Below are 144,179 nucleotides of genomic sequence, written 5' to 3'. Positions count from 1 at the left end.
CTGCTCACCATCAGCATCTGTTTTTTTGAATATACCATCCATCATGTATTTCGTCAGGTCAAAGCTGTGAAGCTTCATCGCTGTCTCAAATTCCTGAGGACTGAGGAAACCACTTCCATCCACGTCAAACCAAGGGAAGGCTGGTTCTGGGTCTGGGTTACATGTTTTAAAGATCATTCTTGTTCTTTAATTGTTTGTTACTTCATGGTTTTCATCTTAAATTACACATTTCTTTCTTTATCTTACGTCAAAGCACCCAGCTGATCCTGCCCAGCCTCAATTACATTTCAATTTGTCAATTTGCTTCATCAATTTAGTATTTTTTAATTGTTTAATCTTAATGAGCTTAATGAATGCTCTTTTTTTTTTAAGAAATAGAAGAATACATGGAATGAATAACATCACCGTATTTATCAGTACAATGTCATAGCTATTGATATAAATATTTAAGTGGTTATTATCAATAAAACATGGGGAAAGTCTATATAAGTTCCTAAATTAAACTCTAATGAGATATTTCCTTAAAGAATAGCTTTTGAGACTTAAATATATCACTTAATTATATGTTAAATTATTCTTCTTCTTTTATAGTTGTCCTTACTAATGTATCTTTAGTCATTAATGAACAACAAATTTAAGAAAATGAAAAATAATTGAAAATATATATTTAATGTTTTATTTAATAATTAGATTTGTTTTGGTCTGTAGATAAAACTGACTTTACTTGTCTGGAATAAGAAGAAAATAGGATTTATTACAAGATTCAGAAGCATCAGAGGAATGGCAGTAGAATAGAACAATGCAGCAAGTAGCAAGAATTCTGCAGAGGAACGACATCATGGTGAGAGCAGAGATTCCTCTTGAGCACCTGCTGGACAAAATTATTAAAAATATGTCAAGAAAAATCATTGCAATTGAAAAAAACTATGAAACTAAATATTTAGTGTGATTCCAATAAGAGAAAACATGTAAAATACGAACCTTTTTTCCTAATAAAATGTGATGTAAGCAAAGTAATTATTCCTAAAGATACTTCCTGAACTGTCTCCTCAGAAGCACAACTAGATATATATCTTTTCAAGAAATCAAATATTTCCTCCTGTCTAATTTGAAGAAGAAAATTGTTTCCTCCCAAATGTTTGTCCTTTTCCCCAAGGTTTGTTAAGATTCCACTTCCTCTTTATATTTAAAAAATATATATTACTGTTGAAGTTTGTGAAGATATATTATTTTAAAAATAACCAACAGCCCAGTTTGAGACATCATAAGATCCTGACATGTGCTCAGCTGTATTTAAGGTCAACTTAACAGTTAATTCAGAGACAATATGATATTTAGATGGAGTCAGTTAGTCTCAGCTCAAGGACAAGATCTGTGTAATTCATGTGATAAATTCAGTTGCAAAAATGTCTCTGGTGAGGAGATGTAGTCCCTTAAAGGTCCGATAATAAACCAAATTCAACCAAACATCTACGCTTTATAAGATCATCCTTTTCAATATACTGTATTTTACCTTGAGCAGCTGGATATTTCAATGTGTTTAAATTCTGCTTTGCCCTGGGTCCATGATCATGACTTTAGCATATTTCTCTAGACCAGCATTTTTCTCTTAGAAAACCTCCGTGTCTGTGTCCTTCTCACACTATTGGCTTTGATACAGAGTAGATTTGGTTTAACAGAACAACTAATCACTGGGTGCCATGACCAAAGCTATGGTTGGTGTATCTTACAGGGTGCAACTGGTAAAGGAATCTCTGCATGAGCAGATCTCTTATGGTTCTGAGACCATTGAGGCATTTTTGAGGCGTTTTGAGAGCTGCTGAAAATCAGTGTAATTACAGCCAGTTATTTTATAATATAAAAATGGTTTATTGAGTTACCTCTTATTTTTAATACCAACTGATGATTGTACCGTACGGATATAATAAATGTACAGATTAACTTCACAGCCTCTAGAAACTCGACAAAGTCTGCAGAAAAGAAGATCAAATAATGGACAGACACCACAATAAGTTAAGAAACACCATTAACTTGAGTAAAGCAGAAGTTTCAAGAAAAATGTCTCTATGGCATATTTAGAAGTGTCTCCATTTTAGGGTTTACTTCACACATGTAAGGTCAATCAGAGTCATTATCAACTAAATATGTACACTTTTATGAAAGTTATGATTCAGAAAATACATTCTAGGTCAAAGAGCTAAAAATCAGCTTCCAGGTGGCGACGATAGGTGAGTGGTGCAGTAGCTGCTGATGGGATTGAACACAATAAAAGTTTGTTGTTCTTCCAAAAAAGTAATTCTCACCATCATCATCTATTACTAGAACATGACAAGAGTTTGTAGTGGATTATTGCCTTATAAAAAGGTTTATTTTCAGAACATCTAAGTTCTGGTAGATTTAATTTTAAAATTGCCTCTACGTAAAATTACCTGAATAAAGGAGCACCACCTTTGAGTCCTAGTCCAAAGGAAACTATTGAATTTACGTGGATAATAATTAATTAATTGGCCTTAATAATTAATCATGAAACAATAGTTTGAATCAATCTCATTAACTGAGATACCGACCCCAAGCCAGAGCTGTCTTGCAATTGGACAGGATGTGCTGTAAGCTTGGGTTCAGAGCGCTACAGAGACTGCAATTTTCCTCAGAGCCGTACCATCGACTTAGATTGCCTGTCTTTATTTGTGCATCAACCTGCTGATGGCTTGGTCGACAGCCTCTTTGGCCTTCCCAGGAAGGTGGCTTTTGTCAATCCTCTCGTGGATCACAATCTACTTACGGTTCCTCACACATGAAGTCTACTGACTCCTTTTCCCTGATTTTCTGGGACACCTGTGTTTTTTCCCAGTGTTATCTTGAACTTTTTAGTATATATTTTTTGAATATTTTTTTTTATTTTTTAAGAGCTTTGTGACCCTGGTCTAAAAAAGCTCTCTATTAATATAAATTACTTACTTACTTACTTACAACATCCTCATTTTCTCCACCGATGAGTCTTTTCACAGCAACAATGTCTGTGTCGTGTTAGAGCGTCTGTTAATAAATCAACTGTTCTTAAGGCAGATAAATGCGAATGTCACTTTGGGTCGGTCACCTTTAGGTTACATTATTCATCCAGTCAACATTCACGTTGATTCTGTGAAGGTTTGTGCTGTTAGAGATTGACCGTTTCCAACCTGATGTAAGGAATTGCAGAGATTTCTAGGCTTTGCAAATTTCTATCGGCGATTTCATTCAAAACTTAAGTCAAATTATCCACATAATTGCTCTGGAATACTTTTTTAGGGGGGGGGACTAGAAAGTCTTCCCTCTTACTGCTGCAACAGAAGTTAGGTGACCACGTCCTTATAATGTAAAACATTTTTAGGAAAAATGGTTTCAGTTTTTGTAATGCATTTATTGAAGATGTAGGTCAAGTGAATCTGCTAACTCACAGGTGAGTATAGTCGTCAACAAGGAAAACAATTTATCAGATAAACTCCATACCCTGCAGAAACTGGCCAAAGTCTAGAGAAGAAAAGGTGAGTTTAGATACATTTAGAGACATCAAGATTATTATTACAGCCACAATAATCCCTCACCATCCAAATCCAGCAGTTCTTTTCCCTTCATCTGATCGTGGATTTTCTCTTGTGGGATGGAGTCGTGGAGGAATGCAATCAGCTCATCACCATCGATGTGACCGTCAACATTTCTAAGAGGAAGATGAGGAGGTGCCAGTGTTTTGTGTTATGATGATCAATATGCAAACTTATAAACTTACGCGTCGGCATCGATGAATAATTGTTCTAGTTCATATTCCATATTCTTGAGTTCGGGGTATCGTTGCATAGCCTTGAGTAAAACCAAGAATTCTTCATAATCAAGGGTACCACTAGCTGTGAAAAGACAAAATCAATAAACAAGTGAAGAAAACACATGAGTAAAGGTTCTGTTCTCCTGCTCACCATCAGCATCTGTTGTTTTGAATATACCATCCATTTTGTATTTCGTCAGGTCGAAGCCATGAAGCTTCATCACTCTCTCAAATTCCTGAGGACTGAGGAAACCACTTCCATCCACGTCAAACCAAGGAAAGGCTTGTTCTGGGTCTGGGTTACATGTTTTAAAGATCATTCTTGTTCTTTAATTGTTTGTTACTTCATGGTTTTCATCTTAAATTACACATTTTTTCTTTGGCTTAGGTCAAAGCACCCAGCTGATCCTGCTAGTCAATTATATTTCAATTTGTCAGCTTCATCATTTTTGTTATTTTGAATTGTTTAATCTTATTTAACTTAACAAATGCTCTCTTTTTTTGTAAAAAAAAAAAAAAAAAAACATGGGCTGCCTAACATCACCATATTTATCAATACAAAATAATAGCTATGGATATCAGAATTTAATTGGTTATTATCAATAAAACATGGGGAAAGTCTAGATATACGTCTAGATAAACTCTCATGATCCATCTCCTTGAAGAATAGCTTTTGAGACTTTAATATATCAATTAATTATATATTACATTATTTTCTTCGTTTATGTTTGTCCTTACGAATGTACCTTTAGTTGTTAATGAACAACACATTTAAGATAAAGTCAAATAATTGAAAAACTACATTTTTTTGTCTCATTTAATAATTAGATTTGTTTTTGTCCGCAAATAAAACTGACTTTACTTGTCTGGAATAAGAAGAAAAGAGGATTTATTACAAGATTCAGAAGCATCAGAGGAATGGCAGTAGAATAGAACAATGCAGCAAGTAGCAAGAATTCTGCAGAGGAACGACATCATGGTGAGACCAGAGATTCCTCTTGAGCACCTGCTGGACAAAAAATTGTAAAATATGTCAAGAAAAATCATTGCAATTAAAAAAAACATGAAACTAAATATTAAGTGTGATTCCAATAAGAGAAAAAATAAAAAATACAAACCTTTTTTCCTAATACAATGTGATACAACCGAGGTAATTGTTCCTGAAGATACTTCCTGAACTGTCTCCTCAGAAGTCCAACTAGAATTTATATCTTGTCAAGAAATCAAATATTTCCTCCTGTCTAATTTGAAGAAGAAAATTGGATTTTAATTGTTTCCTCCCAAATGTTTGTCTATTTTCCCAAAGTTTGTTAAGACTCAACTTCCTCTTTTAAAAAATATTCCTGTTGAAGTTGGATTTATGAAAATATGTTATTTTAACTATAACCACAACCCAGTTTGAGACATCATAAGATCCTGACATGTGCTCAGCTGTATTTAAGGTAACTCAACCTTTAATTCAGAGACAATACGATCTTTAGATGGAGTAAGTCAGTTAGTCTCAGCTCAAGGACAAGATCTGTGTCAATCATGTGATAAATTGAGTTGCAAAGACTTCTCTGGTGACGGGATGTAGTCCCTTAGAGGTCCGATAATGGACCAAATTCGCCAAACATCTATGCTTTATAAGATCATTCTTTTTAATATACTGTATTATACCTTGAGCAGCTGGCTATTTCAATGTATTTTAAATTCTGCTTTGCTCTGGGTCCATGTTCATGACTTTAGCATATTTTACTAGACCAGCATTTTTCTCTTACAATAACTTCTGTGTCTGTGTTCTTCTCACACTATTGGCTTTGATACAGAGTAGATTTGGTTTAACAGAACAACTAATCACTGGGTGCCATGACCATAGCTATGGTTGGTGTATCTTACAGGGTGCAACTGGTAAAGGAGTCTCTGCATGAGCAGATCTCTTATGGTTCTGAGACCATTGAGCCATTTTTGAGGCGTTTTGAGAGATGCTGAAAATCAGTGTAAATACAGCCAGTTATTTTATGATATAGAAATGGATTATTGACTTACCTGTTAGTTTTATCACCAACTGATGATTTTACCATACAGATATATTAAATGTACAGATTAACTTCACAGCCTCTAGAAACTGGACAAAGTCTGCAGAAAAGAAGATAAAAATAATGGACAGACACCACAATAAGTTTAGAGACACCACTAGCCTGAGTAAAGCAGAAGTTTCAAAGAAAAATGCTTCTATGGCATATTTGGTAGTGTCCCCATTTTAGGGTTTACTTCACACATGTAAAGTCAATCAGAGTCATTATCACCTAAATATGTACACTTTTATGAAAGTTATGAAACAGGAACTACATCTAGGTCAAAGAGATAAAAATCAGTGTCCAGGTTTCGATGATAGGTGAGTAGTGCAGGAGCTGCTGATGGGATTGAAAACAATAAAAGTTTGTTGTTCTTCCAAAAAAGTATATATATAACATATATAAAAATGTTTATTTTCAGAACATCTAAGATCTGCTAGATTTAACTTTAAAGTTGCCTCTAGGTAAAATTACCTGAAGAAGGGGGCACCACCTTTGAGTCTTAGTCCAAAGGAAACAATTACATTTAAGTGGATAATAATTAATTAATTGGCCTTAATAATTAATCATTAAACACTAGTTTAAATCAACCTCATTAACTGAAGTAACTACTTGTTGTCGTGATTAATGTTCTTTACTGTCTAAGAGGTTCTTAAATTGATTATATAAAAATCTGAAAAATGGTAAATGCAACTGACGTACTTTTCATAGGATTTATTGAAAGAAACAAAGAGAAACGGGAGAACAGTTAAGAACAATGGAATGGAATGATGATGATTGCTTTGATATCATGGAAGGAACAATACTTGAAGGCTTTGATAAGTGTCAACTTCTTGGAAAGCTTTATAACTTATTTTAAGCTAATCTTGCTACGTCTGATCAATTTAAAAAATCCCAACACATCAATCAATGCAAGAGGGACAATGTTACAGTTTCTTACGTCGTCGAGAGGAGAGAGGAAGGCGTGATGATGACTAGGCGGTTGAGGTGAGGAGGATGAGCAGCAGAGGAGCGTGAATGAAGGTCCTGGATCCAACGATGTCGGGTCTTCTTGGGTCCGGTCCTGGCCCTTTGTTGCAGGCTAGCAAAGTTCTTTCTTGAGAGAGTTTGTGTAACCAACCAGAGACGTATCTTTACTTTGCTAAAGGGATCACAAGTCTTTGACGGATCTTTCGTGCGTACCGACCCGAGCCAGAGCCAGAGCTGTCTTGTAATTGACAGGATGTACCGTAAGCTTGGGTTCAGAGCGCTACAGAGAATGCAATTTTCCTCAGAGCCGTACAACCGACTCAGAATGCTGGAGCTGGGGAGGGTGATGTAGGTGGCCCGCATGGGAAAATGTAACCTTGCTTGAGGCCTTTTCCACATGTCAACTATTTATTTGTGCATCAACTTGCTGATTGCTTGGTCAACAGCCTCTATGGCCTTCCCAGGAAGGTGGCTTTTGTCAATCCTCTCGAGGCCGTCAGTGAGCTGTTCCCTGACAGTGGCACACAGTTAATTCAGAGACAATATGATCTTAAGGTGTAGCCAGCAAGTCTGAGATCAAGGATAAGATCTGTGTAATTCATGTGACAGGCTCTGGTGACAGGATATAATCTCTCTAATGTCCAATAATAGATTTATTATATATTCTTTACTAAACTCATTATCCCAAATCCTTATCATCTAGTGCTCAAAAAAGAGGGGGACAAATGAAAGACGTTTAATACACCCTCTAGCCACTACGAATACCTTGTAATGCCATTTGACTTAACCAACGCCCACACAGTGTTTCAGAATTTTATTATTGAAGTGTTCATAAGGCAGATAAATGCAAATTTCATGTTGGGTCGGTCACCTTTCTAGGTTACATTATTCATCCAGTCAACAGTACCGTTGATTCTGTGAAGGTTTGTGCTGTTAGGGATTGGCCAGTTTCAACCTGATGTAAGGCATTGCAGAAATTTCTAGGCTTTGCAAATTTCTATCGGCGATTTCATTCAAAACTTAACTCAAATGATCCTTATAATTGCTCGGGAATATTTTTTAGGGGGGGCGGACTAGAAACTCTTACTGCTGCAACCGACCATGTCCTCACAATGTAAAAAAATGATGAAAATAGTTTCAGTTTTTGGAATGCATTTATTGAAGATGTAGGTCAATCTCAAGTGAATCTGCTAACTCACAGGTGAGTATAGTCGTCAACAAGGAAAACAATTTATCAGATTAGCTCCATACCCTGCAGAAACTGGCCAAAGTCTACAGAAGAAAAGGTGAGTTTAGATACATTTAGAGACATCAAGATTATTATTACAGCCACAATGATCCCTCACCATCCAAATCCAGCAGTTCTTTTCCCTTCATCTGATCATGGATCTTATCTTGTGGGATAGAATCATGGAGGAATGCCATCAGCTCATCACCATCGATGTGACCGTCAACATTTCTAAGAGGAAGAAGAGGACGTGACAGTGTTTTGTGTTATGATGATCAATATGCAAACTTATAAACTTACGCGTCGGCGACGTGGAATAATTGTTCTACTTGATATTCCATACTGTTGAGGTCGGGGTATCGTTGCATATCTTTGAGTAAGACCAAGAATTCTTCATAATCAAGGGTACCACTAGCTGTGAATAGACAAAATCAATCAACAAGTCCAGAAAACACTCAAGTTAAGGTTCTGTTCTCCTGCTCACCATCAGCATCTGTTTTTTTGAATATACCATCCATCATGTATTTCGTCAGGTCGAAGCCGCTAAGCTTCATCGCTGTCTCAAATTCCTGAGGACTGAGGAAACCACTTCCATCCACGTCAAGCCAAGGAAAAGCTAGTTCTGGGTCTGGGTTACATGTTTTAAAGATCATTCTTGTTCTTTAATTGCTTGTTACTTCATGGTTTTCATCTTAAATTACATTTTCTTTTTTGGCTTACGTCAAAGCACCCAGCTGATCCTGCTAGTCAATTATATTTCGATTTGTCAGCTTCACATTTTTTGTTGTTTTGAATTGTTTAATCTTATTTAACTTAACAAATGCTCTCTTTTTTTGTCAAAGAAAAGAAAACTTGGGATGCCTAACATCAAGTTATTTATCAGTACAAAATAATATAAGAATGTCATTGGTAAATATCAATAAAACATCTAATATACCCCTTGATAACTATGTTACATTATTTACATTTTTAAGAAAATTACCAAAAGGTGAAGCATCAGAGGAATGGCAGTAGAATAGAACAATGCAGCAAGTAGCAAGAATTCTGCAGAAAAACGACATTATGGTGAGAGCAGAGATTCCTCTTGAGCACCTGCTGGACAAACAATTGTAAAATATGTTGGTAAGAAAAATCATTGCAATTGAAAAAAACATCAAACTAAATATTTAGTGTGATTCCAATAAGAGAAAAAATAAAAAATACAAACCTTTTTTCCTAATAAAATGTGATACAAGCGAAGTAATTGTTCCTGAAGATACTTCCTGAACTGTCTCCTCAGAAGCCAAACTGGAATTTATATCTGGTCAAGAAATCAAATATTTCCCCCTGTCTAATTTGAAGAAGAAAATTATTTCTCCCAAATGTCTATTTTCCCAAGGTTTGTTAAGATTCAACTTCCTTGTTTAAAAAATATTCCTGTTGAAGTTGGATTTGTGAAGATATATTATTTGAACTATAACCAACAGCCCAGTTTGAGACATCATAAGATCCTGACATGTGCTCAGCTGTATTTAAGGTCAACTTAACAGTTAATTCAGAGACAATATGATATTTAGATGGAGTCAGTTAGTCTCAGCTCAAGAACAAGGTCTGTGTCATTCATGTGATAAATTGAGTTGCAAAGACTTCTCTGGTGATGGGATGTAGTCCCTTAAAGGTCCAATAATAGACCAAATTCACCAAACATCTACGCTTTATAAGATCATTCTTTTAAATATACTGTATTATACATTGAGCAGTTGGATATTTCCATGTGTTTGCAATCTGCTTTGCTCTGGGTCCATGTTCATGACTTTAGCATATTTTACTAGACCAGCATTTTTCTCTTACAATAACTTCTGTGTCTGTGTTCTTTTCACACTATTGGCTTTGATACAGAGTAGATTTGGTTTAACAGAACAACTAATCACTGGGTGCCATGACCAAAGCCATGGTTGGTGTATCTTACAGGGTGCAACTGGTAAAGGAATCTCTGCATGAGCAGATCTCTTATGGTTCTGGGACCATTAATGCATTTTATTGAGGGCTGATGAAAATCAGTGTAACTACAGCCAGTTATTTTATGCTATAGAAATGGATTATTGTGTTACCTGTTAGTTTGAACACCAACTGATGTTGTACCATACGAATATAATAACTGTACATATTAACTTCACAGCCTCTAGAAACTGGACAAAGTCTGCTGAAAAGAAGATAAAATGATGGACAGACACCACAATGAGTTTAGAGACACCATAATCTCGAGTAAAGCAAAGAAAAATGTCTCTATGGCATATTTTGAAGCGTCTCCATCTTAGGGGTTACTACACACATGTACAGTCAATCAGAGTCATTATCACCTAAATATGTACACTTTTATGAAAATTATGAACCAGGAAATGCATTCTGGGACAAAGAGCTAAAGATCAGTCTCCAGTTGGCAATGATAGCTGAGTAGTGCAGGAGCTTCTGATGGGATTGAACACAATAAATGTAATTCTCACCATCATCATCTATTACTAGAAAATTACAAGTGTGAGTGTTATGACGTGCTAGGTAAATGGCCTTTTTAAATGTATACGTTATTATTATTTATACGATTAATAAGACAGATTACCTCACCTCCATGTCAGCTATAGCGTCATAAACCTGTCATCTGTGACAATGCATATGGCGAAAATGGTAAGTATGATGATTAAATTGTTAATTTCTCAAATGGCCTATATTGAATTGTTAGGATATTTAGCAGGATAGTATTATACATCCTCTAGAATAGATCTGAGGCAGTCATTGACTGTAACATGGGATAATTTTTAGCAATTTATAGCATCACAAACTCTCATCTTTGACAGTGTCATAAACATATCAATTTCTCTAAAATTCTACATTCAAATATGTTGATATTAAGTGAGCAGTCTACATCCCCTAGAAGTGAACTATGGAAGTAAATTATTGTATTGTGTAGATTATTGCATCTTATACTTGCCTTTTGAAATTTTCTGAAACCTATTTAAAATGTGAAAAACTTTTTCTTTTTTTTTTTTAAACAAGCAATGGAATAACAAAAGTGCATTTAAAGAAGTATGACTATGACAGTGATAATAAGGATTATCTCTTAATAAAGAAACATGTCTTCCTGGCCAGAAGAAGTGCTGAGTAAGCATGAAAAATGGCAAGTGCAAGTGTCAACTTAAGTAACAAACAGACAGTGTTAAAGTAAATTTACTCTTCATCAGCTGATGAACTATGATATTAAATATAACTTGTTTGAATGTTTCAGTATACAAATATTTGACAAGTGCCTCAAGTTATTTATTCTCTGGACCGAGATATGAAGCAGCTATCAGCAGTTTCCATCTCTTACATGAGACAAAATCAGCAATTGTCAGGTGGTTGACTGTACCTTGAAGACGATACACTCACTCTGCAGAGGCTGAAAGTTAATAATAAAAATGAAAGGCCGACATTTAGACACAGCAGATAACAGTCATAATACAAATAAATAATTAAATCAAACATGCAAAGTAAAACACAATAGAAACAATAAAGCACCGCAATGTTGCACAGAATTAGTAGTATTCATTCATCACTGAATTTATTTTCAACATTTATTCCCTTTTTGGGGCCACAGATCACTATCCAAGCTTCTCTGGGTTAGAGGCGGAGGACACCCTTTAACCGATCAAAAGTCGACCAACATCCATCCAACGTCCATTAATCAGCTATATCATCCCATTAAAAAAAACAATTATATTCAAACATCCGAGAGAAGTCATTAACTTATACCATAATAGCTCACATTGTCTAATCAGTTACATAAATTACTTAAGGTCCTTGGCTCTTTGATGTTTCCCAATAATCCGTTTGTTAGCGTGCGGCCCATTACGTCTTTTCTATTGTTCCATAATAAATCCTGTTCATCAGTAACAACCTCCAACCCTGTGGTGTAAAAGGCCTTAAATGACCCAGAAGTCTTAATTAGCACAAAGCGACTGCGCCTTGTTTGCAGCGTAGAATTGGCTTAATTAATCACGTTTCCTGGGTTCAGGGTTGTTTTGATTCTGCGTCAACATAACAACAATCTCTAAACGTCATCATGAAATAAGCACTGATTTCTGCGTTTGAGTTAATGACTGAAAACAAAATGATAAAAGGCCTGTATTATTATTTTTTTAATAAAAATATATTATTGAAATCAATACTATATACGCTCTCTCGACAAGGTAGTACAAAAGAGATGGTAACCAAGGTCTCAACCAATTTTATTCAGCGCTTTTTCAACATTTCCTGAAAGATTTTTCATGAATTATTTTTATGACAGAAGATGTGATAAATGGATTAATGTCATGTTTAATGTCTTACTAACATGGCAACTGGAAATCTTTAGGTTTCAATCTTGCAGTACAGATTAAAGGCCCCGGTGTAACAGATTTTAAAAGCGATACGTTTGTGTTTACATTACACTTGTTGTTCGTTTTGAAAAAGAAAAATATATTTTTAGCTGAAAAACTTTTAAAAAAAGTTTCCTATTTTGAAAATCAAGGACTCATCTCAATGTTAACATCTACATAAGATCCACCTCCCAGACGATGGTAATGAAACCACAGCTCTTAGTTAAGTCTAAGTCAACACTCATCTCATCATATTCAACTGGAAAAAGACATTTATGCAACCCTTGTTCTGGTCCTTAGGGAACTGGTGTTAATGTAATGTCTGCATTACATGAAGGGATAAGTGGGATTCACACGTGGGGGCCTCAGCTAGTCCCGAGAGAGTCCTGAGCATCCGGCCCACTCACTTAAACAGCATCTGGGAGGGAGGGGGTTGAATAATTTACCACAGTGTGACGTCACAGTTCACCAACACTGTACGTTGCATCACTGCTGCTCCCCTCCATCCACAACTAACCGTACCGATGACAAAACACTTGCATCAGCATCTCTCTGTCTCGACACCAAGAGGCAGAGCGATGTAACTGAGGCTCGGCGGGTAAACACCAGAAACAACAACATGTGCCAACCGATAGCAACCTGAGCGAAACAATGAGATTTTTAATGATGATGAAATCGGCAGCATGGAGACGATTCACACACATGTAAGACAGGGCGGGGGAGGGAAGGGGGGAGTTGTTATGAAGACAAGGAGAAATGGAGAGCAGGATAAGAAGAGCATGTTACCATGAATTAAAGTTATTTAGCTATTAGCTTCTTTTGTTTGTTAATAACAAATAATAATAATGATGTAGAGGCTCTTTTAAGTCTCACAACATGGCATTATATTCCGAGATATAAATCAGCTAGAAGGTAAAGGTTTGGACCAGAACTAGTTCCATTCAGTAAATTGGGATGCATTTTTCAAACCTGTGAGAAATTCCTACTGAAATAATAAACCGAGTCAGAGCACCATACATGAACCATGATTCATAAATAGGCTAAACTTTGTACGGTGCGTGCAGAGATTCTCTAGGACACGGAATATAAGCTTCTAGTTTTGCGGATGAACAAAACAATCTCAGTGGAAATAAAGATTTATGTTACAATTCACTAGAAACAATAATTATTTCAGCTGATATATGTAATGCCATTATAAAGAGTTTTAAAATCCATGATAAAGAAATCATGTGAAGACGTTCATCATTAAAACAATATAGAAAACACAACAAAAAAAGGCAGAGAATAAAGTTAAAACAGTCTAAAGTTGGCTACATGCCGCAGTGTTGTGTCGTTCATTATTTTAAGAGAGTATGCTATATAAACACATCCTGCAGCGGTATTATGAGTTTTCACCCGTAGGATTAATATTCATTATTCGCAGTCTTAAAGGAAAGATGGAACGGAATAATGTCCTGGAGTGAAAACTGAAATCGAAAACTGAAAAACAGATCATCAGGATGTTTATTTCTATCAAGCTCAACTGCTATTTGTCCTGCCCTCGGCCTCCTTACCACTAGTTAGTAAGTAAGTAACATTAGTTGCAATACAGTTCCAGACAAACTTGTGGTTGTGATGTGTGAAAAAAGGGGGATGGACTTTTGAATTTCACAACCTTTAGTTGCAATAACATAGTATTTGTACTTCGTTTTTCTCCAACTCTGCACTTAGGAAATTCATTGTATGTTTTAATGTTTCGTTTAATATTTTCTTTATTTCCTTTTGACAAGTCATAATATAAAAATGGAAGGGAGAAATGGAAAACTCAATTTCCTCCCCGGCGTCTTCTTACGTTGATTTAAACTTGAAAGATATAGCAGACTTTCTGGACTCTTTCATGGTATTGAGGCCACGAGGAATCCCTGCAGGGATGAGGAGTCAAAAAAAAGAAGACCCCTCAATCATTCTTTTTTTTCTTCTTTGCAGAAGAAGAGTCTTAGAGAATACTTTAAGAGCGGCACTACACAAGCATGACTGCAGGACTAACGGTCCATGGGATATCGGACATTTATATGAGAATGTTTGTTTATAAATTGTAATAATTCCTATTAATGAACCACAAAAAAATAGTATCTTGTAGTTAACATGAAGTAATTTATTCACAGTTTCAAAATGTAAAGGATGCGTATTTATGTTACATCATTGCACCTCCGAGTAACAAGAGTGTTAGTGTATTGTTTGTATCGTAGATTGATACAACATATGGGTACAGCAGTAAAGCAGCTTTATTTAATGTTATAAAGTTCAGCTCTATCAAGAAATACAAGTGTAGTTGATGTTCTTTTCTGGAAGAACAATTGGGAGTAGGGATCAATCTGCGGGTCGTAGAAAAATTAACTTAAATTCATGAAGATCTTTCGCCGACGGGGTCTGCTTATTATCCGTACTACCCAGTCCAGCTGCCCTCCATGCAACTCCCCTCTAATGACAACAACATGGATGACTGGAATAGTAAACCTACATATTTCTGGGGGATGTGAATACACCAGAGGCAGATCTCTGGTTCGCTTTAGATTTGAGACGGAGCTGAGTGGAGGAAGATGATCAGGAAGAAGCGTTGCAGTATTTAGAATAATGTAGGCCTTATCAAGATAGTTTTAAGACTCATCCTTGTCTTTCTTTTTTCTATTCCACACCAAAATATATTATATGAGTAAACTGTAGTCAGGGAAGTAAAGCATGGTTTGAAGAGTCGGGGTCATCCTTCAGTGTCTCTCTCGCGCCTCTCCTGGGACGAACTCAATCAATGCCAATCACAAACAAATTAGCCTCGCCTTAACGCACCACCTCTCTCAGTGCTGACAGCTCAGGTTTCCTCCTCCTAACATCACCGACACATGCATTTCAGGAGTCCCAGCGGTCGTACGGTACAGAAAATGTAGTGTTTAAACAACGTATGTAATGACGGTGTAAGTGCTCAGTGTTTGCTCCGAACCTTTTCCCTTTATTCACTTTCAGTTGTGGAATCCAATTAGCTGAGATTCTATTTACTGTGTTTGCACAGTTGGTGTGTGTAATGTGCTCATGGGTATAGGTGTGTGATGCTTTGTTCTTTTTTTCTGCGTGTGTGTGTGTGTGTGTGTGTGTGTGTGTGTGTTTTTACATTCATACATTAATAAAGTAACCAATTTTTGTTCAAAATAATTTAATTCTAAAAAAATATTCAAATTTTCTAAACATTATATTATATTTAATGTTGCACAGGTAAAGCAAATATATTTTAACAATGAAATAACCAGAAACAAATCGTAAAATAGTGCAAGAAAAGATTAAGTTAGCCTGAATTTTTTTTAATCATCCTTATTTAATATTAATACAATTTTGTTTGAATTTATTAAAAAAACCTATGAAGATATTGATATAGATAATTAAGATTTTGAGGGGGGCCGCTATTTTCCATTATTTGAATCAGGATCATTGAAGCACTTGAAGGTGGAAGTGAAGGGAGAGAGAGCAGAGAGGACGGAAGTGTGACGGGCGGAAGAGGAAGACAAATGAAAGAACTTGTTTGTATCGCCACATTAAATGGTGAGAACTGAGCTCGCTCCCATCACTCCCTGGCGACCAATCAGTTTGGTCGTGTCTGCGGGGGGGCTGCGGACCAGTTCACACCAGGCCGACACAAACTCGATGCACCCGACGGACCACCCGGACAACACAAACACACACTCTCAGAGGGAGGAGAGGGAAACTTCCAGAGAGTGTTTTGGCACAATGGATTGAAATACAGCACTGTGATGATCAGATGATATAAACACACACACACACACGCACAAACACACACACGAACACACACACACATTCCCTAAATATCGTATTCCAGGCCTGTCGTCTGCCCTTCCTCTCCCCTCTGACACACTGAGCTTCAACCGGAAGCTTCTCAGAAAGAGAAGAGCTTTTGTCTCCAGAACACAGAGGCCTCTTTCTCTCATCTGTGTGTATCAAAGTGTGTGTGTGCTGCAGGGGAACAAGTGCAGATAAAAGTTAAAAGTAATTGAGAAAGAAGGAATAGAAAAAACACACCATGAGGAAGGAAAGAAATAGCAGACTGAGATCTTTGTCTAAAGTTTTCAAAGCTGCTGTCGGTCTTAAATGGAGCTTTAATTTTGGCTACAACGTGATGACATCATCGTGTGCAAGCGTCATGTGAAGTTGCATTTTCACACCGATGGGAAACCTCGCTGACTGAGTCTCAACTTGGCAACTATGGCACCAGAATGTCTCGCTGCTGAAAAAGACAAATACGTTTGGGGTTCGAACATAGTCATCCGTCTTTTTAACTGGTTTAGGTTTTGCAAACACACTGTGACGGGAATGTGAAGACAGTGTTAGCCTGATCTGATGAGAAGATGTTTAATTAGTAGTGACTCTTAAATGTTTTGAATCTCTCCTGGATGACAGAGCTTTCCATCTCTAAGAAACAGTCTCGGTATCCTGCAGAAAATGTAGATCTCTTGTTCAGATAGTGACTTCAATAAGCCAAGAGAGGTCTCCTGGTAAAAGTGGTGACAAAGAGTTTCATTGTAGGCTGAGATCTTCCTTGACTGCCTGTCATATCCCTAAGAACTCCTGCACATTAACGAAAAACTCATACTCAACCATGGTCAGAGACATGGCCAAGAGTACCAACAGGACCAAACCATTTCTGTGTCATCACACCTCAAACTCTAGAATCTCTATCAGTTATCAGTGTGGTTTCATCTATTGAGACCTTTGAAATTACTCCTTTAAACAGCTGATAAGCATACATTTATTTTGCTGATGTTTACATTAAAAATGCAGCGAGTATTTAAAAGATTATTTTTAAAATATTCTTTATCAAACTAATACTTGAGAAAACTATCAATTAGCCTTGATAGCTAAAATGATCCATCATAGATTTGATACATTTGGAAGTTAAGTAGAAATAGTTTTCACATGCAGTTTTTTAACCTTAATGCTTACTTAACGCTAACATTTTTGTGTGATGACTGATTTAATTTAAAATGTCACGCCTGGCACAGAAGGACTTTCTGCATTTCACAACTTTGTGACCACCAAACTGCTTTACGGACAGGGGTCAGAGACATTTGCATTCATTTCCATAATGGCTGAAGTAATGTGAGAACTCTTTGAAATTTGCTAGGGGAAAAAAAACAATTCAAATTAAAACCTCCCCCTTGTTCTGTACACAAATGCAGGTGGAGGTTCTTACATTTTAGTTGTTTAGTGTTAACTTCTTAGTGGGAGGTGTCAGTCACAGAATACGTTGAGTCTTACGATTGAGGTCAAGAAAGTATCGTGCCTATAATAGTTTAAATGACAGCCTTCACATGTTGTTTGGGTATCTCCGAAATCCTCATTAATATGTGAAACCAACGCTCCATGGAAGGAATATCCGTGCCTGCATCTGTAGAATCTTCCTCTCTGAGTAAAGTTTTCAAGATTATCCAACTCTCTGTAGAGTAAGGTCTTCACAGACCTCGGTGAAGGCAACATGTCGGAACACGAATGTCCAGCTGCTGTGTGGACAGCAACGCCCACGCGTCTTCCCCACATCACCCCGGGGAGGTGACTCAGGCCACTGGTACAGTAAACTTCCCTCTTATGTGGCCAGAAACATGCATGCACACAAAACACTTTGCCATCTGGGACTCATCAGCCCCTCTTCAAGAACAGCTGTGGCCGAAGCTTTCATGTGCCGCGGCGGCCGGCGGTGGAATGCCAGGCGTACGGCCCCGACTGCTCCGGCAGAAGGTAAATTACAGGGAGACTCGAAACATAACTCAGGAGAAATCTTTGCTGTTAAACGGCGAACTTCTGCGTCAATTCTCCAGGTCTTTGAACGTGTTCTTTAAACCTCCAGCAGATGTGGCTTTGGGCTCCTCGGACACACATCCTATATCTGCAGGCGAGAGAGAGAGTGGTTTCATGACCCCACTGATCTGTGATGCACTAGTTAAATGTTTGTCATTACTTCACTGTGTTATTTAAGTATTTCACTAGCAGTAGTGAGTACCATGTTTGACTTTGGTGGGCCATTTAGGACAGGCATGATTTGAAGTTCCAAATCAACCTCTTTATGTTTTTGGACTGTGTCAAATATTTACATTTTTAGTTACCAACATTTAACATTAACTCTTAATCTATTGTATTATATGGGCAGGTGTCGGTTTTATGTCTTTCTGAAAAATAAAAATGAGAAAATTTATTATGATTTATGACCTTTTCACAATTTTACTCGTAGTGCCCCATTAACTCATCCAGACAAGTGTTATTACATGTTTGGTTCACCATAGTAGTTCACGTTTTGTATTACAGTTTTTAATCTGCAACCGTTCTGGTGACATTCTTACAAAGCCCTCAATGTTATTATAGTTGACTGTAACTTATTGCTGCCCACCATAAGATATATTTGGGATGTTTAAAAAACAGCTGCTATTGATGTGGCTTTAAAAAGAAGTTTCTATTTTAAATGTGAATATTTAACAGTCGCAGCTTTGAAGTTTCGCACAAACATGCATAGAAAAAGGAAACCCTGCTATTAACTTGTCCAGGAACTGCGAACGCACCAGCGCGGCAGCCATGAGGGAAACAATAGATGGTTGAAAAGGTCGTCACGGGTTACTGAATGAGCTTCAACTTGTCTCCAGTCAACGTGAATCTAGAAGGGGCGACACAGGATCGGTTAAGTTAAGATGAGTTACAAGATGTATTTAAAGCACATCCTTAAATTAAAGTAATCAAAAGAAGCTTCAGAGCATCATTACTCCACTAGCTGTAGTGTCAGAAATAAAAAAATTTAAAAAAGAAATTCGGGGAATGTTTAATTACCTTGGTTGTCAAATATATATATTGTTTTTACTTTGAATCAAACCTTACTCAGCTTTTTTTAAGTAAAGAAAAGATCAGATGTTAAAAAAGTATGTGTCAAAAACAAATAATGCCACAGTCGGCAGACACCTCTGGAAATCTACAGGAATTAAAGTTTATTATTATTATGCAGTGAACTGGAAAGAAGAAATAGTGGTCTACCTTAAACATAGTTGGACATTCTGGGACGGAGGAGTTGAGGGTGTAGTTTAAACCTTCCTCTTTGAGTGAGTGACCAATAAAAACTACCAAACCACGTAGGCGGAAATGTCTTAACAGAGGAGATCTTGGCACAACTGACGCCAAGCAGGATATCAAAAAGTAGGAAATAGAGACAAAACAGAACATTAAAAAACAAAGGGTTAAGTACAACCAGTAACAATGTCTTGACTAAGCCAGGGCAGGCAACAAAAAAAATCATGGAGACGTTCAGAAATTAACCTTTCGTGCTCGGACATCTTTGTTCCCTAAATAGTGAACAAAATTTGAGAAACAGAACAGGAAAGGATTTAAACCTTCCCCTAAATACAGTTCGCAGAAAATAATAGACAGAATTTGACTATGGTAATTAGTAGCCAGGTGTCTTAATCGACTTTATTTTTTCTTTATTAAAGTATTGAGGAACAATTTCAATCTAGGTACAAGCAATGAATATTTTTTTTTAAGAATAGTTACCAGACCCCAAATGATAGGAAATGTGCAATACAATGGATACAAAACATCAGGAGTTTGAATCTAGCTAAAAATGGCCAGAAAGACAATTATATGAAAGTTTGGGATTATACCATTCCTCATTAGATTCTCCAATCGGTTGTTTTTTTATGCTAGAATCAAAGAAAATTTGAAAAGCCTGAGTATATGAAATTATTAAATACTTCGGTCTATTCGCGCAGGAAATGGTTATCCTCTCAGGTTTATTAAATAATCACGCTAGAATCAGATTAGAATATTTTCCCTTTATTTCATCCGGAAATGGGGGCTCTCTACTCTCAGACTCGATAGACAAAGGCAGGCTCAGTGGACGAGGTCGCGGGGCGAGATGGGATTGTTTCTTAATCTGTGCATGGCCCCTGTTTCACTCTCCATCCCATCACTCCAATCTCAATCCCACCTCTCTTGTCAGGTGACGGCTTGATCCACAAATAAAGCCGGCGAGTCCAGAAGGGTTAATCCGTCCGCTATTCGCTCTATTTATTAGCCCCATTTGTGCTAATAATAGCAGGACTAACATATTTAAGCATCTTAATACCCAGTTCTTCTGAAAATACCCCAAGGGGATTATTTATGACCAGTTTTCCTACTTCAAGATGAATCATCATATTTGTGCATAGTTACAGTGATTTCATTGTGTAATCCGATAGCTTTAAAGGCCGTTCGAAGTTCTGTTTTTCATGAGTTTGACATTCCTGCTGTGGTCATAATATGTTGAAGCATCACATATTTATCATCGCTGAGTTGTTAGTTATGTTGACTGCAGAAATGCTGAGGGGCAGGTGCTGGCGGATGCTGATAAGGAGGAGTCTACATGGACTGTGATGTTTGCTGAGGATATAGTGATTTGGAGTGAGAGTAAGGAGGAGGTGGTGGAGGTTTTGGTCAGTGCCAGGGAGAAGAGGAAAAAAGAGGGGGACTGGTAAAGTTGTCGGTAAAAGGTAGTGAAAAAAGAATGAAGTTAAAAGATGGGTTTGTGATCCGTCTTTCAAAGTAATGCACAGATATATTGAGAGGGGAAGAAGAGAGTGCAGCAGGATGGAACAGGGCTGGACGACAGTCAATCATGGATGGGTTTCCTTAAGGGCTTGACACACCGCCCCGTGTCCCTGAGTTGTATTTCCCCCACTCGGGAGTCGGCGTCCTAGTCGGACAAAAAAAGAGGCGGGTTCACACGTTCATTGTGGAGTTGGGAGTCTGGATCAATTTTCAATCTGATTGGTCGAGTGCTAGGTTTAGCTAGCGAATCAGCAGAGGAAAATGAAACCGAAGTGACTATTGTAAACACCAGATAAGCAGTGATGGATGAAACTAAACTTTTATTGAAAACTTCACACCAATATTATCATGTGAATGAAGCAGCTCAATGCGGCACAGTCTAGACATGGTAATCTGGTCCTTTCACATGCATCCGGCGAACATTATCATAACCTTGAACACATCTCATCACCTCTAGCTCCATGAACTCATTCATTTACGTTAATGTATTGAATTGTTGTGTTATTCACATGCAACCTTTCATGCCAGTCACCTTCATCTCAACATTTGTACATTATCACCGTGTTTGATTCATGTTCATTTTGTGCTAGTAATGATACAGAAGGACAATATTGTTGACATGACTTTAATGGTCATTCTAGATTATCACAATTATTTCCCTATATTTTGCTCGACACATACGGAAAAGCCCTCGGAGCTGCTGCTGTGGGATCCAGGACTTCACCCACTTAATGCATTTTTCCTGCGACGTTTTTCTTCTACAACAAGAAGACCAAGGTCTGACAATTTAATAACATAATTACTTGAAATATTTTGAGCATAAGATTGTGTGCCTTAAAGCTCAGTCTTGACCCATCCCTACTATCAAGAGTTATCTGTAATAGCAATATGTTGTGCCTTCATACAACCTGAATTTAAGAAACCATTTTTTTACTTTTACTTTTGATCACATTTCATGACCTACAGTATTTTGCTGCTCAATGTCGTCGGAGACAACATTTCTTGGTTAGAAATGTGTAGAATAACAATGTTGCAGGTTTGAGTAATAACTTGTTCTTGGAGTCTTGTTTTCAAGTGGTCACAAGATCATGAAGTTGATCCTCTGTATTTCTCCAGAAGACGCCGGGTAAGTTTCCTGAGAAAGTCTAGGCCTCTTTACTTTGGCTGCTTTCCCCACAACCTGACCTCGAATAAGAGGTGCAAACTCAAGTTCACAGTTTGTAATGAACATAAAAGTGGGTAAGTTCTCTGAACCCTGTCATCTGTGAGCAGAGAAGCAGATGAAGAGCATGAATGCTCCTCACTAGATGCAACACTAATAGACTCAGGGACTCATCCATTCCTCGTGCTATTAGATTTTATCATTCTAAATTTGGGGGCAGGAGTGGAGTGAAAAGATAATTTTATTCTATGTTAATCTTTGGATACTGTTCTTTGCGTTATTTCCTTTGATCTATGTTGTTTATATTTGCACTTTGTGCACTTGTACTTTGGTCTTTTTATTTGCACTTTGTTGTTCTTCTTCTTATTTTTATGAAAGTATCGTCTGCTGTGTACTGGAAACCCAATTCCCGAAAGAGATCTCCAGTGGAATAAATTAAGTCTGTTTATCTCTAAAAAAAAAAAAAATCTTTGGCCTTTAAACCCATACAAAAATGTTGTCTAAAATGAAGCCTGATAACATGGTGATGCTTACCGGTATACTGCAGACACACACCTATTGGTCAAGGATCAATGGTGAATACTGACATTGATGTGGTTGGATCTACTGTGGTGGAGATGGAAACTTTGCTTTACGTTCTACTTCTTTGGCTAGTGCTTGTAGAGGCAGTTATTCATGCTATACAAAAGTCTTCCTTAACAACATGCCTTTGTCTTAGTTGGTCTACTGTGCACATGTGACCAGAATAAACTCAAAATAAAAGACAGTTCTCAGGTGATCCATCCTGTTTAAGTTTGAATCCCATGTGACAGAACATTCGATGATCTTGACGTAAAATGTGTCAGGAACAGTGTTCAGTTGTTGCATAATCCGGATGTGCGTTCTTCACATGCCCTCCTTTTGTCAAAGATGTGCATTGTGTGAGCACTGTGCCCCCCTCCCCTCCCAAAATGATGCAGTGGAAGCCGAGCCCCTCTGTGTGTGTAGAATCCTACGCAGCTCCGAGCCAGTGAGCGAGCATGAGAGAATTTTGACAGCGTGCCAACACGACCTCATTTCCCCCTGTCCTCGCTGCATGTGTGCTGCAGCCGCAGCACTACTGTAGTCAGTTTGGGTTCACTCGCTCCCCTCCCTAGATCTCCGCCCTGCACATGGCTCGGTCTGCACCTCTGTAGAGTGATGTTCAACCTATCTCAGTGATGCTCAATCGATTTACAGTAACAATAGATAGTCACTGTACACCAATGATCCATGTATGGAGGAGATCATTTGAGGTGACGATAGTAAAAGTGCATCTGAGGATTCTAGAATCATCCTGCACCGCGTCAAGACCTGAAAATACGGTGTGAGTGTTTTTTTTTGTTTTTTTTTTAAGATATCTCTGGCACACCACCCTGCTGCTCTCTTCCCTAAAAGAAACTCATTGACCTGGATCCGGGCATAGCCGCGCCCCTCCTCAAGGCTGCTGATGCTGAGGCTGCACCGTGTGAATGGCGCCCCTGGTGTTCACATTGTTGAACTGCTGCTCACTAAGATTACTGAAAAATCATTTTTTTAATACTCAAATGTTGAAATGAGATGTCAGTTCAGCTGAGCTGCTCTATCAACGGAAACACCCTTGACAGGGATGAACTGTGTATGTGATTGTGTGTGTGTGTGTGTGTGTGTGTGCACTTGCCTCCTCCCAGGATGTGGCGGGTTAATCTATCAACCGTTGGATGAACCCCAGTGGTTAATGGATTAGCCTTTCGCTGGCTAACTGGTGGACTATGAGGATTACTTCTCAATGTATTGAAGTGTGTGTGTGCATTTGTGCGTGCGTTGCCTTGCATGTGTGTCTGTGATCAGAAGATGTCAACAAGACGCAGCACACAGGCACCCAAACATAAAAAATACAGCTTTTACAGAAATTATTATTATTATGATATTGTTTTAAAAAAAAACAGTTTTGGATTACCAGACGCAAGATTTCCCAAAAGGGAGCAGGACTGATTCCCCTCGACCCCGGCCAAGAAGACATCTTGAAAAGAAAAAAAATCATGAATTTTTGGTACAATAAAGGTAAATGATTGAAAGAATCCATGTATAGCATGTTCAAATGTGGAAAAAAGTATTAAAGAAAATAAATATATAAATGTATTAATAAAATATTTGTATACTTAAAATTTTGCTTTAAAAAAAAAAAATCTAAAAAGGAATATTTAACTCAATGGAAGTAAATAATCGCAACTCTTAGTCGACATGAGGTTAAGTAGAAAATGAGTGAAGTTTGGATTTTGGGTGATCCATCCCTCGAAAATAAAAGCCCTATACGCAATATTTGAAAACATATACAGTGGATATAATTGTCAAAATTGTTTGGAGAAAAACAGACTCACTGTTGCTCTGTGGCTGGGGGGTCACAAAGTTTATCAAAGTTCATTTTAGTTTTGTTTTTTTTTGTCAAAAAAAAAGCAACATAATTAGGACACATCTTGTCGATCTCAGTGACATGTGATGAGGGTGGTCTGTTTACATCTTTGATTAAACTTGTTTGTGGACAAAACCTTATTCTTCTCTTCTTGGAATTGATATCTGGATCAATGACATCAGGTCTAATCATCCTGGCCTACGGTCGTGACACAGATTGTCTTGAAACCTCCACATGTGAGACCTGACTCATACCAGAACAGAGCTGCTGCTGTTCCTTCCTGTCTGTGCTGGTTCAGTCTGGATTAAAAAAAAGGAAAAGAAGAAAAAAAACAAAAGATTACGTGAGCAGAAAGAACCAGTGAAGGCCTCTGATTGGCCCACAGGTCACACTCCCCCGTCGCTTACCAGACCTCCCCTCCTTCTCCCTCTTCAGACGCCAGAGCGTGGTCGCCATGGAAACAGCCTCCTTCTTGTAAATATTCTCCTGTGATCCTGTCGCCGACTCCACTGGTGTCAGCTGTTGGTCCCCCCACGACAGGAAGTGGCGCCCACTCTTTTATGGCTTCTGCACCAGCCACTCATTCTTTGGTGTAAATAACTTTTTTAGGCAATTTTTTGTTCCCCAGTTTTATAACATCACGACAGTGGAAGTGGAATCTGAACATGCTAGTTGCTCTACTGGGTCTTATCCATGCATAACTGAAGACCTTTCAGTTATTTGGGTTAATGCTGTACTTTAAAATATTTAAGCACAACAAATATGGCTGCAAATGAACGTCCAGGTTTGGTAATTGAATAATATCAATCACTCTCCAAATGATCATTGGATGTATCATCAGCAGGTAATAGGCTAAAATGTAGCTGAGGCTAATGTCCAATAAGTAACTGAATTGTTCTCTGTACAGTGAGATCCAACAAGTAACCAGATAGTGTTTGGATGTCACTGGTCACGGCTCAGGACAGCACAAGGAAACTGACAGAAATGATTGATGGACTTAGATTAACCAGGTCTTGTGTGTGGTGGAGAATTGAGAGACATCATGTCCCCGGCATGTCTTGGATCCGTCCCAGGCCCTCCTCCTAGTTGAACACGTCAGTACAGACATCCTGAAGTAATGTGTCCACTGTTGTCCAAGCAGGTGTGTGTCAGTGTGTGTGTGTGTATCAATCAGGTAAATGATGAGGCAGATTCTTGGAAAGCCGAGCGTTTCCTGATCGTCACGCTGCTCTCAAATGACCGTCTGTGTGACTCAGTCCTTCCGACACTCTCTCTGCTGCCTTCGGAACGATTGAGTGTCCAGACTCATGTCTGCAAACAGGTAGGTGGGGTATGAGGGGAGTGTGATGATGCTGATGGGAGGGGCGAGGGGAAAGACCTCTGAAGCGAGTGGGAGAGGAGACACCCATGTGGAGAGAGCTGCAGAATACTAATGCTCACAGGGGCGCTCCCTCCTCCAAACCCCGGATTTAGGGACGGTGGAGGATGGAAGGATGATGCAGTGAGAGAAGAGTGGGAGAGGAGGGGGAGAGAGGGGAAACCTGCAGTGCAACACGGTCTGAATTATTCATCACAAACAGAGTGAGACACAAAGAGCAAGAAAGTTAGAGTCAGAACTCAGGTGCAGCAAGTGTGAAGACATAACTTCTATTGTATTATTCATTAACATATATGGGTCACGTTTCATTGTTATAGTTGTTTTTCCAGGGTTGAATTACAAATAATTCTAATTCATTTTTAAATATGGAATCATTTACTTAATAACGGTTAAATAAAGTATTATAAATATTGTGTTTTTTTGCATTAAAATTGTATATATATATATATATATATATATATATATATATATATATATACTGTGTATGCCATACACATGTACTTTTTTAAATAAAACACAATAATGTGGAAGATGAAATACCAACGATAATTGTGAAATAAAAATGATAAAATATCAAATGTATGAAAAAAATGTTTGTTTCTTTTAAAAGAAAAATATATCAATATCAAAATATATCAAATCAAATATATGTATAGTAAATATACGTTAAACAAGTACAGAAAGTCAATAGCATTATCCCAGACATAATCTATATATATGGATATAAAGATGTTCATATATAATCGTGAGAAGGATGAAACATAGTGATGTCTAAACCGACTGTTCAGGACAAGGTAGTCACGTGCTGTCGGGCTTCCTTGTGGGAACAAACTAGACACACTGTTACACACACATCATTAGAATCATTAGAAATGTAAAACAAAATAGCATATCAATATCAGCACGAGGTTAGCGGACATATATACACACCCACACCCACACACTCACACACTCACACTCACACACACACAAGTGTCTCAGCTTACAAAAATCATCAAACAGACTCACGAGCAGGCAGACGCAGGAAAAACTAAACAGTGTGGGTGGACGCGGCTGCAGAACTGTGATGGAGGAGGAAGGAAGGAAGGAGACAGACGGAGGAGGGGGAGTAAGGGGGAGGTCAAATGAGGAGATGGAGTAAGAGGAGTCGTAGTAAAATGCAGAGATCCAAGAACAAAGAAAGTGTGTCGCTGCCACTACAAAAAGGATACTCTGGATCGAAGTCTGAGGATTTTTTTCAGCCTATAGATTATGTTGTTGTCATGTGATCTTAATTCATTTACAACATAATATCTGTGCTCTGGTTTAATCTGGTGTGGCTGAATCCCATATTTGAAGAAAGCAGATATTATTGAGGAGGATTTAAAACCATGAAATAAATGTTATTAATGAAAATATTTCAACGTAAAAAACTGTCTTAGTATTTATATTTATACATTTTTACATAATTAAATAATTGTAAATACAACTAAAATTTATATTTATCTTTCAATGTTCTGATTTGTAAGATGTTCTTATTATTAAAAAATAATAATTATAATTTGGGGATTGAATTCTGCCATCTAAAAGTTGGAGTTGTTGGGCTTTTTTTTTTACTGTTTATACCTAAACGACAATATTTGTGTTACTTTTATTCATGCATATATAATGGAGACGTATTTAATTATGATACTATCACAAATTATTGCAAAACAAAGATTATAAAATGATCTATAAAAGATAGCTGTGGAATTAAATTAACTTTAATGAAAACTCATAATATAAATATGAGACAGTGAACAATTTTTCTTTTGTATTTTTTTTGTTGATTTCGCTTAAATGTGTTATTCATATGGAATCACATGTCTTAATGGTTGAAATGTATTCAGGGGAAGTATCTGTTTTTAAGTGTGATGTGAGTGGGGCGCGCATCTGCTGAGCGTCGGGGAGATAGACAGGCACTGCAGCTCATAGTACAAAATGTACAGACATGATACCAAACTGTGCACGAGGGAGACGCAGAGTGCAGCACTACTAGAATGCAGAGATCATATGAGGAGAGGGGAGATGAGGACATGAAAAAAAGAGTTTGGAGACAGACAGCAATGCTGCAGTGAGAACTCTTTGTCCTTAACACGTCTCTCTCCCTTACACACACATGGATGGATGGATGGATGGATGGATGGATGGATGGATGGATGGATGGATGGATGGATGGATGGATGGATGGATGGATGGATGGATGGATGGATGGATGGATGGATGGATGGATGGATGGATGGATGGATGGATGGATGGATGGATGGATGGATGGATGGATGGATGGATGGATGGATGGATGGATGGATGGATGGATGGATGGATGGATGGATGGATGGATGGATGGATGGATGGATGGATGGATAAATGATAAATGTAAGTAAGTAAGTAAGTAAGTAATATTTATTTGGATAAATGGATGGATTTAAAGTATGTAGCATATAAGAATGATGAAGAAAAGCGAAGCTGGGCACAAAATAAAGTAAAGAAAAGAATGGAAGAAAGTTGGTGACATGAAAAGAGGTGTGGCAATGCGAAGGAAGGAAGAGAGGAAGTAGGAAGGGTAACAAGAAAGTAAGACAAGGTGAAATTAAGAGCAGAAGAACAAAGGAGGCCAGCAAAGGAATAAAGACACAGAGGAAAAGAGGGAGAAAGAAGTAGAAAGGAACAAGTGGAGGAGAAAACATTGTTGCCATGCAGGATCCGTGATTACAAAAACCTTCTGCTCTGCAACAAGCCTGGGCCAACCCATGTCTTCCACCTAAAGCATCATGAACACGATCACGAAGATGATGCTTTAGAGTTGAATCAATCCCGCAGTGGTCAGTGTTACACTCTGCTGCTCAGGGATGTATGATAGCGGGGGGTCAAAAGAGGTCAGAATAAGCACCGAGACTTGACAGCAGCAACTGCTCTAACTCAACTAACTCTGCTCTGTCCGGCTCCGGGTTTTTACTTTGAAACAGTCTTTTTGCTAAATATATCTGTCGTCTGCAACCATTGTCTGTGCCAGCTCGTCGTTTTTGGCTTTCTCTGACTTCAGACAGATTATTATTCTGTATCTATATTACAACTTTTAAACTATATTTTTATTTTGACATTAACTTATTTAAAATGTTGTTTCATTTGTTTCTTAAATTTAGTTTAAATTGATTGAATTGATTTTTGTCTACTATATTTACTTGGAAGTTCACTTTGATAAACAATCTTTATTTCTTAAAGTTAATTATTTAATTTTGTTGAAATAAGTTTTTATTTCATGAGGTGATGTTTATAAAAATGTTACTTATCTTAAACTTGGATGTAATATCTTGAGAGTTTATTCATTTTTGATTCCATAGATGACACGTACCACACGAGCTTCCACTCTACCCTCAGGTCAACCCCATCTCTGCTGATCAGAAAAAAGGAAGCATACTCGACTGGGAGAACACAACGTTCTGTTCTGACCCTCACAGACAGAACGCTGCTGCTCAGTGTAAAAGAAAATCTCAGTAAACAGGTTTAGAATCTGTGAATGGATGTGAAGGAGCTGCAGCTCTCACTCTGCTCTTCACTTCTCACAACAAAAGTGTGAGGACGTTGGGATTTGATATGTTGAATCCAAGAGTCTTCTGTGAAGAGCAGCATGCTGGTATTCTGTTAACAAGAGTTTGATTTCGAAGTCAAAGATGTGAAATATTATCATACTGATCTTCCTCTCTGACTCCTGCATCGCTGGCTGACATTTCACTGAGGTCAACGTCGCTCTGCTTTTCCTCCCCGTCGGCCAATTCTTCCTGCTGGTTTCTCTTCATGGGTGTCTGTTCCAATCACAGTCAGAGGGAGCGAATGGTTTGAGGTCACGATTGCACAAACAAAATGCTTCTCCGTGAGTTAATGATCCACTGAAGTCAACAGAATGCTTCTCTGCACATGCACACGCGTGATGAAAATAATTTAGCATTGTAGTAATTCATGAATTGACAGCACGATGATGAAATATTTTATATGAGTTGGCCAAAATTCAGACCTAGAACTGTCTAAAGAAATATTTCATAGGAAGTTCTTGTATTATTGGCATTTCTTTGAATACCATGATTAAATATTGACCATCAAACTGTCCCAGAAAATAGATTTGGTTCTTGTTTTTTTATTTGAAAATGATCACTTTGAAAATGAATAGATGGATATCATAGATCAAGGTATCAAACTCAATCGCACATGGGGCCAAAAGGTTTATCAAGGTAAGACACAGGCCCAACAAATGACTCTAATGATGTTACCTTTAATTTTTTGGCATAATATAGCTTTATTATCGTATAAGTAAGTAATGGTGATTTATAAAGCGCCTTTCTCAAACCCATTTCTTTTCTTCAACATAAATTATATTCTTATTGAGAGTCTCATTGTTGTACACTTGACGACGTCAATTATCGTTTTTCCTTATCTTATATCTTACCTCTTATATCCTTTTAAGTCGTGAAATTAAGATGAATCATCTTTGAGCAAACCATGTGGCCCCATAAAATTACTCCAGCGGGCTGGATTTGGCCCCCAGGCCTTGAGATCAAATATTTATAGATTAATATCAGGGATGGATGGATGAATATATGAGATGGGTGGATGAATATCAGAGATGGGTGGATGAATATCAGAGATGGATGGATGAAAATCAGAGATGATAGATGAATATCAGAGATGGGTGGATGAATATCAGAGATGGATGGATGAATATCCGAGATGATGGATGAATATCAGGGATGGATGGATGAATATATGAGATGGGTGGATGAATATCAGAGATGGGTGGATGAATATCAGAGATGGATGGATGAAAATCAGAGATGATAGATGAATATCAGAGATGGGTGGATGAATATCAGAGATGGATGGATGAATATCCGAGATGATGGATGAATATCAGAGATGGATGGATGAATATCAGAGATGGATGGATGAATATCAGAGATGGATTTATGAATACCAGAGATGATTGGATGAATATCAGAGATGGATGGATGAATATCAGAGATGGATGGATGAAAATCAGAGATGATGGATAAATATCAGAGATGGATGGATGAATATCAGAGATGGAGGGATGAATATCAGAGATGGATGGATGAATATCAGAGATGGATGGATGAAAATCAGAGATGATGGATTAAAATCAGAGATGTAGGGATGAATATCAGAGATGGATTGATGAATATCAGATATGGGTGGATGAATATCAGAGATGGGTGGATGAATATCAGAGATTGGTGGATGAAAATCCGAGATGATGGATGAATATCAGAGATGGATGGATGAATATCAGAGATGGATGGATGAATATCAGAGATGGATGGATGAATATCAGAGATGGATGGATGAAAATCAGAGATGATGGATGAATATCAGAGATGGATGGATGAATATCAGAGATGGAGGGATGAATATCAGAGATGGATGGATGAATATCAGAGATGGATGGATGAAAATCAGAGATGATGGATGAATATCAGAGATGGAGGGATGAATATCAGAGATGGAGGGATGACTATCAGAGATGGATGGATGAATATCAGAGATGGATTGATGAATATCAGAGATGGGTGGATGTATATCAGAGATGGATTGATGAATATCAGAGATGGGTGGATGAATATCAGAGATGGATTGATGCATTTCAGGGATGGATGGATGAATATCAGAGATGGAGGGATGAATATCAGAGATGGGTGGATGGATATCAGAGATGATGGATGAATATCAGAGATGGATGGATGAATATCAGAGATGGAGGGATGAATATCAGAGATGGATGGATGAATATCAGAGATGGATGGATGAATATCAGAGATGGATGGATGAATATCAGAGATGGATGGATGAAAATCAGAGATGATGGATGAATATCAGAGATGGATGGATGAATATCAGAGATGGAGGGATGAATATCAGAGATGGATGGATGAATATCAGAGATGGATGGATGAAAATCAGAGATGATGGATGAATATCAGAGATGGAGGGATGAATATCAGAGATGGAGGGATGACTATCAGAGATGGATGGATGAATATCAGAGATGGATTGATGAATATCAGAGATGGGTGGATGTATATCAGAGATGGATTGATGAATATCAGAGATGGGTGGATGAATATCAGAGATGGATTGATGCATTTCAGGGATGGATGGATGAATATCAGAGATGGAGGGATGAATATCAGAGATGGGTGGATGGATATCAGAGATGATGGATGAATATCAGAGATGGATGGATGAATATCAGAGATGGAGGGATGAATATCAGAGATGGATGGATGAATATCAGAGATGGGTGGATGAATATCAGAGATGGGTGGATGAATATTAGAGATGGATGGATGAATATCAGAGATGGATGAATGAATATCAGAGATGGATGGATGAATATCAGAGATGGATGGATGAATATCAGAGATGGGTGGATGAATATCAGAGATGGATGAATGAATACCAGAGATGGATGGATGAATATCAGAGATGGATGGATGAATATCAGAGATGGATGGATGAATATCAGAGATGGGTGGATGAATATCAGAGATGGATTTATGAATACCAGAGATGGATGGATGAATATCAGAGATGGATGGATGAATATCAGAGATGATGGATAAATATCAGAGATGGATGGATGAATATCAGAGATGGAGGGATGAATATCAGAGATGGATGGATGAATATCAGAGATGGATTGATGAATATCAGATATGGGTGGATGAATATCAGAGATGGGTGGATGAATATCAGAGATTGGTGGATGAAAATCCGAGATGATGGATGAATATCAGAGATGGATGGATGAATATCAGAGATGGATGGATGAAAATCAGAGATGATGGATGACTATCAGAGATGGATGGATGAATATCAGAGATGGAGGGATGAATATCAGAGATGGATGGATGAATATCAGAGATGGATGGATGAAAATCAGAGATGATGGATGAATATCAGAGATGGAGGGATGAATATCAGAGATGGAGGGATGAATATCAGAGATGGATGGATGAATATCAGAGATGGATTGATGAATATCAGAGATGGGTGGATGAATATCAGAGATGGATTGATGAATATCAGAGATGGGTGGATGAATATCAGAGATGGATTGATGAATTTCAGGGATGGAGGGATGAATATCAGAGATGGATGGATGAATATCAGAGATGGATTGATGAATATCAGAGATGGGTGGATGAATATCAGAGATGGATTGATGAATATCAGAGATGGGTGGATGAATATCAGAGATGGATTGATGAATTTCAGGGATGGATGGATGAATATCAGAGATGGAGGGATGAATATCAGAGATGGGTGGATGAATATCAGAGATGATGGATGAATATCAGAGATGGATAGATGAATATCAGAGATGGAGGGATGAATATCAGAGATGGATGGATGGATATCAGAGATGGATTTATGAATATCAGAGATGGGTGGATGAATATCAGAGATGGTTGGATGAATATTAGAGATGGATGGATGAATATCAGAGATGGATGAATGAATATCAGAGATGGATGGATGAATATCAGAGATGGATTTATGAATATCAGAGATGGGTGGATGAATATCAGAGATGGGTGGATGAATATCAGAGATGGGTGGATGAATATTAGAGATGGATGGATGAATATCAGAGATGGATGAATGAATATCAGAGATGGATGGATGAATATCAGAGATGGGTGGATGAATATCAGAGATGGATTTATGAATACCAGAGATGGGTGGATGAATATCAGAGATGGATGGATGAATATCAGAGATGGATGGATGAATATCAGAGATGATGGATGAATATCAGAGATGGATGGATGAATATCAGAGATGGATGGATGAATATCAGAGATGGGTGGATGAATATCAGAGATGGAGGGATGAATATCAGAGATGGATGGATGAATATCAGAGATGGGTGGATGAATATCAGAGATGGATTTATGAATACCAGAGATGGATGGATGAATATCAGAGATGGATTGATGAATATCAGAGATGGATGGATGAAAATCAGAGACGATGGATAAATATCAGAGATGGATGGATGAATATCAGAGATGGAGGGATGAATATCAGAGATGGATGGATGAATATCAGAAATGGATGGATGAAAATCAGAGATGATGGATTAATATCAGAGATGGAGGGATGAATATCAGAGATGGATGGATGAAAATCCAAGATGATTGATGAATATCAGATATGGGTGGATGAATTTCAGAGATGGGTGGATGAATGTCAGAGATTGGTGGATGAAAATCCGAGATGATGGATGAATATTAGAGATGGATGGATGAATATCAGAGATGGATAGATGAATATCAGAGATGGATTTATAAATATCAGAGATGGATGGATGAATATCAGAGATGGATGGATGAATATCAGAGATGGATGGATGAAAATCAGAGATGATGGATGAATATCAGAGATGGATGGATGAATATCAGAGATGGAGGGATGAATATCAGTGATGGAGCGATGTATATCAGAGATGGATGGATGAATATCAGAGATGGATTGATGAATATCAGAGATGGGTGGATGCATATCAGAGATGGATTGATGAATATCAGAGATGGGTGGATGAATATCAGAGATGGATTGATGAATTTCAGGGATGGATGGATGAATATCAGAGATGGAGGGATGAATATCAGAGATGGGTGGATGAATATCAGAGATGATGGATGAATATCAGAGATGGATGGATGAATATCAGAGATGGAGGGATGAATATCAGAGATGGATGGATGAATATCAGAGATGGATTTATGAATATCAGAGATGGGTGGATGAATATCAGAGATGGGTGGATGAATATCAGAGATGAATGAATGAATATCAGAGATGGATGGATGAATATCAGAGATGGATGGATGAATATCAGAGATTGGTGGATGAATATCAGAGATGGAGGGATGAATATCAGAGATGGATGGATGAATATCAGAGATGGGTGGATGAATATCAGAGATGGATGGATGAATATCAGAGATGGATTGAAGAAAAACAGAGATTGATTGATGAATATCAGCGATGGGTGGATGAATATCAGAGATGGATGGATGGAAATCAGAGATGGATGGATGAATATCAGAGATGGAGGGATGAATATCAGTGATGGAGCGATGTATATCAGAGATGGATGGATGAATATCAGAGATGGATTGATGAATATCAGAGATGGGTGGATGCATATCAGAGATGGATTGATGAATATCAGAGATGGGTGGATGAATATCAGAGATGGATTGATGAATTTCAGGGATGGATGGATGAATATCAGAGATGGAGGGATGAATATCAGAGATGGGTGGATGAATATCAGAGATGATGGATGAATATCAGAGATGGATGGATGAATATCAGAGATGGAGGGATGAATATCAGAGATGGATGGATGAATATCAGAGATGGATTCATGAATATCAGAGATGGGTGGATGAATATCAGAGATGGGTGGATGAATATCAGAGATGGGTGGATGAATATCAGAGATGAATGAATGAATATCAGAGATGGATGGATGAATATCAGAGATGGATGGATGAATATCAGAGATTGGTGGATGAATATCAGAGATGGAGGGATGAATATCAGAGATGGATGGATGAATATCAGAGATGGGTGGATGAATATCAGAGATGGATGGATGAATATCAGAGATGGATTGAAGAAAAACAGAGATTGATTGATGAATATCAGCGATGGGTGGATGAATATCAGAGATGGATGGATGGAAATCAGAGATGGATTGAGGGAAAGAGGGAATGAGCAGTGAGGAAGGACGTTAGAATCGGGGAAAGATCAAATAAAAAATATAGGAAACTAGGTAGAAATTAGTGGAAAAAATTCAATAAAATAAATAAAAAAAATAGAAACAAAAAAGTAAAGAAAGAATGTATAACAGAAAGTATGGTTTAAACAAAATCTGGTTTATCCTACCTCAATTCTTAAACCTGGTCCATGTGACCTTGACCTGGCAACCAACCTCTTCTTCTGTCATCTGTAAATTCATGTTAGAAATACATGTTTTTTTTGTTTTAGATGAGAATCAAGATCAAACTGGACAATAAAATATAAATATAAGTGAAATCCAATATTTATTAAGTCATGTCACATTTTAAAGTGAAAAATAGGCATGGAAACAGGCGGATCTGACACATCCAATACAAACAACACTATGGTGGCACAAGAGTGACAATTTGAGCATAAATGTCATCCATCAGCGCGCTGACACTGCACGCCCATATATGGTCAATTTTGATTTGCTCATCTAAGTCATGTCTGTTAAGAACTTGATCCATTCTTATAGCCACGGATAATCTGGACATCGCAGCATCTATAGCATGGCCAGCAATGAGTGTGTGTGTGTGTGTGTGTGTGTGTGTGTGTGTGTGTGTGTGTGTGTGTGTGTGTGTGTGTGTGTGTGTGTGTGTGTGTGTGTGTGTGTGTGTGTGTGTGTGTGTGTGGGTGTGTGTGTGTGTGCGTGCGTGCGTGTGTTGTTTAACTTCAACATATTTACATATGCTGAAGTTCAACAATCTGCATCTGTGTGTATGTTGTGTGGTTGTCTCCATCTGTGGACGTCCAGCTCCTATGAGGTCTAAGCTTATTACAGCAGACGACTCCTGCAGTGCGGCGGGGAGCCAGCGGGGGACCAGAGTTCATCCAGTCTGTCACTTAGCTGCGCTGGATGAGCCGGACCGCTTGCAGAGACGAAACCGTGAAATGAAAAAACACTTCACAAGAGGCAGTCGTGTGGCAGCGGCGACTAAAATTTTGGTTTTGGTACATCATTTGACTAGACTTTTAAAAAGACAGAAAAGGTTTAAGGTTATGTTTGGATTCGTACTTAGAGCACATATGTCAAAATCAAGGCCACCAGAATACATCCCACCAAGGACGACACACACAGAGATAATTAAGTCATTGAATCAGGGAAATATGTGTACAATCTGAGTCCAGGGCTGGAAAACAATATTTTTAACCAGTTATAACTAGCAGTAGTCAACCCATAAAAATAAAAAATGTAATCTTCTAAGGGGCTGTCACATATACTCTGATTGTTGCTAGGAGCCATCAAAACCCAAATAAAGAAGCGACAAAGGGACAAAATAAATTGTAATTTGATTGAATGTTATTTCATGTGATATAAATAATAACAGAACAAAACACGTAAAGATGGTTTATGTTTATTCCTTTTTTTATTTGACTAACTAAACGCTCAAAAAAGACATACAAAACTCAGGAAAAGGGAACAAAAAGACACAGAAAACCACTTTTATCATTTTTTATTTTATATTGCACTAATAATGAATAGCTGAGACCTCACATGGGCTGCATAATAAACTGATGACATACTTCAAAGCTCTTATTTTAATACATTTATATAACTTAACTCCATTTCTCCATGGGAGCATTATTATCCATAATTTACTTCATTTAACTTTCCTTTTAAGTAATTATTCATGACAAACATTGACAATATTTTTCATATCTATAATAATTTCATGTTTTCTTTCGTAACAGATAAAGTTTCAGTGGCTGCTGTGCAGTTCTTGACCCTGTCAACTCCGCTTGATAGCTTTATCACCCACTGGTGTTCAAAGCACATGCACACACAGAGACACGCGCGCCGGACACACACACACACACACTGGGAGTGTCCAGCAACCGTGAAATGACATCGACTGCCAAAACAATCAGGGGTCAAGCTGATGTTGAAAGGTTTCCATGGTAACAGAGGCTGCACATGTGCACCCACTTGCACTCTCCCTCACACACACACACACACACATATGCCCACAAAAGCACAAGCATCACAGTGATCACCTCACACTTACATTAAGGAGAAAAAGTGGCAGTGAAGCTTTACTGGACACTTGTGAAATCCATCTGGATGTCTGGTTGTTATATTGACACATACTTTCTTGTTCAGAACATTGTCATGGGACTAGAAATCCTCCCCAAGAGTAGGCGACTTGTGACTTGCTTGTGGCAGGTGAAGCTCCAGCGGAGCTTTGAGCAGGGTAAAGGTCGTGCAAGTCGACCCTCTATCCCTCCATCCACCCATTTATCAATCCACTTATCCATCCATCACTTTCTCACTCGCTGGCCTTGCCGTAACCTTGCATGGATGGGAATGTCAGCAGCGGTCAGTGGCATTTACAGCCCATTTGCACTCTGCTCCGAGGACCCTATTAGGTCTAGGTTAGAGGTCGACTTGGTTTCTTTGTTTTTGTGTGTGTGCGTGTGTGTGTGTGTGTCCCCTCCCCCACCTACTTGACGACTGTCATCATCTGTGAAGGTGCTGTGGTTATTCAGAGGCAGCTCCTCCTCATGTGGCTAATCCACTGTGACATATCAAAGTGTGTGTGTTTCATAAATATAATAAGATGAATGAGTGAGTAAATAGTGGCTACACTATGCATGAGTGTGTGTCGTATTTCACAGGTGTGTTTCAGCACGTGTTCAGGTGTGTGCGACCTGCTAAATATGGCTGTTGTGGCCCCAGATCCCTCCTTGTTCTCTACCCATCCATCAATTACTCTCCCTGCAGTGTGTGTGTGTGTAGCAAAGAACAGACTCATCTCTATGTCGCACACGTTTGTGTGACATAGTAAACTCAAATGTAAATCCTGTCCTGAATGTGTGTGACCCAGTCACACCCTTAGTGTGGTTTGGAATGTATACATGTGCAACCATAGTTATTACTAATCGTAAAAGTGTGTGATGATGTGTGCGACCATACTTTTCGCTCCTATACATACAATTGTGATTTTTTTTCAGAGTACAGGTTTCAGTGTATAAGTATGTTGCTTTGTTTGTGTGTGAGTCAGTTGATACATTTGTATACCTAACCATCCTTGTCTATTTTTATTAGTTGCTTGTCCGTGCCTTTGTGTGTGTACGATAGGAATCCAGAAGTAATTGTTTTGCCCCTACGTGAATGTGTGCGTCACAATTTTTCCACGTTTATTTTGTCTGAATGTGCATCCTTGTGATTTTTCACATGACATTGATCGTTTGTTTAGCTTCTTTTTTCTTGAGCCAAGTATGTCTTTGTTTTGCATATGTGGGACCCTTTTGATTGGTTGGCTTTGTTAGCTTTTACCAAACGTGTGTATCTCTGTGTGAACTCACTGTGTGTTCATACGTTTGTTTATCGATCATGTGTTTGTATGATGGCCTGTGCTGATTCTGGTTACTTAATCTATATTTTTGTTTGTGTTGTTTTATGCGCACCCGTCTATTGCTCATTGTCTTTATATACATTTTAAAGAAGAATGATATTTTAAGAACCCATCAGCATGCTTTATATTCCATTGCACACAATTGTGTATTCTTTTTGTGTTTGTAGGTCTTCACACATGTCTATGTGCCTACGATGGTGAATCTTGTGTGTTTATTTACCGTGTAGGTCTTCCCAAATTAAGTAAAGTTAATTGTGGTTTTCCTCGATGAAGCAACAGCAACAGAAACCAACATGTTGTTGATATGACCAGATTCTGTGTATTTCTCAAGTTTTCCACACGTGTGTCAGCGTTGCCACACACGTACGTTTACTCTACACCGCCTGGCAGCCCGTTGTGCCAGGACACGCCAGTTCTGACTGCCAAGTTCCACACTCAGAACCTCACATGGCTGCTTCCAAATATCTGAAGAAATCATTGTACAGAATACTCCAACAATATTTCTGCTTAGAAAATTCATCCAGTGACTCCAAATTCTGGTGGTGAATTAAACTTCTGTCCACGCCGATGCGATTCCTCTCACAGCGACATGTTTTGGAAAGTGAACGTGGAAAAATGGGGAATGAAAGAAGTCTGGGAACTGCGACCACAAGCAGAGATGGTGCCGTGATGGGGAGGTGGTGGAGGAGGGGCGTTTGTGCTGTGGTGGCATTTTCTGCATCAATATCACGTTACTGTTCAAAAGAGAACTGATCTGGAGATGCCTTTAAGACATACTTTATTGCATTTTATTGCACATAGAATCAGAAATGTCTCCTGGATGTCTCTATTGTGACGGGCTCAACCGTTAGGAGGCCCTGGGGCAGACCTGGGACAGCTTATGTGTATTCACTGACCTTGAACCACTTAACAAGAGCTGGTGGTGGAGGTTCATGGCAGAGGAAAGTCTCTCTCTCTGACCGTAGAATTTGGAAGAATATTTATATTGAATAATGTTTTATTAATCAATATCTAACACTAAAACATGTTTTGCATTTTTGTTTAGATGCTGTCAATCTAACTAAACAAAGAAATAAATAGGTAGATAAAAGATATCACAATTATACATGTAGATATACAAATTGTAATTCTTATTCTGCTCATTGAAAACACAATAGCTGATCGGTTAGATTGAGGCAAGTGAACGTGACTTGTGGAAAACAAAACTGCAGGAGACAAGAACGAAGAAACACACACACTCTTACACACACAGCAACCTCCTCACATGGTATTTTCCACTTACGAATGAAAATACGCTGTCATGATCAGCTGTGGAAAAAGAGTGTGTGCATAAGAGGGGACCTACTGTGTGGTAAATATTTCTTCAGGAGGATCACCCTTTCCCAGAAGAGCCGCCCAAACTATTTGTTATTAATTCCACTATTATGATCGTGTAGCTGCAGCGAGTGTGTGTGAGTGCAGAGTGTGTGTGAGTGCAGAGTGTGTGTGAGCAGCATGTGACAGACACGAGAAGAGTCAGATGACCTGGGGGTCAGACCAAAACAATAATGGGTGATCGTGCACGTGTGCAGGTGCACGCCGTGTCTCACAAACAAGCTCATCACACGCAGCTGTCAGAGTCCGGCCGAGCGAGCCGGTCTCTCCCGACAGAACCTTTTCCAAGAAAGACTTGATCAATCCTCAGTTTGCGGTTTGTTTGTTTTTAAGTTAAATTATTAAAAATGAGGAATTTGAGAAGATGTGGTGCGTCATATGAAGTTGATGGACATTCAAGATGTTGACAGAATGGGGGTCATTCAGCTTATCTTAAGACTAAAAACAAATAATATTATCAACTGAACATGTAGATTATCAAGGTCACCTGAGTAAACTGTCTTCCCAGGACTTTCTAAAGTTTGGTAGGAGATAGAAGGTGATCAGATTTAAAAGACAGAGTTTTTTACACATCTGATCAAGTGTCAAGTCATCAGCCTGACTAGGGTCATGTGGATGCTCCAAAAATATCTCCAATGCGTAGACAATCTTCATGACTTTAGGAGTCACTAAGGTGGTCCAACAGGTCCTACTCAAAAACACGATTAGCTGCTCATATAACACTCTAGGGTGCTACAAAAAGGTTCTCTGACAATGCACTCAGAAATCTAAATCTCTAGTTTCATCACAAACGTATATTCTGGCACAATCTGGTAATTACAGTTTGTACTTACAGACACTACAAGTTGACTAACAAGGAAAGAAAGCCTGACATAAGAGCTGAGGCTCATGGGAACTAAGTTCACTGCTGTGGGCAGGTGAGGGAGACAATGATCACAAAAAGTCAATATCAATATTTGTGCACTAATCTTTGAGTGTGTCAAATATCAATAAGTTTTATAGTCAAATTGTGACTTTGCACTTTTCCTGTTCAAATAAAGGTGGTGAAACATGCCGTGAGGCAACAATGAGCCAAGCCTCACCTCTGATCGAAATCCATCACAAACTGGGTTGATACTAAAATTGTCACATGCCTGTCACGGAGATATAATGTTTGCAGATATGATTAAATACCCTGACTTTCCACAGTCTGACTAATGACTTTTACCATTAAGGTTTACTGTTTGTAACTGACTTTTTAGTTGTGCAGATGGGACATAAAACCCTGATAAAAGACACATGATGAGGCGGATAGTACTGACGAACCCGTCACTGAGACCACTATGTTTTGTTTGTTCTGTTCAACTGCACCCTGTTAATTACAGTGTGTACAACATAATGTCACCTTGCCACTTTTTTTCTCATCTTTAAGTACTTGTAATACTTGTCTAATATGTGTGTGTGAAGAATTCTGATGAGAAATGAAATAAAAAAAGTAGCCAGTTGATTACATTAACATTTTGTGTTTATGTATTTGAATAACTAACTCTAAAGGTGTTGGTGCTTTACCAACCGTGAACCACACCACACCTCACTGACTAATGTTGTCCAAAGTTCTGTCACAAACGTTTTGTCCTTCCACAACTTTCAATTCAATTCAATTCAATTCAATTTTATTTAAAGTGTCATAACAAAGTTATCTCAAGACACTATACAGTTGAAATAAGACTACAGTTGATTAAGGAAAAATAGATCCCAGCAATTCAACAAAGAGCAAGAAACAAAACACTGTACCGTGAGCTGTACAGTGAGCAATGGCGAGGAAAAACTTCCTTTTAGAAGGCAGAAACCTCGAGCGGAACCCGACTCATTGTTGACGGCCTGCCGCTTTGACCGGCTGGGAGGAAGGATGGGGGGGTAGACAGATGGATAAGGAGAGGAGTGAGGGAGGATATAGTGAGAGAAAAAAAAGTTTAAAAAAAGAGAGACACAACCACATATTCAGTTAAACAGCAGATTTTTAATAACTAGTGTTTCACCTGGACATACCGAGACACAGAAAACAAGGTGTTTCACTTAATAATGGAGTCAAGTGCACGGTCAACAAGGTGACACGCGTAAAGAGGGTTCGTAGAAAGAAAAGTACCTTGTCTAGAGACAAAATAAGACTCTGGTATGGGTTTTTTATTTGCCACTGATAAAGCACTGAAGTCATTACGGTCTTATTTAAAGCGGGTCTGCTTTAAATAAGAGTCTGCTTGGATCAAACAAACAGTCAGAGTGGGTGTCAGAGCTGGTTCTGCGAAGAGAGTGACCCAGTTGACCTGTCAGTTAAGACTGATCGGGTTGGCTGGTATGAAGGCATTTGGGCATCGACCCGAAGAATGTGTGACGTTCCCTCAGTCTCAGCAGTGGTAATTAACATTTCATAAACAGCTTGTGAAGCTCAACGGTCTGGAAGATTGACATCTGTCAGTCAACAGGTTTAGCCCCAAATCTCATGCTACTCTTTTACAGTGAAACTTTGAGGAGGCTCTTCTGTCTCTGCCTTATCCGTCTTCTACGGTTCAATCTTGAAGAATCACTTCTAATAGGATTACAAGGATGCAGGCCCAACTGAAGATCAGCCAAAAGAGGGCGGGATCGGCTTCAGATAATCCCTGGACTAAGACAAAGGCTACAGATGGTCCCTTTTGTTGCTCTGGAGAAAGGCAAAGAGGAAAGCACTAAGAACTCATTGGAACTGGAGAGCCTGAGATAAAAGAAGGCTGGTCGATGCCAGAAGCAGCTGAGTGAAAGAAAAGTAAACACATGAGGAATCAACCTGCAACTTCTGATCTACTCATTAAAGTCCAGGTGACAAAGGGTTTATCCGAGGCTGTGTAAAACCAACTAGGAATGGCTTGAAGATCTGTCTGTACAGGCGACCATATCCAGCTGTGAGTGCATCAGATGATGTCAGAACTTCTCAGGAGTAATTGAAACACCTGTGAAAAATATTGACATATTTCTGCGTAATCTTAATTATCAAATTGTTTTGCAATAAAAGTATAGCTTGTTAAAAGTATATGATTGTTGTTATAATTCGGCATAATGCAACTATTGTTTGAATTGAACATAACAGTTATTACTATGGGTTGGGTACATTTGAATAGAAAATGTTGGTTAAGTCTGAGATGGTGTTTAATGTCATAAAAACTCCTTTTTTTTGATAAATTTTCCTTTGATTGAGTAATTTAATTCAGGAAAATAATTATAATAGAAATGGCCATGTTTTGGAAAATAATGTATTCAATATTTACTTTCATTTCTTTTGAAAAGGCTTATATTTCTTGATAAATCATTCTTAGTATATGTTTAGGCTTAAATTGTGTAGTGAAATCATTACAGTTTAAAGTAGGTAAGACTTTACGTACATGATATTTTATGTTCACTCTGACTGGGGAATATCTTGTAATCAAGAAGAGCTGGAAAAGTGAACACTAACTTTTATAAAAGTTGACCCAAAGTCCGAGGACACGTTTCTGCAGCAAAAGTGGAGCCGACAGTCATCACCTCACATGAGGACAAAAAGAATTGCTTCATTTCAGAAATCTCCTTTCATCTTATCTCACCCACAAGAGAGAGAGCCAAAACCACATGTGCGCACTGACCCCACATCCCCTCACATCACTGTGACATGATGCAAGGTGAGTGGGAAAACAGATGTAGTTGCTTTGACCTGTAGAAAAACCACCTAAATAGCTTTTCATTGCTCGACTTTCCCTTTTTGTCCTCTTAAATCCACTTAGGAGGTAAGTCTAGTTCTGGTGGAGCGGGTGTCTGACACCAGCCGTGGTGGAGTGCAGACGAGGCCGTCTGGAAGCACGAAGGATTTTGTGTCCTGATGTAACCCTAAAATACGTATTACTCTCTTGTCCAACCCTTAGTCCACATGAGGGTGAGAAGAAAATGAGTGAGGTTTTTAATTACAAATCTTTCCTAACTTTCCTCCTTTTTTGACATTCCAATTTTTTTTTTAACATTGGTCAGGATCTTTTATAGCGTAATATTTATGGCCAATAATGTATAATAAACTCATGTATTATAGTAATAGCAGCAACAATAACAGCTCTCGTTTTAATGACCCACAATTCTTAACTATTATTTTAATGCCTTCTTCTGTTTTCAAAGCCAAACATTTGACAATGCCCATTTTAGTTTCAATCCAACTAAAGCAATTTTTAATTTAAATACCAAGTTATCAAAGATTTTTAACATTTTCTATTCCTTCCTTTAATTTATATTTAAATATATATATATATATATATATATATATATATATATATATATATATATATATATATATATATATATATATATATGATGCATTTTGGATGTTTGATTTTTTATTGTGCAGTTGAAGTTGACGGTTATTCTTTTTAGTTATTGTGTTTAGAGGACTTAGGTCATCCCTCCTCCTCATCTTGTCCACCGTGAAGCATTGCTCTTCATGCTCACCCACGATTACAATAAAAAGACCAATTAGATCCATTTCGTCACCGCAGCACGTGTGTGTGTGCGTGAGTGTGTGTGTCTCCAACACATCACAGTGGGCTACTGTGCAGGAACATAAACAAACCATTATAAATGCTCAGCTGTTGGATGCAGGCCTTCGGCGTCACGTATAGACTTTCCATTTATGGGCGTTTCCAGAGCTGGAGCCCCTGAAACCAGCCAGGCGCCAGGAACACTAGCGCCGTGTCACTGTGGAAATCAGTGGAAAGAATAGAAATATTGTGTGCGGAAGGAGGCAGACGGAGTGTCGGTCATAGACGGCCAGTGGTCACTCAAATGTTCAGGAATACTGTTCTGCCAAAGAGTTTGTTTGGATTATGTAATATTTTTGATGATGTTTTACTTCATACGCTCCACTCTTCTGAGAACCATGGCCTCTGAGATGCTGATGGTCGATGTTGAAACTACTGTCTGTGTTGTAAGAGGGCAGCACGGTATGGTAGAGGTCAGGTTTGTAGTTTGAGAAAACAGAATACGAGCTCATTCTGTGTCAAGGTTGTTTCTTTCTGGCACTCTGGTCTCCTCCCAAAACCAAGGAGGTTTTATAAATTGTCTGAAGGTGAGAGTGGTTGTTGTCCCATATGTGCCCAAAAAATGTAATGATGATCTTTCCAGAGTTTCCCAAGAAGCTTAAGAGACTGCAGCCCCACACAAAAAAGTTCTGATCTGAGTCTATAATGTTTGACTCTGCTCACAAGTCGATTAAAACGTCCAGCAGGTTTTATTATTGTTCCCATGATTTCTACAGAACGTTGAAAACTGATTGAGAAACGTAAGACCTACATGTCAACCAAGGAACAAATAGTTGAGGGGCCCAGAGGAAGATGCATTAGGTTTTGAGGTGAAGAAGATTGTCTGCTTTCTACGTCACTTCAGCAAAAATAATCAAATCCAGTTTGATTTACTTTCATATCTAAACTCTTCTTATATATTTTATGTTTATCTCCTATATACCCTTATTGATTTTATTACCTCAATCTGTCCATCACCATAGCAAACCTGGAAGAGCTCACCTTCACTTGCTATGAAGAGCCAACAGTTTTCAGGGGATATGTGTTGCTAAAAGTCTCAAAATGTGAAGTGAAACCGCTTTTAGGTTTGATCCGCCTCTTTCCCAGGCGGACGTTCCCACCTTTGGGATCAAACCAGGTCAGTGTGAAAGGTCCCACAGACGCCACCATCGAAACGCCAGCCTACAAGTAAATCCTGCAATTCAGTAATGACAGAGAGGGGAGCATCTCTGGCCCGGTAATGAGCACTTTTACTCGCAGACGTCCCGGTAATAACGCAGCAGAGACGTTGAATGCTTCTTTCAGTGCTGGGACTCGGACCAGGAGACGGACTCACACAGGACGCCTTCTGTCTGACTGCCGCAGCTCAAGTTTCCATCTTTCTTTCGGTTGTTCCAGGTCTGGGGTCGATTCCTGTTAGCCGTGTGCCACTGACGGGGAGGGGGGAACAGAGGGGATCCCCCACTTGATACAACCATGCACACGCACACACCAGCACACACACAGTGGAGTTCTGTCAGTGCTGCAGACTGTCTGTCTCCTTGTCGATCCAGCGGTGACTGTAACTAGGTGTAATGGCCAGCCTGTGGTTTCGGACTCTAAGGGCCTATTCACAAGTCCCCCCCCCCCCCCCACGCTCCCACACACTGGCCCCCGACCCGGCTTCACACACACAGTGTTTACAGTGGCGTATTTGGACCGGGCAGCTAATTGAAACATATTTCTTTTTCCATCCAAACGACTGAAGGGCATCACCAGGAGTGAACTTGAGGAACTGAAATATACTGCTGCTAAATTCACCATATTATGCAGATCCAACAAATTTCTCTTAAATAATACCTGGGATTTATCAGCATTATCCAATCCAAGGTCAAAAGGTGGAGAATGCCAACACTCTAGAAACCTACTCCTGGGGTATAAGACATTGCCCTACCATGTCAAATGAGATACATGAAATAATTTCACAGTGACCTCCTCCCAACTGACAATCCAGAGAAAAACCAATAGGCTTTCTTGCAGCTGTTCTACCTTGAGTCTCTCTCAGCTCCTCTGATGGCAAGTTTCTACTGAGCGGTCAGGTAACATTTCCCTTGGCCCGTGTTGTCGCTTCACCAAGGGTAGTACCTTGTGTTTATTAGGCAGCTCTCGCTTACAACAAAAACAGAGCTTTGACATTTGGCTCAGCTCGTTACGAACTGGTTACCAACTTTAAAGTAATATTTTCTTAAACTTGTTTTTAGTTTTAAAATGAAACAAAAGAATGACAATTATTCCCCTAAACTGAGAAATAAGGCCGAAACGCTGATATAAAGAATTATTCTTTTTGTAGTACTATTGGTTTTATGTCTAACACTTTTAGCTAAAGCTCGATAACATGTATATTCTTGGACCAATGAAATTCAAAATATTAATTAAGGGGTTATGAACTGGATCCGTGTTGGTAACTCTTTGTTTCCGTCCAAATATGTGTTTTTGTTGTCTGCACCATTAGATAGAGTAAATATGGAGGCATCCGACTATCTGTTTTATTTCTTTGACTGACAGGTGTCATGGTGGATTCACCTGCACTTCAGTGTGTCAGTGACGAGTGGTGACATGCTGGGATGGAGGTAGGTGACAGTGATAGGACCTACCTCCTGCACTCTGCGTTAATTGCCACTAGTCCATTAACCGCTGAGGGAGGGAGGGGGTGTCGCCGAGTGGTGTGGGGGGGAGGGGACTGTGCTGTCTGCCATCTGCTCTGACTCCTGACCCCCGCCTCCACGACAACATGACTCCACCCATCTCTCTTCACCGCACGCGTTCAGCTCCCGTCGCTTTCAGTCTCTCTGGGATTTGTTGGCATTATTCAATAAGCGTGCGCTGGCGTGTGTGTGTGTATGTGGGTGTTAATACCTGATATCTCTCACTCGCTTCATCAACCGAAACAACAACAGAACCTATGTAACTAACATTCCAAAATCAACTATTACAAATGTTGTTTTTTTTACAGTTAGTAGAAAGAAGTGTGAGAGAATAACAGTGTGAGGTAAACAAAGTCTTCATTGTAGCTCCATGTGTTGTTCCATAGTCTTGTCATGTGATTGATTTGTAGATCGTGGATTAGACTTGTGTGTGTGTTTTGTCTTCCATTACTAAGACTATTCATCTATTATTGACAAAGTCTGACGAAAGATCATCCTTTCTGGCTTGATTCGTCTCGACAGTCCGCATCAGAGTAACAACCCTAAGGAACGTATGTTCAGTCATAATTGTAGTTTTCTATTCTGAATGATTGGCCACATTATGACCACCTGCCAAGTATTGTAAGTATACCAATGACTCTGACTTATAAGCTACAGATGCCAATCCTTATTTGCTTTAGTAGCTCTTGACATATATACGTAAATACATAATAATAAGTATTCTTATCACAATAAATGATATTTATTTCAAAAATTCTCCAATTAGCTCAGAACAAATACTATTATTACGGACGCTACAACAGCACCTACAGAAATTACAAGAAAAGTAAATGCAGTCAATCTTACAGCAGCTATAATAGCTAATACTCACAGCTATTATTTAGTGTTCCAGGCATACTGCAACTCTAAATAATGAAAGAAACAACTTTCGTTAGAGCTAATTGTACTGCAATTGCAGATTCTGGTATAGCTATTACAACTTGAACTTTAACAGTTGAACCTGGAGATGTGACTCCAACAGAGTCAAACACCAGAGAGTGCTAATCCTACAATAATGTCGACATGACTGCTACTGTTTCTAGCGCTACTTAACAGAACTTTACACCTCATTCGACTACTACTATTACTAAATCATTAAATACTATGTTCAAGTAATAGTTTCACATATAATGTTGCATAACTGTACCAAAACAAATTCCTAGTTGTTGGAACCCTTCACTGTCAATCGCTTTAAAAATTATTCTGATTCTGATTCTACATCTGTCTCTCTAATGCTCATATTTTTTCAAATAGTATCTCATTGAAATATGGTGATAGAAGTGAGCAAGAGACAAGGCTATATCAAGCTGTATAAGTGCAAGAAACGGGTTTAATATCTTGTTCTAGTTTCAAACTGCAAGTATGTCAACTTATCTGATTGGAAAACTGTATAACGTGTTTTACTGTGACTTAATCTTCACCACCCAACATCTAGAGAGTAAGACCGATCCACAGCCAAAATAAATCAGCGCTACAGATATTAATCTGCTCATTATTTTCCCATTAACCTTGCACTTACAAGATGTTAGCATCATTAGCCTCCTTCTAATTCCATCACTTATAGCGCCCCGAATAATAATAATACTCTGAGGATAGGGTCGGCAGAGGGGGTCATTTTCAATATAATAATCCAGGATGTGAGAAATTGGTGGGAAATATTTAGTGGCAAAAACATGATGACGATGTGAAAGAAAGAAAACCCACACTCGGCCACTCAGTCCGGGCCTGACCTAGACTGAACCCCTTCTCCTCCCAAACCTCCAGTTCTTTAGAATGGCCATAACCAGCAATCTATCAGTCCAGAGGCATTAATGTGAAGGACCCTGTGGCCCCTGGGTATTCTAGCGTAATTACAAGGCACTCACCCTCAGGGTCACTGTGGCCAAGGCCAGGAATGTTAAAAGAATAGAGTATATATTAGGAGCGAGAAGAGCACTGTGTTTAAAGATAAAGGCTTCCGTTCCAAGTGACACTTGGTTGAGTCCTCTTACTTTTATTGTTTTAATTTTTAGTTAAAGTATTTCAGAGTACTGTACTAGATTTGTACATATTTTTATTGGGTCAGGTTTAAGACAAACTCATTGCTTATGCTCCATATATGTATCAAGTCATCAGGGAATCGCAGAAGCATGTGGAAATGTCAGCATGGTCACATGACTTTGTATTGTGTGGTTATCATTGTGTTCTCTCTGGGGACATTTTCCTCGGAAAGGTCTGAGGGGGGACACATGTGGCCCCTAAGGTGACAATAATAATCAAAGCATGGGAGGGGGACGTGTGCCGAGCGAGGTGGACCAGGGATGGGGGGCTGTGGCCATTATGATTACAGTGGGATTGAATTCCCACAGGGGCCCTGAACGTGAAGGTCCTGAAATATAGGCCAACCATACGGATACGCAACATAAGGAACGCTGCAGTGTCACATCCCTCAAGCGAAACAATGCAGCACTTAAGCTTGTTTTTTTAATCATTTAGGACGTAAAAGGCCATTGAGTTCACCAGCAGCGTAACAGTAGTGTGTGTGTTCTTGGGCTCCAGGCCAAGGCCATATTCTATATACTCCTATACCGAGAACCCAGAAGGTTGGATGCATTTCGAGCCAAGCTGCTGGAATGGCTTCCTGATGAGGAACGTATGATTCTTCCAAAGCCGCAATGGAAAACTTGCCTTAAGTTATAAGTGATCACTGTGGTTTAGTGGCGGGAAGATGACATCATCAGTCTATGATCTATACCGTTCACTCACTCTGTTTCTACTCAAGCATGAAGATTTATGGAAGTTTTCCAACATCAAGGGGTTTATCGAGTGCTTCTTGTGTCAGGTGTAATGAATAGAACCTTTACTGTCTTAAATGTCTTTCATTCCCAGGCTTTAAAATTCCACTGGCCTTCATACTTCTCTCTCTACTAAGAGCATTCTGAGTGCTTCCTACTGGGACCACATTGATGACCCAGGACCAGTTGGAGGCTGTAACCAAAAACTCCAAATGGTCCTTCATGATCTTGGTTTACTGAGATACTCCACCAAGAACCATCTAAACAAGGTCTTTCCGAAGTTGTAGCTGCCTCATGTGACTGTGACAATAGTTTGTCATTCACTCTGTACATATGCTGAGAAGACAAGAAGAAGCAATACAATGATTGATTGGGGACAGTTAATAAACACTTTTAGATGATCTTGGCCTACAACCATTATGTTCCCACCGTACAAAAGTAACCCTAAACATTTATCAAAAAGCTACTAAATATATCTAGCGGCTAGCTTCACTAGGACTGCTTAACCTTATATTTGCTCCGACCCTGGATGAACCTTAAATCAGTTTCCCTTTTCCTCTTTACTCAGTCCTTCATCCCAACACACACGCGTCTGGCTTTGATGCCTCTGCTCTGATGTGTAGAATGACTGTACCAATAAACACTATTGTGCATGAGGAGGGAGAGCAGGGTTGGGGAAGTGGTTGGGGTTCTCTGAAGCCATGCCAGTTCCTGTGCCACACACACAGAAACACACACTAGTGATTATCAAGAAAAGCCCAACAAGTGGGGAGCTTACGAAAATGCAGGAAAAAAGGCCTGGTGCTCATCTGCCCACTGGCCCTATACTTCCAGCCCCAACCTCCTCTGGTCAGCGCTCTGTGGGGGGTCAACACACACAATCACCCCCTGCAGCAACAACAGCTTTACTATAGTGTGCTTCTGTTATTCTTCTGTTCCAGCCAATCAGTGCACTGAGCAGTGGTTCTGCTGACGGGTCACATTGACAAAGAAATCACGAAGGATCAGAATTGTTATTCATGTTCAGTCTCAGCCAAGACACACCAAAAGAACTTTACTTTACTTTACTTTACTTTAGTGATCAAGATGAAAGGGTGATATGAGCCATTTTAGCAAAAAGCAGTTTTGCTTTGATGCTCAGCTGATTGCTTCTGTTAAAAGCGCTTGTGGTAACATTATTCTGATCGTTTAGAGAAAAACATCGGTGACATCTGGTGACAAGTCAATTGATGTCTGGAAATGGCATCACAACCTACACAGTCAAAATCTGAATTTCAATTTGCCAGTCGCAAACAAAAAAAAACGTATTTAATTGGAAAGGTAAATGCTGTATTCCACTATAACGTTCTAAATACAAGTACAAGACATTCAAAGTTGACAGGTGTACTGTCTTTGTCACCTTTTAGGATGGAGTGGACACTTTGTGATGGTAGTCAAGGGGCTAACCTGCATTGAAAAAAAGCAAAGATTGATTTTGAGAGCAAGACGCACAGAAAGAAGATTGCTTGTTTACTTCTAGATTTGGCGGAGGTAGCAACTTGCGGCCTTTCTGTGTATGTAGTATGTGTGTATGTTCTCCCAGTGTTTGTGTGGTAATTACTTTACATTCTCCAGTTCCCTCGGATGGTTTTTCAAGTAGATTTGAGTGAGCAAAGAACATTAACTGAACCATGTCACAGATGTGTTGTACAAAACAACAGAATAAGCACACAGATTTGTTTTATTTAATATTAACTTTAGAATTATAGGTGAAAAACAAATAAAAACAATGAATCAAAACATTACTGTTTGAATAGGAAGTGTGCTTGACCTTTTGCTTTACATGTGAATGAATTCATCTGGTAAAGACATCAAGCAAGAGTCACAACACCACTGACACACCTGCTAGCTTCACAGCTTCAAACGTCTCAGTTATTCAATATGTAAATCGGGGGTCTCTTCCTCTCTTGCAATCAAAGCTAACCTTTGGAATTAATTAGCAGCCTCCTCGCTTCCTCTCATCAGGTCCTGCATGCAGTCTTTCGGGACCAGGCCTTAAATGCCAGGTCACTGGTAGCTAGGCAATAAAGAAGCAGTGAATAAGCCAAAACAGAGCCCGGGGTGAGCGGAGTTATTGGCCTTTGTCAGCTTTGTTGACCTTTCACCCCCGGTCACCTCGGCACATGCCTGGCCTGCTGCCGGCCCCTCCTACAACCCACAAGCCCCTGTTTATTGTTACGTTATAGCCATGTGAGTACACACCGACAATCCCAAATCCCTACGCACACACAGTGTTGGAAGGCAACCTGTGACCTTTGACCTCCCTCAATCGCTAAGGTCAGGACATGTGCTGATCGGCCAGCTGTGGAAGCTCCACGCTCCCTCTGTGTGTGAAGCAGGCAGGTGGAGCGACGCCGATACAGTTGTGACAACAATGGGCGACGAAAAAAGTCCACTCAGCGCAAACATTGTTGCATTTTAAGCCAATTAAAGAGAGTTATTGATATCCTTTCTTGATAACAATCATTTACTGATACTTCATTGGCAGGTTAAACAGAAAGTCCTGTTAGGTAGACGTTGAAGTCAGTGGAAGTGTGCGGGGGGCAGGAGATTAAGAGAAAGCTTGTTTCTAAACAGAGGGAGGGTTTTTTTAGGGAGTGACGGAAAGATAGCTCCATGGAAAAGTCCTTGTTTGCCAGCTGGTGGAAGCATGAGATCATCAGCCGGTGCAACTCTGCAACATTATTCCCTAAATCCGGCGCTCCTCCTGTCTCTGCCTCCCATTATCCCTCTGACACAAACACACACTCTCTCTCATCTGACTGTTGTGTTTATTGATGACTCAAGCTTACCTTTTCTTTCCGGATACACAGTCAACAGAGGAGCTCCGGCACCTCGGGGCCTAATGGACTGATCTCGACTGTTTACAGCTGTGCCCTTTTCCAGAATGACTCACAAAAGAACAAAGAGGCCTCTGTGTGGACCAGAGCTTTTCCTATTCTGGTCAACAAGACCTACAGAGGAGCACCAGTTTTTCTTCGAAAGCCCTCCCAATCTATCCCTTCCCACGATAAGCTTGTCATCCTTTCTTGAGGCAGTTCCTGTCTTTCAGTCCTGACAGGCCTTCCCTTTCATCTCTTTGCTCCACTACCTAGTAAATCTGCCATCGCTGTGACCGGGCCAACCTTCTTATTCCTCCTACAGTGAAGCTTATCTCTTGTCAACATCTTCTGTGGAAAAACAGATTCAGGCATTCAAGATTGAGTTTCATTTTGGACAAACTCCATTAACCTTAGGACTACTAAATATTGAATGACATGATCATTTCAGTTGGTTGTATAATTCATGTATTTTCATGGTTGTACAACAAAAGACAAATATTTGTATAATATTCTAAATCGCAAATGTGTTGACACATGGAGTTGTAGTTTAGTGATGGCTTGATATGAGATCTCGCTACGATGGATGGATGGATGGATGGATGGATGGATGGATGGATGGATGGATGGATGGATGGATGGATGGATGGATGGATGGATGGATGGATGGACGGACGGACGGACGGACGGACGGATGGATGGATAAATTGATGTATGTATGTATGTATGTATATAAAGTTCAGAGTTGACTGTACTTTCTGAGGAGGCTTCGATCATTTAACATCTGCAAGAAGCTCCTCTGCATGTTCTACCAGTCTGTGGTGGCCAGTGTCCTGTTCTATGCTGTGGTGTGTTGGGGTGGGATGTGTCCAGGAGGAGTGTCAACAGGTTGATTAGAAAGGCTGGCTCTGTGGTTGGCATGAAGCTGGACTCACTGGTGACAGTTGCTGAGAGATCACTGAACAAACTACTAACAAATAGACTCAGGGACTCATTCATTCCTCATTCTATTCTATGTTAATCTTTGTATCCTTTGTCTTTGTTATTTGTCTTTGATCTATGTTCTGTTATCTTTTATATATTTGATGGATGGATGGATGGATGGATGGATGGATGGATGGATGGATGGATGGATGGATGGATGGATGGATGGATGGATGGATGGATGGATGGATGGATGGATGGATGGATGGATGGATGGATGGATGGATGGATGGATGGATGGATGGATGGATGGATAAATTGATATATGTATGTATGTATGTATATATTAATGGATGGATGCATAAACTCTACGGCTACCAACCGTGCGGAAGACTTTCTGTATCGTTCCAGTCCTGATCGATTACTGATTGACCACAGTATGTCAGGCTGAAGGACATCACGTCTGACACTGTGGTGTGCAGTACAGGAGCACCTCAGGGGACAGTACTGGCCGCTCTATTCTTCACCATCTACACTTCAGACTTCTGCTACAACTCAGAGCTGAGTCTCGTCCAGAAGTATGCTGACGACACTGCCATTGTTGGATGCATAAGGGACAACAGCGAAGACGAGTATAGGAGTCTAATACGTGGCTTTGTGGACTGGAGTGAGAGGAACCACTTGCAGCTGAACACCTCAAAGACCAAGGAGCTGGTCTTGGACTTCGGGAAGTCCAGGACAAAGCCACGTCCAGTGTCCATCAGAGGCGACGAGGTGGAGATAGTTGACAACTATAAGTACCTCGGTGTGTGGCTGGACAGTAAACTGGACTGGTCCTGCACCATAGACCATGCATATAAGAAAGTTCAGACTAGACTGTACTTTCTGAGGAGGCTTCGATCATTTAACATCTGCAAGAAGCTCCTCTGCAGGTTCTACCAGTCTGTGGTGGCCAGTGTCCTGTTCTATGCTGTGGTGTGTTGGGGTGGGATGTGTCCAGGAGGAGTGTCAACAGGTTGGACAGGTTGATCAGAAAGGCTGGCTCTGTGGTTGGCATGAAGCTGGACTCACTGGTGACAGTTGCTGAGAGATCACTGAACAAACTACTAACAAATAGACTCAGGGACTGGGATTCATTCCTCATTCTATTCTATGTTAATCTTTGTATCCTTTGTCTTTGTTATTTGTCTTTGATCTATGTTCTTTTATCTTTAGACATAGATTGTATCATCTTGTTCTTTCTTTTTATTTCTCTTTGTTCTTGTTTTGTTTTTTGTTTTTTTATGAATAATCGTCTGTATTGCTGTGTCTAATTGGAAAAACAATTTCCCGAAGGAGACACTTGAGGGATCAATAAAGTTCTACCTAACCTAACCTAACCTATATAGATGGATGGATGGATATATTGATGGATGTACTGTATGTTTGTCTATATATGTATGTCTATATATATTGATATTGATGGATGGGTGGATAGAGGGGTATATTGATGATATATTGATGGATGGTAGAATGGGTCGATGGTTGGATGGATGGATGGGTGTAAGGATAGATGTTTTGATGAATATACTGATGGATGGATTGATGTATTGATGAATGGGTGGATTGATATATTGATAGATGGATATATTGATAGATGTTGATGGATGTAAGGATGGATTGGTATTATGATGAATGGATAGATTTATTGATGAATGGATGATTTTTTATTTAAGGATGGATGTATTGATAGGTGGATGAATTAATATATTTATGGATGTTAGGAAGGATCGGTATATTGGATTAACAGATGGATGGATAGATGATTGATTGATGGAGCTGTGGAAATGCAGACATGATATCTTAAGTTACAAGACAGGAGGTTGGTTGAAATCCCTGAGTCACTGTGACTTGATACCAAGTGCTTATAACAGGATTATACTTATGCAAATTGAGCTTCATATTTCACCACTGTAAACTAAGATATTTTCAACAGCTCTGCAATTCTTACTGAAACAGGATGGAAGAAATATTTTGTGGTTTTATTACCTTTGGGTAATGTTGACCTTGGTGTCTTTAGCAGTTTGATAGATACAATAAATTAACTATCTAATGTTGATCAGTGCTTTTTATACGTCAGCAAAATAAATGAGACAAGTAGTTCATACTAGTAACATTGTGTGTTATAACTAGTTCGTCCCAGGACAAACAAACTGCAGTGGATCTAGGAATTAATCTGAATCAGCTTTGGACCCCTGCAGTGCGACAGTTCTAGTTAATGAGCTTAAAATGCTTAAAAAAATATCTTTCAATCACAGACAAGATGGGCTGAAGCTTAACTGAGTGACGATTTGCTATTTTATGCTCGGTGGTCGGTGAAGGACGGCGAGTCTGCATTGGTCAATCCTGTCTGACGATCCAGCTCCAACAGGTCCATAAGGTCCATAGGGGGTGATGGAGGGGGTGATCCACTAATGTCTAGAAAACTAAAACTAGACTAGATACACAAAACAATTACACAAGAGTTTCTCGGCATTGTTGACATGATGAACTTTAAATTTGTATTTATTTATGTGTAGAAGATTCCAGAATCACTACAGTGTAGAAACATGTTTTTTACGTGAACCAACATGCTCACAAAACACACCTGGTTGGGTCTGAGTTACTTATGATTCTATTGTTGTGAGCTTCTGGTGTTCACAGATTCAATCTGAGGTTTGAATTTCATCAATTTGTGATCAGACTGAGTCATAACAAATTTAGTGGCATGTCCACCAGAGGGAGACAGTAGGCCTGAGTAGCTGCATAGTGGCGGGAGAGTCTTTGGTGTCGAAAATTAAATGATATGCAAAGAAATGCTGATTAAACAGCAAAAGGGACTGAAAAAGTCACGATTGAGGTGTGAGTCAGACTCATGGGACCCATATATCTGAGTCCTGGAAACTCTTTGATGCAACACTAGAAGATGATAATAAAAGCCATCACTCCCCCCACCTTGCTGTATTTTATATTAATGTTAAAGATGTCATTGCTTCACATTTAATACAGATATGTACCTAAACATAATCCTAATTGGTAGAACCGTCCACCAAAAATGGCACTAGAAAGCATTCTGATTCATGATATCAATCAGAGTCAGAGCAAACTTGTTATTGGGGGAAATCAACTCTCTGTCAACCTTGACCTTCTCACCTCTGGCCCACTTCCCTGACTAGCCTGTGTGTTTTTAGGGTTTTGCAGCTCTCTTACCTGAGTGAGTGACGGGCTCTGTGTGTGTGCACTCCACTGTTTGACATCATATTTCCACTGTTTGTTTGCATAGTGTAAATCTCAGGCATGAGTGCAGCGTTGGCGCTCACCGATTAGCACACCCGGGAACAACACCCCAACGGAATGTCTGGAATCCTCCACAACAAGGATTAGCTCATCCCTGTCTGTTGTCTCTGGCCTCTGTTTGTCTTTCTTTCACCGCGCCGGCTCACGATGGACGGAATCTGAAGAAAAACAGGCGGGCGTGGGGGCGGGGCCACCTGAAGGCCCCCAGGTTTCATCACTGAAGTCTATGTCCTGTTGTTGTGATTCATCTGAGACTGGCGCTTTTATTCCTCAGGATCACCAGCCACATTTAGAAAGCATGACATCACACCCAGATATTTGTCCACACAAATAGAGCTGAGCTAAGAAACTGTTACTTAAGAACTTACACTGTAAGATGACTGTAGTACTTTTTCATTAATTATCTCTGAAGAAAGTTTATTAAAGCATTAAGATGTGTCAGAAAGTACTTCAAAGTAAAGACAAGCATACACTGTAGACTAGAACTACAGCAGAAGGATTGTTGAAAGAAAAAAGAGAATTGTTTATCTGACTGATGCCCCCACTACCCGACCTCAGGTTCAATTATATGTCAAAAAACTTTTTTGGTCTCAACTGTGAAAATATTTGCCAACAATAAGAACACTGTGGGGTAATTCAGAGGATCTTTCTTCTGTTTAATTTAAGTTTTCATTTGATCTCGTTTTTAGAATCAGCGGTGTCCTCTCATGAGATGCGATGCGTCACATATCAGGATCATTTGGTGAATACTGACATCTGTTGGACGATCGCTGACACACTCAAAGCGGTTCTCAAAAATAAAGAAAAACGCCAATGTAATTTGACCTTTAATTTGTGTTAATATATATGGGGCAAGAGAGTGGTACGAGAAAGAAGTAAGTAGGACAGTCATTATTATTTGTTAAGCATGAACACATGTTGGCTTAAATTAAAACAATGAAATAAAAAAATAAATAAAAGTAGCATCAATCTCGATCAGGATCAGGACATAATTAAATTATTTTTCACTGTATTCCTTTATAATCTCACAATATTACATGTTAAATGATCTCTTTTAATTTCAATCTCATCTATTTTTTCCACGTTTTTTATACAATCATACACTTTAAATTGTTGTGTAAGTAAACAATGAATAGTACATTAAAAAATATGATGGATTTCATAAAAAAACAGATGTACAATCTTGGGTGGACTTGAGTTTTTATTTCAGTAACAATTCTGTGTTGTCACGTTGACGTTACGTGACACACCACAATCATTTTAAATGTTCTAATTACATGTGACTCAGCATCAAAACAACTGTTGCTTCTATCACATGCTGCTTGACCTTCATCATGAACATGCTGACTCACATACACACCATTTTAGAGCAATAACTTCCTCCCTGCGAGTGTGCAATTCAGCACCTTCTGGTTGTGCAGCATCCTTTGACTTCTGGAAAACACATAAATCTTTTCAGCACAAAAGGAAGAGACTCAGGTGGAGATAAAGAACACGTAGCTTCAGAAAAACCACCTCACTGAACTGGTTTTTTATCTGCAGCTACTACAGAAACAGCTTAATTTGTATGAATGTTTGTAAAACCGGGAAAGTTGGAAATAAGCCAGCTGAGTTCAAATGAAAAACATTTGCAATTTATATTCGTAAACATGTCATTAGACAGATTTTCAGCTGTAGAAAAAAGCAAATTTTCATTTGCACTGTGCAGTGACAGAACACGTCCGCCTAGAGCAGTCGCAGGTTGGAAACCTGAGTGCGGAAATAGTTTCAAACAACAAGTGAGCTTTACCTGTCAGCTGGTAAACAAAAGAGAGGCATTGCTCGACTTTTCTGCTTCTCTGCTGAGCTGCTCTCTTCCTTCTCTTTCCTCCGCTGATGAACTGGGGTTAGAGAACAGGTGTTACAGAACTAGTTATTTTCACCTTCGAGATAATTGACACGTTACACATGAAACGAGGAATTAACAGAGCAATTAGCTCCAACCACTTTGGTCATTTTATACATGAACTTTGAAAAAACCTTTTCCAGATTATGGTTATGTTATGAACATTTTTCAATATTTGTTAAAAAAATAAAATAAATTCAAATGCTCAAAATGATTGTACCACTCACTTGCATTCAGCAGCAAAACCAGAAGGATGATCGTCGTCAAACAGACAACAGCTGCTACTATGATGACTGAGAAGTTTGTGTAGGCCAGTTCTGTCTTGGCTGACTTGGCTGACTTCAGTGCCAATGGTTTATCTGACAGAAAAAAAAACTACAATGAGGACATGTCTGACTACTAACATAGTTTCTTGTCTTAAAAAATCTTGTTAATGCTAAATCGAATTTTAAAGGGTGAAAAATATTTTAACTGCACTCTTGCTCTTTTTTCTGCTAAAAAGTGATGAAACAGTAATCTCACCAACAGGCTGAAAACATTGTCTTGTGGTAACAGAGAACTTCACGTCAACCCTTTTCATCTGCCAAACAGAAAAAAAATGGTTTTGAATTGTATCCTCCTATTACCACAGAATGCAATTCAACTGACCTGCAGACAGAAGTTCTTGGTGAAAATATTTGCGCTCAGGTTTAAGTTGATGAACTGCTGCTGCTCCTGAAGTAAAAATGATTGTTTAGAAGTTTCAGGCAGTGGATAAACAACACATTAAAATACATGTATTTTTGCATGGACTTTTATGGGTCCTTTTATAGATTTGTGAGGATCCTCATCTCATCCAAAACCAGTTAAATGTACTGTACATTCCACCCCCCAAGCATTACAGTCTTGTACAACCACAAACTGTGATATCCAAACTCTACTATTTCAATCCATGATCCAACTACAAATAATTCAGAATTTCAAAAATTCAGAGTTCAAAAAGAGTGACACTGTGTTCATATTGATAGTTTTTACTGCTCCTCTGGACCTCCTGAGAAAACTCAATCTACATCATGTCATAATCAGACCTTGTTCTATCAGGGAAGTGTTTCTCAAAAACATCTCCATTTCACCCCCCAACTATTACCAGTTAAATCTTTGTTCCACCTGCCAACTGATGAGAAAATAGAGAGATAAGACTAGGTTTTATCCCTTAACATGAATTTCCTCACCTGGATATCTTGTTATCATTTCAACCCCAACTGTTTTGTATTACACTCTACTTTGTCCATAAAGAATTTTCCAACCCATTGTATTTCCAATACATTAACTCAGCTGCAACTATTTCACAAGATCTTGTATAATCGCACAACTTGTGTTCCGATGTATTTATTCGAGATAATTGTCATAAACTCTGAGCTATTACTAAGATGAAGCTCATAGATAAGTTTAAACAAGTTTAAAGGGAAGTCTTCTTGTGCAACTCAAGAGGAACTCCTATTTTATTTTCTCCCTTCATTAACAATTGAACCTGGTTTAAAGTGAGACTGGTGTTTAAAAAGAAAAGAAAGAAAGACACTAGCATCCTGCTGTGTTAGAGATCTACCTCTACATAACCAAGCCCAGCAACAACCTCTCATATTTTTGAACGTCTACATAGAAATATCCATCATATTCTGAAGGGTGTGAAACTTACCAAATGCATGGTGTGTGTGTTGTTGTGACACAATAAAGTTTCATTAGACTGCACTTTCACTGAGAACGTGGCGGTGATGTGAGAATACACTTTAGCTCCGTCATCGCTTAAGTCGATGCCCCAAGTCGATTCTGAAAACAAACAAAAACCAGCTTTAGGTACAGCTCAAAATACAGTTAAAACAATTTAACTGGTTGGTTGTGTGAGTGCAGTCGAGGAGTTACCGTGATATCTTCCCCTTGAAAAGGGACAACTGATCCAGGAGCGAGATGCCATACTAAACTAGGGAACAGTACATGAGTTAATTATTAGCATACAGTGGATTTTCAGAGCCATTTCTTTGTTTAGAACATGTTTTGAGCTTTGGGCAAGCAAAGACTGTGTACCCTTTTTTAAATTGTGTGTCCCCCAATTGTGTGAGTATGGTGTGACTGCAATGTATGTTTTTTTTAGCGATAAACACGTTACTGATTAATCTTCAAAAAGGCACTCAGTACATATAAAAATGCTGCTAAACAGTTTTGTGGTCATGTTTCTGAAGCTTCAGTGTCAGTTTCAGTTTATTTATTGTTCAAATAACCTGTAGAGAGCATTACTCCATGAGTCATGATTCAAAAAATAAATGAATATATATTATAATGTGAAAATGCTTATATTTCGGCAGTAGATTTGTTTTAGTTCACGATTCACACACTTGGAGCATTCTTCTAGCTCCTGAAACGACAAATTTTGTTTTGGATTTTCTAGCTTCTATTCTGTAACCTAGTTTTCAACATATCTTAAGTTTTTCTACTTCAGTCAAACCATCTTAACCAACCCGTTTATTAACAAACACCTTGTTCCCTACCATGGCAACAACACTATTAACCAACCATATGTAGTAAAATGCCAGACACATATTTATCCTCAAAGTACCTTCATGCACAGTAGAGGGTGAGCATCCACTTCGGCAAATGTTATCTGCAAGGAAAAAAAGATAAATGGTTATAGGAAAGGAACCTTGATTAATGTGTTTTATTATTTTAGATTTCATGCTTTGTTTATGATCTTCTTATCACTCAGTAAGTCAAGTCACTTTCTGTGTTGCTACACATTGAGGGGATTCTCTCTATTAAATACATGAGCATTACATGGTTACAAAAGTGTCATAGAAACAAATAAAAATACAACAAGAGGCAAAAGAAACAAACAGTAGCAGGAATAAAACAACATTAGCTTAGCATTAGATTGGTATTTACCAGACCTTCTAAGGACAGTTAGTTTGTTCACTATGGATTATCAATGATGACCATTTTGTTATTCCTTTTTAATTGTAATGTAAGAAAATATCATGTTTTAATTTTCTTAATAATGGAATTCATGGACATACACGGGACAAAATACAACCACCCACTGTTTTTTGCTGCAATATGTCACAGTGTAGACTTAGGCGGGCCACAGGTCAGTTTTTTTTCAGGTTTTATTGGTGCGATAAACGTGAACCTTAGATAACAAATTGATGAAAAGTAGATAATAATTATGCGGCAAAAGTTGAGACTGTTTTCATGGAGTAGGAAACTAGCTGAAGAAACTTCTTCTTCCCTCCTAAACAACCAACCACCGTTTCACCGTTTTACTACAAAGCAAAAGTGCAATACTGAACAACGATCAACAATGTCATTAAGGCATCACCTTTAGTGCCTCTATATTTTTTTTTCTCTTAACCATGGTGTGACTTAATTCTCAAAATGATTGTTGCAACGTCATTTTATTTAGTTTTTTGTAAATAAATAAATGTATATTTTCAGAAAATTGTGATTCTCACAAAATAGACTTCTCCTTTATGAGTATTTTATTAATTCAAGTGACTCATACCTTCTCCTTCGCCACCAGCTGCGAGTGTTGCTGGTTCAGATCCAAACAGACGCCCCATGGTTGTTTCTGACACAGCGTGATGACAGCAGCAACTGGACAGGCAGGTTCCCAGTGTAGCGTCTCTTCCAGTGGGTCGAAGGTGATTCCTCGCCATAGTTCCTCCAGGCCTGTAGGGGAGGTCCGAGGTGAGATCACTGCAGTGACAGTCACAGCACAGTAGTGACTCACGGTCTTGGAAGGGGCACACCTGGATTCTTGGGGCATCTATCATATCACACCAACCCTGCAGGTGTTATACACAATGCTTAATAATATGAGCTAAAAGGTCATTGGTTAAAGTCAGTTGTTACCTCTACACACAGGCAGGGTAGTGGCCTGGAGTAAGGCAGTACGGCTCGCTTCACTGCTTTTTCCTTCAGGATCTAAAAGATTAGTCAGAATTGTTTAAACATCATCAACAACTTCTTCTGACAGCTTTGTTTAGCTGACATTTGAAGGTTAAATTCGTGTTCATCAACAATTCATACAGTGAATGAACATTAAATCCTTTGTTCCAACTGGCCACAGATCTCAGATCTGAACGACAAATGTCCACTATCATCTTTTTGTCTTATGTTCAAATAATGTTGATTCATTCACCCATCTTTTTTAATTGAAATAGTAACAGTAGTTCAACATTAAAAATGTTACTAATTGCTTAACATCAACTAACATAAACCAACTTGACTAATTATCAATATTGAAAGAATATAATTTGCTATCTATGCCGATCTAGTTCTGGTTTAGTCTCTGAGATTTTACCAAACAAAACACAAATGATAAAGGCAGTTGTGGATTACTATCTTGTGGAGGGTACTTAAGTTATCTTAATCAGCTCAGACAACTGAACTGATGACCTCTAATGCCCAGTCAGCTTACCACAACTTTTGTTCCCACATCGAAACAGATGACGTTCTTTTTACACAGACGGAGGTTATAGTTCTTGTTATCCAACATCTCTGTCACCAGAACGCTCAGCTCCTTCTTCCGTGGGTCAACTTGGTAAGACAGTTGACCAGCTGGAAGAAACACAAATAAAAGTTGTCAGAATTCCTCAAATGGGCAAGCTTTGGAACGCGACTCTGATTCATGTTCAGTGATTTGTTGATTGTTTGGTTTTGCTTTGAATTTCTGACATTTTTGTATTATTTATTTGTTTTTAAATAAGTCAGTTCTTAACTATGTAATCAAAGCAACTTAAATGTTACCGTTCAATGTGATTATCTTTATTCCTTAACCATTTGACATGAGCAATGTATGTTATATTCCTAATGTTTTATGGAATTGCAGGATTGTGCGTTTCATTGGATATTAAGAAAAGCTCTGGACAATGATAATTACCATTAACAATGTTGTGAGTTCATTTGGAAACCACAATAAATGTGTTTTGTGAAGCCAGTGCCACTCATAGGCATAAACATCATTTAATGCCATAAATAATTAAGTTGCGAAAATAATGTCTTTATTAATATTTATAAACATGATCTTATTAAAAATGTATCTATAGATATAGATAGATATATAACTGTACTTACTGATGCATTCTGGGATATTTTTTCTTATGTCTTGGTTGGAGCAACCTTTGCCAAACAGAAACAACACTTATTGCAGGAAAATCTGTTGTTCATCAGTTTCCTACTTCACACAAGCTTGTTTTGCATGTAACGTAGGTAGACACACACCTGGAGCTTTGTACGTTTCTGTCCATATGACGTCACATAAAAGTGGCCAAGTTTCAACTGTAACTTTGACCTGCTGGTTTGGATGAAGGTCAGTGCAGTCGGTCTTGATTTGAACCTTGAAAAGACGAGAAACCAGAATGAGTCGTGTGGTTTATTTAAGACAATTCTTTATGAAGAGCAGTTTCTGCCCCATAATTATTGTATCTCGGTCCAAGTCTACATACTCAGCATAAGACCAGCTGATGCTATTGCAATTTTGGACATAAAAGTACTTAATTTGTTACCACATATGTCACTAAAAATGACTCAAGGCAGTTAAGAGCCCCAAATAATATTTAACAGATACACATTCAGAATTCACTTTGTCAAAATTGTAGAAACTTCCCCTTTATTTTGTGAGAAATTGTATATAGATATATGTACATTGACTGACAAACTATAGATGGACGTCAAAAGTAGTGGAGTGGCCCCTTGCTTGTTTTCTTTGCTGAATGGGTTTTTGATTTCATGTTTCCTCAATCATTACCCAATGTTCTTACCCAACTATTTTGTCTTGTTTATTATTACACAGAAAGGCTGTGATAGGAAAGAACTACATGCAGAAAATTGACAGTACCTCCAGTCCAGACATTCTCTTTCTGGAACCTTTTGAGAAAGTGATTTTCTGGCAGCGCCGAAATGATCCGGTTGACGCTGTGCAAATGTATAACCCATAGATGGAATCTGCAATTAACCAAAAACAAACATAAAATTTAACCTAAGGAACATTGCGTCACTGCACATTATTGATTTGACATTTCCAAGAGAGAAGGAACTATCTATCTATCTAACTATCTGTTTTCTGAACGTGGAAGTATGCACTACCTCTTTTGGATTCTGACACCATTGCGAGACATCAATGATAACTTTTATTGGTCCTGCGGTACAAAACCACTTTATCACTTCCTGGAAAGTCACTTACACAAAGGTCAACTTCCAAAATATATTGTTAAATGGTTTACTGTAAATCAATGTGCTAGTACTGAAGCACAATTTCATAATACCACTGCGACTGTTTAGAAAATGTTTTGGTCTACAGTTCACAGATACAAGAGATTCATACAGTAGATATAAAAGACACGCTCTTCTCTTAATTCTGATGAACATGTTCAATAAAGACAGCGCTAACCTCATCTGTCCTCACGTATATTTAACTGTTCACCCGTATGTTGTGTAAATGTTAGGCAAGACTGGATGACGTACCTGACAGATTTAAAATAGTTTGAATTCGTAGATGTAATGAACAGTCCTGCCTCTGTCGACAACTCATGACTGCAGAGAGACTGATGTTCCTGAACACAGATGTCACACTGAGATTGTCGGCTGGATTTTCACATGAGGTTGGAACTAGATCTAAAGAAAAAGAAAACAGAGCAGATGATGTAATGAAAAGATGCCAGAAGGAAGACGGACACAAACATTTTTTTTATGTTTAGTGGAAGTTTACCACGACTCACAGTGATTCGGTCTGTTCCTGCAATGGAGGCCCTGGAAGACGCACAAAGAATGTTCATTAGCTAAAATGTGATTAGTTATGTCAGTGTCAGCATATACACCAATGGTTACTTGGTTACTTTTACCCTCCATACTTAGCTATATATTAAGTTTTTATCAAGGATTGATATTGTCTTGTAGCCAATGAGGGAGGGGTTTAAAATGTATTTTTATGTATGATATCTGCTTTTCATTGCCATACATGTACCTCTAGCTGATGATGGAAGATGGTTTCTTTCATTTCAGTATTAAAAGTAAGGGTATCTTGAGTAGTGTGATCTTGATAGGAACTTGAAGATGGTTCATTAATCCTCATTTAGAAGGAGGCAGAGGAATGTTCTAATTTATTTCATTATCCCAACTTGAACATTAAAGTAGCTCTGGGTTTGGTACCTTCATATTTTTATCATATTTTAATTAGTAATCATGCCGTGACTTGAGGGGTTTTGTGTGATTTTTATTTTCACTGTAAAAGTTCTTTAGGATGGTGTGAATATGCTACATATCACATATCATATTTCATCATCCACAATCTGTATCATTACCTCATGGATATTCATCCATGTGGTCCCCCGTCGGGCTTAACTTTAACCCTCAACTAACCACCACCCCTAACCTTTTATTTAACACCAGCCGCTAATCTAAGTCATAGTCTACTGGATTAAATTCATGTGTTTATTTAACAAAATCTGTTTGTTAAAGAAGGAGACCCACCACAACTCACTTTTTTAAAACATGTATTGTCACTATGACTTTTTTTTATTTTTTATTCTAATTATTAATTACGTTTTCTTCTGTCTATATTCTATATTTCTTATCTGCTAGCAAGTAAACCTGGATAGTCAGAGTGACTCACGTCTATTTAGTCCAGTCACATGCGCTAGCTCGTACTAAGCAATTACAGTGGAAGCATTTCAATGTCATGATAGGTTAATCACCACATCTGTCACTCCAGTTAAAGGCATTAGGAACGCTCGTGAAACACACCCGTCCAGTCAAAAACTGTTACATTTAAACATCTGAAAGATAATAACAGTTAAAAAAAATGGATTTTTTGTGTAATAATTGGGCTAAATAAAAAAGTAACTCTAAGTCACTCTGGTTTTTGTTAAATTATTTTAACCCCAGTATTTCTATTCTTCTCTAGACAAATACACAGAAAATTGCCCAAAAAAACTCAACATTACGTATACACTACGAGGAGCCAGGAACACCTTTTTTTAAACAGATGTTGTGCAATCACACTCCCACAACACGTGACAACAAATTTTGTTTTTAAGTAAGTAAGCAAGTAAGTAATATTTATTTATATAGCGCTTTTCCAAACCAGGGTCACAAAGTGCTTAAACAATCAAAACAATATTCAATAAAGTATATACTTTAAAGGTCAAGATAACACTGATAACACAACAGGAGTTCCAGAAAATCAAGGAAAAGCCTGAACAAATATAAACGTCTTAAGGTGTTTATTGAAGGAGTCAGTAGATCCATCAAGCGCAAAGAGAGAGGAAGATCGTTCCAAAGCTTGGGAGCAACAGCCTGAAAAGATTTCTCTCCTGTGGTCCTGAACCATGTGTTTTAACCCTCCACCGTGTCAATTGGTTTAGTAATTTGATACAACCAGTAGCCGGAAGTCTGCTAATAATTACAGAATTGCATCAGCTTGCATGTTGCACCTGGAAATCTTACCTTGGTACACTTGGTGCTGCACGCATCGATCATCTCCAGCTGCTCTCCTGCAGCTTTCCACACGCTCAGCAGCACCAGACACAGGATCTTCATTTCTCAGAGCAGTCACTGGATAAACGCCGGGTGGCTCTGACTATAGAGATGGGATGCTGATGAGATCTGGGTTGCCTCTGTGTGTGAAGCAGGTGAAGGAGGGAGCTGCTGGATATAAAAGGAGGCGTGGCCTGCTAGTATAATTCCAGGAAAAAGTTTGCATAAAACACAGTGTGTGTTCCCCGGAAAGTGCTTCTTAGCAAAGAGTTAATAATTGCCTTAACTTAAAGGTATCTTTTATTTTTAGTAATATCATCTTCTTTTGGGGTTTACCTGGAGGGGAATTTATGATGCTTTTACTGAGTATTTTGAAGTGTTTATGTTGAGATGAAAACTTAATAGACACCTGTGATCAGATGGTTCTATATACCAAACTTCCTCTTCCTCCTCCGATCTGTTTGTTATGCGCTGGGAATACAGTTACTATCAAGAAACATCTGAAGACACTTTTATTCGTGCAAGCTTTTCCTTGATTCCCTGAGACTCTTGGTGTTGTCTTGACCTTTTAAGTATATATTTTATTGGGTATTGTTTTGATTGTTTAAGCACTTTGTGACCCTGGTCTAGAAAAGCGCTCTACAAATATTACTTACTTACTTACTTATTAACTTTTCAATCCGTCAATTGGTAATTAAATCCCTGCATCTATACCACTGGTTTCTCTACAGTCCCCTCCCAGCTGAACCTTCCTGAAAAACACATCTCAGCTTGGAGTTTTTGCAATCTTTAATGAAAAACATCTGGTCTGTGACTAATGTTTGTTCACTCCATTCAAATTAAAGCTGGAAATTTACACCCTGAAAGCTTCATTAAGCTATTAAACAGCATTTCTTGAGTGCGCAGCATCCCTGCAACAACACGTATTACCTCGTGCTGGATTCAAGATCCGTCTTCAGGCTTCTATAAATGATGTGAAGTTCAAACCAGGAAGTATCAAACTAAAATAAGGGCACATAATACAGGGCAGAACAAAATGTTATTTACTGGAAGTTCTATCTTGGGAAATCGCTTGGAAAAACCTCAAACTTCTCTTCTTGCTCACCCGAAAGATTACCGAAAGGATTACAGACCAGACATGTGTCCTTTTCCCTCATAACATCTTCCATTTGTTGTTACCAACTAGTTTAATTGAGTTGTTTTTATCCTCCACCTCCTGATTTCATTGTATTCTGTGGTTTCATTGTGTTGGGCTATTTTACTGTAGGTTTCCTTAAAGCCACCTTGAGTTTTTTGAAAAGCTCTTTTAAATAAAATGTATTATTATTATTATATTATTATTCATTTTGGGCACAGCCTTTATTGAAACAGGTCCATGACACCTCACCAAAGCAACGTCATATCTGTGCATCTTCAGTAAAGCCCCATCCCAGGGGAATATCTGAAGACATGACTTTAGAGGTTTGCGAAATCTCTTTAGTGTTTTTGCTATGACCCCTTTGATATACAGAAAGGTTTCCGCCTCAACTGCACCAGCACCAGATGTTTTTTCTTAAGCTGTCAACATCATCAGAATAAATCAAATATAATATACGGGATGAAGAGTTCGCTAAAAATCCAAGCTATGAAACAACAAGAAGAAAGTTTAGGTTTGAACATAGACAATGTGTTTTTAAACAATACCCAAACCTTTACCCTCATATTAGATTTTAAATAGATGTTTTAAGATGTAAAAAAGAGAAATTGTTCAAATTTGTAATAAAATTTAGGTTTTTAAAAAAAATGAATGTAAATGTTTGATTTTGGGAAAAGTATAAGATCAATACATTTGAATTGAAGTATAAACTCAATAAAATAATGATTTATTAGAATTAGAACATTAACCTAAACAAATAGTCAAATAAATAGGTAAATCAGTATCTTAAAAACCAAAAGACAATATTGAAGTTATGTAAAGAGGAAAAAAGTTAATAGAGAAAAGAATTAAAAAAAATTTACAAATTATATTTTGAATCAGAATCGGAAACCTTTATTGCCGGTGTAACTGTATAATTTATATTTTGTAAAAAAAAAAAAAAAGTATACAGTATATTTTGAGGTCAAGATGTATTTGTTTGAGGACTGCATTTTCATGGATTATACTTGTACCGCGGAAGATATTTTTTTCCAAGCGTAGTTGACAAACAAAACGCACATGTGAAGCTGAAAAGAACATATGTGGTAATAGTCTTGAATTCCTGTGCTGGAGGTCATTCCTATCAGACAATGGCTTTCCTTCAAATGTGTTGTTGTCCTTACCTGTCAGGTGTACTCGAACACTGGTCGGAAACGAGGTAAACAGGATGTTCAGCTTCTTCACAATGAAGTTAAACATAGAAATAGAGGCGATGATGTGTTTTGTTGTTGGACCTAAACCACCCGGACAACAAAAACATTTACTGACAGGAGGCGACCATTTACTGCCCTGGTCGATCAATAGATGATAAATGATCAGTTATGATCACATGAGTTTCCTTACAGCACATGTCGGGTCTGAGGACAGTTGTTTCCTGAAGTCCTCAAAGAGGTCAATACATTCCTCTTGAACTTTGGCTCTACCTGCTGTTGATTTATTAAAACATATTAAATGTTAAAAGTGGTTCTGAGCTCATTAGATCTCCCAGCCAACCACCACATCCAGGTGGGTTTTCAAAAGCAGGTGGGAAGCTTCACCTGTGATCCATCCAGAACATATAATGTAGCGAATTGTATTACAGAAGCCCCTGGGTGTTGAATTGTTCTGTTCTTGTGTGATCAGTTTCTCCACCGACATGTAAGTGCTGCTCATTCGTGCCCGATCGTTACATGCGTATCAGATATGGATCTGGTGCATGATGGACAAGACTGACTGATGGGTGCGTGATGGTCTGCTTCATATTTCAGCCACTCAGCCAAGTCTGACGTCTGATATATGTTCCAGGATTACTGTTGTTGGAGGATGAACTGAAGAAGCTGCTTTGCCCATATTGGTTCTTCATATCGGGATTTAATTTAAACGCTTCTTTAATTCCTAGATTCAAGGAAGCACGGTACTAGTTTGAACCACCAGGGGGAGACAGTGCACTTGATTAAGCACCTCCCTATTGTTTTGAACGTATATTTGTTAACCATTTTGTAAGACTTGTTTTCCTTTTTTATTATAAGTTGAAAGTGTTAAACCCTTGAAATTTCAGTTTTTGGTAATCTGTTCAGTCATATATATATATATGTATATATTCTTTTGTTATTCACCCGCCTGTCTTGTTCTCCAGGTCCTGAGCTCACAGCGGTGGATTGGTGTCCCTCATGTTTGCTGTGTCTTCACTTGGGTGATACGGTTTGAATCTTTATTTTGTGTTTTTGTCTTCGTTCGACTCATCCGCCTCTGTGGGCCTCAGCCCCGTTCTTGGTTCTCGACTTGGTGTCTTTTATTGTTCATGTGTTCTTAATAATATTATGATTAATAAAAGTATTTTTGTATAAACTGAACTGCGTCTCTATACCTTGTGAGTGAACATAAGTACCCTTATATCAATTATTTCCTTGGTGCGTCCAACAAACTAAGGCTTATTAGCTCCACCCTAGTGACCCTTGCCACATAAAGAATTAATATTTAAAAAAACTTAAGAGATCGAGATTATCATTTCATTCATTGAAACCGCATTTGGGCGCATGCGCAGCAGGACTGTTTCGTTTCCGATGTGCGTATGTGCGCGCTCACGTGACCGTTAATCGCTCGCGTACTTCCGTGTCAGAGAAGATGCTGTCATCATCCCTCCATGGCGGCGCGCGAGGCTCCAGCTGAAGACTCGCTGCCTCTCCTCCCCGCGGCCTGCTGTCCCCCCTGCGGCCGCCGCTGTCCTCCGGCCCCCGCGCGGATGGAGCTCTAGATCCTCCCGCACTGCGCCTCCTTCTCCAGCCTGTCGTCGAGCAGCGAGCTGGGGGGGACCCCGGGCAAAGGGAGCCGCGGCTCCGCGCACCGGCCGACAGACGCGCCCCCGCGCCGCGGAAACAACATGCTGACCCGGGTCAAGTCCGCCGTCGCCGGGCTCATGGGCGGAATCATGCCGGGCAGCGGCTCGGGTGCGGGCGGGAACCCCGGCTGTGACCTTCCGCTAAAATTCCCGTATATGAGACCCGAGTTCCTGGGACTGTCATCGGACGAGATCGAGTGTTCTGCGGATCACATCGCCCGGCCGATCCTCATCCTGAAGGAGACCCGCAGACTACCCTGGGCCACCGGATACGCGGAGTGAGTACCTATGGAGCTGCAGCATCACTGAGGCCCGCAGCACAACAATAGAGACATGATGACGTCAGACGCACCTGTCGTGACCTCACAGCTCGACCCCTCACGCGTGACATCCATTCCACGAGCAGAGACACGCCAGCAGAGTTTCCACGGAGTGTGGCTCGTATAAATCTGGCTGAGATTTACTCACTAACCCTGCAGGAGTCACTAAACCAGGGATTAGATTAGGGCCAAAACCTGTGCAGTGGGAGCTCCTCTGATAAAGGGATGTTATTATCAGCATTAGTTCATCCATGTGTGAGGCACGCTTTATGTTTGTGCAGTATAAATGTGTAACAATCAGGCAAATATCATTCTTAGGAAACATTTATTCATCTAGTAGCTGGTTCGCAGGGATCTTGCTCTTCTGGAGATTAAAGAGTCAGATTATTGGCTGTGATTGATCAGGACTTTGGAAAATTGTGAGGAAGATAATGTTGACCACAGTATGAGTTCTAGTATTAATCCCTGAGAACATTTACAGGAAGTCAGGGATCGATCACTGTTGGGTCAGATATGGTAAAGTGCTGCAACAAGTTTTAATCTGAGATAGAAATGTTCTTCTGTTCCGTGATGACTGAAATATTCGACTACCAGTGGTTTGTTTGCATTTCACAACCTAAAAACTTCTTTTTTTTCATATTTTAGGAAATATATCTTATTTCCGATATCTTTTTTTTTTAGTCCCAGATATCCAGCGCACAACTTCTTCTTCAGCCTGGAGGGAGAGCGACTGGTTTGAATAAACTGTCAAACTGTGTGGTCCTAAAGATAATTTTGGTTAATTCCCATCCCGGGTCCATTTCAGAGTCATCTTCTTATACTTATCTCGGCCATTTTGCCGCAGTATTTAAAGGGTTTAACTGTGGAGTATCATACTCTTAATACCTTGCTATGAGACATAGCTCTGAAATGTTCTCAGGGTCAAGAAATAGGTTCAGGTTTATTAAAACCACACCCCGACCTCACCTCCAGTATACACATGGATGTCATTGGATATATTGTAACTGGATGAACCAGAACTGTGCAACAAAGATTCCTTGACTAATTCCATCTATCGCCATCTTCATGCACTTACAGCACTCGCAGCAGCCCAGAGCGTCTCTCTGGGACCAGCGTAGCTAATGAGCCTGGTTCCTATCACCCATCATCTGTAATTAAAGCTTCCAATGAAGTTATTACAGCTCAAGCCACTGGTTTTTATCTTCTGTGTCCTGACGTTTTCTTTTAGTACTGATCCGTTGGTTCTTTCAAAATGAACTCTCTGTGTGATTAAACAGAAAAGTGAAAGCAGGGAAGATGACTCGGACCCTCAAGAAAGAAGCCAGGGGTCACAAATGTTCCTCACGGCTCGCTTCACTGACGGAATCTTCCTCTTACTGCCTAACACACCATTTTATATGGCAAACAGCTGCTGGGTGAACTCGTCTGAAAATGTTACTCTTATGTTGAGGCCACTACATCAATCCCTGTGCGAGCAAAAAAAACATACATTATCTGCTATATTATTCTCATCTTATCTCATAACTCTGTCTTAATCTTTAATTTAAGATTTTGCTGAGCATGGGCTGAAAATGAGAGTAGTTAAAAAGAAACCATTAAGGAAAAGTCCATACATTTGTATGAATGACTGTCTGTGCGATGCGAGAGCCGGCCCAAATGTTAACCAAGCATCTGTGCACTTCATATCTCACTTTGTGAATGATTTCGGTCATACTATTCTTTGTAAGTTTACCTACTAATTCTTGAGATTTCCTCTGCTTGATATGAAATAGGCATGTGTCACGATTTACTTAATACTATTAGTTAATATTAATCCTTGAGTTTGACACATTTATTTAAGTGTTAGATAATTTTCTACACAAGGTTTTTGAATTACTTTTGAATTAAATAACTTAATCATGACATCACAGCTGGGAGTTTTTAATTTATTGTTGCAATTCAACAGAATCAACTTCTTGGACAATATAATATAATTTCATAGTAAATATTTAAGCAGTTATTGTTATTTTGTGAACAGTTTGCTGAGGTCTGATGTGAAAAAGACAAGTGAAATGCTGATTCTCTAACAACTTCAGCTATTGATCCTGGACTTCCTGAGTATTTAATGGTTATAATAACCGGAAGTGTTGGATAGAAAGGATGCAGCGGTTTTATCTTGGACAAGTCAGCAGGAAGGAATCGATTTTTAAAGCTCTTATTGAAGCACAGTTCAGTCAAAACACGAGCTGTAGTCTGCTGCTGAAACCCGAGCGACTCGTGATGACTGCAGGCAGTTAGCAAGAGTGTTCCAGAGTTAGTTGTTAACAGCCATGATGCTGTGGAGCAGAAAGACGCCGCCCATCCCTTCCAGTGTCTTTCCATAAATAGTCCACTTCTAGTCGCACACATCGACATCACCCTCCGGAGACGTCTCACACTTGACAGCATCACTTCTCCCTCACACATTCAGACACCCCGATTCGGTTTAAACCAGAAGGTCCTGGAAGACAGATAAAATAGAAGGCAGAGAAGAGTGTTGTCGGCTCTTCAACTTGTCATCTATGATCGATTGTTTCTATTTGCTTTTTTTTCTCCTACCATCGTGATATGGGTCAGTCATGTGCCCAAATGTGTGTCACCCAGAGCAGCCAATATTACAGGAAAACTCCAAAATATCCATCCATCATTGTATCCTGTGGTGTCATCAGCAAGAGAAAGCTATTGATCTTTTAAGACAGAAGTATTACTCTCCTTCTGGATGCATACACACACACTCACCATCAGCACCACATTGGACTAACCCTAACCCCTAACCCTCTGATACGCCCTAGAGTTTTTTTAAAATAAGTATTTGTATAAATGTGGGGAATTTGATTTAAATGTTGTTTCCAATGATGCAAGAAAAAGCTCTCTTCTCTCAGTTTACGCTTAAGTTACTGAAAGACGTATCTTCGCCAATACAACAACATTAGATCTTCACGATCAGCGCAGAAGTCTATAGTTTTTTTTTGTAATTTCAAATTAAAAAATATAGACTTTTTTTTTTTTTTTGGAAACAATTCCTCATATTTGAAGAATATTTTTGAGTGTCTTTTTGGATGAAGATGAAGACAAATGAGTAAAAAAAAGTCTCTACATTTAAATGAACAAACACTTCTGTCTATAACTAAAAAAGAACAGATTATTCTGAAAATAATCGCAACATTAGTCGACATGAGTAGAAAATTAGTAAAGTTTGAATTTTGGGTGAAATATCACTAAATTACGTTTAATTTATAGTTTGTGTAAATAAAACACAAAGTAAAACAAAGAAAGTGAACATTATATGAAATTATATTTAACTTTTCTGTAGGAAACGGGTCTAAATGGCTCATTTGAGTTGTAAAGGTTGCCGACCCCTGCTCTAGAACATGACCTGTGGGGGGAAAAAGTCAATATTTGTTTATTCCTTTGTTTCATAATTCTAGTGTGACATATAACTGTAGTCAATATTCATATGGAAGAGATTTTTGACAAGGAAAATGTAAATATTAATTGACGTAAACCTAACTCGAAAGCAATATCAGATCAAGACAAAAGAAAATGTTTAACCCTCAAGATTGTAGGTACAAGCACCCCAATTTATTTTCTCTGTCTGAACCCTCTCTTTTTTAAGGAAATTTTAAGGAGCTCTGTCAGGAGTGTTGGCTCAGGCATCTTTTAGGAAGACTCATGCACTCCACTGTAGGGAGGTTTTCCTGGGTCCACCTGGGAGGAGTCCTCAACAGGTGTATACTGCTTAAACTTGGAACCCCTCAGCATTCTCCTAGAATAGTTTGAAGAGGTCACGGGGAGATGATGGTCTGGACCTGACGATGAATGGTTTAGCGATAATATAATTAACGCTAGATGGCGACAAATCCTCCCACAATCAGTTACTAAACAAGAATAATGACTCTTGAAACCCTCACCAAACATGATATAATTATATAATTATACATAACAAATAAAACTCAACAGAAAAAAACTAATATTCTGATCAGTCACAGACTATTAGTCACTTAAGCGAGAAGAGTGTTGTGGGTTCCACTCCCTCTGTCTTCCTGTCTTGCTAATGAGTCATGTTTTTCCCGTAGGGAGTGAAATACCTCAGAGATTATTCAATTCAAGAATGATTCATTGTGAACTAAGCCAATCTCTGTGGTGACCCTCCTCCTGCAGGGTGATCAACGCGGGCAAAAGTGCCCTGAACGAGGACCAGGCGTGCTGCGAGCTGGTGGTGACGAGGCCGAGGCGACCGATGAGCTACTGTCCTCCATCGACGCCCAGCAAGACCCCGACCGCCAAGAGACGCCAATCATTGCCCAATGGAGAGAGTTTGGGGCTGCAGGTGGAGACTGGCAGATTGGGGGAGGTACAGAGGAAACACTCACATCAGATCAACCAGACCTGGCTCAACCTGCTCTGTGTTCCGCAGGAGAGCGAGGGCCTGATGTTCCACTACTGGGCCTTGTTCGACGGTCACGCCGGTTCCGGCGTCGCCGTCTTCGCGTCACGCATGCTGCAGCACCACATCGCCTGTCAGCTCCAGTCGGTGATGGAGATCCTTTGCCACACCACGGCCCCGCCCCCCACAATCATGGGGGAGGAGCCGGAGAACAACAACCCCTACCTCCAGGGAAACACCACTGGACCCCATCGCTCACTGACCAGAGCGGCTTCGCTGAGAGGGGGCACCCCGGGCTCCCCCAGCAACGTGCCGCCTGCTCCTCGCTTCTTTGTGGAGAAGAAGATCCAGCACGAGAGTCTGGTGGTGGGAGCCATGGAGAACGCCTTCAAGGAGATGGTGAGGAAACATCTGGGACACAACCACTTTCCTATTAGTCATCAATACACAGTTTGACCTTGTGAGGGCAGCAGATCGACCTTCAATACATATATTAGATATAAGTGGTTTCATTATTTGAATGTCTGAGTTTCCCTTCTAAATTCTAAATACCCGCACATCTGCAATCCACATAAATCTCTTGCTATCTTCTCCACCTGACCTGACTCTTGGTTCTCCTCTCATTTCAGGACGCTCAGATCGAGCGAGAGAAGCACAGCTTCAACATCAGCGGCGGCTGCACGGCTCTCGCTGTCGTGTACCTACTTGGAAAGCTCTACGTCGGGAATGCTGGAGACAGCAGGTCAGTTTTAGTGGCAACTAGTCCTATTATACGGGGACTAATCAGAACAACCATCTGCTGTTCCTGCAGGGCCATCATCATCAGGAACAACGAGATCGTTCCCATGTCCACGGAGTTCACTCCAGAGTCGGAGCGACAGAGACTCCAGTTCCTGGTGAGAACTGTCATGTGATCAGTTGAAAAAGTGTCTCTTGTTCTTTTAATATCATCCCTGAATGTCAAATGATTGTTGCTGGTAATGAGATAGTCAGCATGACTATGTTAGCACTAGTAGTGAACTACTAACAATATGTTAGCCACATCCATGTCAGTGTTACCATGACTGCACTTCAGTTGTGTTAGCGTTTAATAGTATTAGCATTTTGCTCTTGAAACATGCCTCATATTTGAGTACTGTATCTATGTTAACTAATTTATGCTAGAACCTAAGCTATGTCAACAAAATTCAAAGAATTATTTTTTGTTGCATTATAGCTGTGTTAGCTGTGTGTGTACATTAGCTAACCTAGCACGTTAGCTGTGTGTGAACATTAGCTAACCTAGCATGTTAGCTGTGTGTGTACATTAGGTAACCTAGCATGTTAGCTGTGTGTGTACATTAGCTAACCTAGCATGTTAGCTGTGTGTGTACATTTGCTAAACTATAATATCAGCTGTGTGTATATTAGCTAAACTAGCATGTTATCTTTTTGTACATTTGCTAAACAAGAATGTTGGCTGTGTGTGTGCATTAGCTAAACTAGCATGTTAGCTGTGTACACATTAGCTAAACTAGTGTGTTAGCTGTTGGTGTACATTTGCTACGTTAGCATATTAGCTTTGTGTTTAAATTAGCTACAGTAGCATTTTTGTTGTGTGTGTGCATTAGCTACATATTGTTATGGCTGTGTGTGTAAATTAGCTACACAAGCATACATTAGCATGTTAGCCGTGTCTTTAAATCAGCTACGTTAGCATTAGCTAACCTTACGTTAACAAAATGTTTGTGTGTTTGTATGTGTGTGTATTCAGGGATTCATGCAGCCTCACCTGCTGGGAAACGAGTTCACTCACCTGGAGTTTCCTCGGAGAGTCCAGAGGAAGGAGGTCGGCAAGAAGATGTTGTACCGGGATTTCACCATGAGTGGCTGGTCTGTTCTTCTGACCCTCGGTTTAACATTTGTGTGGTTAACACACACCTAACGTCTGTGACCTGCAGGGCCTACAAGACTGTTGACGATGACGACCTCAAGTTTCCTCTCATCTACGGGGAAGGAAAAAAGGTTTGGATTTCTCTTATTGACTTATTCCTGTCCTTCTCTCTTGAACTCTTATTCTTTATTTGTTCTATATTTCCTTACTCAACCGTTTGAATGTCCATACATTATACAATATTTATTTTTAATATAAAGAATCTCAGTCATTGTTTTGTCTTTTAATTTCATTGTTTGGGTTTGTCTGTTATCTGATAACTTTACTCACTGTACTTTATTTGATTATTGTTATTATTATTATTATTTATATATTTATTTTATATCTACTGATTGTAAAATCTATCCTAGTTTATTATTATTGTTTCTGACCTTTCCTCTCTTTATTCCACATTTCTCGACCAGTCGACCAGTTTTTTATGGATTTTTATTAATCCTATTTTCAAGGATTTCAGGATTTTTTTCACAGAGAACTGGCCTAAATTAGTTTCCTGGATCACTTTAGACATGCTGTAAATGATAAATCAACATTTACTTGTTGAACTTGTCTATCTTTTGTTGAATACTTAGCTATGGAGATTGTTATCTTTTGAACACGAGGAAAAGAATCCAATCCATTTTCAAACTCTGATCCTCGTGTGTCCAGGCTCGTGTCTTGGCAACCATCGGTGTGACTCGTGGACTCGGAGATCACGACCTGAAAGTTCACGACTCCAACATTTACATCAAGCCGTTCCTGTCCTGCTGCCCTGAGGTCAGAGCAACGTAAGCTGCGGTAGTGAATCTCTGACACTCACACATGATCCAACAGGTGAAAGTCTACAACCTGATGCAGTACGAACACGGAGCCGACGACGTCCTGGTCATGGGGACGGACGGACTCTGGGACGTCCTGTCCAACCAGGAAGTAGCTGAATCAGTCACAGCCTTTCTAGCCAACTGCGACCCTGACGACCTGCACAGGTGAGGTTTCTGCTTCACTTCTCGTCAGATCAGCGACACTGACACCGTCCTCCTCAGGTACACCATGGCGGCGCAGGACCTGGTGATGAGAGCGCGCGGCGTGCTGCGGGACCGAGGCTGGAGGATCACCAACGAGCGCCTGGGCTCTGGAGACGACATCACCGTCTTCATCATCCCACTGATGTATGGAAACCGTCAGCTGTGAGACCTGGAGCACCTAAGTGATCATGACCCCGCCCCCCCTTCCCTAAAAAAGCCTTTTGCACTTTCCTACTTGAGCGACACGGACTGTGAAAGGAGACGTCCGGGAAGTTCACGAAGAGTCAGCTCCAAACTTGTTAATACAACGAAATAATCCCCTTTTTTTGTTTGTGCTTAAGACGAACACATCTGAGATCAATAAGTGAGTTTTCTCTGTTGTCTCATATTTACGCTGACTCATCATGAACTCCAGAAAAGACGCAAATTTGGAACTCTCTATGAAGGTTTCCTCCGTCCATCCTCTCCTGGACACTCCTCCCCGTGTCAGTCTGTAATCTGTTGTCTCTATATTGAAAAAAACTAAAAGAAACGCGAGACACAATTCTCCTGCAGCACCTCAAGCATTTTAAGTTTGTTTATTACGATCAGAGTAATCACAATTTAGTCACGACTCTTGTCACTTCGCAGATATCAGAAAATATTTAGAATATTTATTTGTGTACAATTACGTAACGTAAACAATAACGTTACAGCAAAAAAGTTGTGGCCATCCTTACAACTTTGATGGGAGCTATGTGGCTAGGATAGAAGCATTTGTTCACCTCCTAGTGCTAAGTTTTAAGAGCTGAAAGATGGCAGCATCCCTCAGGCCAACACCACAAGTCTTCTTGGATCGGTATTCTGGTTCACAAGTGAGGGGGCATGTCAGGTCCCAACCTTTGGGTCCAGGCTAAATCAAATCTAAGAAACAAGGTGCTTAAATGATATGCTCATTATAATTGTCAATGTTCTTGGTGCGCCCTCTACTGGAAGACATCCGTAACATCATTTCAGTGCTTTGGATTTTTCCGATCAGAGCGGCGAAGTGACAAGAGAAGTTTTGCTAACACTGAACAAAGATGTGCAACAATCAGAACAAGACAATTGGGACTCTTAAGGTTTTCGTAACGATGTAGTTTGTTTATCGTGCATGCAGTGACAACTTCTGGGCCCGGGAACTTGAACGACAGTGCAATTCTTCTCACTGCTGTGGCGCAGATTTCTTTTGTAAGATCCGAGTTTGTACTTGTAGTGTCGCAAGTTTATGTTTGTGTAGAAAGCCAGATGTTTTGATGATTTATTATCGTTTATATTTTCACGTCCGTGACGGTAGGCGTAAAAGCTAGGGAGGCAAGTTAAAGGAATGTTTTGGTTTGTGTTTTTCAGAGGATCTCAACAAAAACTGTTTTTCGTGTTTAAGTAGTTTGAGCAAGAAACGTGTGTACCAGTTAACGTTTTATCGGAACAGCTAGCAACAATGTTCTACATAGTCCCTCATGAACAAACAATTCCGAAGCACTATTTGTATTTTTTGTAAGTGTCTCTATTGCAGGAAAAACAGGACAAGGTGCCATTTTTCTACGCAAGGTGTGTCATCCATTTTGCTCGTTTACGTGTGGTCATTTATCTAAACATCACATGGTGCATCATTTCTCCACCAACATTCCATTTTATTTATTTATTTATTTGTAGTTAGAAACTATTATTACTAAAAATGTGTTGCGATTTACCTCAGATTCTGTTCGGGGAGGAAAATGTTTCCGAGAATCGTAACGAGTTCTGAATGTTCTTCCTTATTATCAAGCCTTTTTTCTCATAGATGAATGTCAAGAAATTAAATATATATTTTATTTCGTTCATTTCTGGAGTCCCCCAGGGCATCAGTTTGGTCCACTACATGATGTAAATAAACACGGATGGTTCAGAGTTGATTATAAGTTCTCATATTTGGAAGTTGGAGGATTTAACAGAGCAGAAGGATGTTTTTATCGTCGCTACAAAGACGATCAAAGAGTGACCGTTGTGATACCGTCAACCTCCCTGCTTGTGAATGTGAATGTTTTTTATGAACAGATAAAGTGGAGAAAAAAAATCTGTTCTGAGAGGCAAAGAGAAGTTGAACCTTCAGTGTTTCTTTTCCAGAAATAAAGAATAAATGTTAAAACTTATTTCTCTTTAATGAGTACAGAAATCTTTATTGTATGTTATAATTTGATAAAAGATAAAACATTTATATATACATATATAAACACAATTTGGAAAAAAATACCAGGCAAAGAAGGTAATTTATTTAGATCAAATACTTTTTTTTAAATTAAGCAATAAATGTGTAATAAAATACTGAAAATAATATCTTGTGGGATTAAAATAAAGCGATGCTTTGACCAAAGGTGAAAACAAAATTAAATAATGACAAGATCAGTAAAAAATATAATTAATATTGAGACACTAAGGGGAGGAAGGGTTTAACTTTGAGATATTTTGTTTCCTCCCTCTAAACGTGACTGAACAAGAAATGTTCAACAGTCCCCAAGATCGATAAAATGTAAATCTAACATGACTTCTAGCTTGGAAGCACATTAAGGTTGAGCTTGAATCGAGCTGCAACCCAAGTCACCAGGATGGAATGTCAAGCATGCATTTCCTTCTGCTGAAAAGACTCACAAAGACATCTTTACACAACTTTATTTAAGATTGTGTATAAATACACATGCACTTTCTCAAATGTAAACCCACGTGAACTCAAGAGCAGTCAAACCTGGAAACCCCGTATATGTCGTCATGCAAGGATTTTTGTTTTTTCTTTACAAAAGAGTCCCAGAACGACAGAAGCATCCGTTTATATATATGTAAGTATGTATATATAAAAAAACAAACGTCCCTGACAAAAGCACAGGCAAGAGTTCGCAAACTAGTGTACGTGTGGACTTGTCGACAGCCACACGTTTTAAATATCCTCTGACATATAAATAAATAAAACTTTTATCAAATGTGCACTCACAGAGTGAACTCTTATGTACAGTATTGTAGAAGTTGCAGTCACATGACACTCAGTTGGGGCGGGGCCTGTCCCCAAATCCGCTCCGTCGACAGACCCGCCCCTTAGTTTCCCAGCAGGAGGAGCCGTTTCACACAGCTGATATTTCAGTCAAACAAAGCGAGCGAAAACCAAAACACGTCTGACCTCAAAATCCCTCCATTTCTTCATAATAAACAAAAGGCATCAAACCACAAACTTCTGGTCGCCCGCGTACATTCTGGCCCTTGTGTGGATTCAGTTGCAAATGTGTGCGAGAGCGACCTTCACTGAAGATAAAAGGAGAGACCGCGTCTGAATTAAATAAATTGCCTAGTGATTTAGTTCAAGTGAGGTATTGAAAGATGATGTGCAACAAACATTTTGTTAAATCATAGCTGGACTAGACAGACTTTCTCCTCATGTTTCATTACTATGAGCTTTTCAATGTAAGTAAGTAGGCGTTAAATGTTGGTCCTTTCGACACATTCACGATTAGTCATTTTCAGACTGTTGATTTTGACCGCTTGTCTGATGGAAAGTGGTCTAAGATTAGGAGTTCATCTCAGAAACTAATCCCGAAGTATTTAATCAGAAATTAAATCAAACACAGGAGGTGACATCACCAGTGTTCTAATCTCACAGAGAGTTGCGGCGACTGATGATGTGAACGTCATTCTAATCGTTAACAGCTTGGATTATAATTTGGGATTATACAGCGTGGTCTGAAGCACGGTTTCAGTGAGATATTGGGGCACACAGATGCACACACACGCGCACACACACACACAAACAAAGATCCACACAGGAGGGTCCGGAATCTGAGTGCCGGCCTTCGTCCTACGGCGACTGCGCCTGTCCAGTTCTGGCGTGCCGAGCTGCAGGTCCATATGGCTTCAGGTGAAAATGTTCCAGCATTGATTTACGCATCAGTTGGTTTTCATGGCAATGTCTCGATTGACCGGCTCTTCTTCTTCTTCGTCATCATCATCATCATCATCCTCCTCTTCTTCTACTTCCTCTTCCTCCTCCTCTTCTTCTTCTTCATCCTGTTGCTGCTCATTGTCGTTTTTCCTGCAACGGTTGTCATTCAGGTCCTCGTCGCTCTGGACGGCAGCGTCAGAGCAGGCACCCTGACAGGAGGAGGCGCTCTTTCTCGCCTCACCCACGTTGTCCTCTTCCTCCTCCTCTTCCTCCTCCTCTTCCTCCTCCTCTTCCTCATCTTCCTCCTCTTCCTCACGGTCCAGAGCAAAAAAGCCGGTACCTTTGACCGTGTCCTGGCGCTGGTAGAACAGCACGTAGCCGGCCTTGGACTGACACGCATTGAAAGTTACCATCACACGTTACAGAACCTGCTGCAGTTTAGGACTATTTTTGCACTAACTTGGCTCTCAACACCTAAACTAATTCTGACCAGAATCGATCTCAGAGATAGACAACAAACTCACCACTATTTGATCTTCGTTGGCCGGCGACGCACTGCTGTCGTCAAAGTTGTACCACTTTTCGTCATCCTTGTTCTTGGCGTACGCCGTGTCTGGAAGGAGAAAGCCTTTAATTGTTCACATGTTTTTAAAATGCCGTCGACATGTAGCCAGCGTGGCTCTTACAGTGTCCACCTCCCATCCCGCCGTAGTGGTTGGAGACTGCGATGAGGTTGTAGCGACACGGTCCTGCGTTGGGGTTAATCAGGAACTCCGACATGTCCAAGTCTCTATTGGACCAGGATGCAAGTCAGGATCATCACCACACGTAGCACTAGCATGTTTGTTTTCACCTCAGAGGGAAGTCCACCAGCGAGTCCAGTTTGTCCCGCATGTAGCGACTGTAGGAGAACCTCTTCAGGTGCACCACCAGGACCGGTGGGAGAGACCACAGGTCCAGTTTCTTGGTGGCCTGCTGGTGCTGCTTGCAGTTCGGACAATACCTGAACACACACACAACCTTTACTAATAAATCCTCTCCAAGTAATGACAATGATGTGCACTAGTAATTCTCCCCACCAGGGGTCCTCAGCTCCCAACTTCTCCTTGGTGGTGAAGAGCTCGATGCAGTCTTTGAGTTTAAAGTAGGACTTCTTCTGAGGTTTGTACTCCATACTCTCATGCTTTTCGAAGTCCTGCAGATAAAACACGATCAGTCAGCAGGGGGCACTCTTCTTTTTACATGGACTAAAAAGTTGCATAAGTTGCTAAAGATTTTTAGCAAAGAACAACATCATTTGATACACATATAAATACATTTTTAGAATCCAATCATGGCGACGTGTAAAACTCTAATTTCAAATTTAATCACACATAAAATTAAATTAAAAAAAGGTACCTGAAAGACAATGTATTCCAAATAAGTGCTTAAAAATACTTAACAAGCTGACAAATGTCCATTATGACCACCTGCCGAACGCATCACTCTGATAACTAGTTGACTACTTGAGGAGCAGCTGGTCATAATGTTTTGGTTGTCTGGCTTGATGCGGGTGTTGATGCAGATGGCCACCTCACTCAGTTCTCACCTCCACAGCACTGTCATCAAAGAACTTCTTCTTCATGTCGGGCTCCCAGTCCAGAGACAGGAAAGAGCGATCTGGTGAAGCAGGAAGGCGTTAACATGTTTTTTTCAGAGGATCGTGAGTGTTCCACCTGACCTACCACTGAGCTGCAGGTGACCCTCATCGAAGCGGATCTGCCGTGTGTCCTCCTTGATAATGGTGAAGTCAGTCTTGCCCATGTTGTTGAACTGGAATGTGAAGAGTCTCTTCCTGACTCGCCCACCACTCTGCTGCACTTTGGTGGTGTCGTTCGTCTGCGGCGGCACCACACCATTTTCAAGCTCATTGTCTCCACCCACCGAGTCTTCCGACTGGCTGTTCTCATTTTCCGAAGGCAGCTCCTGGTCCTGGCTGGACTCGTCATCCTGCTCATCTGTTTCCATTTCACCTGAGAACAGAACAAGAAAATATTTTAGCACCTGCAGGAATGGTGTCCCTCAAGGATCGATTTAAAGGCCACTGTTTTTTTTACGCTGGAAGTTAGATTCAGTTACACCGATTATCACCAACCAAATACATGTTCTCAAATATACACAAAAAATAACAATATTAAAATAATAATGTAAAAGTTAAAAACAAACTATACGTTTGAATATGTAAATGGTAAACTGAAGTGATAATTACATTTATTTGGCCGAAGGATACCTCCTGGGGGGATCAATAAAGTTCTACCTAAGTTCTACCTAATTACATTTATTTTGTTTTATAAAGGTAAAAGAAGAAGAGTAAATTATGGAGGAGGTAAAAAGCATTTTAAAAATAATAATATAATCACATTGTTAATCACTAAACAATATTAGAATAAAGTTCAATATTTATATAGTATATTGAAATTTAAATTGTGTGCAGAATTATAAGTCAAGCTACCATTTTGAAAATAATAATGTCTATGCATATGTTTAAACTCAAAGATGAAACTTTAATGCTTATGGGGTTGTGTATTTGTGCGACGAGGGAGGTTGTGGCCTAAGGACACCAACACCCTATCAAATCATAAATCAAATGCATGTTGCAATGCTTGGAACCAAAATGGGCCAAAAGAAAAAAGGTTAACCTACTCAAAAATGGTTTAAAAAAAAGAAAGAGGCATTACTCTTATAAAGGCTAACATATTTGGTTGGCATCACAGAATCAATGCTTAATTGGAAATTGTCAACAGGGTCGTAAGAAACGTTTTGAGAAGAAAAGATGAAAATTTACTGACAAAGGCTTGAGAAGAATCAAACATGAAGCTACAGGGATCATTCTCATATTTCAGAACCTACACAACCAAGCTGGAGTGCCAAGAAACGCATGTTGTTCAGTGCCCAGGCACATGGCCAAGGTAAGAAAGGCTGAAACCCTCTGAACACGACACACAAGTTGAAACGCCAAGACTGGTTCAACAACTATCTGAAGGTTTTATAGACTTATAGGATGAGAGTGACTCTCGACGGACTAGATTGTTGGACCTGTGGCTGCATCTGTGATGGACACAGAGCTCCATTTCAACTTGGATGCCAGGAAAGTGGTGGCGGCTAACGCAGGACATTGCTCCACTAAATGCATCAAAGTACTCCTCTGCATGGCCGGCCAGTTAAGGCGTTTGGGAAGGTCATTGAAAAGAATGGTGGCAGAATTGTTCTCACTTTTCTTTTCTTTCTACATATTTTGAGTTTGTTTATTATAGTCAGTGTAATAGGTGAAAACGAATAAGTGGAGTTGCATAATAATTCTCCACAACAATTGTTGCCCAATAATTGTGTAAATATTGATATTCTCCTGAGAAAGCCAAAGCCTCACTTGCTTAGATCTTGCCATTTAGGGTCTTGTATCATTTTGGATTGACCATTAGCTCTGTTGTTCAACAACCATATTAATCCCTCAAAAATGTAATTTACCCAATTATTGTGCACAAAGTGTATTACCAATCCCCCACCCCCCAAAAGACTTAAAACTATATCTTAATACATGAGTGAAAAGAAATAAACATCAGGATGGCAATATTTCATTACCTTGGCATATGCCTTGCTGGAAAGTTCAGGAAAGTACAGATAAATCAATATAATAATATATCATTGGGGGTACTCACTAGGCGACCCCTCTTCCAACAGTCCGTTAGTACCGTTCCCGTTGACTGTGTGCTGTTTGGACGTCTGTGTTGTTTCGTTACACTCGTCTTCGTCATCCTCCGTTGTTGACCTCACAAAGCGACTAAAAACAATCTATTATTCACAAAAATATATTTTGAATGCCTCGTTTGTGTGACACGCACCAGAGTCTCATGAGGAGCATGTTGTAGAGCTTGTCCTCACTTAGAGTCCTGGGCACCGCTAGGAGGAAAGGAAGGCCAAAGACTAGCGTCGAGCCTGTGTGGCTGAAGCCTGTCTGTTTATTGTTCTTCTCTCGCAGCTGGACCGGGATCACCACATGGTCTGTGTCCTCAACACTGTTCACGGCTACCTCGAACCTGCACACAGGAGGTTTTTTATCTACTCACAGGAAATAAGGTAGGTTTTTTTATTGTTTAAAAATAATGAGGTCAGATTAGCTCCTCCATTTCTGAGACCATGAGTTCAGAATTCTTTGTCCAGGTTGGAGATGAAATCAATTCCAAGTTAATTGAATGAATTACCTTTACATTTATGGTACAATATAAATTCCTTTACTTGCAAAGGTAAACTTAGCCCCAAGCTCATTTCCATCACTACAGCTTCAATATTATTCCCAATGTTTCCAAATGTTTCCAAATATTCCAATCATCAGTTGAGGGAAAGAAAGTAAATAAATCAACTCCATGTCTTGCTCAAGGGCACACAAGTATTGGATCCAAGTCAAGTCTCTTTCAGCCACTGTCTTCATTAGTGATCTTAATGATCCGCGTGGTTCTAATAGATGTTAATTTTTGCTGATGCGTTAAGGTTCCTGTGGGCACTGAATTAGTCAGTTGATACTCACACGTATATGTCGTCTCTCTCCATGATGCTGCTGAGGTTCTCATTGGTGGCAAAGATCCGGTGGAATCTGTGATTGTAGATGTCAGTGACGATCATCTGTTAGAATGAGAGCAAAGAGTTTATTTCTCATGCTGTGGTAAATATGTCTTTACCATCTTTGTGATAATAATAACAGAATATACTAACAATTCACACCATGTGATCTATGAACACTGACTCACAAGAGACGCTACTGAAGTGAACTTCCAACAACCCTTTCCAACAAAACTTGGATAGATAATAAAAAAAAAACTACCTTCTCAGCAGGTACCCCAGACAAAAGGGAGAGTGAGGCACACAGGTCAGAGAAATAGCCCACTTTTGGCACTGTGAGTTTATACTGCAGAGAAAACAAACACCATCATCACCACAACATCACACGCAGTCTTGCAGTCTTGACCTCCTGTACCTGTGTGGGTTTGGCCAGGGCATCCAGTCGGACCAGGTACACCTCCAGGGTCCGCTCCTTCTTCATAGGCAAAGGCAGAGTCAGGTAGCAGAAGGGGTCAAAAGTCACAGAGACCTTAGCGCAGACAGGACACACAAGGGTTGACTTGAAGAGTCCATGGAAGATGTCCACGATGATGGAGTCGTTCCTCTTGATGTGGTTCTCCCAGGCCTCCTCAGCCACCACCTGAGAGCAGTTTCAAATTGTGGGTTGGTATTTTAAACTAAATATTCAAAAAAACTAGATTTAAAAATGTTTATTTTAGTGTTATGTGAAATTTCCTATGTTTGTAAATGTTGTCACTCAAACATAAAAAACATATTTTGGCTGTAAACTGTAAAAACAAAATACAAAATAAAAAAAATTATTGTATCTATTGTAAATTTTGATTTTTATTGTAATATACTGTAACCGTTTTCTTCAAATAGTTAATTTTAGTTATACTGCTCATTTATGGCAAATCATATATCAATATTCCATTTTCAAATGAGTTCAGTGTCAGAATGAGACTTAAAGTTCCTCAGGAATTCATCTTTGGACAGATCTTTTCATCATCATTTTAGCCAATTAATTAAAGTAAATACTGACCTTGGCTAGAAACCTCTTCCGATTTTAAACAGTTTTTTGTTATTGGCAAAAGCAGCACGTCCCACCTTATCAGGACGTCCGTAGGCATCCTTCAGCTGAATGTACGGCTTTTTCCTGATGCGGTTCAAGTCTTCATGGAGGCCATCCAGGAGGAAGGCCAGCAGCTCGTGAGAGTCCTGCTGCTGATAGCCTGAGAACTGGGGGGCGAAGCGGCCCACCTGGGTCTGTGAAGAGGGGACAGGAAACTGAAAAGCTGCTTCCAAGCATTTCACACATGAGAGACAATATGTTGTTCTGTTTTGATCAATTTGTTCCGCTTTAAGAGCCAAAAAAAAAAGAATAATTGTACAAAAAGTACCTTGAAGGGTTTGGGGGTGACGTAGCTGTACTTTCCCGACCACAGCTGCTTGGCCAGCTCAGCATACGCCCGGGCAATCTCTCCCTTCATCCCTAGAGGGTTATCTTCATTGAGCTCATCCGTGTACTTGTCTTTGAGGAAGTACTCGGCCAGGGGAGGGATGTTGCTCAGACACTGAAAAGTAAAAACCGAGACCGAGATTCAGATGTCTAGTCAAGCTGTGGAATACCCAGCAGGAGAGTATACCTGCACAGCAGAGTTCATGAAGCAGGTGTTTCCCAGGTTCGAGAGCCCACAGAGACCCGAGCGCTCGTTAGGTCGGCTCTGGTCCGAGTAGTCGTAGCTGTTGCTGCACTGGTGGTAGGAGGGCAGGCTGTAGCTGGAGTTCTTCACACTGAGGCAGCAACAGAGAGAAGAAGCTGAGAAGTTGAAGACGGGAAGTCGAGTTCAGGTCTCAACACTCATCACACCTCTTCTGCTTTCACAACCTCCAACCCAACTAAACTTTGTTCATCCTCAGAAAGAATATTTTATTATCAAGCATACACCTCTACTCTTCAAACTGCATCATTCTCAAACCTCCAACAGTATAACGTTTATTTTTCAGCCAGATTTTCTGTTGCTAGATGTTTTCATTGGTTCTGTTCGCAAATGTTACGACATATCCAGAGTGGACAAGATTTTTGATTTGGTCGTTAGTGTGACTCAGGGGTAGGGAACCTGGTCCAGAAAGAGCCGCAGTGGGTGCAGGTTTTCGTTCCAACCATTCAAGAGGACACATTTTATCCAATCAGGTGTCTTAGGAGTGTAATCAGTTGATTGTCAGTCTGGTGTTGCTTGTTCAGCTGAAACCTCATTGGTTAAACTGTACATGCTTGATCGGTTGGAACAAAAACCTGCACCCACTGCGGCTCTTTCTGGACCAGGTTCCCTACCCCTGGTGTGACTGATCAGCTCCTCCAAGTCTATGGCCATGGTCCGCCCAGGTTTTTGATGGCATGCTTCCTCAAGAGGTCTTTTCATGAGTGAGGAAAGGATGGTGTAAGAGATTAACAGACAGATCGCTCTGTTTTGATGAGGGCTCTGCATCAGTCTGCAGTGGTTAAGGAGGTGAACTGAGAAAAAAGATCTACGATCCTGCTCGCACCTAGGGTTACAAACTCACAGTAGGGGACTGAATAAAAGATTGCAGAGATACAACAATTGTGCCTTTTGTTTCTTACAATGGGGTGAGGAGCTCATTAATCCAGGAGTTAAACCGCTGCTCTTGATTGACCCAGGAACAATTACTTCCTGAAGTAATGTTTGATAAAATTTATACAAATATAAAAATACTACAGAATGTTTAAGTTCTTACGAGAGTTTAAAAAACGTTGAGGACAACAACACATGCTTGTTGTGTACTTGAAATATGTTTTTTAAGGCTTTAAAATCCCTGAAAAGTAGTAGTAACCTTGCATGGTGAAAAGAGCTTTACAAGTTTAAGAAACAAACTTCTTACGTCATAAGATAGCATAACAAACACAAGGTCACAATAGATTGATTATTCCAACCGACACAGCAACACTATCCCATGCTGCACTCAACAAATCCACTAAGATAGGGGACCTTTTCCTAAACTTCTCCTTAAGGTATCTGGCAGACTCTCTCTCCTCTGCAAACCACTAAAAACAACCATCACAACGCGAGTGGCAGACCTCTGTGAGAGCTGCAGAACGGCATTGTCGTTGTCGGGCTCCCACTGGGTGAGGGTTGTGGCTGTGATGGCGGTGGAGGTGCCGGACTCGCAGTTGAGCACCCGGTGATCCACCCTCCTGCTCTCCAGCTCCACCGCCTCCGACCTCAGGCACCACCAGCAACACAGGAGCATGACATCGCAGCCCTACCCCGGCCCATGCCGGCCAGCCTACATTCTAACACCTGCAGCCCAGATCCGGGTTTGGCTGGCATTCAAATCCTTGAAAAAAAATGACAATCCCATTCCAGCTAGGTATCCAGAAGAAGTTTGAGGTCTAGTCTGGATACTTTGAATCTTAACAAAACTGCTTCTGTTCAACCCCGGACTTTCACTCCTCTTCATCGTCCTGCTATATCGGCTCAGATCCCGTGTCCTCTGCTCCTCCCTCTGGCCTGCTGCTCTCTGCTGCTACCGGTGGATATTTATAGCAGCATCAGCAGCAGTAAGGATGCTCAAGACTACTGCTGCCCGAGTGAGAGGTGCACGGAGAAAGAAAAGGGGGAGAGAGAGAGCTTGGGGGGAGGGGCAGTGGACAGTAAAGGTAGTGAAAGAGGGGGGTGACGGAAGAGAAATGAGAGGGGGACAAAGAGAGCAGCTGATCTACTGCATTTAGCTGAGGCTGCAATATTTGCTGACAAGCCATTTATTAAGTCTCTGTCACATTTGTGCACACAGTTAACAGTTACCATGCCGACCCACACATTAAATCCTCTTTAATAAGTGATGGTGAGAGCAGGGACATTAAAACCAGGAAAAGCAAGAGAGTGTCTTCATGCCGTGTTGCAGGTGACGAGGAAAACGCACCCTGAAGGTCACTACAACTGCAAGACGCATAAAAGGGGGGTGAAAGGAGTGAGGGACACCTCTGCTGTTCTATAAATCAGTGTTGTTGATGTTAAAAACACAACACCAGCGTGAACCGCAGAATCACTTATGGTTACATAACACAGGGCATTACATTAAAAAAAAAAAGAGAGGCCTGTTTCATGAATTATTTAGAGGCAAGAATGGCGACGGTAAATCAAGGACAGTGGAGCTACAGGGAGTCCAGAGCTCACTCCCACCATGATTGCAGCATTTTACAAGAGCGGCAGAAACATCAGAACAATCTCTCTGCTCTCCCGCAGCTGAAATCTAACTCTCAAAGTCAGACCAAGCTGATGGAAACAGCAAAGACATCACTGCTATTGACCCGAAGAGGCCATCTACAGCAGATTCTAAATCAAACACACACCGAAGCACGCACACACACACATATTTGTGCATGCAGTGAATCAAAAACATTTTTAAACGGCATGAAAGGAGTGAAAATACACTAGGCTGCAGAAAGAACAAAGAGCTCCCTCTACTGTCACTCTCTAGCGTGTATTGCAGCATGTATTCTAGCATGATTTTTTTCAACTATATAGGACACATTATTTACTTTAATTTTAGAAATACATTCAAGTTAATGTTGGGAATAGGCATGGGTTGGAAAATCCAATAACAAAATTATGGGAAAAGAATTACGACATATTTCTACATGTTTCACATCAAAGGAAAGTATTATTTCATAAAGTAAACTTTTTGAACACTTCTACAAACTGTTTTTGTACATTGGCTTTTTATCAAAACCAATTGAACTTTCAGTAGCACAAAACTTGTATACTTGTGTGATTTTAGTTTTAGTAGGTTCTTTAAATTACCTTACCTTACGTCACCTTACCATATAAAACTACTAATTTATGGCAGCATCCAGACCACTTATCTCTGATCCATTCTCAATGGCTTTATCAAATACATTTGCAATACCACATTTCATGCAAATGTACCCATATGGATAAATATGACACCACCATGATCTCCGGTCTGATTTGATCAGTGTTTGTCACACATGTTGGCGTAAGTAAGTCAACTTCTCTTTCTGTGGAGATATAAACAGGCAAAACCAAAGCTTTGTGCAGATAAAAAACGAACTAATCTGATGCCAACTGTAATAATAGTGTGATAATAATAGAGAACTTAAGAGGTAAATGGCTTTCGTTACTTCAATATATTCACACACATTTCTTTTTATGGTCATTGCAAGTCAATATAATGATGTGAGGCGTGTCCTAAGTACAACATTCTGGCTCACTTCACAACCTGTTACACTAACTATCTGGAAGAGGTGAGGTGAGTGGATTATTGCAAAAAGAAGAGTCTAGAAATGAATGCAGTGCAATCAGCATCCTCTGCCAGCAGCCAGACAACAAGCGCACAGTTACTGTAGAAGTTAAGCTCAGGTGACAGCCAGAGAAGTACCCAAGTCACCAGATTTTAGCAGCTTTTTTACATCTTAAGAGCTAGCAAGGAAAACACTCAGTTCCATCTCCGGCTGCATCTTGAACGACCCCTGAGCTAAAGTCTTACTTCCTGCTGTTGAAGCTGCTGTTATGATTGTTTGTGAGAGATGAAGGCGAGATCTTTGGCAAAGCAGAGAGATTGGAAGCACCAGATGACCTTTGGAGGAGATAAAAGAATGGATAAGGTTAGAGTAGTAGTTTAGGATCGTGTGCTTTAAATTAAAACATTGAAAAAAATGTGACGGCAACAGAACGCAAAGAGCAGAAGGGGAAAGTGATGAGGTGAATATTTTCATGTTGAATTAAACATTCATACCAGGAAGTGACTGACAATAGATACAGTCAAATTGATTTATGGGTGAAAGAGGTCTGTGGGTAAGAATAGGTACTTACTTGGACAACGTGGAGCCCCGAGGCCACGTCCCATCCTCACTCTTCTTCTCTATCACCAGAACCTGCAGTGAGACATGCACAGACTGTAAGTTCAAAACAATTTAAGGCATCAACTTCCAAGTCCCACCTTTTATATACACATCTTCTTTTACCTAATCCAAAACTGTATTTTTAAATATATATATATATAAATAGTCTTTTTCAAGTAAACTGAAATAACTTTTCGATTATGTAACAAGGAGCTCTTCTAGTGTAGGTCAACCCAAGCTACTTCAGGAATTAAGGCAGGGGGACACCCGGGCCCGTCTTTGTCCATCACAGGACTAACACGTTTTTTTTTTCTTATATTTTACCACATTGGCCTCACTTTGCTTGTACGGTCTGTCAACAGGCAGCACAAACCAAGTTCAATGAATTGTCTTTGTTTTTTTAATTGTAAATATAAGTTTCCATTTCCTTATTAATTGTTTTGGTTTGTATTTTTTTACAGTCATTACAGTAGGTAAAAGTGCTGATGTAATAATATAATGAATTACAAATGTACATTCAAAATGACAAAGTATAAAGTAGTCAGGACTTTTTCCCTTGGAAAACTACAGTCCAGTATCCTATGGCATTTGCAATATTTTAATACAATGTTGTTAAATGTTGTTGAGTGTTGTTTGTCACCATTCAATTTATTGTTGAATTATAATAAGACTTAAAGATCAGTATGTAAGAAAAGTGAAAAAAGTGCTTAATTTTAAGCTGCATCTATTCGTCGTAAAGCAGATAGAATCCAGACCTGTCCTTGATAGAGTCCAGCATCCTGGATGGTGCTGTCAGGTTTGTTTAGAGGCTCAAATGTGTTGCTCATGTACCCATTCCAAAGACGAGTCTCCTTATCGTCAGGGATGCTGAATAGCTTCCTCATCTCCTTCTCAATGAGGTCTACAGAGCAAAGAGCAAAAGCATTCAGACACAGCAAGTATCGCATATAAGGAAAACTTGGTTAAAAATTTGGAGAACAATTGGAGAAAGACTGTAAATGATAGTTTAGATTAGATTACTGGAACGAGTCTAGTCCAAACTTACTATAACAAAAGGTTCATGTTATGTTGCACTAATTACATCTGCCGTGGTAGAAATAAACACCTTGCTTCAAAATGTGTTATAACATTTGTAGCTTTATCAAGCACCATATTGTACATTGAGGTTTCATCAGGCTTTTTATCATGTCATAAACAAAGAGTTTATGGGTTGTTTGATTTAAAGTTACCTGAAAATAAACTTTACTTTACTTTTACTTTCTTCGACTTGACTTAATTTCTTTTCACATGGTTATCATTGGGTACCAACAAATACAAATTCAAATGTACCTATTGTGTCAGCTTTACTGAAACGCTTGGTGATGATGTTTTCCATGTTTCCGTCTTCACAAAGTTTAAGCTCTGTCAGGTAGACTTCCACCTTGCAGTGCTTCACGAACATTCCTTGTTCTACAACCTGAAAGGAAACATCACAAAAAAATCACAGTGTGACTGAATCTGATCAAGACCCATCGTCTTACTCTAAGCTCAACTTCACTGTATGAGCCATGCAGGAAAATCCTCTAGTATCTACAAAAAATCCAAAATCCAAAACAGGTATATCAATTGTTTTGTTCTTGGTTATTCTCACCCTTTTAAGATTTCAACATCTTTTTGGCAATTACAGTACATGCTTTTTGATTTGAAACAAATTTGCATTGTCATAAAACAAATTGATTCCACCGATTGCTGCGGCAACATTTCTGTTGGTGCATCACCCTACCACTACCTATGAACAAGGTTGTTTCTCCTTTAGACCTTTTTCAATTGGTAATCCTGCTGTGTAAACTACTGGCAGATTGCGTAAATGACATGTGATTGGTTGAAGACACATCAACAAGTGTTAACACCATCTTTCCCTTAAGATGAAAGGGACTTCTGCTATTCCAACATTTTTAAACATTCTGTAAACTGCCAAAGCATCTCCCCAGGACCTAAAAGATGAACTACATCTCCCAGAGTGAGACTGAGCTTGGAGGTCCTTACTTTGCTTTGTTGCCAGCGAGACCCAACTTTTGATTAGAGAAAAAGGAAAGGTTACTGTGAAATACTTTTTTTTAACTCAAGCTTAACCACGACCAGCACAAGGGGAAGTTTTAGTCAAAGCCGGTACCAGAATAGGATGCCATTTTAAGACTAGAAAGAAATATGAGTGTTCAAGAGGGTTTTCTTGAATTTTTCTGTTCCTTTAGCTTCTCCAGCTGGAGATCCTGATACGAGCAGAGAGTAACTTGCCGAAATTAGCAGCACCTTGTTGAAACAGCTGAGCATATTTATTTCCTTACACAGCCCCCCACCCGAAGTCCACAAATGCAGTAGTAAGGCATAAAGTCACACAGCTCGGGAACCTCACGGAGAAGACCGAACCAATTCTACAATATCACTGACACGAGAACTCAATCACAGCCAAAACACCCACCTACACTCTTACACTCTACACCGTCAAATTACTCATTTGCTTGGTCTGACCTCCAGCAGCATTTCTCCACAAGGACACACAGCCTGACAAGCCGCCAAATAGGCCCACATCTTTACAGTCTCACTAACCAGCATAGAAAGAGCTCAAAGAAGTGAACAAGAGAATAAAAAGAGTCATGAACCTCCTGCATGTTGGGTCTTGCAGATCGCTCCATGTAGCCTTTCAGTCATCCGGCCTGTTGCCCGAAAATAGAAGCCCCCCAGGCCACCCGACACCTTCCTTCACATACATGGCAAAATGGGAGGGTCGGCGAAAGAGAGAGAATGATCCAGACCAGGGGTTCGGCAGCCATGATACTGTGACTGGCAGAATAAGAGGCTGGGATCCCGGAGAGTTACGGTGGCCATCTTTAAATATTTTAATGACTCATCGGACTACTTCATATATCTATTTTGGAACAGTCATAATATTGCTGTGAAGTCATGCCAAAAGGTTGTCATATATGTTACACTTAACCAGTCATGGATAACTGGGGTCAGTAGCGCAGAAATCATTGACTCAGAGAGGAGTCACTTAAAAAAGATATTATAAGTGTAGGTTGCTCATATAATACAATGTATACAAAACTATGAGGACATTTTAAGAGCTAACAAATACATAGGGTGCAAGGAGGAAAACAACTATGAACCCCAAAGTAAATTTCACAACCAGGTGGATGCAAGATTCAACCCGATTCAAAACAAGTGGCTCAAATATCGATCTAGCGAAATTTTGCAAAACAATTGGCTAAGTAGCTCTTAAATAAAATTGGCTAAAGGGCTAATAAAAACAATTTTAAAAAGTTCAAAAAATGACTTCAACCATGAAATGTGTATCTACACCAAACCAGGAGAGTTGTCCAATAATGAAAGATTTAAAAAAGCCAAGTGCTTGGGGTAGCAGAGCAGTCAACGTAAATATCCAGCAGCACTAGTACTCTGCTACTAGTTAGAACGACAAACAAGGAAAAGCATCCAAAAAATCTAAATCCATTAAAACACCGAAGTATCACATAAATCAAGTGTGCAGGTGTAAATATACAGTATCTAAATGTTTGTATTGTTTACACAAACAAAACTGTTGAAATGCAGACACCGTACAAAATATATATATGTATTGTTTACAAAGTCAAAAATAATTATATTCCAAATTCACAGCAAAACAGTGGCATGTCCGTTCACTCACCTTGCGAGAGATCGGCTCCTGATTGTCCGTCAACCCATACCAGCTGACTAGCTTATTCCATCCATCGGTTGGAACCAGGATGTAGTCCAACTCATCAATGAGGTGCTCTTTGATGGCCAGAACATCCCCGTCTGTGGACAAGAAGCGGTGAGGAATCAGTGCAGTCAGGGTGAGCACACTCAGAAACAACAACATCCATAGTTGAGCACAAAAGAGCAGCTTTGTCAGGGAGCTTTCTAAAGACGACCATGGAGTTGGTAAACAGCTTTTTTTGTTAATCCTCCTTTGTTAAGCCCCGCTGGAACGATCTAGCTTCGGTGTTTGTGCCGTTTAAGGGTGTTCTTGGGACGTTTTAGGTTGTTAGTATGTCATACTTGATCGTAAAATAAGAGCTACATAATGTTATAACATGTTTACAGAGGAGAAGACTAGTTAGATTGACTTTATTAATCCCTCTGGAGATCTCCTTTCGGGAAATTAGATATTAATTTTAAATAAATATCCTTAATTCCTGCCAGATTAGTAGGCCATCTTCTTTTAGGTTTGTAATTCAAAGTTACCAATAAAAATGTGAAGAATGTTTATTTCAGGCCTTTTTAATTCATTTGATAAACACCCCTTTATAATTTAATCCCCAATGCTCAACAAGTAGACTTTCCTCTTATGAATGCATTTGCCTTTATAGAAGAAAGAGATAATCTTCTCACACAGAGGGTCTTTTTCACTTCCAAGGAAAAGGCTGAGAGCAGTTTTAGGAGACTACAGGTGTGCCGAAATATGAGGGTTTTTTTTACACCATTGACAAACCATGGACTGGTGTCGATATAACTCAGTTAGTATGGATGAGACGCATACCAATTCAGTGTTGACCCAATATTTGGGTGCTGAGGGGATTTAAATGGTGGTTCTGATTTTTCTGCGATTTTATAGTAATGTTTATTATTTTTATTTTATTTATTTCCTTATTTATGATCATTCTTATATTATTTTTTTGGGAAAAAAATATTCTGAGTAAAGACAGTAATATCACAGAATAAAACGATTAAAACATAAGCGATAAGGATTCATTTTTGCAGTGGTGGTACACTTTGATTTCAGAATCCAGTTTTATTTGACAAAATTTCAATATTAATATTTGTTAATCCACATCTGATCACACTGAGATTGAGGCATTTTTGGTGAATTAAAAATTGTGTTTAAAATTATATTATTAATAAATAAAATGTCCTAACCTTAAAGAACAGAGCAGTTTAAAACTGCTTTTCAAAGACAACTCTTTGTGTTCATGACTTTTAACAACTTTAAAAAGAGACCTGTAATGTATGTAATGTATTAATTAGTTTAAATGGTGTTGAGATGTAGAGTCAATTTTAATATTGATTCATTGAAGTGAATTAGTAATTTCAAAGTAAACAATGCGTTCAATTTGCGATTAAAAACATTTTTTTTTACAAATACAAATTTAATTAGTTGCTAATGTATTAGTTATTTAAGCAGTTTCATTCACAACAAAATATATAGATGGGTCAGAATCCACCGAGTAAAATAAATTGTACGATACTGGGTTCATACATTTCTTTTAATATAATTGACACAATGAAAGATCCTCCTCTATCTGCCTTAAAACATTTGTCTCCTTTTGACTAAAACAGCAAGAAAAATCATTAATTTTTCCATAAAGAGCTGGCATAAAGATTAGGCTTTTTTAAGTCTGAGACCATGGTTCTCAATCATGAAGGAACTTTGTTCCCCAGATGGAGGTTCTTCAAGTGTGTTGGGTTCCTGATCATGAGTTACAAAACAATGGATCAATGAAGCATCATATATGCATCAGTCTGCTGTGGTGAATGCAGCGCTGGGTCAAAAGTCAAAGCTCCTCATTTACCAGTTGATTCTACTCTCACTTTTGGTCACAAGCTTCAGGCAATTACTGAAATAACTGTTATTAAACATAACTCTGTATTCTCTCCTAGAAATAGTGTAATAAGCATAGTTATCCAGAGAGACTCAAAATAGAATCATGGCTCCTCCATATGAAGAAAAACCAGAAAAGGTGGCTCAAAAATCTTGTCAGGAAGCGAGTACATAAGATGCCATTTCACAATCAATAATCAACTGTTAAGACATGTGGGCATTAAAATACAAAAAAATGTGACTGAGCTGCAGCATAAATCAGTTAATCACATTCTGCATCTATAAAATAAATACAAAGTAGCTGTGAATACACTGGATTTGTCTCCAAATTCATGCTTGAGCAGCAACTCATCACGAGTCACATCAAATGTCAGAGCGCTTTAAGGTTTACTGTGTTCAACATGTAGTATCCTAGTTAATGTTGCATAAGGGTAAAGATAATTAACTGAAAAGTAAACAATCATTTTTAAATAGGGTTATCAAGATTGACCATTAATCTCAAAACAAGTTCTTCCACTATCCATTTCAGAAGGCAGCGACAAAATGTTTGTTTGGTAACGGATTAGAATATGGATCCGGAAATACCTTGTTGAGAGATCATCCTGACAGATAGTAGAAGGTTTTTTTGTCTAAGAGTTAGAGATTATTAGTAGCTCTTACCTCGGAGAAGACCAGAGTTATCCACAGGTCCAGGGTAGACATTCTGATCTCCCATCTGATATTTGTCCCAACTGTCGAAACCCACATACTTCTTCCACTGTTTGAACCAATGACTGTCCACCAAGTACCTGCAGCAAAAAATACAATTACAATTTTCTGGTTGTCTCACATTCAGTAAAACTATTTTGGTATTGGTTTTCTGAACCAGTTAAAAATAGCTTAAAGTGTTATTTAGAATTCCATGAAAGTCTTTATTACTTTGGGTAAAAAAAAAGCATATGTCGTGTGTTTTCAATTTTTAGAAAGATAAGCTTACCGAATTAAATTGAAAAGGATGATTGTGATATTAATATTGCAAGATATTCTGAATGTAGTTAAACTAAATTAATCCCATCTGATATTACAGTTACATTTTCTTTTTTCAGCTTTTCGCTGCTACATGTATAATAAATAAAAAAAATCACAGATTTTTAATAATATAAGTGGGATTCAGTGTCTGGACTCATTTATTTCACAACATGCGATTGCTTGATTCAAATGCAACCCTTATAATGACAAGTTGAAACGTATTCTAAGGGTATAGGCGCTAAATCTCACATCATTCTTGATCTGTATGAGTCGTTATCATACATCTATGTGCTGTAATACGCCTTTATGAAGTTTCTTCAAATCAAACTAAATTATTACAACTTTAGCACTTGTACGGTGTGTGATTTAAGTGTCAGGCCAGGTGGCTCGGGTCCGTCAGTCGCGGCACAGGCGGCACGAGCTGAACCCGCTGACAGCCGTCGCTCACTCGACTAGCTACTTAGCAACTAGCCGGCTCCCTCGCTTCCTCGGATAACCAGTAACTGTGCTGTGATGTTGTGTCACCAGTCAGGTAACCCTGGTACTAACCAAGTTGAATCACACTGAGGTGGAGCTGAGTGACACAACTAGTGGATATGTTGTCAAGATTTTCCTAGCTTGCTGTCAACACGGCCCTAAAGCTGGGCTTCTATCGCCTCCGCGGGGGTGACAGCGACGGCCAGGGCTTCAGCGGACCCGGAGAAAGTTGGTTTGAGTTGGAGCTCGAGTCTTACCATGTGTCTCCCTTCCTAAGTTGTGTTTTCAACAACGCCGCGACCTCTCCTCTCTGGGTGTCCAGATCGGCCGCTCCTCCTTCCGCCATCTTTGCTCAGACATCACCCACTGCATGCTGGGAAAGCGCGGGGCGTCGCTGACCAGACGTCAGACGCCGGGTAATCGTTTCGACCAATGAGACGGAAGACCCAGACATGTGGGCGTGGTTACTCTGGAACGTTGCTGCAGAAACTGCCCCATCATAGTGCATGTATATAAATTGATATAGAAGCTGAAATAACCGGCTACGTATAAAATAATTAGAAAATCAAATACCCCCAACATCGCTAAGGAGAGATGGGGAGTACAGAAAATAATAAATTAATTTGGATTTCCCCAAAAAATAAATGGAATTGTGAAAAAATGCCAATTAATTTATGAATACGGTATGAATATTATACGAATTTCATTGAATTCGATATACTTGGATTTTCAAGGGGTCGTCTGTATCACTTTCCTTGCAATTAAAAAATGAGCTAAAATTGTCAGGTGCAGCAGGACAGCAGACCAAAAAGCCTAAATACTGTTAAAAAAAATTCAGTGTTTTATGAATGAAAATGAATTAATCGAATCAAATCATAAATAAATAAAACATTAAATGGTGTCACATCTGAGTGATCATTCTCTTGTTTTGTTTAACCTGAACTTTGTCCCTGAACCTAAGCTAGGTCTCAGAGGCGACCGTTTCATGGTCATGGTCATTATTGGCCTTTTGAAGTATATATTTTAACTGTGTATTGTTTTTGATTGTTGAGCGTTTTGTGACCGCTCAAGTAGAAGAACTCACATTTCTCCGATCCTTAAAACTCTTCACTGGCTTCCAGTTTCTTTCAGGATCAACTTTAAAATTCTGGTTCTTACTTTCAGAGCTATTCATGGTCAGGCTCCTCCTTACATCACTGCTCTGATCCAGAGTTACACCCCAGCTCGGGCTCTGAGGTCTGTGGATCAGAATCTACTTATGGTTCCACGCACACGACTCAGGACCAGAGGAGAGAAATCTTTTCAGGCTGTTGCTCCTAAGCTTTGGAACAATCTTCCTCTCTCTTTGCGCTTGATGGAGTCTACTGACTCCTTTAAGAAACATCTTAAGACGTTTCTATTTGTTCAGGCTTTTCCTTGATTTTCTGGAACTCCTGTGTTGTTCTCAGTATTATCTTGATCTTTAAAGTGTATATACTTTTTTGAGTATTGTTTTGTTTGTTTAAGCGCTTTGTGACCCTGGTCTGGAAAAGCGCTATATAAATAAATATTACTTACTTACTTACTTACCCTTGTCTAGAAAGGCGCTTTACAAATAATGACTGACGATTTGGAGCTTAAAATCCACGCGTTTGTGTCTTCTCATTTGGATTATACTAACAGTTTATTTTTTTGTCTAAACAAGAAGGAGCTGTCTCGCCTGCAGTTAATACAAAACTCTGTAGCAACAATTCTGACTTGCTCTAGTAGGAGAACTCACATTTCCCCGATCCTTAAAACTCTGCAATGGTTGCCAGTTTCTTTCAGGATCAACTTTAAAATCCTGGTTCTTACTTTCAGAGCTATCAATGGTCAGGCTCCTCCTTACATCCCTGATCTGATCCAGCCTTACACCCCAGCTCGGGCTCTGAGGTCTGTGGATCAGAATTTGCGTTTGATGGAGTCTATTGACTCCTTCAAGACACATCTTAAGACCTTTTTATTCATGCCGCTTTTTCTCTTATTCTCTTGGGGCTGCTGTGTTTGTCTCTATGTTGTCTTGACCTTTTAGAAGTATGCATTTTTATTGTGTATTGTGTATTGTTTTAATTGTTCAAGTGCTTTGTGACCCTGGTCTGAAAAAGGCGCTTTACAAATAATTACTTGCTTAATAATGTAATAAAAATCCACATAGGTAAAAAATAAAAACTTTCACTTAGAGGTCATTGGTATATTTACAGTTGTCCCTCGCCACATCACGATTCACCTTCAACGGTCTTTCTGTTTCGCTGACATTTTTTGCAAGTACAGTACAGAGTATCTATATATATATACATATACATATATATGATGAACCACAAGATGTAACAGAGGTAATAGACTTATTTGTGCCCCTCAGATGAGATTGCCTGAAAATATCAATCATTCATCATCAATCAATTATTATTCTAGTTTTCCTGTTTTATTTAGCAATGAAACTAACTGCACACATCAGTTTAGGAGTTTATTTAGAAACATTACAGACATTAAGATACAAAATATAAAGCAGCACTTGAGCACTGAAGAATTACAAATGTTCTCTCATTTTAAGATGCGAACATAATACATATGATCAGAGTTTTCCCAAAACGTTTTCAACATAATCTCACATAAAACAAAAATAATGTCCATGACTAGTTTCCTGGCCACTCTGAGGTTATATACGTCCTTGAATTAATTTGGCGCTCATAAGTTGGAGTCTCTCTCCTGGACGGGAACATAGCCATTTTTATTAATTGTGCCAGGATTTTCCTCCGGAGCGAAGATGGCCAGCAGTCGCTCCTGCTCACGCTTGGTTTTGGGTAAACTACCAGATGGAAGGGTTAGCACCTGGAGGCGCTGTGGAGACACAGAGTAAGACACAAGTTTCCTTGCTGGGTATTGAGGTTATCAATGGGAGCAAAGGCGCTGAATCTGAGGTACATGTGGAGAAGTTTGGAGAAATTAGAGGGTTTGGACACATGCAAGTGAGGGGCCATGTTGGACAAAGAAGTAAACAATATGAAATATAGGGAGGTATAAAGGTAAATAGAGGTAAATAGTTTAGAGTCAGAGCAACAGTACCTGTCTGAAGGTTCCTTCTGTGGTGGTGAACTTGTAGATCATCCATAGAGGAATGCAGACCATAGATGAGAGAGCCAGCAGCCAGCCAATGGCATAGCCCCACCACGGATACACATACTCATTGTTGTACTTGAGTGGTGTGTATTTGATGAGAGAGAAGGCAAAGGTCCCCTAAAAATTATACATGTTTGCTTTAAAAAAATATAATGATGAGTCCACGCCACACACCACTTTTAGGACGCTGATTTCAGACAACAGAACCACTTCCTGTTGTCTCTTAAGTTGCAGCTCAAAAATAGGCCAAACTGTTCGGAACGGGTCTTATGTCAGTGGAGGCTCAAAATGGTGGATGAGGCAGAAAAAAGATCACTGAAAATCTGGGCTATGATAAAGGTTTGATGGTTTGTTGTGAGCATTTGTGACTATAGATGTCATCAGATCAGATCTTGTAAGAAGTTAATTCAAAATGCAACCAGGTAGCCTCACACGTGTTGCATCCCCTGTTTATGTATAGTAGCGCAAAGTTTGTCAAAGTAATGGCGCTGGTACATTGATCTCAAATGTAAACCTGTTACTTGTCAAATTTGTTGTGAATGAAGAATGCCATTTCTCAGTTTTGATGATTTATATAAGGTGGACTAGTTCAGGCAAGTCTTCCCTGGATGTCAGATACCAAATACTCTGCCGACAACTGTTCCTGTGATGTTCCTGTTCCCTGATTCAACTTCAGAGGTCAACTTAAGATCACACTCACGATGCATGTGGCAGGGGTCAAGTACAGCCAGCAGTACTTGATGTAAGGGCCTGGTCGATAGCCGATCATGTCCTCAATGTTGTCATAAAAGCGTTCAGCACCTTATCCCAAAATGAAGCAAAATCATTAACTTCATCATGACCTCTGCAAGTTTGGAAACTTACCATAAACCCAGGCAATGCAGACGGTTTCAAAGATCGCCATGAAAAGGAGACACATGCCACTGGCTGCATAGTAGTCGAAGAGCTGAAAGATGTACATTCCTCCCTGGAAAGAGTAAAGTACCTCAGGTAAGACACAGAACATGTTGGAGAGACATTTGTCTCCTGCTTGGTCTGGGACCACCTCAGTGTTGGGAGAGGTTTCTGGTTTGCCCCGGTCATGAGCCCCACAGCCGAACCTTGCATAAGCAGAAGATGGACGGATGGATTAACATGTGACGACTCACCTCGGTCAGCATGATGAGTCCCATCAGGAAGGAAACGCAGACCACAGCTAAGAGGAATAGCTCTCTGCGGTTCTTGCGTCGAAACACAGAGGGGTACATGTCGACGATTGCTGTCACCAAACTCTCCACACACACAAACTGACCAGAGGGGGGGACAAGAAATAACATGAAACTCCACTTAGAATTTAAGATATTTTTTTCTTACTGACAGTCATTTATTTCTCAACCCAGTCAGACAGTTAGAAATTCAAGTTTGATTTTCATCTTCACAAAAAAACAAAAACAAATTCTGGTTAAAACAAAATCCTTTGTTATGGACATAGGGCAGCCCAAAGGGATCTGCGATAAATAGCTAAACCCAAGAAATAACTTGCTCACCTGGCTGTCCAGACCCAAGAACACAATCATGACAAAGAACAGCGTAGCCCACAAAGGCGAGAAAGGCATCATGGACACAGCACGGGGGTACGCTATGAAGGCTAATCCAGGACCTGAAAGACAAGGGCAGATGATGTTCAAACAGTTTTATATAGTCTAGACAAACTGCTTCCTTACCAGATTCCGCCACCTCTGAAATTGGAACATTTTGTTCATAGGACATGAAGCCAAGAATGGAGAAGATTGCGAATCCTGCCACAAAACTGGTACCACTGTTTAGGAAGCAGAGGGACAGACAGTCTCTGCAATAAGGAGGAAAAGTCCAGGTAAGAGCTCGTGGTAGAGTCACAGACAAAACAATCAATACAATTACTTTAAAGGACATATTTGATCCCTTGTAAGACTTTGTCCTGAGGTGTTGGAAACTGTTAAATTTGGGTTATTTGCACTGACCGATAATTTTGACAATAAACTAAAATGAAGCAGTTTTATTTAAGTCAGTTTTTAAGGCCCATTTCCATAAGATTTTTCTTGCAGGACATTGTGTTCTGACACGTGTGTCTTTAGATCAAGGGTTTCAACCTCAATCATAACATGGGCCAAAAACCTCAACACAGTTTTAGTCAGTCAAGTCACGGGACAAGCGAAGGTTTATGTTTACCTAAATGTCTATGTTGAACGCTTAACTGAAAATGCTGATGTGATAAGAGTTTCCCTCTAACTCTCTGTTTGTTAGCTGGTCTTAAACACCAAACACCAGTACCTTCATAGGTCACTACATCAACATTCATGAGTAGAAATCACTTGGAAATGACCTAGCTTTAGATACTCAACTGCGTGATCTTCTAGAGACAATTATTTAAATTAAGTTACAGAAAATGATTTGTCTTATTCATAAGAATCAAGTTTTTACCAAAACCCAATTTGCTAAATGGAGAATAACGGGGTCTTGGATGAGTAACATATTAAGAATTTAGAGAGCCTGTAGTAATCTCAATGGAAGTCATAAATACAGCTCAGACTGTGGAGAGATAAGAAACCAAAGGATTTTAATTGCAGACCAATTGCGTCTAATGGAATCATTAACATCTTTTGAATATATAGAAAAAAAAACAACACGAGTTGTTCTTTACACACCTATAGCAGTTGTTGTTGTATCGGTTGTAACTTCCCAGTGCCGTCAAGGAGCCCAAACATATTGCGTAAGAGAAGAAGATCTGTGTGCCTGCATCCATCCAAACCTGAAAGAATCATTGATAAAAAGTGAAGCCTTGTTAAGTACAGTATTATTCCATTTGAGTAATGTGTAAACTACTGGTGATACAATGATGGATACTCAATCCAAACACTGATTAACAAGGTTTCCGTGAATACAGACTGAACAGTTTGAAGTTTGCTCTCAGACTTCCTTGATGTTCCCATCTTATATAAATTAGAAGTTAAATTAAGATTATTCGTTAAGTAAGTAAGTAATTTTTATTTGTATAGCGCTTTTAAGCTTAAATTAATTCTGCCGCCGTGTCTCAACAAGAATGCTGTATTCACCCATGAGAAACTACAAATAGGATAAGGATATAATAAGTAATAAGGATATCGTAGCACCAGACGCAGTCAGAGGAGTTGTAAAAAAATGTAATTTAGAAAATCTGGTTTTTGTTAGCATCCTTAATTGAACCAACATTAAAGCACTTAAAATGAGGAAGATATTAGTGGCATGAGTTGACTTGATCTAAGCAAAAAACTAAACAAAAAGTTTAACCCCCTTGTGACTGATCTTTACTAGATCAGAGGGGGTGATGGTTGACCTTATGTTTATAGTTCAAATGGTGACTTGACCCTAAGTTTTGACCCTGCAGCCAGAAAGAGCAGATGGACCCAGCAGAAACTGAACCCCAGCAGAGAACTGAGGGACACACATGGTGGATTCTCTTCCACCACCAACACAACAGCGATGTAGGATATTGTTCATCAAAAGTGCAGTTACTAATATATTTCAATCAAATTAATGTGTACCTGAGGGTCTGCTAGTCTTCCCAGGTCTGGGTAAAGGTAAAACTTGATCCCGATTCCAGCACCGGGCAAGGTCACTCCTCTGATCAGAAGCACGATCAGCATCAAATATGGGAAAGTAGCAGTGAAGTAGACCACCTTGAAAGATAAAATGGCATCAAGCTGCGTCACACTGGTCAAACAAACAGACAATCCTGGTACTGACCTTTCCTGTAGATTTGACCCCTTTCCAGATGCAGAAATAGCACATGACCCAGGCGATGAGGAGACACAGCGCCATGTCCCAGTTCAGGGAGCCAATGTGGTCTATACCTGAAGAGATCCTCAACGCTCGTCTCCTGCCGGGCCAAGAAAGGATCAGTTCTTTTCAACTGATGTACCAACAGGCCAGAAGTCTAGACAACTCACTCCCAGAACTCAATGACAGGGGAAGTCGCATTTGGGTTGATTGTTTCATTGAATGAGCTGTTCCTCCTCTGGATCTCCAAACAGTTCTCTGGAGAATGATGCAAACATGTCAGACAGCCACACAAGCTACTACCTCTAATATATTTTGTTACCAGTGTTCCATGTGTTGTTACAAGACGACCAGGGAAGATCCCAGGAGAATGAGAAGGACAGGTAGAAGATGCCCCAGGCCAGTACGATGATGTAGTAGAAGTTGAGCAGAGTAACAATCACCTGTGTTCCATAGCCAATACCTGCAGAATGGCAGAGTCACCATAGACTTCAAACTAAACAAAATGATGATTAGAAAATTTCCAAAAACCCTACCTTCAAACAAGGGACTGATCTTTCTCCAACAAGTTATCCCCCCCTCGCTTGTGTACTGACCCAGGGCTGTCTCCAGAAAGAAGACTGGGACACCACAGGTGAAGAGGAAGATGAGGTAGGGGATGAGGAATGCACCTGTGTTAGAAAAAAGGGTCATACGTTAGGTGTTCAAAGGGTAAACAATCATCCACAAGTGAAACCACTGAGCTTGGCAAATACTATTGAGACGGAAACTGGGTCTTAGTTATGTGTTAGTCTGCAATTCTTTATGTTAGCGAAGAAACTCAAAAACTGACGAAACATCTGTCTCTGTTTTGAAAATTACTATAATAGGAATGTGGTGTTTAGGAGCTCGATGTGAATTTAGGAAGGTTTTGTATTGAATAAGTAATGATACTGCTGATTGAGTAACAACAGTATTGAATTATATCCATTTGGGAATTTAAAAGAAAATCACAATATTTGGAATGTATTTTAGGAGACAATACCTCAAAGTCAACTGCTGCATTCACTAGCACCAAATGAGATATGGGACAAGAATTTAATGGATAATTTTTACACTTTCATCCTTAAAGAGATCTCTTCACCAATTTGCGCACTACTCAGTTAGAATGGTTTTGTCTATGTTACGAAAAGAGGATCATCTTATGACATCCTGGTGAGCGGACTTCTTTTTATGCAGCTGCTCTCCATAAAGGTCAGGAAGTCACGCCATCTCCAAAGAGGGTCACCACTCCCCCCCTGAGAAAACCTTTTTAAGTTGCAGGGTCAATCCACCCGGCCATGCACTATTAAGGGTACAAGTGTGAAAGCCCAGTCTTTGATCCGGAAGAGGGGATAACGCAATAAAACCAACTTTGCTTGCAAATTTGAGACCTCTATGGAGATTGGAACCATAGTTTTTATATTTACAACTCATAAGTTTTGTCTTCGTACTGCTATGATAAACACAATTTGGACCAAATGGTCCAGGAACAAGCCCCAAGGTATTGCTTGGCAGAGCTGCTCACTCTAATCTATCCAACGTGTCTTGGGTCTGACCTGGGGGTCTCATCCCCATTGGACGTGTCTTACAAAGGAGGCGACCAGAAGGCATTCTAAAAAGGTCCCAGAGCCTCATGTGACAACAGGCAGAGAAAACCTTTTTTGGCTGCTTGTAGCCGCAATCTTGTCCGTTGGTCACCATCCAACCACGGAGGAGACGAGGAAGATGTACTAACTGGGAAATCGAGAACTTTTTCTTTTAGCCAAGTTTTTCCACTACATGTGACTAAATGTTTTTTCTTTCGGGAGAAAATAGCAACATATCATTTGTAAAAGTATTGGTGAAATCCTGTGTTCATCAAACCAAAACCATTCTCTGCACCTAAAATTCTGTGTATAAGGATTTAAAAGAACGTGAGAGTTTTTTCTTTATAATTGATTGTTATAACTAGATATGAAGGCAACAATGGGATTGAAGGAGCCAATCAACTGGTTCATGATAATGGTTGGTTCAAGCTACACCAATGCAAATGTTCAGGGGTACATTATGACACATCTGAGTCAGCATTACTGCTTGATACAAAAAAGCAACAAATATTACGTAAAAGTGTTTCAGCCACATTTCTTGACACAGCGGTCCTGTTGGTGGCCCATGACGTCTGATTTCCGCTTCTCAACAGGAACAGCTGCGCGAAATGAAGGAGCAACAACAGCTGTTTGACCCTGCTCGACCCAGACCTCTGACCCCAACTGTGGGTCCGAACTAGTGACGAGCTGACATCTACACAAGCACTGACCCTCAAAAGACTTTGGACAAAGATTTGGATTAGTAGCTCGAGTTAGTGAGTCATGTCTGTAGTCGTTCATCTAACTTGTGACTCGTAGAAGGACTTTTTAAGTTCAATTCCCTCACCTCCCCCGTTCTTGTAGCAAAGGTATGGGAATCTCCACATGTTCCCGAGGCCGATGATGGACCCAGCCACCGACAGGATGAACTCCATCTTGTTGCTCCACTGGCCACGCTCCTCCATCTTCTCCTCTGGTGCAGGGAGTAGGTCCAAGCCTTGGGGAGAACCCTTGGGCGGGCCTGCTTTGCCATCACCTGGGATTTTATAGTTTGTAGTTAAACTCCAGAGTGGGTTTAATTAAAATACTAAAGTTATTGAGAAAAAATTAAAGTGAGCAGCGAAGAAAGAAAATAAATGAAATAACATTGTTTCAAATATTGGAAAAAAATGGTAGTTATATGGGAAAATGGTCAAAATATATGTATTTACAAATCATTAATCTCCTAAATTGTTTAGAAAAATAAGATTATTGAAAGAGTATACAGGACGAGTTGGACTATTTGTTTTAAGACTACATAAAATTAAATAACATTCTTGAACCAATTTTAGAGACATTGATGAAGATAAATAAACTAATTATTTAAAGGTATAAGAAAATAGTGTATGAAGACTAGAGTGTTAGAATAAAATAGTTTTTATTTGACAGAACAAATACATCTAGTCTAATTTCCTTTTTATTTTCAATTAACATTTTCTTGTTTATTATAATGAATTTCAAAGAATACAACATTTATGATAAGATAAATGATGAGATTTGAACAAAAGTGAGAAATTAATGCGTTAAATAAAAATGTTACTTCTAGATTCAGAAATCACCACAATAAATATGCAACTTGAAAAAAATAGGTTGTTAAATTAAAAAAGCATAAAAACCGAACCAAAGTAAGATCAATTACATTGTTCACAATGTAAGTTAAATTCCCAGTAAAAATAAATCCTAAAAAAAAACATAAGAATTAAAGCAAAATTAAAAACAAAAGTTTTTAGAAAAATGAACCAAATCTCAACTTGAGTGATGTTAACTCAAAGTTTAGAGACAGAAAATGAAAAGGTGTTAGAAAATAAATGTCACACTTGGGCAACAGGAATCCACAAATTCAAAAATGTGTTTGCAGGCTCACCTGTCATGTTGATCGTTCACAAGTGATGCTTTGTTGAGTTTCACCTGCTCCTGCTCCAGTTTTTAGTATTTAACAGAACCACAAAGAGGCGGGTCTGTCTTCGGCTGCTCCTCTGACCAAAGTACAAACCAAACAAAAGAGGGTCCAGCTCTAGAAGGAGCAGGAGGAAGAGGAGGGTCTTCTGTGGGCCACATTACCAGAAGACTGTTCAGTCAGACAAAATACAGCCTCAGTTATTTAAGAAAGATTAAGGAAGTAGGATTTCTTGAATTGGATTTTAACCATAACATAATGGGAGACTTGTGTTTTGTTTGTATTTAGCCAATTTTACTAATTGAGCTGCATATATATGATATTTAAAGATCTATCAGCTATAAATATAGTTTAATAATTTGAGTAATAAAATAAAATGCATATAAAGAAATATTTGCAAGAATAGAAGACAAAAAAAAGAATATCATGGAGTTTAAGGTGAAGTGGAGGAACAGGTGGATGTGAACATTTGTAAACCAGAGTGAAACTAAGGATGATTTTAGGATGAAAGCTGATAAGTTCCAGGGAAAATAAGAATATAATTATTTTTTTTAAAAATAAGACATCATTGACACAGAGAAGAAAAAAAAGTAATGTAAAAAATGTTTAGAGCAGCCTTGGTTTTTGTTTTGATAAACATTGTTTATCAATCAAGTATTAACTCTGTGTATGCATGTCTGTCTGTCTCAGTGTCCATCAGTGGTTTTGTGTAACTCCATCGGATTTTTTTGTTTTTCAAATGTTTTTTATACCCAAACAACACTTTTTTTTATATATACAGAACCAGATGAATGTCATTTAAATAAAATACATTTAAGAAAATGCACAAATATGCAATCTAGTTAAATATATAATGGTGGTGAAAATTAAAGTAAAATAAAAGAAAGATAGGAAACCCCAAAACATCAATACACAGATAGATAAATATTGGAATATTATGAAGTAAACAATTTATCAATAACGTTTTACCTTACCTTACCTTAAGTAGCAATATTTCTAATTAAAAAATAGAAATATGAGGGGAAAGTTACATATTATATAGAACTATATAAGTGAAGGGTTAAAATAAGAACTTTTTTTGGATGTTAGTTAAAATAATAATAAATAATGATTTTAAAGAGCCCAGCTGAGACCATGTGGCTCAGGCGGTCAGAGAGCTGAGTCATGGAGACTTGAAGAAGCAGCTGAGGTCAGTTAACTCCAGCTCAGAGCTGCCAGCACCAGAGTGGACACACACACACACACACACACACACACACACACACACACACAGTTGTAATGGAAGTGTGAACTCCATGCTGTCATCATGTTAAACACTAATTGTGTCCTCGGATGGATACACCAGGTTGTGTAACAACACACGTGAATGTATGACCTCTGACCACCACGTTTGGAGACATTTTAAGATCAACATAATCTCCTAAAGTGGCTTCCGAAAAACACACAAACACAGTCCATATGGAGAGTCTTACTCACATCCACCTTGGATGGACGGATGGTTACAATACCCATACATGCACTAAAGAGGTAAACAGGCACAACAACACACACTTGATCTACAACAAAGCAGTCTTAATAATATACACTACTGATCACACAGTTGAATGGACACACCAACATATACACAAAACTCTTACTGTCACAGTTGCAAACACATCACCATAAAGGCAGTAACGAAAAGTCGTAAACAGACACACGGCTACAATCATATCGGGACACATGAAAATGACCACACTTGTGTTTCAATGGTTTGGTGTGTCCGAGATGATGAGAAAAAAGTTTGAGTCACATGCGTAGGCTAGGAATTATTTATTAAAGGTGAGAAAAGAAACAAAAGCCACATTGTCCTGTCGTCCAAAATCTATGTACATTATAAATAAAGCAACTACAGTACAAGCAGAGGCTAGTGGGAATGTACCAGATGTCAGGATTCAAACCTGGGGTGTTATTGTGCAGGAGAGTCAAGGTCGTTCTGATTTTTTACCCCGTCTGAGTGTAATCCAGAACGTCTACGAACTGAAACCTGTTGTCAGTTGCTGTACTAAAGGAGGCGCTGGAGATCACAGGTGTTAGCTGCTCTGCGGCGGCTCCTGTAGCTGGGATGCGGGAAGATTGGTTGACGCCACAGTCCAGGTGGCGGTTTGCGAGGAGAGACCCGGCATAGAGGCGGCCAGAACCACGACGGTATCGTCCACGGTCACTTCCTCCACTGTCACCACTCCCCCCAGCTCCCCCCTCCTCCCTCGCCCGGTCTTGCGTGTGCAGTCCACGCAGATATAGTCCTCGTTCTCCGCCATCTCCGAGGTCACACCCACACACACCTGGTGGAACCAGCCGTCGCATCCGCCGTCGCACTGCACCCAGTCCACCTGCGTGCACACAGATACACAACACACACGGTTAGACGCAATTCATTTAAAAACAGACGCCGCATACCGAAATGTAATGCATAGAAACGCAAACCATAGATTATCACACACACGTGTGAAAAAATGGAACACAATTTTTACTTGTATAAATCCAAACTTAAAGTCACTCCCTACACAGAAAATAAAAATCACACAAAGCACACTGAAACAACAATAGTGACACAAAAAACATATAAACATAAATCAATCTCATATAGACACAATCAAATATAACGCAAACAATAATGGCTACTTACACGTGTGATAATTGCTGAACCAAACACACTCAACTACAAGAACAACATCAGAGTTAAACTGTCACTCAAGGAGAAGAGTTACTGATCCACTGGGATCGCATCCCATGATGCCGAGGGCAGGAACATCTGGATCTTCTCATGAAATATTCTAGCAGCACATTACCAGGCGACGAATCAGAGCGCCGCCTTCCACTCACGTTGTCTCCACTGCTAAACGAGCCTCTGGAATCTGACTCTGTGATTGGCCCATGAAAGGACAAACTGGCATTCCCAGAACCGCAGTTAATACATGACATGCAAGTCTCTGTAAAATTTTCCAGTATTTCTCATTAACTCAGTCAAAGATTCACGTTTAAACATAAACACTCGTTTCTTTGTTCTTTTAAGCTTTTATTTTTGTTTGAAAGTCCGTACCATGTTGATGCGGTGAAAAGATGCGTTTTTACCTTCAGATGATAAATTAATTTTGTTTTTGTTTTTCTAGAATTTATCCACTCATAATTTTTCGTAGCAATAGACACACATATTGTTATTAAATACGTTCTTGTTTATTCTGCATTATATCTTTTTAAAGTAAATTCATTAGTAATATATTCAATTTTATTCCAGAACATAATAAATTTGAATACAAATTTGGGATATAGATAAGAAATAACTGGATTATATGGAATAATATAAATGTTTTTAATGAATCAATCATATCGTTTGAACCATTTGTCTACAGTTTCCTTTAACATTTATAATTTATGTTTATATATATTTAGTAGCACGGACACAAGGACGGACACATGCTGGCCTCTGTTAAGGTAGAAACCTGTCAATCATCTATCACAGGAAGTTTGCGTGACAAGCACTTATGTGTGCAGGTTCTCAGCAGTACTTCCTCACCTTGTCTTTGCATGGCCTCTGGCAGTTCTTGGCGGCGCAAACGGCGTTCTCATCGTTTGAATCCTCTGCGCCCGACCAGTCGTACTTGGATGGGATGTCCAGGATTTTTTTCTCCTTCCTCTTGTCCGGTCCCTCACGCACACCGTCCACTTTGGCGGTCGCCTTCTCCTTCCTCTTCCGCTCCTTCTCCTGTTTTGCCAGACGTTTGGCCAGCTGCTTCATCTCGCGGTTCTTGTCAATGTTGAGTTTGAGCTTCTTCTTCTTGCTCTTACTGAGCCCCAGCTCAAGGCCCACACGCTTCAGGTCTCTGGTCTTGGCCGCGCGCACGTCTCCCATCACGATGCCGCCACCCGCAGACACAGCAGATGCCATCATCAAGTGGTGATGGTGCTCAGCTCGCTCCAGCTTCCGTCGGCGCCGCTTCTCAGAGTCTTTGAGTTTGATCTTTAGGGGTTTGTCCATCAGAGAATCTTCAGGCTGTTACACAAAATTTGAGAGAAACATGAATCATCATCGTCCTGCCAGCCTAGCCAGGACTTTGGACAACAATCACTCTCACACACAATACATTCTAAACCATTTACATACTTTCACAATCATTGACATGCATGTTCATGTGAAAGAACGTCATGACACACAGCCTCTGCTGTTCGGTGTGAAAAGTTTCTGCTGCACCATCAGGACCGGGACTCACCTCCAGAACCTGCAAAAAGCGCTCCTCGGATGGCGGGTGTGTGGCCTGCAGGATCCTCCAAATGTGCTGCGTCTCATCCAGAGACACTTCCAATAGGTCTCCCAGCATCATTAGCTCCTCCAGCTGTGCTTTGGCTGGTTGCGACAGCTGCAGGACGGGCGGCTCCAGGCTGCGGGGCACCAACGGGGTCTTCCTGGGCTGCTTCCTCGGCGTGCTCACGGCTGGAACATAAAGAGATCTTTCAGTGAGGTAGAGATTCAGGAGCCCATTCTTCTATTTTCCAAACGAAGTACTTACGCTGCACACAGGACTTTGAGGCCGAGGAGTAGGCGTGTTCTGCGCAGAAAGAGGGCGGGGCAGACGGCCACATGTGACTGACCACCTCCTCAGACTTTACCGGGATCTCTTCATCACAGAAAAGGTACGGCTTCACTTCTCCTGGGTCCTGGAATCAACATACACACGAGTAAAGATTCGTTCCAGGGTGCACTCAGTATTCCCTCCTGGAAGTACCTTCATGTCGTATCCGTAGGTCTCCCTGATGTCCTCGTCTGAATCCGTCTCCTCGTCGTCGTAGTCCACCGACTGTCGGGGAGACGTTGCTCTGCTGAAGCCAGACTGCTGAAACGTCTGAATGTGGCCCTGGATGATGAAAACAAAATATGAATGGTTTATTATAAAACCAGCTAAAGAAGTAAGCGTTTTAAAAAGGAATTCATCTGGTATCAAAATGAATGAGTTAGCGTCCACTTCTGGGTCAAAAAAACAAACTGCGACTACATCAACAAGCTGCTTTAGTAGTGACTTTTGTTTTATCTACTTGTACCTGGAGGTCGGGGTTGGCAGCAGCCTTCTGCAGCTCTGCGTTGATGATCTTCTCAGTCTTCTCACGGGCAGCCTGCTCCACCATACGCTGGCTCAGCACAGAGAGCTTGGCCAGCGCAGACGAGAGTTCGTCAGTGGCCAAGGATTGCCGGGCTCGGTCCTAGAGGATAGATCAGAGTGTGCTGACGAGATCTAGAGGAACCAAAAACAAACTGGGTCTTACCTGCCAGCTCATGGCCCGCTCCGTCAGACACTGCAGCGCCTCACCCTCTGGGAGGCGCACCGGCAGCTTCTGCAGCGACACCAGTAGCGATAGGATGGTCTCCAGTCTGGGCCTTCTAGACCTCTGACACAACGGGCACAGGAACTTGGAGTCCTTGCTGTTACTCTGCCAGCTGACGCCCACCTTCTTCTGCGACCCGGTCTTGGGCAGCGGCACACACACGCCATGGAACCAGTCCTTGCAGAGCTCGCACTGCAGCATGAAGCCGCTGGCCGTCTTTCGACACAAACAGAACTTAACCTCCTCAATGCGGTCTGCCATGGCCATTTTGGCCAGGTTGGCTGCTCGCAGCGAGTGGATGGCCTCCACTTCCTTCTGCTCTTTAGCTTTAAAGGCGGCCACAACGGCAGCAGGGTCGCGAGCCTCCTCCGGGTTTTCTTCAAGGTCACTAATGGTGTCCAGATCAAAGCCGCCTCGCTCCTTCTCCATCAACTCTTTCACTCTCCTCCTCTTGCTCTTGCTGTTGCCATAGACGCCGATGTCCAGACGAGGACTGAGAACCTGGAACAGTATAATTGGTCACAAACCCACAATGTCTGTGAGAGCATTGCTGAGAACTGACCTGCAGGAGAGTGTACGTGGAGTTTTTCTTCAGGAAGGTTCGGGCAGTTCGCTCCCTCCAGCCCTGAGCTGCCGTGACCTGAGACTCCACTTGGGCCAGCGGATCCAGCCGAACCGGGATGGAGCGCCCACGGACCAGCAGGTTCTCCAACTGTTCTAGGTACGCATAGCTGCCGCCACTCTGCAGTTGGAGTCAGTGCAAGATGTTAGATGAAATCAAGAACAGTCAGAGAAATAAAAATGCACAATAGTTGAATTTGGAACCTGGATGGCCTCTACTTTGAAGGACCACTCCTTAGCTTTTTGCAGAGCCTCTCTGAGAGCCAGGACATTTGGGAGATAAGCCGGAATGTTCTGGGCCTCCAGGACAATACTCTCTAGAGTGACCATGCTGTGACGAGGCCTGTGGAGTTCAGGAAAGGGGTGAGTTTGATGTGAGGATTTTAACCGTTACAAGAGGTTCAGTACCTGGCCTGCAGACACGCTCGAGCTTTATCCTCCCATCTCTCGGAGACAGTGAGGATCTCTTGCAGCTCCGCCATGGCTTTCTCCACAGCGTGGTGCGGAGCCAGTCCTACTCCTGAGTCTATCAGTCTCTTCATCAGCTCCAGAGTGACCCGGTGCGGCTCAGTCAGGGTCACACGCACCTACAAAACAAGCCATGTAAATCAAGTTGTGATAAGAGAAAATGGGTGAACACTGACCTCATCCAACCAGCGGGCCTGCTGTAGTTCCTGCTTGAGTCGTGGAAGTTCAGGCAGTTCCACATCTAGACCGCTGCCCAAGTCCAGCAGAGCCTGCAGCTTGGAGGAGTCGGGCGTCTCGTCAGCCAGAGCGATCTGGGCCCGCTCGTGGAAGTCCTCCACATTCTCCAGGAGCTCCTGCGGAACAAGGAAATAAGAATTCATAAAGTGAATTAATCATTTACACATCAGATCTGTAGTAGAGGAGTAGAAAAGCTGGTTGTAAAACTGGAAGTGGGAAAGAAGTGATCCGTCTCCAACATATCTGAAAAATAATCTCATATTACTGTAGTTCACTAGAGACTTTTTCACTTCACTATTGCCATTCCACATGGGCGGCTGCTTTAACTATAAATTACTAATCATAATGTTTAATATGATGTTGTGTTGTGTCATTTTTTAATCTGAAATTATTTCACACAACCAATACATAATTGTATAATAATTGATCCAAACAATGCCCAACCCTTCATGACCCAAAGTGGGGCTCTGTAGTTGACCTGCCTGAAAAAGAGTTTTACTGGTAACCAATAGAGCCATTTTGAAATTTTAAACTGTGCCTTTCAGGTCAGGGGTCAGCAGCCTTTACCACTCAGAGAGCAATTAGAAATAAAGAAATCTCTGAGAGCCACAAAACCCTTTTTGCTTTAAATATGAAATATCATTTCATATAATGTTTACTTTGTTGTTAACCTTTATGCTATAGATAATATAATAATATAAAGAAATAAAGCATTTGTTGTGTACAGTACTTTATATAACTGAATTGTGTTTTTTCTTAAGTCTGTTCTTATGTAAAGCACTTTGTGACTCTGAAAGGTTATATATAAATTAAGATATATCATAATAATTGTATCATCATAATTATTAATATTATACTTCACATTATACAAAATATATATATATATTTTTTTAAATTAAACTGTACCTAATAATGTACAGGTCTGTAAATGACAGACCTGTAGAGAACTAAAACAATATTTTTTTTATATATGCTAAAAGAAACTTGGGTTTATATATCGTTCTGTGTTCTGCCTGTTACTGTTTCTTTAAGCCAGAGAAAGGGGCGAGCAAGGGAGTGCATGTGGAGAGAGTGAGGAGTCAGTAGAGTTCAGCATAAATGATCATGAGGAGGAACATTTGTTTTTCTTTTCCTCTAATTCAGCAAAGTCACCACCTACTGTAACATTTTTTGTTAAATAAGTACAAAACATTTAAACTAAATATTCACATTTATACCAATACTTATTAAACCTCAGTGAGCCACTCCAGTCGGCTGAAAGAGCTGCATGCGGCTCTGGAGCTGCGAATTGCAAACCACTGCTCCAAGTTCTTCACAGGGTTATTGGGAGTAGCCTCTCCACTGTCATTGATTATTGTTACCATTACTTGTGTTTCATGCAGTCTTAAAAGCTGTCTTCACTGAGCCCCAGGTACATATTTTGCTCCTTTACTAGAGAATTGAATGACAATAATAATCATTGGACTCACTTTCACTTGTCTGGCCTGGCTGATGACACACGGAAGCCTGAGGAGCTGCTCCACGAAGGCCTTGAGCTCATCCACTGTTAATTTGGTGCGAGTGCAGCTGCTCTCAGAACGCAGACGGCTGCTGTGGACATGAAGCAGATAATATTAGATTCACTCAGTCTCAGTTAAACAGAGGACTCAGGTTATCTCTGCCAACCTATGTCTCTGTTTCCGACTCAGCAGAAGTTGAGCCACAGATGAGCATGTCTCCGCCTCTTTCACCGTCTCCCTGAGGCGCCTGAACAAAGAGTTTTCAGGGTACTTGCGATCCTCAGCATCCTCCAGCAGAACCTTAAGTTCGATGAGATCTAAAGGAAGAGATTGAGGGTTGATATGCTGAGCTTACAGCCAAGTGGGCAACAGCACAAGAACAACCTTTCTTGTTCTTCTGGTCAGCAGACAATGCCTCAGAGACCCGTTTGGACCAGGTGTCGTAGGACTGAGCGCGAGTCTTGACACCGTACAACATGGAAGGGAACTCATCAAGGTCGTAGCGATACCTGATGCACAATAATAAATGGAAAATTCAAACAGGTCTTTGTGTTCATACGCATTTATAAATCTTCATTTTTTAGTCATACTGAGAATTAAAGACAATTCATACAGATTCTGATCTGTTAGAAAATCATCAATGCTTTTGTCAAGATGAAAATACAAATAAGTAGTTACCTGAGACACTTGTTGCCAAGTGGACAGTCACAAAGATCAGCAGCGTGGTTGAGACACACAAGCCGGTCAGGAGTACATGGACACGTCAGTGCAGAGAGGAAGCAGGTGGTCTTGCATTTGTAGCACTGTCGCTCATCATCTGGGAGCAACTCAAACACCTCCTGCTCAGAAGATAGCACCCCCTGCAGGACACACATTACTCATTATTCTGAGGACTTTGGCCCCCTTTTATGCCTTGATTCTAACCATTTCCTGCACTGTCTGCCGTAGCTGTGTCTCCTCCTCCATCATTTCACCCATTTCCTTAAATACGGCAGCTGCCAGCTCCACGTCTAGGGTCTCAGGGTCGGCGGCCATCTTGCACAGCAGCTCCTCATGAGAGAATACGCAGTAGCGGTGCAATCGGCGGTAGTGAGCCACACATTGGCGACCCATTGGCAACTGTAGAAGAGCCCCACACACACGGTTTCATATCAGTCACTATTATGACTGTAGCCATCAGCTACATTATTGTTTATATCAAAGGACTTTTGTACTACATGACCATTACAAGTCATTATCCTTCATATTACTTTGTTTCAATAACGACGACTTCATTTAGTATTATATTTATATTTTGACATCAACAAAACAGATGACCACTGTGTATTACTTTGAAAAGCTAGATCCATATTTTGTTAACTGATGTACAGTGTGTATGGTTGTATAATATGGCCAATATCGATTGCAGGTTTGATATCGAAGGAAAAAATAGCTTTGTGATATCAGCAAACATCTTAAGCCTGTCATTAACACCTTACTTGAATACTTTTCATCTTGTTTAGTATTTAAGCGTTAAATAAAACTTCAAATTCCCTCCTGTTGAAGCTCTAGTGTGTCACCTCACTCCAGTAAATCCAACATTTTCTTAAATTGCTGCAATGGAAAATGTATTATTTTCTTCGTATTGTATGATGTTCATGACACGTGTCTACAGTCTTACCCAATCAGCTGTGCAGAAGTTGACTGCCTCAGCAAAGTTGTATCCCTGGTTGAAGCCACTGTGATATGCGCGGGGGAAGGTGACCACAAACTCCCCTGCACATTGGTTGGTCCTGTAGACCTGATTTGTGAAGAAGAAAGTTAAGAAATAAAATAAAGCAAAGTTACAGAATGAAGTATAGGCTTCTTGGATACATACAGGGACACCATGCTCCATTAGCACGTTGGGATTCATAATAGTGACCAGCTGATGTAGAAGGTCTGGCTGCGAGTCAAAGAGTTCTGGAGCCAGCTTCTTCATTACAGCCTCCAGTTGCTCTGCGGCAGAAGCCGGGACACCATACCAGGTCTTCGGCTCACCCCTATGCATTAAGAAGCAGTGGTCATTTAGACAAACATTTTCAATGAAAACACAGATTTATCTGGTATTACGAAATAATAGAACAATAAATAACTGCAGAACTCCCACCAGTGCAGGAAGTTGATGGAGTAACTCCAATGGTCCTCAATGTGCCAGCAGAAAGAGGAGAAGCACATTCCCACATAGAGCCATGGAACCTTCATCCCAGAGATGTCCACATTGATGTGGGTGAGCACCGATTGCTCCAGCACTGGCATATTATTCAGGTTCCATCCAGAGTTGGCATAATCCTGGAGAGGTTGGAAGGGGATGAGGAACACTCTTGATGTCAGCCCAGTCATATTTCAGTCACTAACGTTTATATTTTCTTACTATTTAATTATTCATTACATTTTGAACATAATGATCATCCATGTAAAACAAGCATCTGTAATGAGCACCTGTAATTATATATATAGGGTTTTTTCTAACTTCACCTCTTCATCTCCCAGCAGCCTTCTTTTTCCATCCCGAACAGGAAACCCGCTGCCCACTTCTTTGGAGCTGATGTCAGCTCCATACTCCACAATGACATCCTCCTCAATGCTACTCACCAGACGCCAAAACTCTTTCTCAACCAGCTCAGTAGGGACCATCTAAGACAGTCAGTGTTAGCACATTTTAAAGTCTACGACATGTTCAAAGGACGTCACATACGTGGACCGGCATGTTGAAGTAGTCCGACTTGAACTGGTCAGCCATTTCTCCGAAACTCTGGAGCGTGTACTCCCTCACTGCTTGCTCAAATCCAAACGCCTCCCTGGGTTTGCTGCACTCCTGTTGTGAGACAGTGACTCAATAAAGTTATTCCTAGCATATGCTGGTGATTAATTATCAATTATTAATCTAGATGTTGATAAAAAAGGCAGGGAATTTAATGCAAGTTGAGTATCTTTATGTCATGTAGAGATGGACCACAGAGATGCTTTAAAGGGAGAAACATTGCATTCATTTATTACTTTTATTATTGTTGAAAAAATTACATAAAACAAAAAAATGTTCATAATTTTATTGTATCGCCCTTTTACAAGTAATAAATAATACATAAAACCTGAAAGAAAAGGAGACCAGGAATTGAAATGTTTTTATTAAATGTTTTTTTTTAAAAGATGTGAAAAAAATGTTTTTTTTATTATTATTTTAAGAGCTAACCAGGAAATGTGTTTGCCCTGTGGGAAAACCCTTAAAGTGAGCCATTACACCATTAACTGCCAAATGTTTGTTGTTCCATTTGATTAACAACAATTATTTGTGATTACCTCTGCGACACATTTGGGACAGCGCCAGTCACCCTTGGGCACGTCCTGCAGGGGTGGAATAAGACAGAAAGTGTGGTAGCTGTCGTCACAGCCGTCACAGAGCAGCAGCCGATCCTCCTCGTCGCCTCGGCCGCACATCAGGCACAAGTACAGATCGATCTTGAAAAAATAAATTCATTGTCAGTTTTTTGTCTTTAAAAGAAAACGACCCAGAGTGATGCTGGACTCACAAAGTTGACATCTAGCGTCTCCTTTCGTGGTCTCATCTTGATGGCGAAGGCTTGAGCTTTGAGGTGACGATGCTTCTTGTTGAAACTGTCATCTGAATCAAGAGGCAGGTGGTCAATTAACCAGTACTATGGACATTAAACCAATTACTCTTTCCCAGGACTCGTATCTATTCATTTGTTCCTGTGATATATAAAGATGTCATTTCCAATTACTGTATTCACCCATACAAACTGAATACATCTTTATGAACATCACATCAGAACATGCATTTATATTATCATCTTTGAATGTGTTATTTAAAGGCAGAAAAAGTGTTGCCATTGTGTGGACACGGCCAGAATTCAGCTGTAAACACAACATTACATTTCTCTTACCAGCAGATACGATCTCCAGATCCACCATCTTAGGACTTGAACTAAATAGTTTTAGGGCTTTTGGCTCCTTGTTTTCTCTCTGAATGAACACACAAAATACAATAAGAAAGAAAGGGTTCTTTATGATTATTGAAATTCTAATCAAAGCACATATGTGGGTGTGTGTGCGATTCTTTACCCCAGACTTAAGGCGCCTTGACCGTCTTTCAGGAATAATTTGCTCTTTGGTGTTTGGGTCAACTTCTCTATCCTTGTCCTCTTCTTCCTCCTGATCTTCCTCCTCCACAGTCTCCTCCCCGACTCCCTCGTCCACATCTTCGGAGTCTTCCCCTTCCTCGTACAGACGCTGGATTCCCTTGAAATTAAAGTAAATCGTCGATCAGAATTGTTTGCTGCCTAATGACATCTTCGTTCTTCTCTACTTATCATTGTTAATTGGAGCCATTTTTAAATACATAAGATAAAATTATAATCAGATAAGTCATGGCCAACCTCTTTACACGTCCACCAGCTTCTAAACTCCAACACTAGCTAAATAAATGGTATTTTTGAGTTTTCCATTCTTTATCCCAGGTTCCATTTACATATTTCTCCATGTCCACAACAGTGTTATAGGAGAGTTTTCCATATTCAATATTTCAGAGTTTATTCCAGCTATACGTGGGATATAATTTTGGGCTGCTGACATTTATGAATTAAATGATAATCATGATTATAACATTGGTATATTTAGAATTATCAATCAGAACTACTACTTAAAAATTGTTAAGTATTGCTTAGTAGTTAGTGTATAGTTTTAATAATAGTTTGTAACTGACAAGGTGTAATCACAAAGTGGAAAAAAACAAAACACAATACAGTGAATAAAATATAAGGTAAGTAATGCCACGCTGGATAGCTTATTTACATGTGTCATGTCCAGTGTGTTGATCATCTTCCTAAATTACTTTTTCAATGCATTTAGTAGAAACATTACTAAATACTCAGTTTAGTTTGTTTTGGGGAGGTAAGTGTAGGTTCCTTCTTAGGGTTGACCTCAGAAGCAACCACGGTAATTTTATTATTTAAGGTGAATAATATCGATTGCTGTCTGTACGCGTTTTCTGCAACATTTTTGTTGAAACCTCAATTGCTCTCCTACCACTTTTCTTATATATTTATTGGCACCTCGAAATCTTCAGCATGGACAATAATTATGAATTATCCAATGTCAGGTAATAAAGCAGAAACACTCACAGTTAGAGACGCTCCAGACTGAAACAGTTCGTACGGGTACATGATGCGCTCATAGTGTGATCGCAGCAATGTACCGCTGCCTTTCCCAGGTGGAAAACCCATTCTGGCTGCCACTTTGGACCATCGCTTCTCTTTGCAGGCCACTTCAAAGCCGCCCTCTGATGCCACAATCTGTGGGAAAAAAAGGGCACTTAACTGAAAGAGCTAAACCAAAGACAAATGTGGACCATATAAGAACCAAAATAATTTGAGACAGTGATTCAAAAACACGAGAAATCTATAAAATGTATTCTTATACCTATGGAAATGTCTTAATATGTCTCGTATGTTAAAACACAAACCCAAAACATAAATGAGAGGGTGTTAATTCACCTTGCTGAGCTGATACAGATCAAGGACCTTCCTCTCCACATGTGGAAACCGCATTTTGGATCCTTGCAGCTCCCAAAACTTCGCAATTTGATCCAGAAAGTTGAGCTTGACTCGAGTCAGGGCCTGGAAGAACAAACACATGGTTGACAATGTTAATATCCAAGTAGAAGAAAGTACCAAAAGTATTGGTATATGGAAACCGTACAGGTTGTGTTAAAGTACATAACCAAAAAAAAATAACCTTCAATTTGACAAACGAAAAACTTAACACCTCCCAAGTCCATTTAGCTCGGACTCTGATGCATAAAGTCTTAAAGAAACACAAATAATCAGGGAAATGTTATTTTTTGCTTTGATTATATGGTGTCAAAAATGTGAGTTAAGGTAAGGTAAGGTAAGGTAAAACTTTATTGATCCCTCAGGAGGTCTCCTTCGGGAAATTGTTTTTTACCAATAGCCAGCAATTTTTCATAAACAATAGAAAATAATACATAAAAAATAAAATAAGAAGAAGAACATAAAGAGAAAGAACAAGATGACACAATCTAAGTCTAAAGACAAAGACAAAGAACATAGGTCAAGGAAAGAAAAACAACAAAGACAAAGGATACAAAGACTAACATGGAACAGAACATCCAGATACTCTCACTGCACTCCTGCCCCCGAACTCAGAATTGTACAATTTAATAGCCCAAGGGATGAATGAGTCCCTGAGTCTATTTGTTTTGCACCTGGGTAGGAGCATTCGTGCACTCATTCTGCTTCTCTGCTCACTGATGACAGTGTTCAGAGGATGACTGTCATCATCCATGATGGACAGTAGTTTGTTCAATGATCTCCTCTCAGCAACTGTCACCAGTGAGTCCAGCTTCATTCCAACCACAGAGCCAGCCCTCCTGATCAACCTGTCCAACCTGTTGACACTCCTCTTGGACACATTTCCACCCCAACACACCACAGCATAGAACATGACACTGGCCACCACAGACTGGTAGAACATGCAGAGGAGCTTCTTGCAGATGTTAAATGATCGAAGCCTCCTCAGAAAGTACAGTCTACTCTGAACCTTCTTATATACATGGTCTGTGTTGCAGGACCAGTCCAGTTTACTGTCCAGCCACACACCGAGGTACCTATAGTTGTCCACTATCTCCACCTCGTCGCCTCTGATGGACACTGGAGTTATGTCAAGCATAAAAATACACATGGCACGCCGGGAGTTGCGTTTGTACAGGTGCAGCTTCATGCATATGTATATATATATACATATACATATGCATGAAGCTGCACCTGAATATGTATGTATGTATATATATATATATATATATATATATATATATATATGAACATGTCAGGAAAGGCTCCCCTGCCATTACCATCATATTAGCCTACTCCCATCAGTATGTGTGAATGGGGAAAAACATGACTGTCAAAGCGCTTTGTGACCCTGGTCTAGAAAGGCGCTATATAAATAGACATTATTATTATTATTATTATTATTATTATTATTATTATTGGTCGCTTACCTCAAGCTCATTGAGTCTTTGCACCCTTGGAGTGAAACGGAAACTGCGAACATCACAGGCAAATGGGGGCTGCCAGTCCTAAGAGGTGAGCAGACAAGGAAGACAAAAAATATTAAGCCTCGTGAAAAATGCTGGAATGCTTTGCTCTTATCAGATATAGCGTTTCTCTCTGTATTTCTAATGTGGGAAGATTAAACAATGCTTAGTCCTGTCAACAGAGTCGTAACTTTTCTATTATTGTGCAATTATGAAATGGTTTGCTCTGCATCAGATGTTGTTTATTGGTACTTAGACGTGAACGTTCGACAGGCTTAATTTAAGAGCCAAAAGGTCCAAATGAAGTTTCACTCGAGCTTACCAATGACCAGAAATCACAAACATGTTGACCTTTTAGAATTGAACGCTTTACTGAAGTTTACCTCGGGAGGCCGGATCTTGCAGATGCCACTTTTTTCTGCAATGGGTCGTATCTTATTGATGAAGCCCAGCGGATCTGAAAAGTCCTCCCAGCTGGGTTCGAACACAGGACACTCCGGGGGAGGGACAAACTCGGCAAAGCTGGACATGATGGTGGAGTAAACAGTCTGGTCTTTTTCCCCCCCGATCTCTTATCAATGTCGAGTTTAGCTCAACAACAAACGGCTGTCGTGTCTTGAAAGATGTTCCTCCGTATCCGCCATGATGATCCAAATCTCCAATCCAACTGTTTTCGGGGAACACGACGGTGGAGCGTCCGGGAGGCGATACCAAACGTTACTTCAGCATCCGTGCACAGGCCGAGTCAGGCCGTCGGATTGTCGCCCAACGCCCCCTTATCGCAGCCCGCAGCTGCCTTCACTCCAGAGCGACAATCGCGATCCCGAATTCAGAAATAAACTAAAAGAATCCAGAAATGGCTCAGCAGTTCGGTTTTCATGGTGCGTCGACTGCAACACCTATGTTCCTGAGTACTGCATGTTGTCTTCCTGGTGCAACTCTAGCCACTCTTTTGAGCTATCCGCTTTAAAAAAAAATAAGAACTCTTAATACAGGCCTTAGTTTAAGACGTATCTTAATGTCCTGGTGTGTTGAAGAGCTTCCGCACAACAATGCATCTCAGTTGTTGACAAACGTCTCCATTCATTAGCTTAGCAGCCATAGCTCGTTGCGCAGCTAACATTCTCTTTAGCGTATCAACCGGTGGATTCAAAAAGTCCACTGAGACCTAAAAAGATGGTCCAAAAAAGAGTGGTCCGTTCGATGATCATTTTCTGCGTGTTTCAAAGCCAATTGAACTTTGTTTTTCTGTACTGGACGGCTTGGGTATCTGCGTTAGCTTTGTGTGCTAGTTGCAATAGCAAGGTTATGGGAATTGTGATGTTGCGTTCAATGCACCTCGGATATATTAACGGAATTCAGAGATTTTTAAAATGTAAACCCTGTCGCCTTCACAGTGATTGTGAGAAAATACAATATTATTACGTAGAATCCACCTACATTGTATACAAAAATTGACGTATGTGAAATTAACAACAATAATACTGAAATTATTTATTGCGTTGTGGCGATAACGCAGTCGCTGAAACCTCCCGATGAACGTAAAGGCAGCGTGTGTGTGACGTTATGTACACCAGGGGAGTCAATGGTAAATATATCCCACCTGACATTAACATAAAAACAAATTTTTGATCAAACCAGCAAAATATAACTTGGCGGACGTAGATAACGTACATTTTTAGATGAAGCACCTTGTCTTTTTACAATTTAATACAGATTACTATCATTGGACACATTGGTTAATGAGTAGACTCAAATTTGTAAGAGTTTATTTCAAATCATCTTCACTTTTATAAGTAAATAATGTAAAAGTTCTCCTAGTACAATGCTAATTTTAGTAGTAAGTTAAACAACTGCTGACTTGTATAGGATGATCTATCTTACAGAATATACCCTAATATTTGGATATGTTAGATAACAAATTCTTATTAAATGCTTCCCAATTTACCAGTGTTTGTTAAATAACTTGCCATGTCCTGACTGGTGTCAATCCATTTCTTGAAAAATAAGTTAATGGATATAGACCAAATAGTTTTCTTAAAAAAGGTGAAACACAAACTTAATACAAGACTTTATTGTGGAGTAAGTGATGAGTTTAAAGCCATAGGAGTATGTTATAAACAGTTGATTCGAAGCATTGAATGCTAATGTACTTAAAAGAAGGTAAACATATAACCACCAGGAAATTAGAAATTAGAGCAGCTGGAGAATTTTGAACGTGTTCTTCCATCTAATATTCATCATGAAATGGATACTCTGGGTGGTCTGCCCACCTGTAGGGTGAAAAGGAAACATTTGAATTTATTACAGATTGCAAGGAGCATTTTCAAAAACTTCAATATACTTACATGAGCAGCTCCACGAAGCGTATATTTCTATTCAAACCATCAATGCTTTTCATATCTTCATCCGAAATGGAGAAGTCAAAAATCTGTGAGAAAAGGAATGGTTTTAGACAATAAAAATTATAATATGATTTTTTTTAATTAAAAGTTTCAATAACCTATCAAGGCAATTTTTTTTATAACATTTATCTTTTGTCTTAGGAGCTACTCGAAACCCGAAGTCCCCAACAGTCCCCAAAAGAGTTGTTTTAAACTGGATTAAATGAATAACCGTTTATGTTCAAAGGTCAACTGCTAAGCCAATTTACAAACAAAATATTCCAGAGTCTACAGCAGCTATATCTGACTGATTTGGACACTGATAGTAAATTACAGTGTCCAGCAGTTGATATAACAAAAGGTGGCTGCAACATTCAATTAGCTGTTGTCATAGAAGGACAAAGAGCTAGAAGTGTATACCTGGAAGTTCTCCTTTATCCGAACTGGGCTGAAGCTCTTCGGGATGACTACTACTCCCTTCTGTACGTTGAACCTGAGGGCAAGCTGTGCAGTGGTCTTCTTGTACTTCTCCGCCAGAGACACCAACAACTCGTCAGCCAGCATTGGTGGGTTCTTCAGATTCACCCTGTTTAAACCATAAAAACCATTCATGGCGAGAAAAAAAACATAATTTTGTTTACTTGCCAGAAGCCTCACCAGGATGGATCCCTAGATGTTCCCAAGGGGCTGTAACCCACAATGACGATCTCTTTCTGAAGACAATACTCCATCAGCTTCGGCTGAGTAAAATAGGGATGGCACTCAACCTGTGTAGGGGGATTTTAGTGACTATGTTAAAGAGAGAATTCACAAAATGTCAGTCTTGTCATGTTGCCTGGAAAACCACTTATATTTTTTCCATTCCTATTTTTTAAAAGTTTCTCTATCTGTACATCAAGCTTCAAACTCAAGGTGTGGGGCCAAGTCTGGCCTGCCTGGTCATTTTATTTGGCCTAAATCAAAGTATATTAATGTTCATGTTGATATAAGAATCTATGAAGTTCATAGTATTTAAGAAAAGAGCAACAGATTACAGATGTCAACAATTACAAAGAGAGTAAAAACAGATGTTAAAGTAATTAGAAGGGGTACCCTTTCATTATTCTTTGCTTATTAAATTCTAGATAAATACTTTTTACCACATTTTCATTTTAATCGTCAAAATAAATGTAAAGGAAATCATTTCTAATGTCACATTTACACATTTTTATGATTTATTCTTAAATACAATGTATATAAGATAATAAACAATAAATTTTTTTTTAAGTTGGTATTATGAAGAGAGTTAAGGGGGAACTTAAGGGTTTAATGTCGAGGGGGAGGCCAATACTAAAAGGCAAGCATCACTGGAGGTTCTGCTTCACACATAGTTTTCGACCTCCTTTTATTTTGGAGACAAAGTTGGCTTCATAAGGAGATTTATGACTGTGAGGGAGGGAGTCAACACTGATTTGAGCTCGCCCAGCTGTGCAATGACTAGTGGACTGAGTACACACTTGCTTAAATCTTAATCTTAAGATATTTTCGAAAAAACTTAAGCCATCTATATATATATATATATATTAAAATTAAGTTTGGTTTTGCACCTTCAAATCAAACTACATGCCAAGTTGTGATTTATAATATGAATTTATTATATGAATAAAATCCAACTAAATAAAAAAAATATTGTGCACATAAATTCAAACTTGTATATATACACTATATATTTTAGATTTTCTCACAGTTTTCTTTTTCTTTATTAGTTTATCCGTTCAGACCATAACGATAGTCACAGTAGTTGTGATGTTCCCCCATGGGAAATTCACACTTTTAGTTTAGGTCTAATGGTGGACATTGCAGACAGGAGGATGTGCTCTTTGTTGTCATATAACAAATTGAGAACAACTCAACGACCACATCTAGTTGATTTAGTCTCATGCATGTTTACATTTGCCTTAGTCTTGTCTGTCCATTAACATGCGTAGATATTTGCGTAACAGGTTGTTTTCATTCTATATTGCTTCTATACAAACATTCACAGAAGGATGTGAATGTTTGAACGACGCCTCTTATAATAAGTTTGTTGATACCTGGTTGGAAACAGGTTTGTGCTTCAAACCCGGTTTGTTGAAAATCAACTCCAGTTGTCTCTTGTTGAAGTTAGACACGCCGAGGGATCGAGTGAGTCCAGCATCTTTACAAGCTTCCAGTGCCTTTAAGCAGAGATGCAGAGAGAAGAGGTCAGGGTGAACTTTGATCAAATATTCACAGGATACATCTGTCCCAGCAGCTTTGTTGTTTCTAAGTTTGCAATTAATGTCAGAGGTGTGATGACAGTCTTAAAGAAACTGTGAGGTCAACTGTGCTCATTACCTCCCATGTGGCGCACAGGTCCGTCTCATGATAGATGTACTTCCCATCCTCGTCCCTCGGGTAGAAAACATCACCTGGCTGCAAAGACAAGAGCACATATAAGACAATTCTATTTTATAACTGTAGGTCAACTGTGTACCTTGAAGGCTGTGGGCATTTCGATAATGTACAAGTCAACATAGTCCAGCTGTAATGACTTCAAGGTTTTCTCCAGTGCTGGTCGCACCAGCTCTGGTGAGTGGTAGGTGTTCCAGAGCTGCAAGATTAGAAAGTTGAGAACATTAGAAACAGATGTGCGATGTTGCGAAATAGAAAGTCTGTTTCAATTGATTTCAATTGAGCTGGGAAAGCTAGTTTGTTTGCATTGCAATGCAACTGCAACTGCAAAGGTTGATCCGAATGATCACATTAGGTTAGCTTTAATAAAAGTTATTTCCAAAAATATGATCCAGTCGAGGAAGTAACTATATTTTAATAAAACTTAAGTTTAAATAAGTCTTTTCATGTTCAATGGTCAAATTTTAATATATATATATATTTTTCATTTTAAATGATATTAATCGGGGTTTTTTTTAATCACAAATTTACAACAATTTACAACTTTATTACCGATATATAATCGAGACTCAAATTTTAGCAACGGGTGTTTTTGAAAAGTGTCTGAATCTGAAGAAAATAATGTAAAAGACTAGGACAAGAATAGCAAAACTGGATTTTATATTTTACAGGGATTTGTAAAGGACACACACATCATCTAGTTCATTTAAATAAATTCATTTGAATAAATAAGTTTTAAAAACATTATTTTTTTATCCCTCACAAAAATATTTTGCCCAGTCTGTTTGATCTTAATTTCTTGAAAAAAAACCTGGTTAGTGAACTCAATTTTCCATACTTTTCTCTTTTTTAATAAATCAATAAATGATCTATTTAAAAGCCAAACAGAAGATTTTCTGTCTTGTGGACCACAAACCTTCCCACAGTAGAAGATGTCCTCTCGTTTCACTGTCCCGTCTGCGATCTTCTCCCTGATGGCTTCTCCCACCTCATGTTCGTTGAAATAGACCAGTGCTCCATCGATGTGCCTGTATCCGGCTTCGATGGCCACTTTCACTGCCTCGTACGTGGTTCTTGCTGGTGTCTGGAACACACCGTGCTCATGAGCAACAGTGATCAAAAAAGATTGTTGCTGGTTACTCCTACCTGGCGTGGATCTCCATATGTTCCAAGTCCTATCAGAGGAATGCTGTTCCCATCGCTCAGAGGTACAGAGTGATTCTCGGCCGTCAAAGACATTTTCTTAAAAACAGAAAGAATTCCAGAGAGGAGAGAACTTTATGTGCACGGATTCAAAGCCTGCATTTGAACAGTGAACTCTGGGCAGAGTCTACTCTTTGAACTCTAGCAGAACTCCGCCTTTTTATTTTACAAGCAGCCCACCAACGGAAATGGGAGCAACAGAAATGGAATGGGAATGTACTTCTTAATCAGTTTGTTGAATGTCGTTAGGGAAGCTAATGTTTTGTTTGCCCAATAACAGTCTGTACTCAGCCTCCAGGGATCTGCTCAATGAGAGTTGTTTGACCACACATAAACAAGTTTGATTCCTTTAGGGGGACCGATTTATTATCATCAATAATAAATTCAGTAGTATAACTAAATATCCAATATTCTCTTGTCCTAACCGTTTTTATCCCTTTAAAATTAAACTTAAATGCTGAAAGTAATGCTTGACAATCACCTCACGGTTGGTGCCTGAAAAACCTGGGTGTTGTATTAGATAAAGACATGTCTCTTGTTCAACACTGTAGAAAACTAGAAAAATCTCTAAACTTGGGAAAATGTTGTCACAACATGATCTGGAGCTTGTAATCCATGCGTTTGTGTCTTCTCGTCTGGACTATTGTAACAGTTTGTTTTCATGTCTTAACAAGAAGGAGCTGTCTCGCCTGCAGTTTATTCAGAATTCTGAGCCGCTCTAGTAGAAGAACTCACATTTCTCCGATCCTTAAAAGTCTTCACTGGCTTCCAGTTTCTTTCAGGATCAACTTTAAAATTCTGGTTCTTACTTTCAGAGCTATTTATGGTCAGGCTCCTCCTTACATCACTGATCTGATCCAGACTTACACCCCAGCTCGGGCTCTGAGGTCTGTGGATCCGAATCTACTGATGGTTCCTCGCACACAGTTCAGGACCAGAGGAGAGAAATCCTTCCAGGCTGTTGCTCCTAAGCTTTGGAACGATCTTCCTCTCTCTCTGTGTTTGATGGATCTACTGACTCCTTTAAGATACATCTTAAGACGTTTTTATTTGTTCAGGCTTTTCCTTGATTTTCTGGAACTCCTGTTGTGTTATCAGTTTTATTTTGATCTTTAAAGTATATACTTTATTGAATATTGTTCTGATTGTTTAAGCGCTTTGTGACCCTGGTCTGGAAAAGCACTATATAAATAAAAATTACTTACTTACTTACTTATTCAAGAGATTGGGTTAGCTAGGAAAGAGCTAAGAAAGTTTTGAGGTGGGCCTGTTTACAATTTAATTATATGTCAAACATTTGGGAATTTCCGCTCAGGGTTGTCCAGTGTAGACATTCATAATTAATGTGCAGAGGCCGAAAACCTGATTTCATTAAGATAAGTAGGAAGGACTATCAAGACCTGTTTGGACAACTCGTTCCACTCTATTGACTTTTAAGCCTTTCCTGCATGGAAGGACCTGATCTGATAGGAGTTAGATTTTGACTTTAAAAGTCTAGCTTTACTTTGGGATTTCTCACCTGTATTTTAAAATAAAATCACTGCAGACCCTAACTAGAAAAGAAGGAGTATTTAACAATGACATGTGTTTTAAATTAAATAGCAAGGAAGCTACTATAACGCAGCCTCGACACAAAGACATCCCAACCAAAAAAATGAAATTCAAGGAAATGTACACCTTATAAAACCGAGTCCAAGGTTCACACATTTTTAAAGAAAACTGCCTTTTTGAACCTTTTTGAAATCATAATTTTAGGAGCAACTACAATCTTTAGACTAAACAAATTTCTTAATAAAAATAATAATCATGAGGGTAAAACAGAGTAAATACATTGTACAAATATGATATTAGACTACACAAACATATCCAGGGCTTGGTCTTATTCAATTAAAACATGTGCATGTATTGACAAATAATATAACAAATTTCTATAAAACATATAAATATCTGTAAAAGATGCTGGCGACACTTTTGGATGCATCAGGGACAACCGAGAGAAAAAGTACATGAGTCTGATACGTTATTTTGTGGACTGGAGTGAGAGGAACCACTTGCAGCTGAACACCTGAAAGACCAAGGATCTGGTCTTGGACTTTGGGAGGTCCAGGACAAAGCCACGTCCAGTGTCCATCAGAGGCGACGAGGTGGAGATAGTTGACAACTATAATTACCTCGGTGTGTGGCTGGACAGTAAACTGGACTGGTCCTGCAACACAGACCATGTATATAAGAAAGTTCAGAGTAGACTGTACTTTCTCAGGAGGCTTCGATCATTTAACATCTGCGGGAAACTACTGCTTCAGTCAGACTGTGTCCTGTTTTATGCTGTGGTGTGATGGGGTAGGAATGTGTCCAAGAGGAGTGTCAAAAGGTTGATCAGGAGGGCTGGCACTGTGGTTGGCTTGAAGAAATAGACTCGTGAGTCGTGACTGTGAGCTGACATGTCAACAACCCCGCCAGACCTGGTTTTGACAATAGTAGTGTCTACAGGTGAGACTGCAGATACATCGGCCTGTGGCATGTGTTCTGGAACAGACCTGTGGCAGTGGTGCAGGCTTATCCTGTGAGGGTGTCTGAAAGGATATCAGGTTCCGACGATTGATTTGCACCACCCCCTGAGGTAAATCCACAAGGTTCGATCTTGGAGTGTTTGTGTATCACGGTTCCAGGTGAGAGAGTTGTTCTATACATACTCTTGTCATCCTAAAAATGAAAAATACAGGGTATAATAGTATTGTGTTCATCCTGTGGTGAGGTATCATTGTCCAACAACATAGCTAATTTAAGCTTAGTTGTTGTTGTGGTTCATTAAATATTGGACCTGATAGGAACAGAGCTGCACAGCCTACATTTAAATGTGTATAAGTGATTAATCTTTGTATTATTTACAAAGACTTCATCTGTGGATTCATGGTTTATTATTTACATTTTTGGTTTAAACTTGCTTTATGCAACTCTAGTTCCCTGCCAAGAGCTTATGATAACAACATCACCTCTAGGAGGCAGAAACCTCATGAATGGAGTGACAATAAGTGCCTGATACAGGAAAGGCTTTAGTTCTAGGCTACAAGAACTACACATCTGATATGTAATAATGACACAGCTAACGTTAAATGTTTTTCTTCTCTCATAAAATCACTAAACTCTCTGTCACCTCCTGTAAGTGGAATGTTACACATACAGTGAAAACTCCTTCTAGACCTCAGAGCTTCTACACATACAAAGACATTCATTTTCTTATCTCACAGCTGAACCAGAGCCTCCGTGAAACTTTTGTCAAACGTTATTTACACACCTCTTAAAGACATTTGTTCTTACAGAGTACAACTCTGTGTGTTTCTTTTTAAAGGCAAAATACCAACTTCCTACAATAGTGTAACAACTTTTTTCCAACTGTCTTAGTCACATATCTCTTAAAGACGTTTGATTCTCATTCTCATTACTTTTCTGTTGTTTTACTACAAAAGTGCTTTCATACTTTTTCTTCTACAAACTATGACCAACAATCTTGAATAATGCAGACTTTAAAGTAAAAGGTACGTTAAACTTGTTTGTTTTTTTTATCGTAATGACAAAACGACTAAAGAGAAACACAACAACAGGATAAGAAAAGTGATCAATAAACATTCTCAATTTTTACAAATAGATTTTATTTAACTTCCTGTTTCTGTATTCAAATGATGTACACGACAATAACTATATAACTTTTAATGGTTTTCTCAACACGCTCATGGAAAAATGTAAAATGTTTATCATGGCTATGATTGTTTTTTGGAATTGTAGGTTTTCACATAGTTTATAAATGGTTTATTGTTTTGGTTTTATAGAATAGTGTCAAGACAAGTGTCAAGTGCCAAGACACACACTTCTGTCTCTTCTAGTTCAAGTTGTTATCCTTCAAGGTCACAGGTGTCGTGTTCCTCATACAAATTCCTGAGAGTCAACCTCTTCATTTCTTGAAGCAGACAAACGCTTACAGTCATAAATGATATGGGGTTAATGTATTTAACATACTTTGGTTCTTTTTTTGTTTTTGTTTTCAGTTAAACTGAATTGTTAAACTTTACCTTTAACAATTCTTCAATCAATATAGTATCATTATTTCAACTCATAAAAATGTATTTAAATTTAAAACTCATCAATGAAACTCACTAATTCTTCTTTTACATGGAATTAACCTCCGTAAAGTCTATAACACTTATCTTAAAATGAAAAATGGGTTTCCTAAGTTCTTATCTCATGATACAATGTGTGTTTAATCCAAAACTTACCAACCTTCTAGGACCTTACGATCCTTAAACTCTGATCTATTAGTTATACCACAAATCTCTAAATGTAGATTTAGGAGGGCAGACACCCTCTCTATGTTTAAAAACAATCTTAAAACCTTACTTTTCGATAAAGCCTATAACTAACTTAACTGTTTATCTTTAGCTGCTATAACTAACTTAACTGTTTATCTTAGCCGCTATAGGCTGAGAATGCTGGAGGAGTTTCAGACACAGAGCTCTGTATATCCTTCTTTTCTGCATTACATTCATCATCTGTGCAGTTTAAACCCACACAGGGCTCCACCTCCAGAGCTGCTGCTGATCCAGGATCTTCACCACGTCATCAGATCCCGAGTTCTCTCCAGCACCTCCATGGACTCTCCTACACTCTCCTCTTTTTTTTCTCACTATAATTTCCCTTACTCCACTCCTCCATCTGTCTACCCCCCCATCCTTCCTCCCAGCCGGTCAAAGCGGCACTGTACAGTGTTTCGCTTCTTGCTCTTTGTTGAATTGCTGGGATCTATTTTTCCTTAATCAGCTATAGTCTTATTTCAACTGTATAGTGTCTTGAGATAACTTTGTTATGATAAGACACTTTAAATAAAAATGAATTGAATTGAATTGTTGTGTTTTATGCTTTTAACACAAGATTTACAAAAAGTAAACAAAACAAAAATCACAGTGTAGAGGGGTGGCTGATGCTGCACGGTGTCCTTTTGACCTTACCATCTCCTCTGTTGAGACATGTGTTACACTATGACTCAACTCTGTCCAACAATGAGCCTAATGGAACTTGTTTTACTTAATGTGTTAGAATTAATTTACATGTTCATCTTTAAAAGTTATTTTAACCTTAGCTGTGTCACTAATAAACATATATGTAGTTATTGGAGCCTAGAACAAAAATACCTGTATCAGGCACTTATGCTCACTCCATTCATGTCTGGTACTGACCACTGCACAATTCTAAAATTCTAAACTATGTTCATGTTTTGTTACTGGATCAGTAATTTTACACTAAACCTTTGTTTAACTTTGTTAATGTTTGACTAATATTTTGTATAGTTGTGTATAGTTAGATGTCAAGATTAGTGTTTTTGTTCTGTTTGTACCCTGAATGATAATCAAATGTTTTTAAGAGTGTTAATGTGTGAATAAGACAGTTGGAAAGTTGTTACACTATTGTAAGAAGTTGACAACTGGTTTGGTATTTTGCCTTTAAAAAGAAAACACACAGAATTGTACTCTGTAAGAACAAATAAGAGGTGTGTAAATAACATTTGACAAAAGTTTCACGGAGGCTCTGTTTCAGCTGTAAAATAAGAAAATTAACGATTAAGCCCCCTCAGTCTTACCAGTTTGACAGAAATTATCAGGGGACTATACATCTTCTGATTTTGTATTTGTAGAAGCTCTGAGGTCTAAAATGAGTTTTTTTTTACTGTGAGGGTATTTTCCATTAGTGTCATTATTACATATCAGATGTGTAGTTCTTGTAGCCTAGAACAAAAAAACACTTTCCGTGTTGTATCAGTCACTTATTCAATTCAATTCAATTCAATTTTATTTAAAGTGTCTTATCATAACATCATCATAACATAAAGTTATCTCAAGACACTATACAGTTGAAGTAAGACTATAGTTGATTAAGGAAAAATAGATCCCAGCAATTCAACAAAGAGCAAGAAGCGAAACACTATACAGTGATCTGTACAGTGAGCTATGGTGAGGAAAAACGTCCTTTTAGAAGGCAGAAACCTAAAGCGGAACCTGACTCATTGTTGACGGCATCCTGCTTTGACCGGCTGGGAGGAAGGATGAGGGGGTAGACAGATGGATAAGGAGAGGAGTGAGGGAGGATATAGTGAGAAAAAAAAAGAGGAGAGTGTAGGAGAGTCCATGGAGGTGCTGGAGAGAACTCGGGATCTGATGACGTGGTGAAGATCCTGGATCAGCAGCAGCTCTGGTGGTGGAGCCCTGTGTGGGTTTAAACTGCACAGATGATGAATGTAATGCAGAAAAGAAGGATATACAGAGCTCTGTGTCTGAAACTCCTCCAGCATTCTCAGCCTATAGCGGCTAAGATAAACAGTTAAGTTAGTTATAGCAGCTAAAGATAAACAGTTAAGTTAGTTATAGGCTTTATCGAAAAGTAAGGTTTTAAGATTGTTTTTAAACATAGAGAGGGTGTCTGCCCTCCGGACTGAAGCCGGTAGTTGGTTCCACAGCAGAGGGGCTTGAAAACTGAAGGCCCTGGCTCCAAATCTACATTTAGAGATTTGTGGTATAACTAATAGATCAGAGTTTAAGGATCGTAAGGTCCTAGAGGGTTGGTAAGTTTGGATTAAATCTTTAATGTATGTTGGTGCTAGACCATGTAAGGCTTTATAGGTTAGGAGAAGGATTTTAAATTGTATTCTAAATTCTACAGGAAGCCAATGTAGGGAAAACAGCACAGGGGAAATGTGTTCGCGCCTCTTAGTCTTAGTCAGGACACAAGCTGCAGAGTTCTGAATGAGCTGAAGAGTTCTGAGAGACTTTTTAGAACACCCTGACAGAAGAGAGTTACAATAGTCCAGCCTGGAGGTTACAAAAGCATGGATGAGCTTCTCAGCAGCATCTAAAGGGAGGAAGTGCCTGATTTTTGAAATGTTACGAAGGTGGAAGTAAGCAGACCGTGAGATTTGTTTTATGTGTGAGTTAAATGACAAGTCCTCGTCAAAGCATACACCCAGATTATTTACAGTGGTGCTAGTAGCAGGAGCAAGTCCATTATGTAAAACTAGATCATTAGTTAATGATTGTCTGAGATGTTGTGGGCCAACTAGTAAAACCTCAGTCTTTTCTGAGTTCAGTAGGAGGAAGTTTTTGGTCATCCAGGACTTTATATCTGTAATACAGGACTGTAGTGTGTGGCTTCATGGACAAGTAGAGTTGGGTGTCATCAGCATAACAGTGAACGTTTATAGAGTGTCTTCTGATCAAGTCCCCTAGTGGGAGCATATAGATTGTGAACAGTATTGGACCAAGAACAGAACCTTGTGGGACACCATAGCGGACCTTAGGTGTGTGTCGATGAGAGGTGGTTGACATGTACATAGTGCGTTCTATCCGACAGGTAAGTTTTAAACCAGTTTAGAGCAGTTCCACGTATGCTTATATAGTTTTCTAGCCTCTGTAGAAGGATTTGGTATCAACAGTGTCAAATGCAGCACTGAGATCTAGAAGAACAAGACCCTGATCAGAAGCCATCAGCAGGTCGTTACTTACCTTAACCAGGGCGGTCTCTGTGCTGTGGTGTTCCCTAAAACCAGACTGAAACACTTCAAATCGATCATTGTCCTGGAGATAATCACAGAGCTGACTTGTTACCACTTTCTCCAGAAGTTTTGAAATGAAGACAAGATTAGAGATAGTCCTAAAGTTAGTGAGAACCTCTGGATCAAGTGTGGGTTTTTTAAGCAGAGGTTTAATAACTGCAACTTTAAAAATCTGAGGCACATAGCCTGATGTTATTGACAAGTTAATAATGTCAAGTATGAAAGTGCTAAGTAAGGGGAACAGTTCTTTAAGTAGCCATGATGGAATAGGATCGAGAAGACATGTTGTGGACTTTGAGGAGGAAACAACCCGAGACAGCTGTCGAGGACTCACTGGTAGAAAGGAGTCAAAATATGTATCAGTCATAGTGTCTGTGTCCGGTGAGGCTGCACCGGTTGTATTAGAAGAATCTAGGAGGTCTTGAATCTTTCCTCTGATAGTTACAATTTTTTCATTAAAAAAGTTCATGAAGTCACTGCTACTGAGATGAGGAGGGATGGACTGCTTAATGGACTGATGGCTCCGTGTCAGCCTGGCTACAGTACTGAATAAGAACTTGGGGTTATTCTTATTTGCTTCTATAAGTGATGAGTAGTAGCTGGCTCTGGCTTTCCGAAGAGATGCCTTGTATATTTTTAACTTATCCTGCCACTCCTGGTAGAATTCATTATGTTTCTCTAGTCGTCTAGAATCCTGTTTTAATTTACGTGTTTCCTGAATATACCAGGGAGCAAGACTACTTCTGTTAACAGTCTTTTGAGTTAGTGGTGCAATTAAGTCAAGCGTGTTATGCAACAAGTCTGTAAAACTGCCCACAAAGTTATCAATGTCTGGGTGACTATGGGTAGAGTTTCTTGACACACTGAGGCTAGACATTTTACTGAGCACTGAGGAAATTGTTTCCATAAACTTGGTTACTGCACTTTCAGATTATTTCATCTTTTGAGGGTGCTCCTGCTCTGTAGACTTGGGTCATTTAAAATGAAATCAAAGGTTATTAATTGATGGTCAGAAAGAACTGAATTCTGAGGAGAGACAATAACATTTTTAATTTCAAGTCCGTATGCTAGGACAAGATCTGTGTGCTTAAAACAGTGAGTTGGGGCAGATCCACCCTCTCTGTGTGGTTAAAGGCAGGTGGCTGTTGTAGGAGAAAGGCAGAAGAGTGTGTAAGACTGCAGTTCTGCCCCCTGATCTGTGCTCTGATTTATCACGTTACACTAAAGCTGTCAACACTGCTAGACAAGAGAGATGCTCCTTCCAACGTGGGATGGATGCTGTCTCTCCTAAGCAGACTAGGTTTTACCCAGAAGGTTTTCCAGTTGTTAACAAAGCCAACCCCGTTTGCGGGGCACCACTCCGACAACCAGCGATTAAATTATGAATAGCGAGTAAACATATCATCATTGGCCATATTGGGAAGGGGTACAGAGAACACTACAGAGTCCGACATTGTTTGTGCGAATGCACACACCGACTGAACGTTAACCTTGGTGACCTCCGAACGGCGTAATCGGATGTCGTTGCTGCCGACATGAATAATTATCTTACTGTATTTATGTTTAGCTTTAGCCAGCAGCTTCAAATTTGATTCAATGTCGCCTGCTCTGGCCCCAGGAATACAGACGACTGTCGCTGGCTTCGCTAGTTTAACGTTACGAAGTATCGAATCGCCTATGAACAGAGCAGGTTCCTCGACTGTTACTCTAATGTTTTTTTTTACTGGATCAGTAATTTCCCTGTCAATCTTATTTAACTTTTGTTAGCACCTTATACAGACACTACCGCGGAACAGATTAAAACACCCCTCTTCTGGAGGTGTTAGAGGTCCAAGTTGTGCTGCATAGTGATCATTTTTGAAGTTTGGACTCCTTCGTCTTTGGGTGACTGTAGTATTCCACATTTAATTCTTGGTTTTCTATCGTTCCATATACATTTGTAGATGAATGCATCTCATATTCTAAATTGTCTATCTGAGATTTGTATAAAATACAAATATAGTGATTTTGATTGTCTCTATTCTAGCACTGAAATCTAATCATTTGACTTTCCACCCTTTCATTTCTCTCCTTATTTCTTGGTCTGTGTGTATATAATTGACATCATATAATTTGTGCAGACCTTTAGTTAGAGTGACACCTAGGTATTTCATTTATTTATGTTATTTTCTTTTAGTTTTCCAGTTGAACTTAAATGTTGGACTAATATTTTGTAGAGAGGTGTAGAGTTAGATTAATAATTTTGTTCTGTTTGTACCCTGAATGAGAACCAAATGTATTTAAGAGGTGTGAATAAGACAGTTGGAAAAAGTTGTAACAATATTGTAAGAAGTGGATTCAAATGTTTGATATGAGAGAAAACAATTTAAAACATTGGAAAGTGCTATTTCCAAAATACCTCAACTTGTATTTGGTACTCTGTACAAATCACTATGGTAAAAATCTAACTCTTAAGTCATTCAAGGATGCTCTCACAAACGGAACAAAGGCCTTGACCTAGAATGTATATTAACTTGTGATGCCCATTTATTTTTCACTTCCAGTAGATATCTGTGCGAAGATGGTTGTGTTACGAGGATACAATGTTAAGAGATTTTTCTTTACAACAACTCTCTAAAGTTTCAAGTTACACATTCCAGAGTGCTAGTGGGACAGACCATTTTAGACAAGGTCAACCATCAAATTATGAAAATTGCTGTACCAGGGAGCGGGGAATAGGAGCAGAAGGGTTCATCCTAGATTGACTGGTACAGTCAACAGTCTCATTTGCCTCTTGTTTACGCAAGACTTTTACTTTTTGACTATGAATACATTTTGGAATCCATCCTTCACTTTCTTGTATTCCTCTTGATCTGCATTACTCATCTTTAGTCCTTTGAGAACGTCATCTACCTCGTCTCCCATGCAATGTATTCACTTGATTCTCCTCGGAACTTGATAACAGATTACTTTCTTGATGAAATCTCTAAAAACTCCAAATCCATTGTGCCTACTTGTGCGGTTTCAAAATGTCGAAGGGCTCCGGTGGCTGAAATCTAAATGTGACTCTTACTCGACTCTGCTCGTTTTCGCTGTCACTCTCTATAGTAAGTCCTTTCTTTTTGTCGGATGGATGATGACAGTATTTCCTGTGAACACTGTCATCAGTGAGCAGAGAAGCAGATGAAGTGCATGAATGCTCCTCCCTCGATGCAACACTAATAGACTCAGGGACTCATTCATTCCTCGTGCTATTAGATTGTATAATTCTGAGTTTAGAGGCAGGAGCGGAGTGAAAGTATTATTTATTCTATTCAATGATAATCTTTGTATCCATTTTTCTTTGTATCATTTCTTTGTGTTATTTCCTCTGATCCTTGTTCTTTTGTTCGCGCTTTGTTCTTGTTCTTATTTTTATGATTTGCTGTGCTGAACTGCTGTACCTGACTGGAAACCCAAAATCAAGACATGATGCAAAAAGTTTTTGGATATTTAAATATTTACTTAGCTCCTCTTACGTCATAATTCAGACATAAAAACAGCAAAAAAAAAAACATGAAATATATATAATGCAATGCAGGCATACAAACTATGAGGTTAAAAACCAAATCTACCGATCACTGCTGACGTAGATGGAATTATTATAATAGTA

General features: G+C 39.5%; 6 protein-coding genes across 12 annotated transcripts; 1 reads left to right on the top strand and 5 right to left on the bottom strand.

Moving 5' to 3' along the window:
- Window positions 1-58,927: 58,927 nt before the first annotated feature.
- il17rel (interleukin 17 receptor E-like) lies at window positions 58,928-68,246 on the bottom strand. 2 transcript variants are annotated; one of them, XM_087786006.1, is made up of 18 exons: window positions 68,091-68,246; window positions 66,365-66,395; window positions 66,111-66,260; window positions 65,485-65,591; window positions 64,869-64,983; window positions 64,722-64,766; window positions 64,066-64,205; window positions 63,498-63,569; window positions 63,376-63,430; window positions 63,148-63,314; window positions 62,209-62,253; window positions 61,518-61,575; window positions 61,294-61,424; window positions 60,267-60,332; window positions 60,141-60,198; window positions 59,846-59,977; window positions 59,523-59,613; window positions 58,928-59,167 (listed from the first exon to the last, which is right to left on the bottom strand). In XM_087786006.1, the coding sequence occupies exons 1-18, from the start codon at window positions 68,181-68,183 to the stop codon at window positions 59,098-59,100; spliced, it is 1,626 nt and encodes a 541-aa protein (XP_087642132.1). In that variant the 5' UTR covers window positions 68,184-68,246; the 3' UTR covers window positions 58,928-59,097. The 2 variants fall into 2 exon arrangements, with proteins under 2 accessions (XP_087642132.1, XP_087642133.1); XM_087786007.1 differs by having other exon boundaries at window positions 58,928-59,164.
- A 3,640-nt stretch (window positions 68,247-71,886) lies between these two features.
- LOC148084682 (protein phosphatase 1H-like) lies at window positions 71,887-81,921 on the top strand. 2 transcript variants are annotated; one of them, XM_087787822.1, is made up of 10 exons: window positions 71,890-72,390; window positions 76,612-76,804; window positions 76,868-77,236; window positions 77,467-77,579; window positions 77,649-77,733; window positions 78,591-78,709; window positions 78,778-78,841; window positions 79,416-79,523; window positions 79,581-79,732; window positions 79,790-81,921. In XM_087787822.1, the coding sequence occupies exons 1-10, from the start codon at window positions 72,155-72,157 to the stop codon at window positions 79,935-79,937; spliced, it is 1,587 nt and encodes a 528-aa protein (XP_087643948.1). In that variant the 5' UTR covers window positions 71,890-72,154; the 3' UTR covers window positions 79,938-81,921. The 2 variants fall into 2 exon arrangements, with proteins under 2 accessions (XP_087643947.1, XP_087643948.1); XM_087787821.1 differs by having other exon boundaries at window positions 71,887-72,390; window positions 76,612-77,236.
- Window positions 81,922-82,422: 501 nt separating this feature from the next.
- On the bottom strand, window positions 82,423-101,640 carry usp15 (ubiquitin specific peptidase 15). 4 transcript variants are annotated; one of them, XM_087787795.1, is made up of 22 exons: window positions 101,509-101,640; window positions 100,427-100,554; window positions 97,853-97,983; window positions 95,500-95,626; window positions 94,926-95,071; window positions 94,142-94,203; window positions 93,816-93,905; window positions 89,933-90,080; window positions 89,687-89,860; window positions 89,394-89,552; window positions 88,702-88,926; window positions 88,549-88,632; window positions 88,255-88,349; window positions 87,572-87,766; window positions 87,389-87,510; window positions 85,418-85,705; window positions 85,282-85,352; window positions 84,773-84,888; window positions 84,547-84,696; window positions 84,380-84,483; window positions 84,218-84,306; window positions 82,423-84,082 (listed from the first exon to the last, which is right to left on the bottom strand). In XM_087787795.1, exons 1-22 carry the CDS (start codon window positions 101,595-101,597, stop codon window positions 83,699-83,701), a joined length of 3,177 nt encoding a protein of 1,058 aa, XP_087643921.1. In that variant the 5' UTR covers window positions 101,598-101,640; the 3' UTR covers window positions 82,423-83,698. The 4 variants fall into 4 exon arrangements, with proteins under 4 accessions (XP_087643921.1, XP_087643922.1, XP_087643923.1 ...); XM_087787796.1 differs by lacking the exon at window positions 93,816-93,905; XM_087787797.1 differs by lacking the exons at window positions 97,853-97,983; window positions 100,427-100,554; window positions 101,509-101,640 and adding an exon at window positions 96,810-96,955.
- A 2,080-nt stretch (window positions 101,641-103,720) lies between these two features.
- LOC148084680 (sodium- and chloride-dependent GABA transporter 2-like) lies at window positions 103,721-111,719 on the bottom strand. The gene is made up of 15 exons (XM_087787803.1): window positions 111,650-111,719; window positions 110,594-110,782; window positions 108,697-108,831; window positions 108,483-108,623; window positions 108,331-108,418; window positions 108,128-108,260; window positions 107,926-108,060; window positions 107,050-107,153; window positions 106,090-106,214; window positions 105,913-106,025; window positions 105,535-105,672; window positions 105,251-105,353; window positions 105,087-105,187; window positions 104,333-104,503; window positions 103,721-104,107 (listed from the first exon to the last, which is right to left on the bottom strand). The coding sequence occupies exons 1-15, from the start codon at window positions 111,654-111,656 to the stop codon at window positions 103,955-103,957; spliced, it is 1,836 nt and encodes a 611-aa protein (XP_087643929.1). The 5' UTR covers window positions 111,657-111,719; the 3' UTR covers window positions 103,721-103,954.
- A 1,759-nt stretch (window positions 111,720-113,478) lies between these two features.
- On the bottom strand, window positions 113,479-128,248 carry kdm5a (lysine demethylase 5A). 2 transcript variants are annotated; one of them, XM_087787793.1, is made up of 29 exons: window positions 127,339-128,248; window positions 126,920-126,997; window positions 125,394-125,516; window positions 125,022-125,192; window positions 123,964-124,140; window positions 123,786-123,864; window positions 123,411-123,502; window positions 123,181-123,339; window positions 122,579-122,698; window positions 122,359-122,517; window positions 121,991-122,172; window positions 121,721-121,883; window positions 121,523-121,642; window positions 120,787-120,981; window positions 120,541-120,722; window positions 120,247-120,371; window positions 120,029-120,179; window positions 119,833-119,953; window positions 118,303-118,479; window positions 118,067-118,245; window positions 117,863-118,001; window positions 117,600-117,779; window positions 116,978-117,538; window positions 116,756-116,914; window positions 116,443-116,571; window positions 116,227-116,374; window positions 115,930-116,150; window positions 115,236-115,712; window positions 113,479-114,051 (listed from the first exon to the last, which is right to left on the bottom strand). In XM_087787793.1, exons 1-29 carry the CDS (start codon window positions 127,483-127,485, stop codon window positions 113,752-113,754), a joined length of 5,214 nt encoding a protein of 1,737 aa, XP_087643919.1. In that variant the 5' UTR covers window positions 127,486-128,248; the 3' UTR covers window positions 113,479-113,751. The 2 variants fall into 2 exon arrangements, with proteins under 2 accessions (XP_087643919.1, XP_087643920.1); XM_087787794.1 differs by having other exon boundaries at window positions 119,833-119,950.
- A 765-nt stretch (window positions 128,249-129,013) lies between these two features.
- Window positions 129,014-133,079, bottom strand: LOC148084678 (aldo-keto reductase family 1 member D1-like). Its single transcript, XM_087787792.1, has 9 exons — window positions 132,898-133,079; window positions 132,668-132,835; window positions 131,834-131,950; window positions 131,695-131,772; window positions 131,412-131,534; window positions 129,997-130,106; window positions 129,760-129,925; window positions 129,304-129,386; window positions 129,014-129,228 (listed from the first exon to the last, which is right to left on the bottom strand). Exons 1-9 carry the CDS (start codon window positions 132,988-132,990, stop codon window positions 129,186-129,188), a joined length of 981 nt encoding a protein of 326 aa, XP_087643918.1. The 5' UTR covers window positions 132,991-133,079; the 3' UTR covers window positions 129,014-129,185.
- Between the last annotated feature and the right edge of the window lie 11,100 nt (window positions 133,080-144,179).

This window comes from Callionymus lyra, chromosome 3, assembly GCF_982586985.1.
Source record: "Callionymus lyra chromosome 3, fCalLyr1.hap1.1, whole genome shotgun sequence".
Taxonomy (NCBI): domain Eukaryota; kingdom Metazoa; phylum Chordata; class Actinopteri; order Syngnathiformes; family Callionymidae; genus Callionymus; species Callionymus lyra.
Note: the sequence above shows the minus strand (reverse complement) of the source record. Positions and strands in the feature narration are given on the sequence as shown.

Coding starts and splice junctions, on each gene's coding strand:
- il17rel (XM_087786006.1), bottom strand. CDS start 68,183: ATGAAGATCCTGTGTCTGGTGCTGCTGAGCGTGTGGAAAGCTGCAGGA. Junction 63,431..63,497: donor TACCCTGCCTGTGTGTAGAG/GTAACAACTGAC, acceptor TAACACCTGCAG/GGTTGGTGTGATATGATAGA. Junction 62,254..63,147: donor AGCTGGTGGCGAAGGAGAAG/GTATGAGTCACT, acceptor TTTTCCTTGCAG/ATAACATTTGCCGAAGTGGA.
- LOC148084682 (XM_087787821.1), top strand. CDS start 72,155: ATGCTGACCCGGGTCAAGTCCGCCGTCGCCGGGCTCATGGGCGGAATC. Junction 77,734..78,590: donor GACAGAGACTCCAGTTCCTG/GTGAGAACTGTC, acceptor GTGTGTATTCAG/GGATTCATGCAGCCTCACCT. Junction 79,733..79,789: donor GACCCTGACGACCTGCACAG/GTGAGGTTTCTG, acceptor CGTCCTCCTCAG/GTACACCATGGCGGCGCAGG.
- usp15 (XM_087787795.1), bottom strand. CDS start 101,597: ATGGCGGAAGGAGGAGCGGCCGATCTGGACACCCAGAGAGGAGAGGTC. Junction 100,555..101,508: donor CTTAGGAAGGGAGACACATG/GTAAGACTCGAG, acceptor TTTTTGCTGCAG/GTACTTGGTGGACAGTCATT. Junction 87,767..88,254: donor GAGAGAGACGACATATACGT/GTGAGTATCAAC, acceptor TCCTGTGTGCAG/GTTCGAGGTAGCCGTGAACA.
- LOC148084680 (XM_087787803.1), bottom strand. Junction 108,624..108,696: donor GATCAGTCCCTTGTTTGAAG/GTAGGGTTTTTG, acceptor GCCATTCTGCAG/GTATTGGCTATGGAACACAG. Junction 106,026..106,089: donor TTCAGAGGTGGCGGAATCTG/GTAAGGAAGCAG, acceptor CTTGTCTTTCAG/GTCCTGGATTAGCCTTCATA.
- kdm5a (XM_087787793.1), bottom strand. CDS start 127,485: ATGTCCAGCTTTGCCGAGTTTGTCCCTCCCCCGGAGTGTCCTGTGTTC. Junction 122,699..123,180: donor GTCCCAAATGTGTCGCAGAG/GTAATCACAAAT, acceptor GTCTCACAACAG/GAGTGCAGCAAACCCAGGGA. Junction 122,173..122,358: donor GGCTGCTGGGAGATGAAGAG/GTGAAGTTAGAA, acceptor CAACCTCTCCAG/GATTATGCCAACTCTGGATG.
- LOC148084678 (XM_087787792.1), bottom strand. CDS start 132,990: ATGTCTTTGACGGCCGAGAATCACTCTGTACCTCTGAGCGATGGGAAC. Junction 131,773..131,833: donor AAATGCCCACAGCCTTCAAG/GTACACAGTTGA, acceptor TTGTCTTTGCAG/CCAGGTGATGTTTTCTACCC. Junction 129,229..129,303: donor CGCTTCGTGGAGCTGCTCAT/GTAAGTATATTG, acceptor TTCACCCTACAG/GTGGGCAGACCACCCAGAGT.